The following is a 144,179-nucleotide window of genomic DNA, read 5'->3' as shown; positions in this document are numbered from 1 at the left end:
TTGAGGATGTTGCATGTTTCCTTTTTGCAGCAGCAGCAGCAGCAGCAGCGTATATGAAGAGCAAGCCCAGTAATGATTTGCCAGAATGTCGGAACACCATACATACCTATGTTACCAGGTCATCTTGTCATCTCGACATACCGTGGTGTAAGTTAAGGAAAACACAAAAATGTCATATGATCTTAATTATAACCCTATATAATAAATTAGGTCGAGAATTCCGTCAGTCCCATTGAACATTTTCAAACGTCGTCATAATGACGACGACGAAGACGTGTTTCGGGGCGGGCCCCTGAACGCTAACGCCGTCTACCGGGCCGTAGCTGTGAGGGAAAAGGTGTGGTGCGTGGAGATGAGGAAGGTGGATAGAGCGATGTGATGATTTGAGGAGAGTGGAAAATGAGGCCTCTTGGCTACAGTATTGAAAATGAGAGGAGATTTGCGTGGAAGATGTGATGGAGGTATGATGCGCAGAAGATCTGGAGGGTTATACGAGAGTGCCAGGGTTGAGGTGATTGGGGAGGAGTGTAGCGACGAGCTGGCTTAAGGGAGTAGTGAATAGTCGGAGAAGGGCTGCTTGCAGAGGTGTTGGAAGGAAGGAACGAGTTGAGGGAGGAGGTGGGCGGACAAAAGCGTTAGGTTGATAGAAAACATGGGCTGGCCGGGTGCGATGTCGTGGGTGTGGGGTTGATGTCTGAATAATGGTCGAGGAGGGGAACGAGAGGGTTCAAATTTATGTCGATGTCTGAAGATATATACGCCGTTGGTGAGGAGATGGCGGACGTCTGCTTCCTTAGGTAAATGAAAGCGTACCAAAAATGTCGGGCCAGTAGGGTTCTTGATGCGGAAAGCTCGGCGTGCCGGAACGCTTGCGGTGTGGAGTTCTCGGATAATGGCTGAGACAGATAGAGTAGGGTCGACGCCTCGGATGACACAGCTATGCATTCCATGGTGTGACGGAGCTGGCGTTGGTGAGTATGGTAGAGATACGTCGACAGTCGTGTCTTGCGGTGTGGCAGGTGTGGCTTGAAGTAGCTGCCATTGGTTGTGACTGGGGCGTGGAGGTGTCGTAAGGAGGAAGGAGGACATGATCGGAGATGGATGGGAAGACGTGAGCGTGGTGAGAGATACAAAACGACAGGTGCGAGCGGAGGTCGTGGTTGTAGTGGTGGTGGTGATCATTGTGATGGGAAAGGGTTGTAGTTGGGGAGGCTAACTGCCAGTGCGGAGTCGACCTATATGCTTTCTTGTAGTCGGCGGGAGCTGTAATTAAAGATGAAGAGCCACCCGGCCGAGCAAAAATATAGGAGAAGTTGCAGAGATTGGAGATGCCCAATAACAGCGAGAGATGTCTCATTATGAACGATTGTTGGTAGGTCCATGGTACTCCATTGCCGAAAGCATTGCAGAGGTAACTTCGAATGTTAATTCATAGGTTTCTATATCTTTAGAAGGGGTAATGTCTCCCACCATATTTGCTTAAGTATAATGTATATCTAGTTATTTAAATGCGCTATGTATAATTGGATTCATCGACGACATCTTTAACACTTTTTTGGTTCTGATATCATTTGAATGGCCAGTACACACTGAACTGGATGAGAGTCGTCTGTCAGATATTACTAGGATTCAAAGCCGAGATTGACTCATTGAGAGCGTGGATGAAAAACAGCATCACTGCACCGTTGCCGGACTTGTTTTACAATCTATATATATTTAAAAGTCTTTACTAAAAACAGCTTTGGCAAATCCGTCCGGCCCTTCTACTGGACCGATTTGCTTCATTGTTGTTTTATTCTCTCCGCAATTACCTGCCGGTGAATCATGACTAGAGCCCGGATAACATGTAATATAAAAATGATAAATATGTAGCTAAAATTGACAAAATATGTGGTTAAATATGAAGTAAATAAAAAATATGTAACTTAATATCTAAGCTTTATTTGATGTACTCTTGTACACAGAAAAGGAAACAAAACCTGAAAAAGTTAAAAGTGCAGATGTTATTCATTTGGAGGCGCAATTAATAACTAAATAGTTTTCCAAATTTTCTGCGGTCATCGAATGCCGTCTGTCTGTTAAAATCTTCTTGTATGTTGAAAAAGACCTTGCAATTTCACAAGACGTCAGTGACAAGACGTCAGTGACGCGTATTTTAAATTGTCCGGCAAAGAAATATTTAATTGTAGACTTGCTCAAGCAAGGAAGGTCGTTAGTAATAGAGAAGAAATTTGATCGCATCAAACACAAATATGCTTATTAGGAAAATGTTTCTTAAGACTTTCGTGTGTCCTTTATGGACGTGAAGCATGGGGAATAACCGAAGAAGAAAGAAAGAAAGAAATAAATAAAGAAAGAAAGGAAGGAAGAACAAGGAAAGGCGCTTTTGACATATGGAATTAAACCGAGGACTGGCGAAGAGATCACAAAAGAAGATTCAATAAATCTGAGAGGAGAACAATGTGACAAATTTTATGTAAGGGAATATTGAGAGAGACAACTCGAGACACCCAAGGTTTGCACCGTCAACCTAGCTAATAATAATAATAATAATAATAATAATAATAATAATAATAATAATAATAATAATAATAATAATAATAATAATAATAATAATAATAATAATAATAATAATAATAATAATCGTATGGCCTCAGCTACCGTGTGCAGACATTTCAATTTGACGCCATCTGGCTGTCTGCTCGTCAATTTCGACGTTCCGTTTTACTCTAGGCCCACTAGATGGCAAACCGAAACTCTCTTGGGCGTCTATGGCTGAGATTTAATGAACTTTGTCGGGTAAACACCAAATGTGTCACCAGAGATCTTTTACATGCCGACATCGTACGAAATGGAGTGTCGAATGGACTTTTGCCCGCCCTTCAATAATCCTCCTTCTTCTTCTTCTTCTTTGTTTGTTCTTGGACTCTGCGCAGCGCACTACGTCCAGTCACTGGGTTGCTTTAAACTTCACCAATCAAAGTTTCTGTTACAAAAAGGGATAGATTTGAGGGTAGTGGGAAACGGAAGTACACACTAGTGTATTGGGAGAGGTTGTGTAGGAAAGAGACATGAGGAATATTCGGGGCGTCTAATACTACAGTTATGAACAACAGAACAAGTTTACATGTGTTAGGTTGCAGGGATTTAGCACAGCGACACAGGGTTCTACATCGTCACGCCAGTGTGATCTATCACGGCGATTTACTACTATAGACAAACATGACCAGATCACAAATAAAGGTGGCAGGATCGTCCAGATTAAATCGGGATATTACATGCGTGAAAAAAGTTAGTCAGTAACTCAGCTAAGCGAACTGTCGGATGGTATACTAAACAAGAAATAGTGAGAGGAAGTTGAAATCCGAGTGATAGTAAAGTGGAAATGAGATGTTGTTGCTGTCGGGGATATTTATCACATTGAAACAAAATATGATTTATAGTGCCGACATAGTGACCACAATTACACAAGTTGTTATCCTTAATCTTTAAACGACCGGGCGAGTTGGCCGTGCGCGTAGAGGCGCGCGGCTGTGAGCTTGCATCCGGGAGATAGTAGGTTCGAATCCCACTATCGGCAGTCCTGAAAATGGTTTTCCGTGGTTTCCCATTTTCACACCAGGCAAATGCTGGGGCTGTACCTTAATTAAGGCCACGGCCGCTTCCTTCCAACTCCTAGGCCTTTCCCATCCCATCGTCGCCATAAGACCTAACTGTGTCGGTGCGACGTAAAGCCCCTAGCAAAAAAAAAAAATCTTTAAACGATACAGATGCTCCGGTGTACAGGCATGATTCAAGCGAAGTCTGACTAGAGTAGTGATATGACGTCGAGTGTATTTTCCTTTTACGAACCATGATTTAAGAGCAATTTTATTTTGAATATTGTAGAGATGTTTACCTTTAAATTGTGCAGATTGACGCCAATGTTCGTTCCACTTTTCTCGGATAAATTTCTGATATAGTGCCCATACATCATTGTGTGGGAGTGCAATATGGTAGCGTAGGCCTTGTCCATCAGCTGCCTCGTTGGCCAGTTTATCGGCCATGACATTGCCTGTTATGCCAGAATGTCCTGGCACTTCAATAATCCGACTACCTCTGCCGGGTTTGAACCCGCTATCTTGGGATCCGGAGGCCTACACTCTACCATTGATCCACAGTAAACATAGCTAATAGATGCGATTCTTTGACAGAATACTTAACTTTAAATTATTAAATTATTTTTAGATGTTAGAGACTTACAGGCTTTTAAAACTATTTATCGATGCAAAATTAGTGAAAGAATTATGTTTCGTTTCAAATGCGCTATATCCTTCAAAATATTTAAAATATAGAATCTTTATCAAAATATTTACAATGCATCGAAATATGTAAAAATATGTAACTTTAAACTCCTGGAATAATGGTCGGTCTCTAAGTTCAGCCAACTTTGAGTAATCATAAAACCAAGTCATAAAATTATCACTCCAATAATTGCAGGCGAAGGCTTATCCTAATCCGCAATACATTCTGTACTTAGCAGGTTGCTAAGCGACTAACACTTTCATTAATATTCTGATATATGTGATTTTCATACTTAGTAATGTCATTGCATGTAGCCATGTTTGATTACTACCTGTCAAGCCAGAGAGTATACACTTCCTCTGATCACAGAAAAATACTATTCCTTGCTAGATACTCTTTGATACTCTAACCTTTCCCAGCTTCCATATATATTCAATATATTACATGCTGCTAAAGAAAAAAGTCTACGTACAAACAGACCTCATCATGACATACATATTATACATTATCTGGGAACACCTATCGAATTTTTGCAAGTTGCTTTACGTCACACCGACACAGATAGGTCTTATGGCGACGAGGGGATAGGAAAGGCCTAGGAGTTGGAAGGAAGCGGCCGTGACCTTAATTAAGGTACAGCCCCAGCATTTGCCTGGTTTGAAAATGGGAAACCACGGAAAACCATCTTCAGGGCTGCCTACAGTGATATTCGAACCCACTATCTCCCGGATGCAAGCTCACAGCCGCGCGCTCCTAACCGCACGGCCAACTCGCGCGGTCACATACACCAATTAAGGGTAACCTAAATACACTAGAAAGAGTGAAGACGATGTCTCTTAGAAAAGTTCTCTGCCTAGCAAAAAACGCTCCTTGGAATCTAACCTATGAGCTCACAACACAACCTTAGATATAGAAGAACTGCGATTAAAAATACCATTGCCTTCTATGATACAATACCAAGTTTTATATCAAGAACTGCAGAATTTAAAAAGCGAATATATGGATAGATATTTACCAAACAAACAAGCATGATGACGTTAGAATCGATTAATTCTGACTACGAACTGCGGAATGCCATAATACGCTCCTTATTAAACGTTCATCAAACCACTGAAAAGGACAGGCAAAACAATATGACTACAACAGTCATATCAAGACGAGTTATCTGATCTATTTATCTGCGGAGCAGCACGAGTCCTCTAAAATTATAATTAATTTGTTCTTACTCGCATATCTGTCAATTTACTTTTGAGTATAATTGTATAGTTTTTACAGAGTATATATTTATATTGATACAGAAGTGTATCCATTGGCATGTAAGATATTTTGAGGTGGATGTAGTTTTATTATTGGAGTAACCTCATTTAGTTTATAAGGATAATATCTGTATCTGTACCTTTATGGCAAAGGCTATTGCATTTGTTGTTTAATGTCAAATAAATTATTCATTTCCAAGATGCAATAGTTGTGACGCACTCGATTCTCTGCTCTCTGTGGCTCTTTGCACTTTCATATTCTTTTACATTATTGCTCATCTTGATTTGATCTCTCCCTTCCTGTATATCCCCTGTGGGTGGGGGCTGTAGAATAACACCTACGGTATATTCTGCCTGTCGTAAGAGGCAACTAAAAGAGGCTCCAGGGCTCTGAACTTGGGAGAGTGGGTTGGCGACCACGGGGCCCTTAGCTGAGTCACGTCATTACTTCCACTTGTGCCAGGCTCCTCACTTTCATCTACCCTATCCGACCTTCCTGGTCAACACTTGTTCTTTTCCGACCCCGACGCTATTACGTTTCCAAGGACTAGGGAGTATTTCACTTTCACGCCCTTCGATAGCCCTTGTCTTTCTTTGGCCGATACCTTCATTTGTCGAAGTGTCAGATCCCTTGCATTTTTTCTCTCTGATTATTGGCTGTATAGAGGATGGTTGCCTAGTTGTACTCCTTCTTAAAACAGTAATCACCACCACCACCACCACCACCTTCCTGTATAACAGAAAGCCAATTATCGGCGTAACATTAAAGAATCTTCTGACAGAAGTACAAAACCTTTAAAACGTTGCCGGAACGATCTATTTACAGTCTATACAGCTACGTAGGTGGATCAAAAGGTTAGTTGCACTAACGCGCCGCAGCAGCGCGCTGTGTGTCGCAAACGTGGGCACAGCGGACAAAGGAACAGACACTGCCCACACGTCTGTTAGTCAGGTCGTTGTAGTGTCTCGTCTAGTATTGTTGAATAGCGGCCAAATCCAATGGCGCGTCAACTGGACGTTCACTCCAAATATGAGGTGGGTGCGATAATCCGATTCCTATGGGCCAAAAGGAAGAATTGTACGGACATCCATCGTAAAATTAGTGCTGTGTATGGGGAGCGGGCCATTTCCCGGCAAGGTATCGTAAAGTGGTGTCAGCAATTCGAAGCCGGACGCACGGATATCACGGACAACCATCGCGAAGGCAGGCCGGCAATGTCCAGGACCCGTGCAAAGGTCAACAGTGTGAATGCGATCATTAGACAGAACCGGCGCATTAAACTGAGAGAAATCGCGACGCAGCTGAACATGTCGTCTGGCAGTGTGTTCGTCATTGTTCACGAGGATCTTGGATATCGTAAGCTGTGTCAAAGATGGGTCCCACGTTTTCTCACCGATGATGGTGGTGGTGGCGATTATTGTTTTAAGAGGAAGTACAACTAGGCAACCATCCTCTATATAACACTAACCAGAGGGAAAAATGGAAGGGATCCGACACTTCGAAATAATAGCGTCGGGGTCGGAAAAGAACAAGAGTTGACCAAGAGAGGTCGGATAGGATAGATGAAAGTGAGGAGCCTGGCACAAGTAAGTGGAAACAATGCCAGGACTCAGCTAAGGTCCCGTGGTCGCCAACCCACGCTCCAAAATTCAGAGCCCCTGGGGCCCCTTTTAGTCGCTTCTTACGACAGGCAGGGAATACCGTGGGTGTTATGCTACTGCCCCCACCCACAGGGGGTTCACACCGATGAGCACAAGGGACGTTTCCAAATCTCCCTGGCATTTTATCAACGCTATGCCGCAGACGGCAACGGGTTTCTGCGGCGAATCGTCACAGGCGACGAAACGTGGGCCCACCACTTCACCCCTGAAACGAAGCGAACATCAATGGAATAGGTGCACCCCTCATCACCACAACGAAAGAAGGCCAAGGTTCAACCTTCAGCCAGTAAAGTTATGGCGACAGTGTTCTTTGACATGGAGGGTTTGGTGCACGTGGAATTCATGCCGAAAGGAACGACGATCAACGCTGCGTCGTATTTTCAAACGCTGCACCGGTTGCGTAAACCGATTAAAGAGAAGCGCCGGGGGAAATTGAACGCCGGTGTGATTCTTTTGCACGATAACAGAACACCTCACAAGGCCCGCCAAACGAGAGAACTGCTGCAGCGTTTCAAGTGGGAGGTCTGGCAAAATCCACCCTACAGTCCCGACCTAGTGCCATGTGACTTTCATCTGTTCAGTAAGCTCAAAACGGAGCTCAGTGGTCGACGTTTCCAGACCGATGAGGAGGTGAAGGCTGCTGTCTCCGAGTGGTTGCAGAACGCTGGAGGAAATTTCTATGCATCGGGTATCGACAAGTTGGTTGTGCGTTCACAGAAATGTTTGTAGTCTCTTGGAAACTATGTGGAAAAGTGACGTTACAGTGTATGTCGTTATAGTCGTGTTGTTGTTGTACAGGTGGTGTAATAAATGGCCATAACTGGGAAGTGCAACTTATTTTCTGATCTGCCCTCGTAGTAACCGGCTCTTGAACTTAACATTTCACACGACTGTCACCAATAGTTCCCTTAATTTTTGACTGCTTCGGAAAAATATACAAAACAAAAATCGCTAAAAGATATATACTTGTAAAACAAACCATAAAAGAGATACATAGAGTTTTATGCTTTAGGCCCCCATCTGAAACACCCCTTCTTCTGAAATTGTTTTGAAGAACTTATAGCAAAGATCATACTCGACCTTATTCTAAAATGAAATACCAAGTGTCGTTTTAATCCACCTATCCATTTTCCCGTGATGCGGTAACATATATAAACAAATATTAAACTGAACTCGATATAGCTTCAGTATTCCTGTCAGAATAAAATATTAACTGACTGGAGTGTCGCCTTTAAAAGCAATGCTGCCACATTAAATGCCCGATCAGATGAAAAATGGCACAGAGTTTTTTTTTTCCTTTTCACGAAGATAACTGAGCTGGAGTTCTAAAAATTCAAAGTTACAGAGTTGGAATGGCTCTGCCGGAGATGCCATTAAACGCTGCTCTAACGTTTTCCGTAAAGTCTGCACCCTGCCTATTCCTATCAGCGCCTCATAGCAGATATCGAATAGCTGGAGTACTACGACGAACTAGTATGTTACGTACCAAAAGTTATCAGAAAAGTTATGAATCAGTGGAATGGCATGCTAAAGAAAAGAAGGCTGTCTACCTCCCGTCCCGGTTACGTGAACGATGGTGATCCACGAAATATCACTGTAATATTTGTCACAAACGAAAGGTAATCATTGATTAACTCAAATAAAATCTCAAATCCCAGGTTGATTAAGAAATACCGTCGTTACTAGCAAGAAATATGTATACGTATTTACTGGCTCTAAATAGGAGTCCATGGTGTTGCATTCCGCTGCTTGCGCCGTCTTTTGTTTCTTTCTTGAGGTCCAGGGTTGGCACCGATGAATGGGAGTGCTATGTCTGCGATTTTTGTTATCTTTGGCCATATGCCTTGCATTCCGCTGCTCGCGCCGTCGTTTTTTTTCCTTGAGGTCCAGGGCTGGCACCAACGAGCTCTCTTTCTAGCGAATGGGAGTGCGGGTATTTTGTTGAAAAATAGCATGATCCGTGGACCAATACATATATATGTATATTTTAAAAGGGAAATAGCATGATTCCTGGACCAATAAATCGTTTAATGAACCAGTTAATGCACATGAAGTGACAACCCACCAAATTACATCGAATGAGAAAAATCAATAAAACGACACCAAAGAACTTCAGAGAGCAAAGACATCACAGACGAGAGTGTTGGACAAACAAAACACTTGCGGAAGCGCTGCAATGTAGCAGAAATAGTTGTTGTAAGGCGGTAAAGTATGTATTCTCTAAAATAAAATATTTCGTATTATTTCTTAATTAACCTGGGATTTGAGACTTTATTTGAGTAAAAGCAATTACTATCTTCCACTTGTGACAAATATAACAGTGATATTTCGTGGATCACCATAATTCACGTAACCCTACCTCCCTAACTACTTCCCCTGTTCCCATGGCAGAGATTGACCTGGATGTGCAAAGATAGGCTATAATTACTAAATTACTTTATTTTCTTGCCGTGCGACAGTAGCCTATGCGCCGCGCCATAGATAAAACCTTTCGAAGGGAGTGTGACCCCGAAGGGGCTACTGTTCTCATGACCGAAATTGGCCTGGATGTGCAAAAATATGTTACGGCTATTAAATGACCTTTTCTTTTCTTGTGTAAACCCCGAGGTTAAAGGAGGTATTGAGAAAGTTTAAGGTTATCGCCCGATGCCCTGACACTTTCAAACTTCAGCATATTTTCTTCTGCAGTAGTTGGTAATGAAATCTGTCTCTTCATTGGTGGGAATGACGTCTTAATCTTCGATACATCGGCCAATGCCCGTGATCCTTGGCAGAAGGAATGGGTATAGTAATAGCGCCTGGATCATTACTTTAGGCTATAAAAGGCAATGTACTTCCAGGGGCGGTTGGGCTGGACCCTGACAGGTGTAATGAACACATCTCTCCTCCAGAATCATTTCTAGGTTAGAACTGAAACTAACATATTATATTACAATGTTTGCGTGGTGGACTCCCAAAGGTTGCTTGTCATAGTTTCTTATACAACATACTGGATATCAGCCGTTATGTATCATTTCATTAGACAAAACCGAGAGTTTTGTTAGTCCTCCACAAATATGAACCTTAAATAAATAAAATAATAAACCTATAATCCTACAACTTTGCTTTGAAAGTCAAGTTGTTTTCATGTTCTGATAAGGGTGTGTTTGATGATGTCGTTAGTTTCCCTTGACGCATCTTCAAATATATAATGTAAATTAACCTAACAATTGCACTTTATATAGCCTATTCAGAATAGAATAGACAAAATTACAGATGAACGTAAAGAAGATGATAAACTCAGACATACAGAAAGTAATTGAATAGCGGTACAGACTGTTAGAAATGAATAACTGCGACTTACGGGAAGAGCAGTACCTCTAACAAGGTATATTAATATCAATCAATTGAGTCAGATCCACTGGTACAAGCCTAAAGTTGAGCACTTTTTGTTCGAGACAATACGATGAATTATAATTAAAGGGAGTAAACAGTTTGTCAATAAATCATGGAAGTTCTATAAGACGCTAAAGACCAACGACATGATGTCGTTGCCGAAGACTGAAAAGGCAATTAAACTATGATTTTGCATAAGCTTTGTGCTAATGCATTAATTTACTAAGCAGCCAATGGCCATTAAGGTAATAAATAAACAGAAATACACTACGTAACGTATCAGGTCACTCGGTCTTTCAAAAGTGAGTTAATGACTTCTGTCTTTGTTAGCACATCAACACATAATATTTGTCACATTTCTTCTCACAGAGCTTACAAAAACACAGTATCGTGCGGCTGATGGTAGTTTTTGTCCTTGAAAACCTTATGTGAAAGCCGTGCACTGAATATCTAGTCACTATGTGATGTAATTCGTACTATCCTCTGGTAAAATCACGCGAGATCATTGCATCTTCTTCTCTCTGTAGAATAAAACTCGCTCCATATTACTTCCCTCTTCTTGTTCAAATTATTTATCAACTGCTGAAATTTTTGTGTACATGGCAGAAATAACTGCAGTTCCAACTCTTCCATAAAATATGATTCCCTGGATAGTAAATACATCAAACGAGGTGGTGTTAACTTTGAAAAACATAAGGCTTATTGCAAGCCAATGACGAACACCCACTCGATAATTTTACAGAACGCCTCCCTCATAAAATAATCGATTAAATGAATGGATCGATTCATGAAATATTTACATTATCACCTGAAATTGGGTACACACTATTAATACATGTATAAAAACACCCTTTACAAATTGGATAGATAGTACCATCCATCTGGATGTTCATTATAACACATATATAAAAAACACAGATCAAATATCATTTTCACCTTGATTATACAATATTATTTACATATAGAGATTACATTCCTTTTTCACTTTGGTCTTTCCAAAGGTTCATTTAGTGTCCAATAGTAATTCTCGTAGACATTTCATTGTATACACCTTCTCCAAACACTGGACTTTATTACACTGTTTCGCTTAATCTCACACGCTAATTTCACCGAAGTCCTGTTCACAATGCCAGCTTCATAAAATATGGTGAATTAACATAGTAATGAGAATTAATCAACAAACTCACATGATGTATTTCTTAAGATTTCTGATATTGTATGTGCCTACGATCTTTCCTTCTTTGTCTTTTAATGAATAAGCACATTTCCCAATACGTTTCACTATAGTGAAATATCCCTCATATCATAATTAAAAAACTTAGAAAATTGACCGGCTTCTGCTGATGACGGCAGGGGTACCCTGAGTAAAACCTTGTCACCAAGCTCAAATTCATCCAGTTTAGTTTTCTTCTGCTGGCGAATTCGTTTATCTCCTGCTCTCTTTAAATTCTCCTTAGCCAGCTGGATATAAAAATCCTTAGTTTTCTCCTCTCCCAAGTCCAATACTAACATACTCGCAATTTCATCAGTAGGTTTCCTGCCGTGATGAATTTCATAGGGCGTAAAACCAGTGGATTCGTGCAACGTGATATTACACCAACGTTCGACATTACTCAACTGTGAAAACCACGAGTTGTGTTTGTCATGCGCATATGCCCTAAGTATATGTCCTATTTCACGCATTCGTTCTTTCAACCATATTGCTTTGCGGGCAATGTACCGATGAAAATATAGTTTTGATACCCAGTTCATTCAACACCTCCTAGATAATAAGGCCTAACAACAGCGTAGTGACGTCACGCTACGGAGGCGATGGCAATGCAGAGAAACGCGGAACATAGTTAAACACAGACATTTTAATATTTTTTAATATTTAATATTTAATTTTTAATATTTTAATATTTTTCCAATGGAATAATTTATTTACTAACAAATAGCGTTTCAACGGTATTAACAATTGGCACCATTAAACGAATTAAAACTCTTCTAATTTTAGCGTTACAGGGCCAAACTCATTGCTGTGTTATTACTGAAAAGGTTCAAGCTTGCCTCCCGATTTTGACGTCACAGTATATTCCCAGAACAGTTGTGAGGCCTTATATATCTAGGAGGTGTTGGTTCATTTAGTTTGGTATTCCAGATCTTAGAATAAACTGTCTGCCATGATCAGATAATATTCTGAGGGGACATCCGAAGTCAGAAATATATTTTTTCCGCTAATAAACAGTTTAGTACGAAAAGTGAATACCCATATATTACACTGCCTGACTAAAACACCGAAGCATCCAAAAGGGGAGGAGGAAAATAATGAAACGTCACATGTTGAGAGGGTATGTGATGTTATTTCAGTGATACAAAATCGAGTCAAATTTACAGTACAAAGAACTTGGCAGTATGAGCCCACTTATCAGAATTAACTTGCACACTCTCTGACCTGAGGGCATGCACTGATTCGGTTGGGAATGGTGTCATATAGCCGTTGTATCCTCTCCTGAGGCAAGCTAGCCCAGAAATGTTGTAACTGGTCCTTGATATCCTGGATACTGGCACTGGGAAGGAGTTCACGTCCGAACTGTTCCCGCACATTCTCTATCGGGGACAGTTTTGGGGATCTTGCTGGCCTCAGGAGTACATCAACATCAAGCAGACAGTTACTGGAGATACGTGCCGTGTGAGAACGAGCATTGTCCTGTTGAAAATGGCACCACGATACTGTTGCATGAGAGGTAACATATAAGAACGCAGGATGTCCTGACGTACCGCTATGCCATTAGAGTTCCTTCAATCACTACCAACTATGACCTGAAGTCATACCCGATAACTCCCCGCGCCATGACGCTAGAAGTTACACCACTGCGCCTCTCCAAAACATTGAAAGAATGGGACCTCTCCACCAGGTCACCGTCATACTCACAGATGATGGGCGTACGGGGTAGTGTAGAACCGTGATTCATTGCTGAACACAATGTGGCACATCCGTCAGCAGTCCATGCTTTCCGGTCACAGTACCACTCCAAACGCAGCCGTTGGTGCTGTGGTGCTAACGGCAGCCTACGCATGGGACGGTAATTCCCTGGCCCAGCTGCTGCTAGTCTCCGAGCAGGGGTGTGGAATGACACAGAATTTTCCAGTGAGTCTTGTTCTCGGATGGCAGGCACAGATGTGAAGGATTTACGATGTGCTTGGTGTACACGCACGCACATTAATGGTGTCTCGACATAAACAATCAACACTGCCCCAATCCAGTACTGGAAAGGAGGGGAAGGGAGTGAACAGGTAGTGCTGATTACACAGTGTGTGTATTCTGGCCTACATTTCGTTATACTGTAACATTGTAAGATGGCTCCTATCTTATCACAGGTGAATCGAGGCCGTATTATTGGCATATGTGAGGCTCACATGGTCCCCAAGCAATAGCTCAAGCAATAGCTCAAGCAATATCATGCAGTCTTAAGACAGTTTGGAGATGGGTAGAAATATGGCAAGAACGAGGTGAAGAAGGATTGGTAGATCATAGGACACATAACAAGGCTCATAGAAGAACTACTCCGGAACAGGATGCTGATATCGTTCAAACTATGGGCAATTCTCCGTTTGCAACTATCGATAATGCGATTGCCGTATTGGAATTGCCAGTAAGCCGGACTACCACGAGTCGCCGACTCCACGCGACAGATTTACAATCGCCGAGCTGCGAACAAGGGGCGACTTCTTCTTATCCACACAGAACTTCGCGTAGGCTTCGCACTACAAGAAAGTGTTACTCCACGACAGGAATGGGAAATTACAGTTTGGTTGGATGAAAAGGAATTTTGGTCCGAACCAGGTAAACAGCTGAAGTACTGGCGTCCAGTTGGAAGCCCTTTTTTCAGGTAACTAATCAGTTGGGTTGCGTGACGTATTGGGGTGGTTAAGTGGTGCTGGTCCAGGAGAGTTGATAGAGGTCACTCCACATATGACTGCTTGTGAATATGTAGATATTTTAGAAGGTGCCGTTCTTCCTAGTGTTCGAGCTATTTACCCCATAGAAGAAGTTCCCGTTATCAGGTTTTTGCAAGATAACTGCTCTGTTCACACTGCACATGTAACCGAAGCTTTATTCAAACAGCATTCTGACGTTCACGTGCTTGACTGACTGGCCTCCCAAGTCGGCTGACTTAAATATAATAGAACATGTTTGGGCACGAATGGTAAACATGTGGGTTCCAGGTTAGGAGAGGACAAGAGCGGCTATGTTAATGCACTGGCATCGAGTTTGGGTGAATCTAAGGAATGAACCAGATTTTTTCCAACATATAATAGATTCCATTCCCAAGTGGCTAGAGCAAGTGATAAACAGGGTCGGGGCATGGACTGATTATTGATTTTGGGAGGGAGGAGGAATCCGTCACTTACATTTGTTGTAAAGTCAGTATTTGACACCACTCTTTAGTTATTTAATACCAATTTCACACTTTTGAGGTAATTAACATTTTTCTTTTCTTTAAATGATGTATCTATAGACAGTGCATTATATTTATTCTTTTACCGTACGTTTATTTTATTTATATATTTTCGAGGAAGATGCGATACATTCATACTTTTTATAAGATATTTCTTTAAAAATGTGTTAATTTTATAATAATTAATTACGTTGAGATGTTGCAATAATAGCATTTATTATTTTAGATGTATTTTCCTATTGCTCAAGAAGTAAAATGTATCTTCAGTTATTTTTTTAAAGAAATGCTCACACACTTATACTTCAATATCTTATTTTAGCATATTAATTTTCTGTTTATAGAATTTATCGTAATCCTATATCCGAGGTGGTAAATTATGATAAAATAACTTCAGTAAAATCCAGAACAAAGTTACGAACCAGTAAAAGGTATTTTCAAATTACGTCCCGATATAACGCAGCTACAAAATATTTCTATCTAGTATAAAATACTTTTCGGTTAAAAACCTCGTGTACCTCTTGATACTGTAATTATCACAGTAAATGCCGTACTTCAATACATCCGCCACTGTGCCCATTTCAATCACAACAAAGTCTTGTAGCGGACTGTCTACATGCACCAATGCGTTAAGCGAGAAGGTGGGTCATTGTGCCTTCGGCGCTAACCCTTCACTCCCTTCCGTCTTGTTTTGTACTGGAGTGGCCTTCAACACTACCCCTTCACTCTCTTCCCTCCTTTACAGTACTAGAGTAGGGCAATGTTGATTGTTTATGTCGGGACACCATTAATGTGCACGTCTGTACAATACGGTGATCCTCCGTTATGGTGGTCAAACGTGGTCGACGGAAACTTTAACGTCGAGTATGACTGCCCTAACTCTCCTGTTACTGTTACATCCGAATGCCCCACAGATCTGGATATTGCATGATTCGGCTAACCGGCCGAATGGAGTCCCATAATAAGGCCCAATTAAAACTCTGTGAGGTGCTGATAACACTGTTTCACACGAATACGCGGAATCTCCGCGTCCTTCACAATGATCACTCAATATCTAGCGCTGTCCACGCCCCTTATAAACCCTACCAGGCCTAGTAACAACATCAAACGCGAACAACACTAATTCACTCTAGTGACACTTCTACCAGAAACAGAGAATTGCAACTGTACTCATGTACGTACCAGCCGATGATGCGGGCGCGCTCGAAATTATTTTGACATCCAACCATTTCTGCCGGGTGCTTCATTTTCATTCTCAGGTCGTGTAGAAACACATCGGATACAGCCCTCCAAGACCTCGGTCAGTACCAACTTATATACATTAGTTTTAATAGATAAACTAGGCCATGATCATTAAGGCGTTAAGTCCATATGGTCTGACACTGTAGTTAGCCGGTTCGATTCCAGTATGTGGAAATAAATTTCACCATCAGAATCTTGGCCGGCAAGAAGATAGATACTGAGAACCCGAGCGCAATTTAGCCCAAATTAGCAAAACACGAAAAAAACTATAATATTTCGTGAAAATTGAAGAAATGTCAATGATAACTACATTTTAGCACAAATTCCCCTACATCTCAAAATTGCAAAAAAAAAAAGAGAAAGCACAAAAATTTACCCAAATTTACGAAAACGAAGATCGATAGCTGCAGTCGCTTAAGTGCGGCCAGTATCCAGTATTCGGGAGATAGTGGGTTCGAATCCCACTGTCGGCAGCCCTGAAGATGGTTTTCCGTGGTTTCCCATTTTCACACCAGTCAAATGCTAGGGCTGTACCTTAATTAAGGCCACGGCTGCTTCCTTCCCAGTCCTAGCCCTTTCCTGTCCCGTTGTCACCATAAGACCTATCTGTGTCGGTGTGACGTAAAGCCAATAGCAAAAAAATACGAAAAAATAACGCAAAAAAACGTCTAAACATCAATCATTTTACGAAAATCTGAAAAATCAGCCTGAACGAGCCTGAACGAATCTGAATGAGCCTGAACGAGCAAATAAACATTGTCAAAATATAAATCATCTCACATGATTCATCCATTTGATAAAAAATTTTCATGCATTGGTTTTCCAGATTTGTTTCTTTTAAACCTTTATATGTGAAGAAAAAGCTTTTCTCATCATTCACTGCTTCCAGAGTATTTTTATCAAAGGTCTTAAAATATATATCTATCTATCTGGTAGTGTAATTGTAAACTGGCCATCTAAAATACACTTGACTTTCTTACCGAAATTTGTATCTACAATTTCATAGATGCTTTACATTGTTTATTAATCTCAAGTTCAGTCAGTTTCATAAACTCATATGAGTTGTTTAACTTAGCGAACAATTGATTAGTCATTTTAGTTATTATTTATATAGGGAAAAATTATCGAATAAATATTAATAAAATCTTTTCTTAAATAAATGGAAGCAAGAAATTCATTGTCAACCAAGGTGTGTAATATATGTGGTGAGACCAAGAGCTTAGATTATTTCTATAAAAATAAGAATACGAGAGATAAACATTCTACCTCATGTAAGCCATGTTCAAATGAGATACATAAAGAACACTGTAAGAACAATAGAGATAAAATTCGAGAATATTCATATAACTATTTAAAAATATCCTGAAAAAATGGAATCCAGAATAATGAGAGGCTCAAAAGATACTATGAAAATGAGGAACAAGTCCTTCAGAAAGTACTTTGTGAGTGTGATAAATTTGTATGTAAAATATATCTCAAAAACATAAAAAAACAGGCGCCCATGTGGAGAAAATCATGAATGTAGAGAACACAAAAATGAATGAATAAATATTGATAAATTTTTCCTTACTAAATAGAGAATCAAAATCTCAACGCAATGAGAATTGTTGAACTTAGACCTATAGCTAGGACTCTGGGTATAAGAGGATATTATAGAATGAATAAAGATACTTTAATCAGAACTATTGCTAGTTATTATTATACCGGTAATGTTAATCAAGTGAAGAAAGAAAACTTTAGTGCTCTTCCATTTCCTAAAACAGATATAAAAGAAATTTATGAACCTGAATCAAAAGATCTGAAGAAAATATTTCCATTTTCAAGAGATGTATCTGAAGAGCCAACAAAAAAACAATTAAAGGAGTTATTTTCATTCTCAACAGATGTATTTGAAGAGCCAACAAAGAAACGGTTGAAGGAATTATTTCCATTCTCAACAGATGTATTTGAGGAGCCAACAAAGAAACGGTTGAAAGAATGATTTCCATTCTCAACAGATGTGTTTCAAAAGCCAACAAAGAAAGAATTGAAGGAAATATTTCCATTCACAACACATATAATTGTAAAGCCTAGAACAAGAAATACCAACAACAGTTATTTAGTTCAGAAAGCTTTTGAAAACAGATTGCAGATCTTTAATATTGAAAATACTCAAAACTTGAAAGATCCGCGATATTTCCTTACTTCTATTGGACATAAAGAGTTCCAGTTAATTAAAGACAATCTAAAGATTCACAATGGTTTAAAAGTGAATATGTCATTATTCTGCGACATTAAAATAGATTACCCGATAACAATCAAGTTATGAGATTTCAATTTCAGTCATATAATCATACCATTACATACGAAAAAATATCAATAATATTTTAAGAGTGCTAAAAGTGAAATATTAGCAAGACTAGCTGATTTTGAGATAAGAGATTCAGGATGGCCATTACAAGGAGTTATTGGATTAAAAATAGCAATTAACAGGCATAATCATCTTATATTGAATTACCACAAAAAATTAAAGCGAAACAAGCTTGTATTAATATGAAAAATAATGATCAAAAATAATTCTATATGCAATAAAATCAGAATTATATCCAGCACATAAAGATCCTCGACGAGTATCAAAATACAAAATGTTGGACTAGAAACTGAAGAAAAATAAAAATAATTTGATTATCCAATTAAAATTTACGATATTTCAAAAATTGAGAGAAAATTAGATATATCACTTAATATATACTCATCTGATGAAAAATATCATGTTTATCCTCTAAAAATAACTAATAATAAGAAAGATAATCATATAAATTTGTTATACTTCAAAAATGCAGAGAATTCGCATTATTGTTGGATTAAAGGTTTATCTAGAAGAGCATCAATGCAAATTACAAAACATAATGGTCAGAAATTTATTTGTGATATGTGTTTACACCATTTCAATTGTGAAGAAAAATTGAAAAATTATGTTCCAGATTGCTTAGTAAATATACCAGTGAAAGCAGAACTAACAAAACGGAGAAAAATCACTTTTTTAAATGATCAGGATACAATGAAAGTTCCGTTTGTGATATATACTGATTTTGAGAGCTTGTTGGAGAAAATTGACACATATCGACCAAATTCAGAGGAATCATATATAATGAAGTATCAGAAACATGAACCTTCCGGATTCTGCTACTATATAAAGTATGTTCATGGACATTATAAAGATCTGGTTGTATACAGAGGACCAGATGCTAAAAGTAAATTTATTGAGATGATTAAAAGAGAAATAGAAGAAATAGGTATTAGTTATTCTGAAATAGAACCTATGAAACCTTTAAGTAAAGATGAAAAACTTGCTTTTAGAAAGTCAAAAATTGTCCATTGTGCAAATCAGAATATACAAAAGAAAATAAAGTTCATCATCACGATCATTTGAATGGAATATGTATTTCTCCGTTATGTAATTCTTGTAGTCTCAAACTTAAAACTCCAACATTTGTTCCTATATATCTCCAAAATCTACCAGGTTGAGATTCACATTTATTTGTAAAAGAACTTGGATATGATGATAAACCTATAGATTTGATTCCAAATAACGAAGAAAAATACATAAGTTTTGGAAAAGGAACTGAAAATATAAAAAATGCGGTTCTTAGACACATTGAGATTCATGGCTTCTTCTTTAAATAAACTATCCATCAAATTTGAAGAAAGATCAAATGAAAAATATCAAATAGTTCTTTCCAGAAGATAAAGTAGATTTAGTTATAAGAAAAGGAATTTATCCTTATGGTTATATGGATAATTGGAAAAGATTTGAAGAAACACAACTACCAACAAAACTGAATTCTATAGTAAACTTTATGAAGAAGATATCACTACTGCAGATTATGAATATGCAAAATTAGTTTGGCAAAAATTTAATATGCAGAACCTAGGAGAATATTATGATTTATGTCTAAAAACTGAATTTTTAGAGAAACATGTATGAAAGTTTCTAGTTTGGATCCAGCTTGGTATTATACGGCAACAGGATTAAGTTGGGATGCGATGCTAAAAATGACTGAACATCCTCTTGAGTTATTACATGATTATGATATGGTTATGATGATTGCAAAATGAATTGTATGAGGAATATTACAATGTTGTAAAAGATACGTAAAAGCAAATAACAAATATTTAGAAGATTTTGACAAAGAAAAAGAATCTAATTATTTCATGAATCGTGATGATAATAATCTATATGGATGGGCAATGTCATAATATTTACCTTATGGAGGATTTGAATGGATAAATTATCCACAATTTGATTTAAACTGTTGGGTAAAAACTATAAGGAATATGAAAGATAATTCAGAACATGGATACATTCTTGAAGTGGATTTAGAATATCGATAAGAATTACATGATGAACATAAAGATATTCCACTTGCTCCAGAAAATAAAATTATTCCAGGACAAAGGCATCGAAACTTATAACGACATTACTCAACAAAAATAAATATGTTGTTCACTATAGAAATCTAAAACAACATTTAAGACTAGGAATGAAAATAATAAAAATATAAAAAAATAAATAGAATACTCAAATTTAATCAGTCAGATTGGTTAAAGATAGATATAAATTTGAATACTCAAAAGAGAACAAAAGCAAAAAAATTATTTTGAAAAAATTTCTATAAACTGATGAGTAATTCAGTGTTTGGGAAAACAATGGAAAACATAAGAAACAGAGTGGATATAAGAGCGTATAGCCAGTGTGTGTACCTTAAGCTCTACGATTATGACAGAACGACAGTGTGCTCCGTCGCGATCCGCGAAGACGTAGAAGTCACACTCGAGCACTTTGAAGTTGTGCGAAGACGTCGAAAGTAAAATTTCTACCGCGTCGTGACGAATGAAATATCATAAAATTTTCTCCGACTAAATCGTCATTGTATAACATTTAGGAGTGTGTTAACCACGTGAAGTTACAATAGAAATTGTGAATTGAAGTGTAATTGGAGACTCAAGTATTTCATTTACCAGTTGACGGTATTGTGGACTTCGTCATTTTCTCGTAATCTTGAACTTTGTCATTGACTGTGACATTATACTAAGACATTGCTTGTGATAAACTAAACTTCTAATTTATGACCATTTAAATGATTCTGAGACGCATTTCTCCTATATTAGTACAATTGTGAACTGTGTGAGATACCATTCCACTAAACATTCAACAAATAACAGGGCTAAATGTGACTATTTTTTCGTGTATTTTCTCGAACTTTCAATTACTACCACGCGAGACTAACTGAATGTTAAGAACTTTTTATGGCAATATTAAGTCATACGGACTTGTGTTATGCAAATTCAGTCATAAAATCTTCTTAATCTATGGACATTATTATTCCAGAGACTGTTGTAGAGACTGTTATTAATGACATTTTTCCAAGTGTTTCATGGACTGTGATGATTATTCTACGGTCGAACCTAAGACATAATCAGTGACTATTATGAACTGTGACAGTGTTCACTCCTTATTCTATAAACTGTGTTTTGCGTTTTGAAAACGACTGTAGATCATTACTTCATTAATTTGACTTACGAATCATACTGTAGCATAGACTGTGATATTCTAAGTCACGTATTCAATATTATAAAATAAAAGTGAGAATACGAACTCTGCATTGAGACGTGTATCAGTGTATCGTGATGATAATAATCTATATGGATGGGCAATGTCATAATGTTTACCTTATGGAGGATTTGAATGGATAAATTATCCACAATTTGATTTAAACTGTTGGGTAAAAACTATAAGGAATATGAAAGATAATTCAGAACATGGATACATTCTTGAAGTGGATTTAGAATATCGATAAGAATTACATGATGAACATAAAGATATTCCACTTGCTCCAGAAAATAAAATTATTCCAGGACAAAGGCATCTCTAGGGTTTGCAAGTGTATTATTTCATTTTATTTTCTTATAAAATCAACTTAGATGACTGTAGGAGAATTGAGAGCTCTATAGTCTATTCTTTTGTGCCAATTGAACTTTCCGTGTTCCGACATTATCTTTGAAAGAACCTCGGAAATCTTGGCAATGTGTTGTGAGATTCTGCTGCGTCGAACGTCATTTCCAACGTGGGATTAACGTGGTTTCATCGATCATGGTACCCATCGAGGGACGTCGACGAGGGATAATAACGTGGTATCTTCATTGAACGGACTTGTCACGCTGCTGGTGCTGAGTTCGAGCCTTGGCTGCACGCTTCAGAAAGTTCCAGACACCAAGCCGCAGGACAGCACTTCACCAACCTTTATAAGCAGATTCCAGGTGAATTTCTTACATTTTGAGTGAGTAATTCCACTTAGACACTAACTTACTTTTAACAAAGCACTCAGTTAAAAAGTGCTTCGTGTGAATTTCAGCTTGCTATTCCAAATAATTTAAGAAGACTTCGTGTCTTGCTTTTCGAACTGTAAATATCTCTTTAAAATCTTTTACAACTTGAAATATGTTTACGTAAATGAACTCTAGGGTTTGCAAGTGTATTATTTCATTTTATTTTCATATAAAATCAACTTAGATGACTGTAGGAGTATACAGCAAGTGTTTGAAAAACTTTTATTTGAACCATAAGATTATTAATGGAAGTGTGTGTTAATATTACGTTTAAAAATATTAGAAAAACTGTAAGTTTGCATCACAAGTGATGGTCTTAATGAAATTCTATGTGCAAAGTGTTATTTTGGTATTTGAATCCATTTATGAGATTTTAGATGAACTGTAGGGTGTTTACAATCTCTAAGAAAGTGATATTTATTTTGGACACTTTTAATCAAGTGGATGTCTCAGAATACAACAGTACCGATATTTTATTTTTGGCATTTCAGAAAATATGACTGAAAATTTAATTTTTAATATTCAACTGCAGGGTGATTTACATGAATATTTTTAAGTAAATATTGTCAAAAATATTTTACCATCTATTATTCGCCCTGCGAAACTATCCATCACTGTACCTGCTCCAATAAGTAACCGGACACTACCTGAGATCCTTCCCATGCTCTGGCCCCATAAACATTTCTTGGTACAGTACTTATGTATGATTTCCATTAGAATAAGTTGAAACCAAAATATGGAGATTGTATTGAATTGTGCTATCAAGATACGGATAGTTACATATATAATATAAAGACAGAAGGTTTTTACAAAGATATGAAAGATATGATTGAACTACTTGATACAAGTGATTATCCAGAAAACAATAATAAGAAAGTACTAGGAAAGATGAAAATAAGGGGAAAATTATGACAGAATTTGCGGGATTAAGAGCAAAAATATATACGTACAAAGTTGATGAAAAAGAAAATAAAAAGTCTAAATGTGTGAAGAAACACATAGTGAAAATAAAATATAATTTCAAGATTATAACGATTGCCTCTTTAATAATAAGGTGCAATACGGAACAATGAATTTGCTGTAGGCCTATAACCTTTTTCAGTTTACTTATTCGATCTTTATTACCAATTTTATATTTTGGCTTATTTCTGCTATCAGGAATTCCCGGTGGCGAAAATGTTTTTATCTTGATTAAAAATAAAACATTTTGGACCCCTTTAGACAACAAGCATCTTCGATTCTTCGATTATGATAGTTTCTGGGTCAGATCCAATGATTGTTTTAAATTCGTACCTATCCATTCACTCTTCATCACATTTTTTATTCTGGTCAGTGGATGATTTTGAACTTTTAAATTGCCATTATATTTCATACCATTAGGGGCCGATGACATAGATGTTATGCCCCTTTAAACAACAAGCATTATCAAAATCAACATCAAACATTCTTCGTTTGAAGATGGAATGTGTCAAAGTTTTATGTACCGTATATAATATACAGATTGCTGAAAACACAATGTTAAGATTAGGGTAAACCACAGTGATTAGGCACTTAAGGATTAGATATGCCTTATGTACAAGCCATACAAAATGTGTTATTGGTCCGACACATTGGCTGAATGGTCAGCGTTGAGGCCTTCAGTTCATCGTGTTTGATTAATTCTTCTGGCTCGGGTGCTGGGTGTTTCTTCCAACACTTTCCTCTTCATATTCAGACAACACACTACACTACCAACCACCACAGAAACACGCAATAGTGATTACATCCTTCCACGTAAGGTTGGCGTCAGGAAGGGCATCCGGCCGTAAAACAGGGCCAGATCCACATGGGCGACACAGTTCGCACTCGCGACCCCACAGGTGTGGGAAGAGCGGTAGTAGTAGAAGAAGATGATGAAGAAGACAAAATGTGTTATTGACAGCCAGTCAAAGACTCCATGGAACTACAGACTCTTGGAATACAGTTTTAATACCTGTTACATACGCTTGTTGCTGTCCAACTCGGCTGAATGGTCAGCATACTGGCCTTCGGTTCAGAGGGTCCCGGGTTCGATTCCCGGCCGGGACGGGGATTTTAATTGCTTCTGATTAATTCTTCTGGCTCGGGGAATGGGTGTATATGTCCGTCCCAAAACTCTCTTCATCATATTCAAGCAACATACCATACTACCAATCACCACAGAAATATGCAATAGTGATTACATCCCTCCATATAGGATTAGCGTCAGGAAGGGCATCCGGCCATAAAACGGGGCCAAATCCTCATTTGCGACGCTGTTCGCACCTGCGACCCCACAAGTGTGGGAATAAGTGGTAGGAAAAGAAAAAACGAAAATGACTGGACTTCTGTAAGCATTAACAGCCTCAAAGGGCTACCTGGAAGAGAGTGGGATGCCAGTTTTCTTTCTGTAGTGCAGTGTCTATTTGTTTCAAGTTTGCTGCTCAAGCAAACTAGCACAAGACGACAAGATATCGCAACACCACCCGTCACTCTATGCGGACTTGACAAGCAAGTGTCATTCAGCATTCTCAGGTTTTCTTTGGGTACCACATGACTCTTAGTGGTGCTATTTTTTGCTAGTTGCTTTACGTCGCATCGACACAGATAGGTCTTATGGCGACGATGGGACAGGGAAGGTCTAGGAGTGGGAAGGAAGCAGCCGTGGCCTTAATTAAGGTACAGCCCCAGCATTTGCCTGGTGTGAAAATGGGAAACCACGGAAAACAATCTTCAGGGCTGCCGACAGTGGGGTTCGAACCTACTGTCTCCCGAATACTGGACACTGGCCGCACTTAAGCGACTGCAGCTATCGAGCTCGGTCTTAGTGGTGCAGCTTGAGTCAAAGAATATTCCCCCCTAGTGTAAGGAAGCTGTCATTTGTGCGGCTCAAGGCAAGGAACACCAAAGCTGCATTGCATGTTAACGTTTAAATAAGTCCAATAATAAATACAGTAATGATGTTCCATGCATTTCATTACTGCTTCCTGATGCAATTCTTTTTGATCTATTTCTTGTTTTTAAAGGTAGGCTAATAAATTTCATATTATTCCATATTGAAGAGCAATACAATGTAAAGTAGAAACTTTGGCATGTGGTACTTAGAACATGTAAATTAATGTAAATATAACAGATTTTCAACTATGGGAGAACATATGATGTACTCAAACCATAAACTCTCAAATATTGATCGAGATATGAAAATCTTATAAATGGTTAATAAGGGCTCTCTGCTTAATATCTTTGAAAATTGTTTCATCTACCAGGATCAATACCTTAATCCCAATTTCAACCTTAACAAGATATCAGAAAAACCACTCTCTTTATTTGATCTATTAATTCCCTATTTTTAATAAAAAGAAATTAAGTAATCTAAACCACCCTCCAGCAGTCACCCACCATTCCACATCCCTCAGCTCCACTTTAGGCTATACTGCACCTCCCACCTACAACTTGCCTCTATTCTATTTCCTCGTTTTTGCTCATTCAACTTTTTCAAAGATCCATATTGAAAAAGAAATAAACACAACACTTTCCTATCAACTTTATTCTGTTCACACTTATTTCAACTGAAATGAATTCAAGAAGATTCTCCAGGTGTTAATATTAGAAGTGTTTAACCTACTCTTTTAAGAGTGCATTCTTTAAATTAGAAGAAAAAGTTGAGAATAATTTGAACTTACACTAGAACAAATATTATCATAATGAGTGGTTATCATTCAACTCTTTACTTGTCTTGCACCGAATGTCAACAACACGCTCTTATTTTATAAATGTTATCTATTATTAAAATTTATGTGTTGCTTTAACTTTTGACTGATGATGGTCTCTAGCAAGACCGAAACTAGTTTCAATTGCAGTAGAGTCTCATTAATCCGAACTAATTGGGACCGGAGTCTGTTCGGATTACAAAATTTTTGGATTAACCGGAAAATATTTTCTAATAATAATGTTATTGTTTTTACGTCACGCTAACTACTTTTACAGTTTCTGGAGACACCTAGGTGCCAGGATTTTCTCCCGTAGGAGTTCTTTTATGTGCCAGTAAATCTACTTACATGAAGCTGACGTATTTGAGCACCTTCAAATACCACCGGACTGAGCCAAGATCGAACCTGCCAAATTGGGGGCAGAAGGCCAGCGCCTCAACTGTCTACAATACAGTACAGTACATACTGTGATTTGAAATGTCCATTCTTTAGCAGTTTACTGAGCAGCAGAGGCATGGGTGTCAGTAAGCAGTTCATGAGGAAAACGTGGAAGAAATTGTGGGCGAGTCTCGCATTTATGGAGAGTCCAGCGGAAGAGTCTGCAAAAGCTAATCTCCTTGAAATCGTTCAACAACTTCCTGGCCAAACAGACCAAGAAATTGTAGCTATGGCGGAGAAAGAATCTGGAGTTGATGAGGAACAGAGTGACAATGAAGAAGATCACAATAAACAACTAGTGTCACATTCAGATGCCGCGGCCGCCTTAGAACTTGTACGCTACGTCGAGCAACACTCCGCTGCTACGCCCACTGATGTGATGTTCATGATGCTGGTTTAACACTGCATCTTCGAGTAGGTTCCAATTACTGCGGCAAAAGAAACTAACAGACTTTGTAAAGATAAACGACTAGTGATTGATGGTTTATGATGTGTAATTATGTTTACATTACGTTATTATAGTAAAATATGACTAAAAAAATGCAAGTAAATCTTCAAGTTCTTTCACTTTAATAAGGAGATTTTTTAAAAAAATGGAATATTTAAGTTCGGATTTACAGGACTCTAGTATATATGTCAATTTTTTCGGTTACAATAAATGAGTAATGAATAATAGAAACATTTTAGCTCTTATTTTACATCACTATTTCTTGTTTGTTTAAATTCTGTGACTTTGCATTTAAGAAATCACTTCACTTACCAGAATGCACCGGATGTCTTACTTGGAAGTACCTACAGTTGAAGAGGTTTCAAACATTTGTTCGAGAGAGTGGCGGTGGTGATTTTCGTGTTAAGAGGAAATACAACTAGGTACCGTATAATCTCGAATACCACCTGCCACCGAATAAGACCCGCACCCTTATTTTGCAACAACAAAATTAAAAGAAAGTGAAGTCAAAATTACAGTACTTACAATCTTTACTAACACACATCAAATGATTAGAAAATACAAATAAAAGTAAACAAACATTTCCAGAACGATATCCAACAAGTTCATTCATCACCATCATCATCAGTACCAACTTCGGAAGTTTCATCACCATCACCTTCCCACAAAATGTCATCATCGCTGCCATCCATAGCACATATTTATGAAGTTTTTTTTTTCAGTTTCTGGAAACTGTACACTCAGTCCACGAAAAGCTCTACGATCACCACTACATGTTAATAGCACATTTTTCTTCTTTCTCCAATCGCAAATACACGACTCGTCAATATCGTATTTCCTATCGGCGGTACGATTTCCAATAATTTCGGCTTCCCAAACTACTTTCAGTTTCTCACTCGCAGTAAAAGATCGCAAACGCTTTGTGGAATCAATGTTGATACTCCGAGAACGTGCGTTAGACTGACGCCAAGCACGGAAGTAGCGTATACCGAGAGGGGAGACAGCACTGTTGCCGAGCTGCGCCAGCGGTGATGCCAGATTTATGCGCATTCGGAAAGATAAATTTCCCAAAATTTTAAATAAGACCCACACCCAATTTTGAAAGCGATATTTTCGAAAAAACAGTGCGGGTGGTATTTGAGATTATACGGTAATCATACTCTCTGAACAAATTAAGTGGAAAAGAACTTTAAAATAAAATAAAATTATTTATTCGACGAAGGAATTTGGAAACGCAGTACAAAATAACACAAAAATTATTGAATTAGGCCAAAAAATTACTAATGAATCAAAAGGGAATGTGCGTTCCCTGAGTAACAGTACACTTGTAATTTATATACCCTTGATTAATCTACTGTTGTACATAAAGCGGATGACGAGATCAGCAGTAGTCACGTCATCAACTAGTATGCGTTTGAGTGTTTCCTGCAGGCCGAGGCTCCGTCTTAGGCCAGAGAGATTGGCGCACTCTGTGAGGATGTGGGCCACGGTGAAATTGGCACCACAAGAACACACTGGAGGGTCTTTCCTCTTTAGGAGATAAGAGTGCGTAGATCATCCATAACCTATCCTCAGCCTACACAATACTATGGCCTCTCTCCGTGAAGACTGGAAAGAGGACCGCCACAAAGAGGTTGTCTTCTTAACTGATCTCGGCTTGTTGGGAGTTCAGATAGCTAGCCACTCCAATTTCCAGGACGCCAAGATGGTTCGACGTAGCTGAGGACAAATATCTTTAGCAGGTACATTAATAGGTCTTGGAGGTAAAAGTATCGCTTCCTTTGCAGCTTTATCCGCAAGCTGGTTTTGCACGTCAAAAGATATTAAATACTGAGTTGATGTTTTTGGATGTTGATACCTGAAGACACAAATATGTACTGCAGATATTCATTACAATGTCCAGTGGAGACTGACACACTACTGTTGATACACATAGGGAGCTTATTACTGCACCACTAAGGTCAATGAAAGCAGAAAAAAATTCATACAGTTTTCTTAACGAAACCTTTATTATTCCATTTTAGATATTTGGGCTGACTTTTTCAATTATCCTACCTGAATGCAGCCAGTGTCATTCATTCAGTACAATTTGTCAAATGTGAGGAATATTAATGTAAACTTAGATCAGACCATTAAGGAAGCTCATCCTGTGACGATGTACAGTAGACCTCCTCTTAACCGACCGACCCAGTGAATTATCTCATTAAAAACTATTTAAAATAGCATGCTGTTCAGATCTGCCTTCTCAATACTCTTTCTGATAAAAGTATGAGGTTCTTTTCAACACAGTCCCTGTACCAGTACATGGCCACTTTGCTCATGCGCAACACGAAAAATCCTTTCCAACACAGTCAAAATTGTGTTCATGTACTGCAGTCAGGCTTTCCAACTAACTCTTCACATCGTTCCCTAACGGTCGGAAGTAGTCCGCAGTCTAAAGCATGTACTGATCTGTACATTTCTGTAACATGCGCAGAAACGTGGAAACATTGTCTCCTGATGTACAGTATGATATAGATGTTGATTCCCATAGGGAATCTGAAATATTTGTCCTGAATGAGCAAATTTATAATACCAATATAAATGGTCCGTTATTGGACATTATAAATTTTCCAGCTAGCTCATTCTTGGTTGCCAGCGTTTCGCCCTCATGTGCTAGGGTGGGCTCATCAGTTGGTACCTAGCACACTTACCAATACGCTGGCCAGTGCATACCGTGGAGGCCACTGCGTAGGCTAACTGGAGCCACCGGCAGTGCCAATGCACTAAGAGACTTTGTCTCATCACTAAAAATTGATGCCTGCTTGGCCATCAGATGATATAGATGTTGATTCCCATAGGGAATCTGAAATATTTGTCCTGAATGAGCAAATTTATAATACCAATATAAATGGTCCGTTATTGGACATTATAAATTTTCCAGCTAGCTCATTCTTGGTTGCCAGCGTTTCGCCCTCATGTGCTAGGGTGGGCTCATCAGTTGGTACCTAGCACACTTACCAATACGCTGGCCAGTGCATACCGTGGAGGCCACTGCGTAGGCTAACTGGAGCCACCGGCAGTGCCAATGCACTAAGAGACTTTGTCTCATCACTAAAAATTGATGCCTGCTTGGCCATCAGATGATATAGATGTTGATTCCCATAGGGAATCTGAAATATTTGTCCTGAATGAGCAAATTTATAATACCAATATAAATGGTCCGTTATTGGACATTATAAATTTTCAGCTAGCTCATTCTTGGTTGCCAGCGTTTCGCCCTCATGTGCTAGGGTGGGCTCATCAGTTGGTACCTAGCACACTTACCAATACGCTGGCCAGTGCATACCGTGGAGGCCACTGCGTAGGCTAACTGGAGCCACCGGCAGTGCCAATGCACTAAGAGACTTTGTCTCATCACTAAAAATTGATGCCTGCTTGGCCATCAGATGATATAGATGTTGATTCCCATAGGGAATCTGAAATATTTGTCCTGAATGAGCAAATTTATAATACCAATATAAATGGTCCGTTATTGGACATTATAAATTTTCCAGCTAGCTCATTCTTGGTTGCCAGCGTTTCGCCCTCATGTGCTAGGGTGGGCTCATCAGTTGGTACCTAGCACACTTACCAATACGCTGGCCAGTGCATACCGTGGAGGCCACTGCGTAGGCTAACTGGAGCCACCGGCAGTGCCAATGCACTAAGAGACTTTGTCTCATCACTAAAAATTGATGCCTGCTTGGCCATCAGATGATATAGATGTTGATTCCCATAGGGAATCTGAAATATTTGTCCTGAATGAGCAAATTTATAATACCAATATAAATGGTCCGTTATTGGACATTATAAATTTTCCAGCTAGCTCATTCTTGGTTGCCAGCGTTTCGCCCTCATGTGCTAGGGTGGGCTCATCAGTTGGTACCTAGCACACTTACCAATACGCTGGCCAGTGCATACCGTGGAGGCCACTGCGTAGGCTAACTGGAGCCACCGGCAGTGCCAATGCACTAAGAGACTTTGTCTCATCACTAAAAATTGATGCCTGCTTGGCCATCAGATGATATAGATGTTGATTCCCATAGGGAATCTGAAATATTTGTCCTGAATGAGCAAATTTATAATACCAATATAAATGGTCCGTTATTGGACATTATAAATTTTCCAGCTAGCTCATTCTTGGTTGCCAGCGTTTCGCCCTCATGTGCTAGGGTGGGCTCATCAGTTGGTACCTAGCACACTTACCAATACGCTGGCCAGTGCATACCGTGGAGGCCACTGCGTAGGCTAACTGGAGCCACCGGCAGTGCCAATGCACTAAGAGACTTTGTCTCATCACTAAAAATTGATGCCTGCTTGGCCATCAGATGATATAGATGTTGATTCCCATAGGGAATCTGAAATATTTGTCCTGAATGAGCAAATTTATAATACCAATATAAATGGTCCGTTATTGGACATTATAAATTTTCCAGCTAGCTCATTCTTGGTTGCCAGCGTTTCGCCCTCATGTGCTAGGGTGGGCTCATCAGTTGGTACCTAGCACACTTACCAATACGCTGGCCAGTGCATACCGTGGAGGCCACTGCGTAGGCTAACTGGAGCCACCGGCAGTGCCAATGCACTAAGAGACTTTGTCTCATCACTAAAAATTGATGCCTGCTTGGCCATCAGATGATATAGATGTTGATTCCCATAGGGAATCTGAAATATTTGTCCTGAATGAGCAAATTTATAATACCAATATAAATGGTCCGTTATTGGACATTATAAATTTTCCAGCTAGCTCATTCTTGGTTGCCAGCGTTTCGCCCTCATGTGCTAGGGTGGGCTCATCAGTTGGTACCTAGCACACTTACCAATACGCTGGCCAGTGCATACCGTGGAGGCCACTGCGTAGGCTGTCCAATAACGGACCATTTATATTGGTATTATAAATTTGCTCATTCAGGACAAATATTTCAGATTCCCTATGGGAATCAACATCTATATCATCTGATGGCCAAGCAGGCATCAATTTTTAGTGATGAGACAAAGTCTCTTAGTGCATTGGCACTGCCGGTGGCTCCAGTTAGCCTACGCAGTGGCCTCCACGGTATGCACTTGCCAGCGTATTGGTAAGTGTGCTAGGTACCAACTGATGAGCCCACCCTAGCACATGAGGGCGAAACGCTGGCAACCAAGAATGAGCTAGCTGGAAAATTTATAATGTCCAATAACGGACCATTTATATTGGTATTATAAATTTGCTCATTCAGGACAAATATTTCAGATTCCCTATGGGAATCAACATCTATATCATCTGATGGCCAAGCAGGCATCAATTTTTAGTGATGAGACAAAGTCTCTTAGTGCATTGGCACTGCCGGTGGCTCCAGTTAGCCTACGCAGTGGCCTCCACGGTATGCACTGGCCAGCGTATTGGTAAGTGTGCTAGGTACCAACTGATGAGCCCACCCTAGCACATGAGGGCGAAACGCTGGCAACCAAGAATGAGCTAGCTGGAAAATTTATAATGTCCAATAACGGACCATTTATATTGGTATTATAAATTTGCTCATTCAGGACAAATATTTCAGATTCCCTATGGGAATCAACATCTATATCATCTGATGGCCAAGCAGGCATCAATTTTTAGTGATGAGACAAAGTCTCTTAGTGCATTGGCACTGCCGGTGGCTCCAGTTAGCCTACGCAGTGGCCTCCACGGTATGCACTGGCCAGCGTATTGGTAAGTGTGCTAGGTACCAACTGATGAGCCCACCCTAGCACATGAGGGCGAAACGCTGGCAACCAAGAATGAGCTAGCTGGAAAATTTATAATGTCCAATAACGGACCATTTATATTGGTATTATAAATTTGCTCATTCAGGACAAATATTTCAGATTCCCTATGGGAATCAACATCTATATCATCTGATGGCCAAGCAGGCATCAATTTTTAGTGATGAGACAAAGTCTCTTAGTGCATTGGCACTGCCGGTGGCTCCAGTTAGCCTACGCAGTGGCCTCCACGGTATGCACTGGCCAGCGTATTGGTAAGTGTGCTAGGTACCAACTGATGAGCCCACCCTAGCACATGAGGGCGAAACGCTGGCAACCAAGAATGAGCTAGCTGGAAAATTTATAATGTCCAATAACGGACCATTTATATTGGTATTATAAATTTGCTCATTCAGGACAAATATTTCAGATTCCCTATGGGAATCAACATCTATATCATCTGATGGCCAAGCAGGCATCAATTTTTAGTGATGAGACAAAGTCTCTTAGTGCATTGGCACTGCCGGTGGCTCCAGTTAGCCTACGCAGTGGCCTCCACGGTATGCACTGGCCAGCGTATTGGTAAGTGTGCTAGGTACCAACTGATGAGCCCACCCTAGCACATGAGGGCGAAACGCTGGCAACCAAGAATGAGCTAGCTGGAAAATTTATAATGTCCAATAACGGACCATTTATATTGGTATTATAAATTTGCTCATTCAGGACAAATATTTCAGATTCCCTATGGGAATCAACATCTATATCATCTGATGGCCAAGCAGGCATCAATTTTTAGTGATGAGACAAAGTCTCTTAGTGCATTGGCACTGCCGGTGGCTCCAGTTAGCCTACGCAGTGGCCTCCACGGTATGCACTGGCCAGCGTATTGGTAAGTGTGCTAGGTACCAACTGATGAGCCCACCCTAGCACATGAGGGCGAAACGCTGGCAACCAAGAATGAGCTAGCTGGAAAATTTATAATGTCCAATAACGGACCATTTATATTGGTATTATAAATTTGCTCATTCAGGACAAATATTTCAGATTCCCTATGGGAATCAACATCTATATCATCTGATGGCCAAGCAGGCATCAATTTTTAGTGATGAGACAAAGTCTCTTAGTGCATTGGCACTGCCGGTGGCTCCAGTTAGCCTACGCAGTGGCCTCCACGGTATGCACTGGCCAGCGTATTGGTAAGTGTGCTAGGTACCAACTGATGAGCCCACCCTAGCACATGAGGGCGAAACGCTGGCAACCAAGAATGAGCTAGCTGGAAAATTTATAATGTCCAATAACGGACCATTTATATTGGTATTATAAATTTGCTCATTCAGGACAAATATTTCAGATTCCCTATGGGAATCAACATCTATATCATCTGATGGCCAAGCAGGCATCAATTTTTAGTGATGAGACAAAGTCTCTTAGTGCATTGGCACTGCCGGTGGCTCCAGTTAGCCTACGCAGTGGCCTCCACGGTATGCACTGGCCAGCGTATTGGTAAGTGTGCTAGGTACCAACTGATGAGCCCACCCTAGCACATGAGGGCGAAACGCTGGCAACCAAGAATGAGCTAGCTGGAAAATTTATAATGTCCAATAACGGACCATTTATATTGGTATTATAAATTTGCTCATTCAGGACAAATATTTCAGATTCCCTATGGGAATCAACATCTATATCATCTGATGGCCAAGCAGGCATCAATTTTTAGTGATGAGACAAAGTCTCTTAGTGCATTGGCACTGCCGGTGGCTCCAGTTAGCCTACGCAGTGGCCTCCACGGTATGCACTGGCCAGCGTATTGGTAAGTGTGCTAGGTACCAACTGATGAGCCCACCCTAGCACATGAGGGCGAAACGCTGGCAACCAAGAATGAGCTAGCTGGAAAATTTATAATGTCCAATAACGGACCATTTATATTGGTATTATAAATTTGCTCATTCAGGACAAATATTTCAGATTCCCTATGGGAATCAACATCTATATCATCTGATGGCCAAGCAGGCATCAATTTTTAGTGATGAGACAAAGTCTCTTAGTGCATTGGCACTGCCGGTGGCTCCAGTTAGCCTACGCAGTGGCCTCCACGGTATGCACTGGCCAGCGTATTGGTAAGTGTGCTAGGTACCAACTGATGAGCCCACCCTAGCACATGAGGGCGAAACGCTGGCAACCAAGAATGAGCTAGCTGGAAAATTTATAATGTCCAATAACGGACCATTTATATTGGTATTATAAATTTGCTCATTCAGGACAAATATTTCAGATTCCCTATGGGAATCAACATCTATATCATCTGATGGCCAAGCAGGCATCAATTTTTAGTGATGAGACAAAGTCTCTTAGTGCATTGGCACTGCCGGTGGCTCCAGTTAGCCTACGCAGTGGCCTCCACGGTATGCACTGGCCAGCGTATTGGTAAGTGTGCTAGGTACCAACTGATGAGCCCACCCTAGCACATGAGGGCGAAACGCTGGCAACCAAGAATGAGCTAGCTGGAAAATTTATAATGTCCAATAACGGACCATTTATATTGGTATTATGATGTACAGTACGCACAACTTTTAGTGATACCTGGGCTCCCTAATGCTGAATCAGTAGACCTCAGTTATCTCCGAGATTCGTATTGGCAACCTTTGAAACACAAACTATGCATCGCCGTGAGACATCTGGCATACACTTTACGTACTAGTACTGTTGTTGTTTACACAGCAAAGCCAAACTATAGAATTCATGCTAGGAACAAGATTTGCATCGAGAAATGTTACATAATGTTATATAATGTGTGTGTGACACAGTTCTTGGCTTAAGATAATAAAGGTTTAGAAAATTCATATTGATCGATCATACTATCGACTCAAATCAGATTTCATTTCCACTCAGTTGGCAGTATTACCGGAACCGGAAGAGCTCCCTCCTTACTCCCCACCCCCGTAACGCCAGGTATCACTAAAAATTGCGTGTACTCTACACTTCTTTCTTCCTTGCAATACCTTAATCAGATGTTAAGTTATTGAGGGTATTATGGAAAGTGATGACGACATTTTCTGCAATTTTCATCCAGTGAATATAAAGAATAGCTGCTATTTTATCGCAAAAAGAATTTAAAAAAATTTTTAGGTTCAAGTAATTCTGTGGCTTGGTTCTAAAAGGGCCAATGTCAAAAAACCTGTTTTTGAGCTATGAGCATTTGAAATTTTGCTTATAGTTTTCCAATTATTTTTTTCAACAACTAATTTCAAATAACTTTATACTTTCTTTGTGGTAGTCACCTTATTAAACGCTAATTTTTTCTATCGTATTCTTTAAAAATTGCCAGGTCTCTAATCTTCATTGGTAATCTAACATTATTGGCAAGGGTTTATTTAATAAAACGTTAACTGTTCGTTTAGTACTTAACAGAGACATTGGCCCTTTTAACATGTTGCAAGCCAGGATAAAACGTATTTGTATAGGTTAATATCTAAATTTCGATAAAAAATGGCATTGGCCCTTTTAGAACCAAGCCACAAAATTAATGTCTTATTTTTCTGCATTGTGTTACATTAGGCCTATATAAAGGTCCAAAATCTACAGTTTAATAAACACAAAATAACTGAAATACAATGCATTTTTCAGAAGAAACCCCTCGGTGTGATGAAAACGATTTTTTCGAGGACTTACGCATTAGCCGCGGATTTGCCCAAGATATTACAAATTGATTTCAAATACGAGAGCAACATGGGGTAACTTTAAGAAAACATGGAATATGAGGAATTCAAACAATTCTAAAACATACAGAAGTTTACCCATTCATATTTTGTGTTTAAATACAGATATAAAGTATGAAAACTTGTTTATAGGTCTCAACATCTAGATTTTGTGTTAACAGGGTCTAAATTACAAAACTATAATTGTCGGTTATAGAAATATTGTGTTAGTTAATATCTAAATAAAATATTGTGTTATAACTGGGGAGCTTAATATCAAGGAAACTTTATATTATATTTTCTCCTCCCATTCACATTTCAGCTTTCATTGGACTGTGTTACTCCAATTCCATGGAGAAAGAAGGTATTCCTCTATGCCAGTTCATAACATGAACAAGAATCCTTTCCAACACAACCCAATGGTGTATCAATCCCGTAACCAATACGAAGTCAGTGCATGCGTATAGGGCGATACGTGAATGCAACCCTGTACTGGTAAACGAACTGTGTGTTGGAAAGAACCTATGGATGATCGCTGATGAAGAGAATGTTTATTGTGTTCAAACCATGTATGATTTTTTATGAATAAATAAGGTTCTTTAAATCCCAGTGAGATTTGTGCTGGACAAAGCGGAGGCAGGACAGGTTTTTCTCCGGGTACTTTGGTTTTCCCTGTCATCTTTCATTCCAGCAACATTCTCATTTCATAAGATCTATCAGTCATTAATAAATCACCTTGGGAGTGGCGACCCCATTGTACTAATAGCCTATATATGGTTCATTCATTACATCCCTGACCTGGTGAAAGACTGGAAGACAGGTTGTAAGTTTTCATTTTCATTCAACAGAAAGTGTATTGACAAGGTGGATGCAAATATCCTACTATTTTAAATAGTTCTTAAGGAGATTGTACAAGTCAATACAAGAATAAACAGGACCTATTATGGTCAAATTTATCAACAGCCAGTGAATAATGTCGCTTCCAATTTATGTCAGTGCAAGCACCTAAACTACCTCCCAACTTGCCCTACTATGCTGGTAAGATGCAACTGCTTTCATATTATAATCACAGTAATAGAACCAGCTTTTGGGTGGTTAGGCTGTGTGCATAATGCAGAGTTTCGTCCAGACGTGCCATTTGGACTCATCAGCTGGAATGGCACGCCCCTCCAGGACTCTGCATAGCAGAGGCAGACCAAACTGTGTGGCCCCGCCGAGTTAGCAAATCAAGTTTGCTAACCTGCTAAAGGAGAAAAGATTTCTCCGTTCAAAAAATGCTCCCCCATTGGAGATACAACATCAAAAAAAAGGCTTTCACGGCCGCAGATCTTATAATCACAGCAATAGAACCAGCTTTTGGGTGGTTAGGCCGTGTGCATAATGCAGAGTTTCGTCCAGACGTGCCATTTGGACTCATCAGCTGGAATGGCACGCCCCTCCAGGACTCTGCATAGCAGAGGCAGACCAAACTGTGTGGCCCCGCCGAGTTAGCAAATCAAGTTTGCTAACCTGCTAAAGGAGAAAAGATTTCTCCGTTCAAAAAATGCTCCCCCATTGGAGATACAACATCAAAGTCAGAGTCCTGGAGGGGCGTGCCATTCCAGCTGATGAGTCCAAATGGCACGTCTGGACGAAACTCTGCATTATGCACACGGCCTAACCACCCAAAAGCTGGTTCTATTGCTGTGATTATAAGATCTGCGGCCGTGAAAGCCTTTTTTGATGTTGTATCTCCAATGGGGGAGCATTTTTTGAACGGAGAAATCTTTTCTCCTTTAGCAGGTTAGCAAACTTGATTTGCTAACTCGGCGGGGCCACACAGTTTGGTCTGCCTCTGCTATGCAGAGTCCTGGAGGGGCGTGCCATTCCAGCTGATGAGTCCAAATGGCACGTCTGGACGAAACTCTGCATTATGCACACGGCCTAACCACCCAAAAGCTGGTTCTATTGCTGTGATTATAAGATCTGCGGCCGTGAAAGCCTTTTTTGATGCTTTCATATTGTTAACATTGATGCTTTCACGGCCCGTACTTGTAGACATGATATGGGCTTATTCCGTGTCAAAAAACAAGGTGAAACTCTTTATGTTTCTCAGAGTACTTTGCTCCGCGTCTTCAGAAGAAAATCTTGATTGTTTCCGAGGAGTCTTCTACAATAATGAGCGTTTGAATTTAAGAATGTTTTACTATTCGAGGTGTAGTAGTACACTCATGCATCACCAGGTGGCTCGCTGTACGCTGACACAGAGCTCCAATTGGGAACTCACGACAATGTTAAGCTCCAATTAAGATGTTCTATCACACCGTGTGTGCATAAGAAGTGACAGAAAGGAAATCAGACAAAACAGGGACAAATGTGGTAGAAAAAGAAATAAATAGAAAATAATAAAATGAAATAAGATAAAATAAAATAAAATAAAATAAAATGCAACAATAGACATCAGGATGGAACAGAACAGAGCTGAAGAATGGAGAAAGTATATGGAGAAAACCAGAGGATGATGATGTGAGACAGTGAGACACTTCATTAAATTAAATTAAACACACTCAGATACTTTTCTTCGCAGGGTAGCACCCTTAGGGTAGTATCACAAGGCCACACGTAGATAACAGAACCAGGCCTGAGCCAGGGACTTAGAAAAAGGAAGTTCTTTGGCCGTAACTATAAACACAGCAACAGAGGTTATGTATAAACAACAAGGGAATCCTTAAATATAAATAAAAACTGGGAGCTCAGGCAACTGCAGTATAATAAAATGTCTAAAATTTAAAAAAAGGTTATGCAATCACAAACATCACAACGTTACCCCATAGACACTCCACAAGATTAGTTCATAAACACTGTGTAACATTTCAAGAATTCTTTGATTTAATGAATTGTGCATGTAGTTTAATTAAGAATTTTACTTCAAGGAAGCTATTTTTTAAAATGTGTTACACAACACATAACGTATGTTGGTTACTTCAAGTGCATTCTTAGGATTATCTGTTTGTAATATGTATTTAACCCTTTTGCACTCAGCCTATATGCAGGGATTTGCTCAAAGAAGCTCAAGACTAATTTCTGTGATTTTCCAACCAAATTACAAAAAATCAACACATAAACAGTTTAACACATATTAAAATAAAATAAATCAAACTAATACACAAAACTATGAGCATTTCAGAAAGGAATATACCTTGGATGTATTATTATTGGTAAAGCCAAAAAAAATTATTAAACTTTGAAAATAAATTTTTAAAAATAAATTATGGTTTTCAATGACAGAAAGATCAGACATTACTGCATCTTTCTTCTTTACTCTTAAGACTTGAAAGAACATTTAATTTAATTCTGAATAATTTGATATCAATTTGATGTGTGTGCTGCAATTCACTCATGAAGCATGGCACAAAATTATTCGCTATACATGTAAATGTCATCGATGACAGGTCCTCGCGGTCTGATGTACGGTGAGCAGCTGTGACTGTTTCACTTCCCACATAACAGGAATCACTTTCAGCAAACGAAAGTCATTATTACTGTCTAAATCATGTGAAAATTCAAGAATATTAGCCTCAATCGGCTGTGAATATGGCCTAGCCGTTACGATAAAAAGATGACGCAAGCACGTGCAACAACGGAGTAATGAGGAGTAAATTATAGTTCGCGAAGTACAGCGAACACACGATATGCCAAAGAAACGAAATAAGATCTAAACTAAACTGATAGCAAGATCAAATTGTTGTATTCATAAGCCAACCAAAACAGATCCACGCAATAACAACTTCGAATAACCACAACATAAACATTCGCGGCCAACAGATTTCATTTGTCGAAAATAAAAATATTTTGTAGGGCTGGTGGATATATCTGTAGAGTAAAACGCGAATTCAATGCTTTAAGTTACTGTCACGATCAACTGTTACCATTTAACAGCCACGCAAACGACCAAAAACCCTAAATAGGACAGAGCTGATGTATCGGCGCCATGAGCTATCTTGCCATAACCTCTCGCGCCGATAAAGGGTTAATCAAATTTCTTCTTAATTTATCTATTGTATAAAGCTGAAGACTGGAAGGAGGGTATAATCGTAACTCTTTTCAAGAAGACGGAAATGCATCAACTACCATGGAATTACTCTGCTCTCTCATGGTCTAAAACTTCTGGAAAAAATCATGGAGAGTAGATTAAGAGGAGTTGTGGAACCTTTATTGGAGAGGAACAATATGTTTTTAGGCCTGGAAGAACAGCTACAGACCTTATCTTTGCTGTAAGAATGTTAATGGAAAAGCAATGGAAGAAATGAAACCATTTTTCTACTATACCTTGACATAGAAAAGGCTTATGATAGTGTTCCAAGGAAGCAGGAAGCCTAAAAGAGCTGGGAGTCCGTGATCGTCTTACTGCAAAAGTGAAGATGCTATATGATAAAACTAGAAGTTGTATGCAAGTGGGTTGTGGGCTGTCCAAATGGTTTGAAACGAAGAGAGGAGTACAGCAAGGCAGTGCTTTGTCTCCCCTCCTATGTATCACTGCGATGGATGCCATAATAAAGGCACTAAAAAGGAAGGAGCAGCAGAACTTGCAAGCTTCCATCGTTGCAGACAATGTGGTGAGATCTGGAGTGAAACCAAAAAAGATGTGGAGGAAAAGCTGCAGAAATGGACTCGAGAGTTTGAGATATGATTTAAATATCAACAAGGCTAAGACAGTGGTGATGAAGTTACACAGAGGGGAGATGACAAACCAGAAATCAGAATAAATTACACCAAACTGGACAGTGTTCCAACGTTTAAGTACTTGGGTAGTATAGTATCAAAAGACAACCTACTACAGAGGATCCAGAAAGCAAGACTGAAGTGGTTTAGTCATGTAAGAAGTATAAGTGCAAGCAGGACTGCAGGAAGAGAATATGAAAGAGAAGTAAAAGGAAAAAGACCAGTGGGCAGACCCAGAGGAAAATGGACCGATCTGGTGAAGAAAGATGTCGAGGAAAGAGGACAAGATTGGGAGAAGATTACGAGAGAACAGTGGTTCATGGACAGACAAAGATGGAGGGGCCTCGTACACCACACCCGGACAACTGGAGATGGTCGTCGACGATGATGATGAGCTGAGGATGGTTCCAAGTAAATTTATTAAATTTGTATAAATTACAGTTTGGAGTGTTGACTGGCAGAATATTCATCGAACAATTCCTATTAAAAAAGTTATTTATCAACACAGAAATGAAAATAATAAACTATGACAGCATCACTTTCTCGGAATCACATCTTCAAAACCTGCTACCTATCTGTTTTGGGAAAAGAAAGAAAAATACATGTATTACAGTATTTTGAAATCCTGTGTTTGAAACTCGATGCAAATAACATGTACCTTGTCAACAAACAATGCCTCAATTTAAACAAAAATTCTCAAAATATAACCAAATGACCTTATACAGTAACATTCAAATATGCAAAATATGACCAAAATAATAAAAATGGCCAAAATATGCATTTAATTGCAATTTAAAATTACTTTATAAGAGGTCAGGGACCCATCATCCAGTTAATTTTCAGATTTTGGGTAAACTTGAGCTCAGGAAAGAAATATGACCTTTCTTTAACATCCGAACCTTACTGATCTATGCAATCCTTCCCATCCCCTTGTTTATGGATAAGTGTAATTGGTGCTTTCCTGCAGTGAGAAGGTATCTTACACTCCACGTTAATTCAATTACTCAATGTAGCCATTTCATCCCTGCCACGTCTCTAGATATGACATGACCCACCAAGGGTCTGGTTCTGAGCAGGCCAGTTAAGAGGGTGTCCACTGAAGCAACAAGAATTAGTCTTAATATTGATGCTTTCAAGGCCCGCACTTCTAGACATGATATGGACTTTTGGGATTATGGCATGTCAAGAAAACAAGGTGAAAACTTTCGCAGAGAACTTTGCTCTGCATCTTCCGGAGAAAATCTTGACTGTTCACGAGGAAGGCTTCTACATCCTCCTGTGGGTGGGGTGGTAGAATAACACCCACGCTATCCCCTACCTGTTGTAAGAGGTGGCTAATAGGGGAACGTGGGATGACGACCATGGGGCCCTTACCCGAGTCCTGGCATTGCTTGCACTTACTTGTGACAAGCTCCTCACTTTCATTTATCCTATTTGACCTCCCTTGGTCAACTCTTGTTCTTTTCCAACCCCAACGGTATTAGAACACTCGAGGCCTAGGGAGTCTTTCATTTCCATGCCCTTCGTGGCCCTTGTCTTTCTTTGGCCGATACCTTCATTTTTCGATGTATTGGATCCCTTCTATATTTTTCTTTCCGATTAGTGTTCTATAGAGGATGGTTGTACTTCCTTTTCAAACAATAATCACCACCACCACCACCACCGAAGGCTCCTACAATAATGAGTGTTTGAATTTAAGAATGCTTTACCGTTGGACCTGAAATGGTACGCACATTCATCACCAGGTGGCTCGCTGTATTTCTGTGTTTTCCAAATTCGTATGTTCGTCATCACCAGTTGGTTCATTCTAAGCTATGCGTTGTCATACTTTCATAACACCAGTTATTTTCCCCCACTCTCACACCGTCTCACATCATTATAATCCCCTCTAGTTTTTGCCACACACTTTTTTTCAATTCTTCAGATCTGTTCTATTCTATCCTGGTGTCCTTCATTGCATTTTGTTTTATTTTATCAGTTTCTATTTATTTCTTCTTCCACATTCCTGATTCGTCTGATGTCCTCTCTGACACTTCTCACGCACACACAGTGTGACAGAACATATTAATTGGAGCTTAAGGTTGTCGTCAGCTCCCGCTTGAAGGGCTGTGCCAGCATGCAGCGAGCCATCTGGTCACGAAAGAACGTATCACTACAGCTCCAACGGTAAAGCATTCTTAAATTCAAACCCTCATTATTGTAGAAGACTACCTCGTGAACAGTCGAGATTTTCTTCTGAAGAGTTTTACCTTTTTTTTTGACACGGCAAAGGCCAAAAGCCCATATCATGTCTACAAGAATTAGTCCTTTTTACCGGAAACCTTTCCTGCACTTTCAACAACAACAACAAAACCCTCAACAAACAAGATTCTCAGGCTTTGAATCCATGACTACTTCCAAATATTCACTTAGATCAACACCTTCTGAAATACCCTTTGAGCAAGCTAGATTTAGTGGTTTGGAATCCACATGATTTTGCGAATATCCTGCTTGTGACAAGTCTCTGATGTAAGCAACATTTTCACCCGTAGCTTTACCTCCAAAACCATGTTTTGCATGTACTAGATTTCCTGGTCCTGAATCGAATGCATCCTCATGTTCCTGTTTGACACAGATAAGGTTCACTGGCAAGTCTCCCTCTTGAACTAAACCCTTTGCACTAACACTGCTGTCTAAATGAATCTTTTCACTTCCTGTACACAACTCAGGGTCCTGAGGTTCCCCTTTTGCCACTTCGTCTGAATTTCCTTTCCTCGCTGCATTCTCTAAACGGGCCCTTTTACGATTCTCCTTCCTGACGTGAACCTCTACATGTAACCTCAGGTGACTATTGGTATAAAAAGCCTTACCACACGTAGAACATACAAAGCTCTTTATTCCGCTGTGTCGTAGGAGATGGCCCTTGAGATTGCCCTTCGTTCTGAAGTGCTTGTCGCATGACGAACACTTGTAATTACGTTCTCCGCTGTGGACCCGTAAGTGGCGGGTCAAATTGCTTTTCACCCCAAAGAGCTTTTCGCAAAAAGGACATTTGAAGGACTTCTCCTCACTGTGTGTTGCCATGTGTTCCTTAAGGTTGCCGTTCGTCCTAAAGGACCTCGAACACAACGGACACTTAAACTTCTTCATTTCGGTGTGCACTAACAGGTGGCGCTGCACGTTGGTTTTCCAGCGGAACCTCATCCCGCAGATCGGGCAGACGAACTTTCTCTCGCCCGTGTGGACAACCTGGTGTCTGTCGAACTCTCGTCTGCGTTGGAAGCATGCTTCGCAGCTTGGGCACTGGAATGGAAGCAGCTTGTTTGGATAAGCGTGTCCCTGGAAGTGAAAACAAATGACAAAACATTATATAGTTATAATGAAAGAATGATATCAAGCCACAGAATAACTTGAAAAGGAATATACAAGTGACAAAGCAATATTTTTTTTTTTTTGCTAGGGGCTTTACGTCGCACCGACACAGATAGGTCTTATGGCGACGATGGGATAGGAAAGGCCTAGGAGTTGGAAGGAAGCGGCCGTGGCCTTACTTAAGGTACAGCCCCAGCATTTGCCTGGTGTGAAAATGGGAAACCACGGAAAACCATCTTCAGGGCTGCCGATAGTGGGATTCGAACCTACTATCTCCCGGATGCAAGCTCACAGCCGCGCGCCTCTACACGCACGGCCAACTCGCCCGGTGACAAAGCAATAGGGACGGCACCTAATAAACTTCATAATTAAGTATCCGCATTGACAAATCTAATTAAAATCGAGAACTTTCACCCTTCAATGCATATAATTAATTATGTTGTGAAGGATGACACTTGATCATAAAAACATGCTTCGTCTCTTATTATGAGGCATCTCCAGCTTAGTAACATATAAGATGACAATCCATCAAAAAGGCATATGACTCTACTGCCCACCAGACATAATTCTCAGTGCTGCGAGAACGAGGGGTGGATTACAACACACCCACCCTCATTGAACAGACTCTCACAGACACCTCCTCCAACGTAAAATTCAGTGGAGAACTGTCTCGGAGTTTCAAGATCACAACTGGTGTGAGACAAGAAGATGACCTCTCTCCTATTCTCTTCAATTTGGTGCTCGACAAAGTCATAAAGACCTGGAAACTTACACTGAGCAATCTCGGAATCAAACCGGTCACCGTTGGAGCTGGGACAAGAAAGATAGAGATTAGGAGTCTGACCTTAGCAGATGACATCGTGGTCCTAACCAACAACTCTAAGGATGCTGCAGTTGTTGTTCAATCCCTACACGAGACAGCAGCGAAGACAGGACTACAAATATCATACGACAAGACCAAGTACTTCGAAAGTAAGCACCCGGGGAAAGCCCCTTTGACAACCATCTATGGAAAGGCAGCAAAAGTAAATTGATTCCGGTATCTTGGTGAATGGGTCCACCCCAATGGAACAGACAGAACCTCTATCTCAGACAGATGTCCCAAACTCAACACAGCATACCAACTGTCGCTAAACCGTTACAACAAGAAGTGCATTTTGAAGAACGCCAAAATATGCCATTACAAAACTCTTGTCAGACCCCAGTTCTAATATGCTGCAGAGACCTTACTGATAAACAGGAAAGGCACTATGGACGACCTGGAAAGAATTGAAAGAAGTATCCTCCGGAAAATTCATGCGCCAAGAGTGCTCCCAGATGGAACCTACCGACTGAAAGCAAACTCCGAACTGTACCAACGGTTGGAAACGGCTAACACTAGCATGCGACATAGGCGGCTGAAGTTTTAAGGCCATCTTCTGAGAATGGACAACGACAGGCTTACGAAGATCTTCTCACTCATCAAAAGTTACAAGACTGGAAGCATGTGGCTCAATGATATAAAAAAAGGACTTAGCTTCTGCTGGGATTTCTGATTCTGATGTCTCAGACTGCCCTAAATTTTGTAAATTGGTAAATTCGTGCTGGTCCCGTGGTGTAAGGGTAGCGTGCCTGCCTCTTACACGGAGGCCCCGGGTTCGATTCCTGGCCAGGTCAGGGATTTTTACCTTGACCTGAAGGCTGGTTCGAGGTCCACTCAGCCTATGTGATTAGAATTGAGGAGCTATCTGACGGTGAGATAGCGGCCCCGGTCTAGAAAGCCAAGAATAACGGCTGAGATGATTCGTCGTGCTGACCACACCACACCTCGTAATCTGCAGGCCTTCGGGCTGAGCAGCAGTCGCTTGGTAGGCCAAGGCCCTTCAAGGGCTGTAGTTCCATGGGGGGGGGGGGTAAATTCGTGGTCTCCTCTACCATAAGTTGTTCAATCTCGCAAACCTCTTTCACAGGAAAGAAAGGAAAAATTAACAGCAGGACTCAAGAGGTATTGAGAACGGAAGCGAGCATCCAAAAAGAACTAGTCATAAGCACTCCCTAGTGAGCTGAAATCACTAATTATACATATACATACATACATACATACATACATACATACATACATACATACATACATAGATACATAGATACATACATACATACATACTGACCTTTCAGCATTCAGTCTGAAAGCAACTGTGAATTTACTAAATGCTGCTACAATCCTCTATTTGTAACCAGGTCTGCGGCCTCGTTTAGTTCTATATCTCTTATCTTTAAATTGTTAGAAACTGAGTCTAACCATCGTCGTTTTGGTCTCCCTCTACTTCCCATACCCACCATAACAGAGTCCATTATTCTCGTAGGTAACCTATCCTCCTTCATTTGTCTCATATGACCCCACCACTGAAGCTGGTTCATACGTACAGCTTCATCCATTGAGTTCATTCCTAACTTAGCCTTGATCTCTTCATTCTGAGGACCCTCCTGCCATTGTTCTCACCTGTTTGTATCAGTAATAATTCTCGCTACTTTCATGTCTTACATAATAATGTAGGTTTTTAATTCAATCCTCCAATTCAATAAAATGCTACCACTTCTATGAGGGAATCAAAGTTTTATTATTGACCAAACATGTTTCGACACTTGGTATGGGCCATCTTCGATGGATTTGACTTTTGGAAGAACATATATTACAATCAGTGGTGAGCTTAAACAAAACTATAAGACATAGTACAATAAGTTTTACACAGGAATCTTGAATATTAAAAATACACTTTCATAGCTGAAGGCTATCATGATTAAAAGTTTATGTATAGTGTTGTCGTTAGTCTATTTAAATATAGAAGCAAATGTAGAGTTCAGTTGAATTTTTTGTTGATAAGGTCTCGAATATTAAAATATTCATAGTTCAAGGTCATCATGAGTAAGAGTTTGTACACAGTGTTGGAATGACTGTAAAATCAGGTTAAATTTAAGATATGATCTCCTGTCTTGTGAGCCTCCGTGGCTCAGGTGGCAGCACGCTGGCCTCTCACCGCTGGGTTCCATGGTTCAAATACCAGTCACTCCATGTGAGATTTGTGCTGGACAAAGCGGAGGTGGGACAGGTTTCTCTCCGACTACTCCAATTTTTCCCTATCATATTTCATTCCAGCAACACTCTCCAATAGAGTAAAATAATATATTATTATTGGTCCACCTTTTCAATACAAAATGAAAATTACATAGGGACTAGTTTCGACCTAGTAATAGGTCATCATCAGCCTGAAGTAAGTCAAAGATCGAAGAAAACATAAAAAAAAAAAAAAAAAAAAACTGAAGAGCCTTCCAACATCCATGTATTTTGACGTCTATCAATACCTTATAAAACACGACGTAATCTTCTTCGATTATACAACAGCTAAGAAGAAGCCAGCATTCAACCTACTATTCTTCTTTATTGCATCATTTAGTGCACAGTGGTCTTTTATAATATACGGCGCACCGAACTTTACATAAATTCCGCTCAGTGCTTCGTCAATTTGGATGAGTTATTATTTTTAATATATCTCTACTCAACTTCCCACTTGGTAGGTACCTTTAAAGAGACTGTACTTGTGTTTACATTGTTTATGTTTTCTTCGATCTTTGACTTACTTCAGGCTGATGATGACCTATTACTAGGTCGAAACTAGTCCCTATGTAATTTTCATTTTGTATTGAAAAGGTGGACCAATAATAATATATTATTTTACTCTATTGTAATCACAGTTCAATACGGATCTATCATTATGAAACTTATTTCTTTTAATTAAACACTCTCCAATACCATTTCATTTCATCTGTCAGTCATTAATCATTGCCCACGAGGAGTGCAAAAGGCTTCAGCAGCCGGCACAATTCCTATCCTCCCCACTAGCTGGGGGATTTATTCATTCTATTCCTGACCCAGTCAAATGACTGGAAACAGGCTGTGGATTTTCATTTCATCTCTTGTCTTGATATATAAAAATTATAAAATCATCTTATATAGTAACAGCTTGCCCTTTTTCGTGTTATTATATTCTAAATAAAACTGCACGCATAAACAGTGTGTATAAATTCTTACTCTTGAAATATGAATATTTTAATATTCAAGACCTCTTCAACAAAAAAAATTAACTGAATTCTACATTTGCTTCTAGATTTAAGTATCTGCAAGCACCTAGGTGTTAATATCACAGAAAAGTCTTATGGCGATGACGGCATAGGAGTGGGAATGAAATGGCCGTGGTCTTAATTAAGGTACAGCCCCAGCATTTGCTTGGTGTGAAAATGGGAAATCACGGAAAACCATCTTCAGGACTGCTGATGGTGGAGTTCAGACCTACTATCTCCCGGTTGCAAGCTCATAGCTGCATGCCCCTAACCGCACTGTGAACTCGCCTGGTGGAATGATCTTCATTAGCCGGGCTGAGTGGCTCAGACGGTTGAGACGCTGGCCTTCTGACCCCAACTTCTCAGGTTCAATCCTGGCTCAGTCCGGTGGTATTTGAAGGTGCTCAAATACGTCAGCATCGTGTCGGTAGATTTAGTGGCACGTAAAAGAACTCCTGCGGGACTAAATTCCGGCACCTCGGCGTCTTCGAAAACAGTAAAAGTAGTTAGTGTGACGTAAAGCAAATAACATTATATGATCTTCATTAGAGTAATCACATTAATGAGGTTGTAAAGAAAGGATACAGATCTCTTCATATGGTTATGAGGGTATTTAGTAAATGTGGTAAGGATGTGTAGGAGAAGGCGTATAAGTCTCTGGTAAGACCCCCATTTATAGTATGGTTCCAGTGTACAGGATCCAAAACCAAACCACATGGCACTACAGCCCGTGAAGGGCCTTGGCCTACCAAGCGACCGCTGCTCAGCCCAAAGGCCTGCAGATTACGAGGTGTCATGTGGTCTGCACGACGAATCCTCTCAGCCATTATTCTTGGCTTTCTAGACCGGGGCTGCTATCTCACCGTCAGATATCTCCTCAATTCTAATCACGTAGGCCAAGTGGACCTCGAACCAGCCCTCAGGTCCAGGTAAAAATTCCTGACCTGACCAGGAATTGAACCCGGGGCCTCCGGGTAAGAGGCAGGCACGCTACCCCTACACCACAGGGCCGGCAGTGTACAGGATCCACACCAGGATTACCTGATGCAAAAACCAGAAATGATCCAAAGGAAATCAGCACGATTTGTTCTGGGCAATTTCTGACAAAATAGTATTACGAAAATGTTGCAAACTTTGGGCTGGGAATGCTTAGGGGTAAGGAGACGAGCTGCTCGGCTGAGCAGTATGTTACCAATATAAAAGAACCGTTGTTGGACATGATAAATTTTCCAGCTAACTCATTCCTGGTTGCCAACGTTTTGCTCCAGTGTGCAAAGTCGGGCTCATCAGTTGGTAAATAGCATGCCCACCAAGACGCATGGCTAGTGCATACCATGGAGGCCACTGCGTAGGCTATTTGGAGCCACCAGCAGTGCCATGTACAATGAGATATCATAGTCCGTTGGTAAATAGCCCAACTTAGCACACTGGAGCGAAACACTGGCAGCCAGGGATGAGTTAGCTGGAAAATTTATAATGTCCAATAAGGGACCATTTATATTGGTATTATAAATTTACTAATTTGGGACAAATATTTCAGGTTCCCTATGGGAATCAACATCTATATCATCTGATGGCCAGGCAGGCATCAATTTTTGGTAATGAGATAAAGCCTCCCATAGTGCATTGGCACTGACAGTGGCTCTAAATAGCCTACGCAGTGGCCTCCATGTTATGCACCAGCCATGCATCTTGGTGGGTGTGGTCTCTCCTTTAAAACCATAAGTCCGTTTGGGCTCAGCATTAAAGAAAAAAGCAGTACATCGGCACTGACAATATTGAATGGAAAATTCTAAGTTCCCATGAAGGGAAATACACCCCAGCATCAGTGGGTAGGGTCTGACACATCCCACTCTGATGAGTCTAGTGTCAGACCTAAGATGAAACGCTGGTTAATTGAGCAAACGCCTGACAAGCCTTACATCTGATCTGTTTACTGACAATATTGTTCGGTGCATACGAACTGATTACATTTGCCACACTTTTTCGCCAACTGTCGGCGTCGTCAATGTTCGCGGATTCTGCTTCTCTGCACACTGCCTGCTATGTGATATTGCGGCGTTCCTTAAAACGCTGAATACATAAAATTAAGATTTCACTCAAACTTAGCAAATATGAAGCACACTGTAGACACACAGAAGTGAGTGAAAGTGCAGAAAGCTACCCCTGCACATTCCGTAAGACGCGTTCTATCATGACGTGGATAAATTTTTTAATTTAAATTACTCTGTAAAATACTTTTTTTATTTAAAGGCATTTTTGAATCAAAAGAGGGGCTGCCTGGCCGAAGCGGTAAAGGCGTGCTCAGTTCGCCCGGAAGGACGTGGGTTCGAATCCCCGTCAGGAAGTCGTAAAATTTAAGAAGCGAGATTTCCACTTCCGGAGGTGCATATGGCCCTGAGGTTCACTCAGCCTACACCAAAAATGAGTACCAGGTTAACTCCTGGGGGCAAAGGCGGCCAGGCGTAGAGCTAACCACTCTACCCCATCACGTGCCGTGGTTAACAATGGTGGAAGCCTTTACCTTCCACTCCTCCAAGGGCCTTCATGGCCTGTGCGGAGGTGACTTTGCTTTGCTTTGAATCAAAAGTCTGAATTTTTGTAATGGGACCAACAACGTTCTTCAAATTAAGAATTATCCGTATTTCAAATTAAACAATTTAAATAACGCAAAACCATACCTCTTGTTTCCGGGAATGAAAGGTGCTTTGAATTAGGCAGGATTTTGAATGAACTGATTTCAAATTATCGAGGTTTGACTGTATGATTTAATGCACATTAGGATCATATTTATAATTAGAGAGAAACTTAAGACAAACTCTAGCACTAATATTGTTACAAATTCTACATTTTTTCCATTTTGAAACAAAAAAACTGCATCTAAACTTCAATAATAATAATAATGATTTTTAAACATATGTTCCTCAATAGATATGGCCATTTATAATATGTACTGTTCATATAGTTAAAAATACCACTACATTTTGAGAGTTTAAAAATACATGTCAAGGATGCATTTTTTGTGGAATCCATGATAAGGAGCTAAATGCAGAATATGTGAAGTGTTGCATGAACATGAGTTTGATGTGAATAAAGAAGGGAAAGATGGACAGGGCAGTAAACTGGGTGCGAATGTATTTTAGAGTGACTGATTTTATAGCAGAACACTCTGTAGAGAAGAAATGGAAGAAGCGCATCTATTAAGAGTATTTAGAGCAACCGAAGCAGAGAGTAAAATATCTAGGAAGTGAATATAAAACAAAAAATGAAATAGAGAGAGGGAGAATTCTATACAATTACTAAAATATTAAATAAAGAGTGGATTACACCTCGAAGAATAGTAAAATTTTTTGAATTTTAAAAAGTATGTGTAAAACGGAAATAAATAACATCAAAACGAATACAAATGAGAATAATGAAGGATAAGATGGATAAGAGGTCTACGTATCCTAGAATAATGAATATAATCCGCCAACACTGGCGACACACAACGCTACACCTGTTTAGCAGCAGGTTTTGACCACCTGCTCCCAACGTTGTTCAGTTGAGCATCGTGTGTGTGCCGTGTAAAACCTGTTTGACACAGTGTGTGTTTAGTGCATTGTTTCTGAACTGTGAACAGGAACATGAACGACCAAAAGATCAATGAACAGTTTTGTTTTAAGCTTGGCAAGACACCGAAAGAAACGCATGTGATGCTGGTACGTGTTTATGAAGATCAAGCACTGTCCTTGAAATGTGCGTACGAGTGGTTCTCCCGTTTTTGGGGAGGCCGGGAAAGTGTTTCTGAAAAGCCCCGTAACTGATGATAACAGTGAATCCGTGCGACAAATCGTTACCCAGAAGTTCGGGAAGAGGAAAACGTGTTCTCGTCTTGTGCCACATCACTTGACTGACGATCAGAAGCAGGCATGTTTAGAGGCTTCACAGGATTTTGTCGAAACGGCAGATGCGACACCAAATTTCTTGAACTGTATTGTCACTGAGGATGAAACCTGGTGTCTCAGGTACGACCCTGAAACGAAATGGTAAAGCATGGAATGGCGTTCTCAGGGATCCCCTCATCGGAAAAAGGTCAGAGCCTATTCCCACGATTCAAACTCGCTTTGAAAGGAAAGAGATTTGATGATATTTCTGACATGCAACGAAACATGACGAGCCTTTTGAACACCATCCCGAAGAAAGCCTTCTTGCAAAGTTTCCAGGACATGTATCACCGATCTCAGCAGTGCAGAGTTATGGGAGGGGACTATTTCAAAGGACAGTAAGGTCACTGTCGTGTATTGTTCATCTATGTTGAAGTACAAGACTATTCACAGAACTTTACTGTCATAGGTTGTATATTCATAAATCAGCCGTTAAGTAAGGCATGTTGTTAATGGTAGGATACTCCAAAAAAAACTTGTGACACAAAAGTAAGCACGCACTAAGCTAAGGAAAGATACATGTTGTCCTAGACAATACAGGATTGTTAATGTCCAGGACAAAATAAATTATATTTAGTGCAGTGATAGTCAAATAATTACAAGAGGAAAATGTAATGCACGTATCAAACTTTAGTGAATTGCAATAACAGAGTCTCAAGCGATCCAAAACTAGGGGACTGGACTACTCTATTCTATTCTATAGCGGAGCAAGTCCATCTGTGGCCCTGAAAATATGAATATCCGAACTGAGGCAAGTGTTTCAAGCCACTGAAAATAGGAATAGTTTAATTAGTTTCCTCTGTGGAGCTCAGTTTGAAACAATGAATGGAGAAAATTGAAGAACTAGGCACTTGGGTTAGCTACCATATACCGGGTGTGTCACCTAAAAGTCATCAGGTGTCTTTCTCTCCGGTGTTTCGGAAGATATTTTCAATTTTGTTTTTATAATGGGTAGGTAGTAAACAAGTCATTAATGTTCATCAGGTATGTCATGTAATGTCCAGTGTCAATGGAAAACATCATTTTGCTTCTCACTGAAACTGAAATGTTTTTTGAAGTGTCATTTTTAGTGCCCTATTGATAGAGCGGTCTCAAACAGTCTAGTGCGATATTCCGTTCAAGTATATTTACTGACAGTGACAGCACAAGAGAAATGGTTCTACATATTGGTACACTTCCTCGCTATGTATCCTTGCCTGCAGGCTTTCAGACGCTACTAAGAATCTTGTTTTATTGTTACTGTCAATCCTCAAAGAGAATGTTGCACTAGACTAATATGAGGCTCTTCTATCGATTGGACACACAAAATTACGCATTTTGTTTGCAGTGAGAAACAAACCTATATCTTCCGTTGACACAAGCAGTTGCATGACTTACTTGATGAGCATTCTTTATTTGGGCTGGCTTTACCTACACGTTACAATATCAAAATTGAAAATATATTATTATTATTATTACTATTATTATTATTATTATTATTATTATTATTATTATTATTATTATTATTATTATTATTATTCCCTACCCTGATGGAGTGGGGGAGGCCACCTAAAGGGAAGAGATGCGGGTTGAGGAAACGTGATGGAGGGCAGTGGGAAGAAGGATGTGAAAAATGGAGGAGATGGAGGAAGGCCTCTTATTAACTAGGTTGGTTTTTTTTGTTTTTTGTTTGTTTTTAAGGACATAAGACAAGATTTACATTTGGATTTTGAGTATACTAGAAGCACAGAACTGAATAGAAAAGATGACAAATCAACAAAATGGTGGGTTCTTTTTTACAGGTTGCTTTATGTCTCACCTACACAGATAGGTCTTATGGCGATGATGGGACAGGAAAGTGTTAGGAGTGGGAAGGAAGCAGCCGTGACCTTAATAAAGGTACAGCCCCAATATTTGCCTGGTGTGAAAATGGGAAACCACAGAAAACCATCTACAGGGATGCCGACAGTGGGGTTCGAACCCACTATCTCCCGAATACTGGATACTGGCTGCACTTAAGTGACTGCAGCTATTGAGCTCGGTAACAAAATAGTTGAGCTGAACTAACATAAATGCAGCTGTGCAAAACTGTGGCTTACTAACTACTGTTGAAACATTTAAAGTACATATACAGTACATGCAATGATGAAAAATGAAAATCTTCAGCTTGTTTCCAGTCATTCGAACGGGTCAGAAATGGAATGAATGAATGAATGAATGAATGAATGAATGAATGAATCTCCCATCTAGTGGCGAGGGCAGGAATTGTGCCGATTGCCAAAGCCTGTCGCACTCCTCTGGGGCAATGATTAATGATTGACAGATGAAATGAAATTATATTGGAGTGTGTCGCTGGAATTAAAGATGACAGGGAAAACCGGAGTACCTGGAGAAAACCTGTTCCACCTCTGCATTGTCCAGCACAAATCTCACATGGAGTGACTGGGATTTGAACCACAGGACCCAGTGGTGAGAGGCCGGCGAATCCACTATCTCCAGGATGCAAGCTCACAATTGCGCACCTCTAACCACACGGCCAACTCCCCAGTGCAAATATTTTTAACATTAATGTTATTTAATCGCTAACATGATTATATTAATGATGATGCTTGTGGTTTAAAGGGGTCTAACATCTAGGTCATCGGCCCTACATGATTATATTATGTATTGAAGAGGTGGAAAACCTCAAGTCGTTTTATTTTGAAGTATCGTACAAAAGGCACTTGATGACTCTTACGTGAGACACCCGGTATAATGAAAACTTAGACAGGGACAAGCTGGCAATGGAAGTGGAAAGTTTTAAGTTTCATGCCTTGGATTTAAGCCCTAAGATGAAAATGGCTACACCATCAGGTCTTTTAATATTAATTAAATCACCCACACAAAAACAGTACCGTAGTGATCCCAGTCAGTAGGCAAGCCCTACAGGTTAACATCCAAATGGACAGCAAGAAACTAGAAAACGTTAACCATTTTCAATATGTTGGTAGTATTGTAACTAGTGATGCAAAGTCCTCTGCTGGAATCACAAAAAGAGTCCAAAAAGATGATGATGATGCTTTTGGTGTTTAAAGGGGCCTAACATCTAGGTCATCAGCCCCTAATGGTACATAATGAGACGAAATGAAACGACAAATTAAAAACACAAAATCCTCCACCGACCACAATTCAAAACATGAGGACGAAGAATGAATGGATAGATGGATATGAATTTAAAACAATCAGTGGAACCGACCCACAGTGCCTCACATGCACAGAAGCTGGCGTAGAACAATAGTATTACTGACCAAGGGACTGCCTCTATAGCACGATACTGAAACGATGATACTTATAGTCGAAAGGAGTCCAAAATCCAAGTCATTGGCCCCTCGTAATGGTACTTATCGCTAGAAAAATAAAACCATGGTATTTGTCATATTGCGGTACTAATCAAGAGTAGCGTAGACTCGCGGTATTCCACACATTATGGTACTACTCACAGGTAATGAAATTCGCACATGTATTACAGACATAATGTGTTTCGCACATTGCACAGGCAACGCAAATCTATGGTGTTCATCACATAAGTGTACTAACCACAGGAACTCGTACTATCCCTGGTGTTCCTCATATAGTGGGTACTAATCATAGGCAAGCCAGAACCATGGGTTCCTTCATCCCATGGTGTCGCTCATATAGTGCTACTAATCACAGGTACTGTAAAAGCCGTCGAGCCCTCGTTTGCTACTAATCACAAACCTATTTGGTACCCAACATAGTGGTACTACGCGCAAGTGAAAGCAACCCATGGTGTTCCCCGCGTGGTGGTACTAATAACAAGTAGTTTCATGGTTCTAATTTGATCATCCCTTGGTTGCCCCTTACGACAGGCAGAGGATACCGTGGGTGAATTCTTCGCCTGCGTCCCCCACCCACAGGGAGTAGTCCAAAAAAAAAGGCACAACTTTATCACCAATTTAGGTCTCTTCTATGGGATAACCAAATACCTCTAAGTACAAACAGGACCCTTTATCAGGTAACTTTTATTTCATGCCAATATGTACATATGCTCTTGAAACCTGCACAATCAATAGGAGAGATAGTAGCAGACTTCAAGCTGCAGAAATGTTCCTGAGGTCAATGCTACAGAAAACAAGAACAGATAAGATCTGGAACAAAGAGATCTGTCATAATACACAAGTAAAACAGTCATAAAGAGAAATTGTAAGAACATCAAGACTCAAATGGTAAAAAGGATCGATCACATGAGAACAGCAAGAAAATGGCCAGAAAAAGAATTGGAAGGCAAAAGACCTACAGAAGACCAAGGAAACGATGAATCAGTCAAGTAAAGCAGGACCTGGAAGGAAGAGGAGTGGAATTGCACCAAGTTAAGAAGGAAGAAATGTACCTGGATAGACAAATATGGACAGCATTCTTGTACCATATGCAGGTGACTAGTTAAAGGATGATGATGATGATGATGATGATGATGATGATGATGATGATGACCACAACATAGTGACAGCATTTCCTCACAATCCCAGTCTCAATTGTCTCAAATCAAAGAAGTTTTAGCAAACTAAGGATAATAAAAAATTACCTCCGAAACTTAACAGGATGATGGCTAAAGATTCTGAGCAATATCAGGTATTGTCAGGGAGGGTTTTAATTTGGTTGGTAAGTGAAAGATGGTGGGGGAGAGTTCTTGCCTCAGGTGGAAACTAACCTAGTTACATTATGATAATTATTTGGGGATATTAGGTCATGTAATATTAAATAGCAGCTGACGCGTTTCGAACCTGCGACCAGGATCGTCTCCAGAGCAGTAACAAAGCATAATGGCAACTGTCACTCCATAGTAACAAGACTCAAGATAGAAAGACCCTGTTAGAAATACAGTTCATTCCAGGGCCTCCAGAGTCACGGAGAAAGATGTTGACGAGTTAACTATGGAGGGTAGCCATGATCTACTCAGTATATAGCCGTCACCTTTGTTGAAATTATTCGGGTGTTTAGCAATTCCTATCATCTCACGAATGATTCTAGGAATAAAATGTTTCTCTTTACAAATGACAGAAGTTGCATCAAAAATTATTTGATGGTCATTATGTATGGCATGTTCTGCCACAGCAGACTTCTCTGGCTGGCAAAGACATAAGTGCCTGCAATGTTCTTTAACCCTTGTTGCTACCTTCGTACATGTTTGGCCAATATCATGGATCATGGCTACCCTCCATAGTTAACTCGTCAACATCTTTCTCCGCAACTCTGGAGGCCCTAGAATGAACTATATTTCTAACAGGGTTCTTCTATCTTGAGTCTTGTTACTATAGAGTGACAGTTGCCATTATGCTTTGTTACTGCTCTGAAGACGATCCTGATCGCAGGATCGAAACGCATCAGCTGGTATTTAATATTACATGACCTAATATCCCCAAATAATTATCATAATGTCATTTAGTGGTCGTGAAAGTCTACGTATTAAGATAGCCTAGTTACATCCCTGAGCCCATCTATTTGAAGATGTGCCAGCCCCACAGTGTAGGAGCAGCATGACTGCCTCTTATACAGAGGCCTTGGGTTCAATTCAGAGCCAGGTCAGGGATTACTACCTGGATGTGAGGGCTGGTTCAAAGGTCCACTCAGCCTACGTGATTACAAATGATGAGCTAGCTGATGGTGAGATAGTGGCCTCAGTCTGGAAAGCCCAGAATAATGGCCAAGAGGATTCATCGTACTGACCACACGACACCTCATAATCTGCAGGCCTTCAGGCTGAGCAGCGTTCACTTGGTAGGCGAAGGTCCTTTGGGGCTATTTCCCCTGGGGAGGAGGAAGAAGGAGGTGTATGAAGATGTGGAGACTGTCCCGATCCTCTTGTGACTTTCCTGCTTGTATTTGTCTCTTCTTTTATTGCTCCCTCTCCTAACAGTGACCTGCCATTGTGTTTCTTCTATTTTGTGTTCCTTTTCAAGTTCCTATCTTTCTAGTGTTTGGAAAGTCACTCCCTATTGTAAAATTCTTGTAACTTTGTTAGTATTTTATTGATTTTATTGAAACCAAGGTATTACACACACAGGACCATAAAGTTTTGTTTGACATGAGGTTTCTTTGTTTCAGGTGCATTATGGCAGATAAGTTAAGTGTGGAAGAGAGAGCCAAGATAGCAGCATGATACGAAGTTTGGAGATCTGTGATGTGCATGCAGAGATCCAAAGACTATTAACATTTGTCATCGGAAACTACTAACGGGCAGTGTCACTGATGCTAGGAGATCCAGAAGACCGTCAACCTCGAGAACAGAAGCTAATATTGCTGTCATTAGCAAGATGTTTACCAGGAGTCCACACAAATCATTGCATGAAGGAGTTTGCGAGAAAAGGTCTAACACTTCATGCGGTTAGAACCATTCTGAAAAAAAATTTCACTTGGAAAATATGGAAGCCACATTACGTCCAGGAATTGTTCCCAGAAGACTGTGACCACAGGATGAAGTTTGCTAAAATCTTTTTGGGATGGCATAATGACTGGCCGGACCTGTTTGAAATGTGTTGTGGTCAGATGAGGTTGTGTTTCACGTCAGCAGTTTTGTAAACAGATATAACTGTCATTATTGGGCGAGTGAGAATCCGCACATTTATTTTGAAAAGGCGCAAGGACGTCCTAAGGTAACAGTGTGGTGCGGAATCACATCATCTTCCACTGTTGGTTCACTCTTTCTCCGCGCAACAATGAATGGCTAAACGTATCGTGTGTGGCCAGTAATTGCTCCGTGGAACAACACTGCACAACTTCACTTTATGCAAGACGGTGCACTCCCTTATTTTGCAAATGTTGTTTGAGAGAGGTTGCATGACCATTTCCCAGGTCGATGGACTGGCAGACGTGGTCCACACGAATGGCTACCTCACAGTCCAGATTTAATGCCCTGCGATTTTTTCCTTTGGGGATGGGCAAAGGAACAGGTGTACCGGCAGAAACCAAAAACCTTGAATGAATTGGAAGCAACAAACACCAATGTGCTCACGCGACCTGCTGCGAGCGGCTATTGCAAACATACCAGATCGGTTACGAAAATGTGCTGTCAGTGCAGGGGCTTATATAGAAATGTAGCCAATGGCAAACAAAACCCTACGGTCCTGTATATGTAATGGCGTTGGTTTCAATGCAATAAAATAACTAATAAAAAAGTTACAAGAATTTTACAATAGAGAGTAATTTACCAAACACCCTGTACAGTATATGACTTGTTTTGCTGCTTTTTTGTTACTTAAACTAACAAAATTCATGTCTGAATCTTACCTTCCCAGGGTTTGGTCTCTGAAGCGAGTTCACCATCTTGCCATACGGCCTTTCCACACTGCAAGAGAAGAATGCGAATCATAAACTTCATTAGGGATTCACTTCAGACTCTCTAAATATCAGTGATCATCCGCATATGGGTCACAATGTGTCTCCTTTCCTTAGCACTATAAGTGTGTCTATCTTCCATGACTAAGGTTAAAGGAAGAACGCCACCTTCCAATACTATTTGTTTCTTAATAGCTAGTTTATGTGAGTACAACTATACTCCAGCTTAAAGTCTAGATGACTGACTAAAACAATAGTACATGTTTCATTCCTCTGGTTTGGAATACAAAAATTGGCACATATACTGTAGATAAAAAACACTGATGATGATGATTAGGTTAAAAATGTTCCTTTGTATTAAGTAAAAAAATACTAAATAAGTCAATATTCAAATTCATAATAAAGTCTGTGTACATGAGTGATCATAAGGGGTGATCTTTTCTTCAAAATACTGGAAATGTAGCTACTGTTGTTCCATATTTATACATATAAAATAAGAGTTTTGTCTGTACATTGCTCAGAATTTAAAAAGAATGGTATTTCTGTATCGGCTGTGTCCACAGTAACAAGAAAATGCACTTTTTAATTTTCCATCATTTCTCTGTCTATCTGTCTGTATGTACAGGCATCACGAGAAAATGGCTTAAGATAGTTTAAAATCGGTATGTAAAGTCAGGGAATGATGCACTACAATCTACGCTATAAATAATTTTATTGGTGCTGATTGAAATGGTAGTTAACGGGAAGGCCTAAAATTTAATTCTCAAATACGTATGGTATTAATGGTCCTATCGATAAATAACTAAAGTTATACAGAATTAAATTTCCAATCATTTATGAAGTTCCTGAGATCAATGCTACAGAAAATAAGAACAGATAAGATCCAGAATGAAGAGATCCATCATAATACACAAGCAAAGCAGTCGCTAAGCAAAAATGTAAGAAGAACAAGACTCAAATGGTATGGAAATGTAAAAAGGATGGATCAAATGAGAACAGCAAGAAAATGGCTAGAGGCAGACCAGGAACAGTCAAGTAAAGCAGGATCTGAAAGGAAGAGGAGTGGAATGGTACCAAGTTGAGAAGGAAGAAGATGGACAGCGCTCTTGTACTGCACCCGGGCGACTGGAGACGGTTAAAGGATGATGATAATGATGTGATGTGAGTACTGGCTTAACTAAATCCATGAATATTTGTGATTATTACATTTAGTTTTAACTAAAACTGCACTCCCTCTCCATTTGCTCCCCACAGCACAATGTCATGTTCAAACAACATCACCTTCATCTTTTATTTATAAAGATAAAAATAGCTTTAATCACCTTTCTTTTTCTGTGTCATGGAACTCTGTCTGGCTGTGATAAGACCTGGGCATGATGCCGTCCTTTACACCATCCTGAGTCTGTAAACAATAAACAATAAAAACAGTGACTTAAAAAAAGTAAACCAACAGTTAAGTCACTGAAACTGAGGGAACTGGACTTTACAGAGTGAAAGGTAGCACTGGTGGTTATATGGCTAGGAAGATGGCTTCTTGTATCCAAAATTAAGCATTAGTTGGTGGATTGATGTTGTTTCGGTCATCAGTCCATAGACTGTTTTGATGCAGCTCTCTATGCTACCCTATCCTGTGCTAACCTTTCCAATTTTACATAACTACTACATCCTATGTCTACCCTAATCTGATCAAAGTTTACAATTTTCATGTTCCATATTGATGATAATATAAGTAAGTAAGTAAGTGAACTTGTGTCCTCATTCCGACGTTGTGCAGTTTTTTTCAGGCACATCCCCATTGGAGGTGAGTTGCATGCACCATTTCAACCACACACCAGCCCTCCCTCCATTCTTAAATTTCTGACAGTACCGGGAATCGAACCCGGGCCCCCGAGAATGGCAGCTAATAGTGCTAAGCGTTACACTACGGAGGCAGACGATGACAATATAATTATTGTAGATAAATGAGGTAATGCACCTAATCAATACAATATAACATTAGTACTTCAATTTGTTTCAATCTTAGTACCAGTTTCGGCCTATTGATATTAGGCCATCATCAGCCATAAGATCTTAAAACACGTAAGAACTAATCGGCTATACATATAACAAAAATCGACAGCATAAAACTTGAAAATAGTTCTGATCAAATATTCAATATACACAAAAATAAGTCACTGTCTTGAGGATGTAACACAACACTTTCTTCTTTTTGAAACAACAAAATATTACCACTGTCAGCGGAAGTTTTATAACACAAAAATATGAGTGATTGTATTGCATTACTTTTCCCAGTTGCCTGTCAAAAGTGAAATTTTGTGTATGATTTTACTTCAAGACATAAATGTGCAGTACTTTTTCCAACAACTAGTTTTAAGGATGGTGCAATTTGTCAAATGACAATAAGAACTTTTTTTAACTTCCCTTTTTAAAAATGTTTTTCTCATAATTCACAGGTCAAATCTTAAAGATTTTGTGATTATACAGTTTGGATGTTTTTTACTGAACCTATATTTTAGGATGACTCACCTTAGAAGACTATGTAATCTTGATATTGTCTGTCACATCATTGTTCGTATGTAAGGTGGTTTTTTTTGTTCTTAATTTTTTTTATACAGTAGAAACCCGTTTATCTGAAATTAAGGGGGGCGGAGCCACTTCGATTGACGAGTTTTTCCGGATGACACATGGTAAATATTTTCGGAAGTTAAATTTTGAAATAAAAATGCATAACTCTGTTAAGCAAAGGTGCATGCTGTATATTAACATAAAAATGTTTACATAATGTCACTCATTGTATAAAACAAGTGATATTCTTCTGAAATTTCTTGGTGCAGCGCTGTCGTCGTGCCACAGTTTAATCAACAATACGTCAGCTGGTGTAGATTCATTGCTTTGTTCAACAAAGCGCAAAGCAATCTGAAATAATTAAACATTTTTTTTGTTACTACTGAACTGAATACTATATTCAGTAATTTTATTACAGTACTGTAATTAAAGTGTGTGGTACTGTATTTTAATACAAATTCGAAATCAGTCTTACCTCCAATCATTAAATCCATCATCTGCTGTAACTCGATTCTCAGAAATAATAATAATAATAATAATAATAATAATAATAATAATAATAATAATAATAATAATAATAATAATCATAATAATAATAATAATAAGTGGGGGCCCTCAACCCCGACAAGGCGCGTCCCATATGGCTGATAGGGGAAACTCCTGTAGATATGCAGGGCAGGTGTGAATAAGTCTTAGCCAAATAAGCACCCGCGGATCAACTGAGGTAAACAGAGAAATGGTCAACGGCCTCGACGGCAGAAGAGGATATATCCCAATGGCAGAGAGGGCGGAAGAACCGAATCAAATCCACTTCGTGTCTGACTTGTAGCAAGCGGCAAGTGGTCAGCGTCTGATCACCAGAGGTGCGGCTGTAAATATGCTCCAGGAACTAACAATCCCTGGTTCTACATCACTAGCGAAAGCTAGAAGATTGCTTACAAGCAGACATGACTCGTACAAGTAAAGACAAAATTACCCCAGGTGGACAATCCACCCACTCTAAAGTGGCAACCAAGCATTCGGATTCTGGGGAGCTTGGGCGAATACGAGAGAGCAAGTCGGAGTGCTCTGATAAACTTCCACGAAAGACTCACACTTTCATTGGCACATTCAACATTCAGACACTGATTCAAACAGGAAAACTGCACAATCTCACAACAGAACTTACAAAGCAGAAAATCCAAATTCTGGCCCTACAAGAAACACGCTTCACTGATTCAGAAACAATGGATTACAATAACTATAGGATCTTCAAAAGTGAAACAAACAAGAAAATTGGTAAAGGAGCAGCATTGTTAGGAATGGCCTTCTGTGTAGACAAAAAAGTTTTGGATTCAGTAATAGAGGTGAAACCCATCAACAATAGGCTTATGACCTTAAGAATCAGGCATACAAACAAAAAATACACCTTTATTAATGTGCATTCACCAACAAATGGAGACAATAAAAAGGAGCCTGAAAAAACAGAAAGATTCTGGGAAGAACTTGAAACAGAAATGGCCAAAATCCCTAAAAATGATGTGAAAATTCTACTCGGTGATTTCAATGCACAGCTTGGCAGGGAATACAAATACAGGAGGACAGTGGGAGACTATCCAGCCCACAGATTCACCAATAAAAATGGCACACGCCTCATTGAGTTATGCCAACAAAATAACCTCAAAATTATGTCAACATCACTCCGGAAGAATCCCAAAAAGCAAAAAACTTGGCAATCACCCATCCATCATTTAGGAGAATTTCAGATTGATCATGTGGCAATATCATATGATTACCAAAAGGAAATTCATGATGTGCAAGTGCGCAGAGGTGCTAACATCGATTCGGATCATTATTTAAGCAGAATCAAAATTAAATTCACACCCAAAGGGAAATTCAACGGGAAAACATCGGTGATTCCAAAATTTGATCTACACAAAATTAAGGACTCCAAAATTTCAGAAGAATGGGAAAAACGACCTGCAGAGAGCTGGGAGAATTTCCAGACTAAAATCATCGAAACGGCGAAGGACCTAATCCCTCTTCGCAAGAAACCAAAACATCCTTGGTGGAATCAAGAATGTGAGACCGCACTAGAAGAAAGGAAAAAGGCATTTCAAAACTATAATTGTAACAAATCAGAAGAAACACAGAAGAAATTCTTCGAAGTTCGCAAGCATGTATCCAAGATTTTAAGACAAAATAAACGGAAATACGTCAATGACCAACTGAAGTCAATTGAAGACAACTTCAAAAATTACAACACACACGATTTCTACAAGACCTTTGCGAACCAAATTAAAGGATATTCCCCACAGAACCTTTGCTTTCGGAAGCAAGATGGTAAACTAGCCTTGACAAATAAGGAAAACTGCCAAGAATTAGCTACATATTTTTCACAGCTTTTAAATTGTCCAGAACCCAAAAAGAGATTCCCAAAAGTACAGCCAGAAATCATACCGGAAAATTCGTCACCACCAACTCAAGAAGAAATTTATTCACATATCAAGAAACTTAAAGACAACAAAGCATCAGGGGAAGACGGAATTGTAGCTGAACTTCTGAAAAATTTAGGCCCAAATTCACTCACAAATAATTACACAAATAATCCAAAACATTTGGCAAACCGAAAAGCTCCCGGATGACTGGAAGATTGCTCTAATCCATCCACCACATAAAAAAGGCAGCAAGTTAGACGTAAACAATTACAGAGGAATCTCACTTGTATCAGTCACATACAAAATACTATCAGCCTGTCTCTTGCATAGAACACAACAACAATTAGAACCCAAATTATCAGAATTTCAAGCAGGGTTCAGACCAAACAGGTCATGCCCAGAACAAATTTTCAACCTCAAAACCATACTTAAACTACGAGCCCTCAGACAAAAGCCTACAGTATGCACATTTGTAGATTTCAAAAAGGCATATGATTCGATAGACAGACCCTCACTATTCCAAATTCTAGAAGAGAGAGGACTAGATCCCAAAACCCTAGAACTCATAAAACAAACACTAACGGGCACAAAATCTAAAGTGAAATTTAGGGAAGAAATTTCAGAACCCTTCGACATTCAAACAGGTGTGAGACAAGGTGATGGACTCTCTCCTATTCTGTTCAACATCGCCCTAGACAAGGTTATGGAAGAATGGGAGAAGGAACTCAAGAAACGTGAATCCTGGAAACCGATCCAATTGGGCTTTCCCAAAAACAACCTCTATGTACCATACCTCGCATTTGCGGACGATCTGGCGATTTTAACAGAGGATGAGGAGACTGCCATCAAGCAGCTTGAGATACTTAAGGAATCTGCAGAAAAAGTGGGACTACAGATTTCATTTGAGAAAACTAAATTCTTCTGTTCAAAGACAAATATCACGAGCCTGAGAACAAAATACGGTAAAATCGACCGGGTCTCGTACTTTAAATACCTCGGAGAATTCATCGAACTGACAGGCCTTGAGAAGATCTCACAGCAAAACCGTCTCCAAAAAGTCAAGAAGGCATTAGGGTTAGTTCAAGACATCTACAACAAAAAATGCATGTCAAGACAGACAAAAATTCGGCATTACAACACAGTCATAAAACCAACAGTCCTTTACGCAAGTGAAACATTGTCACTTAACAGTAAACAAGAATTAGAAGAAATAAAAAAGCAAGAGAGGAAGATCATCAGGAAAATCCTAGGAGCAAGATATACCCAAGATGGTTACAGGCTACAATCAATCACAACAACAGAAAAAGTTTCAAACATTGAAATTGACATTAAGAAAAGACGAATGAAATTCTTTGGACACCTCACAAGATTACCAGAAAATCGACTGTCAAAAAGAATATTAAATTATGTTAGCTCACTTAAGAATTCAACACCTTGGCTGGACGAACTAAAAAAGGACCTCAAAAACGCAAACATATGTGCAACAGACATTTTAGAAAGAGACACCTTCAGACACAAAGTCAACAAGTGGGAAGTTACATCAGAGCAACCAAAGCAAAAACAGTGCAGACCGAAATGGTCAGAAGAACGTAAACAAGCCTTCTCAGAGAGAATGAAAGCCTATTGGAAGAACAAGAAGAACCCAAAGAAAGCTTGATTGAGTTGTTTGCTTAACGTCTTCCATTATTGGGAGAATACGCTAATAATAATAATAATAATAATAATAATAATAATAATAATAATAATAATAATAATAATAATTTTGTGTGGCTATTTCTAGCCGAGTGCAGCCCTTGTAAGGCAGACCCTCCGATGAGGGTGGGCGGCATCTGCCATTTGTAGGACACTGCGTGTTATTGTGGTGGAGGATAGTGCTATGTGTGGTGTGTGAGTTGCAGGGATGTTGGGGACAGCACGAACACCCAGCCCCTGGGCCACTGGAATTAACCAATGAAGGTTAAAATACCCGACCCGGCCGGGGATCGAACCCAGGACCCTCTGAACCAAAGGCCAGTATGCTGACCATTCAGCCAACGAGTCGGAAATAATAATAATAATAATAATAATAATAATAATAATAATAATAATAATAATAATAATAATAATAATAATAATAATATAGTATTAATACATCCTGCTTGTTGAAGAAAAATGTAACATAGAACGAACTAGAGGGTAAGAAACTGTTTTGATTTATGCTACACGTATAGTCTGGCATAAGTCGTAATATAAAAATAGGGTTTGCCTAGTAGCTCTCAGCACACACAGCAAGAGAATTACTAATATCGACAGCTAAGAATGAGAGGGTAAAAACAAAATATTAAAATACAATTTTGCCAGAGCATTTCGGTTAAGCCGGGTTTCAGTTAAGCGAAGTTTGGTTAAGCGGGGTTCTACTGTATGTAGCTGAGGATGGTCAGATATCGACAGAAACTAGTACTACTTCTAATGAGGTAGATTAAGAATTTATGTCTTGATTATAGTGCTGATTAGGTGGGAGTTTTAATAAAGTCCTTTTTTCACATGAAACTGGGAAATCAACATGGAGAATGAAAATGATAAGCTATAATGCTTACTCTTGTGCAGAAGTAGGCTCGCACTGATGCATGCCTCTACTGGAAACAATGTGCTGAAGATGAAGGTGACGTTTGGTGGCAGAATATCATCACTGCAAATCAGTGTTCTCCCTAGGACCTTTTTAATGGGCTGTTTTTACATAATCTAGACATGTGCTAGTTACAATATTTGAGGCATTAGGTGTTCCAAATTAAAATGTAAATACTGGTACTTTAAAACTGTTTATATAAATTATAAATCTTTGTTATTGTCAGCATGATTGTTAGTAGGGAATTCAAAGATTCAGTAGATGATTGTCAGGAGTTGGAAACCGAAACAGAAGATAGAGAGGGAGAGACACAGAGGGAAACAAGAAGCTTCTCATTCACAAATGAAGATATTTTCAGAGAAATCCAACTGCTTCAGCAAGGAAAAGCAGCAGGAAGTGATCAAATTACTGGGGAGGTATTAAAGACAATGGGGTGGTACATAGTGCCTTATTTAAAATTTCTCTTTGACTATGTCATAAATAATAGTGTAATACCAAAGGAATGGAAGGAATCTATAATAATACCAATTTATAAAGGAAAGGGTGATAAAAGGAAACCAGAGAACTTCAGACCAATCAGCCTGACCAATATAGTTTGTAAAATACTGGAGAGTTTAATTTCAAAGTACATCAGAGGGATATGTGATGATAAAAATTGGTTCATGAGGAGCCAGTATGGATTTAGAAAGAAATTTTCTTGTGAGGCACAACTGGTGGGATTTCAGCAGGACATATCAGATCAATTCGATTCAGGAGGTCAGTTCTTAGATTGCATAGCCATAGATCTTTCCAAAGCCTTTGATAGAGTGGAACAAGGAATATTATTAAAGAAATTGGAGGGAATAGGATTGGACGTAAGGGTTACATGTTGGATAAAAACATTTCTAAATTCAAGGGTTCAGAAAGTCAAAGTAGGAAACAATGTATCACAGGAAGAGAAAGTTTGGAAGGGAATTGCACATGGTAGTATAATCGGTCCGTTACTTTTCTTAATATACGCAAAATGATTCAGGGAACAATATAACATCAAAAATAAGATTGTATGCAGATGACATAATTGTTTATAGGGAAATAAATAACATTGAGGATTGTTCAGAATTACAAAGGGACCTTGAAAGTATCCAACAATGAGTTGAAGAAAATAATATGAAGGTTAATGGAGGCAAATCAACTGTTACAACTTTTACAAACAGGAGCTTTAAAACTGAATTTGAATATACTTTGGATGAGGTAGTTATCCCAAAAGATGGCAAGTGCAAATACTTAGGTTTGAGATTTGAAAGTAATTTGCACTGGAAGGGTCATGTTGATGACATTGTTGGGAAAGCATACAGATCGTTACATGTCATAATGAGGCAACTTAAAGGATGCAATAAAGAATTAAAAGAAAAAGTTACTTAAGTATGGTTTGTCCATTATTGGAATATGCAAACAGTGTTTGGGATCCTCACCAAGAATACCTAATAAAAGAAATAGATAGTGTGCAGAGGAAAGCAGCAAGATTTGTAACAGGGGATTTCAGGAGAAAGAGTAGTGTATCAGAAATGTTAAAGGAACTTGGGTGGGAAACTTTAAGTAAGAGAAGGGAGAAAACTAGACTTATAGGATTATATAGAGCCTATACAGGAGAGGAAGCATGGGGAGATATCCGTGGGAGGCTTCAGTTGGAAAATAATTATATAAATATAAATATAAAATTAGAAGGGATTTTAGCAGAAGCGATTGGGGTAAATTTTCATTCATTGGGAAGGGTGTGAAGGAGTGGAACAGTTTACCAGGGGTAGTGTTTGATCCTTTTCCAAAATCTGTACAGATATTCAAGAAGAGAATAAACAGCAACAGAGAAAATAAATGAAGTGTTAGAAGGCATTCAAACAGTGCAGCTTATTGTAAATAAAAAATGTGTGTGAATAAATTAATTCCATCCCCTGGTCTAAGGAGTTTGGACAGCCAAAGTAGGGGACTGCCTGTAGGGGTGAAGTACAGTGGGGACTTCGAGGGGCCCTGGGACCACTACGGTAGCTGTGAAGGCCCTTCAGGAACTCTGAAAAGTGGTGGCAAAAGGGGCTCTGGTTAAGACGCAGCAGGTCGTTATGCTACATAGGTTCCAGAATGGGTAAAAATAAAAAAATAAATGCAATGTAAAGTTTAATCTTATACCAGTTGTATAGTATCATTTGAAGTAATTCCACATACTGTATATCAGTTGACTATATTTGTAAGAAGTACAGGAGATATTATAAGTAGAATTTTGTAAACAATATAAATTTATTAAGGATGAGCTGTATGTTTAATAGAAAAAATTGTTAGCGTAAACTGTATAATATTGTATTAGAGAAAAATTTTCTTCTCTTGTTAATTTAATATTTAGTGCTTGACAATAATGTATTTTAGTGTACCATTTGCCACCGAGGTAGACACCTCATTTGCAAACAAAGAGATTTTGATTTGATTTTTTGACATCGAAGTTTCAATGTTTAGCTTGATTATCACCTAGCGTTGTGAGCAAGCAGTGTCTGTATTAGCGTGGAATCACATGCGAGCACTCAATTCCGCCCAATTTCACAAACCCGTATGGCACTCCACAACAACCAAGTAATAAACCCCAGTGTTACACAATTGTGAACGAGTAGTAGAACAAGTTTGTGATAACTAGAACCTGGATTTCCATGCAAATGCATGTTTTTAAATAAGCTAGTTACACTTCTCAAACTTTGCAAATATTCGTTTTATGGCTTAACAATTCCAAATAACCGTTCCTTTTCCTTGCATGTTTCAGCCTTTTTAGGAAACAATGCATGCATAATGCATATTCTGAAGATTTTGGATTTAATAGCAAATATTTGGACGTTTAATATTGCAAAATATGACTTTTCTTCTGACTTTGGTGCATATATAATGTTAACTTGTATGATAGTGCCTTTTATGAATGGTGGTTTGCAGAATTTGGGACCATTTTTCCACGTTATACAGTATGTCTATTATTGGCAGATGGAGAGAATGTATTCTTGGCATCCTATCTGACAACCAAAGTTAGTACATACGGCAGAGATCCTACAGAATAATTAACCAAGCACTTTCTTATCCGTTGCTTGAGGAAACGTTGACGTAAGTCAGAAGGCCCCTCGTTCATCTCTATAATTCTTAGGAATAAAGTGTCCCAGTTATACATTGCTATAAATTGAACCGTAAACTCATTGACGGCTCATTTGTTCAAAACAAAATTTGCATCACTCTTCTGCGGCGCTGCATGAGTGAGATAGCAGCTTACAAACCTTGGTTTTGCATTGAACCCTCTTCCGTTGTTATTCTGGAATTTTCTACCCAGAACTCCCACTCATCACACATCTTTGCTATCACAACAGACAATTGTTACCAGTTATTGGGGATATTCAAATGTGACTGTAATCATCGCACGGAGAACTAACTGCGGGAGCTAGAGATAGGTTGAACAAAGTGATCCATTCAAATCCTGATTTTGAATTCGTCAAGCTTATAAAAGACGTATTGTGGTGAAAATGCAATAATAATAATAATAATAATAATAATAATAATAATAATAATAATAATAATAATAATAATAATAATAATAATAATAATAATAATAACAACAACAACAACAACAACAACAACAATAATAATAATGTTATTTGCTTCACGTCTCACTAACTACGTTTACGGTCTTCGGAGACGCCGAGGTGCTGGAATTTAGTCCCGCAGGAGTACTTTTGCATGCCAGTAAATCTACCGACACGAGGCTGTCGTATTTGAGCACCTTCAAATACCACCGGACTGAGCCAGGATCGAACCTGCCAAGTTGGGGTTAGAAGGCCAGGTGAAAACACAAAAGACTTACAATCTTACCTCACTTTGTCCCAAATGTCCTCAATTAAGTATGCACCTATCACTTCTTGTGACATAGAAGGTCATTTAAATAGTTCAATTATGGCATTAATACAGTATTCTTAATGCCCTGAGGGGACTAAATAAAACTTTATCATATTCACCTTTTTTACGTTGTATTCCCCACCTGGCTACTCATTCCTGCCACCCAGCTGACGAAAATTTCTAGGGAGAACAATGCAAATGAAACGTAGGTGTAATGTTATGATCCTGTGACCAAGCGGGGCAACAGCGTGTGGGAGGGACATGGCCAAATAGCCCCAAAAATGACACGTGTACAGAAGTCGGCAAATAACGCCGTGCTCATCACTTTTTTGATTCCCAGGGAATGGTGTGTACTCACATGGTTCCAAGATACATTACAGTCACCACAGAGTACTACAAGAACGTCCTGGTCCAACTGGTGAAGGATCACATCCCCCAAAAAAAGGAGGAACATTGGTGGGCGGTGAAAACTCCACCACGATAATGCCAGACCTCATGTTGTTATTGCAGTTACTGACAAGAAAAGGTAGCTGCACAGTACTCCATCCGCCTTACAGCCTGGCCCCATGTGACTTTTTTTCTCTATCTGCTACTATTACTCCAAAAGCTCATGGCCAGTGAATCAATGTTATGGGAAAATTTGAGTAATAAATTTATAAACATTTCTAAACATTTGAAAGTATTTCACAGAATCTGATGATGTTCTTTTAAAAACAAAACATGTCCTCTATATATCAAAAGAGTTTACTAAAAGGGAGGGTGCGATCAGTCGTTGAGAGGAAGTTGGATGAAAACCAGTGTGGTTTCAGACCACAGAGAGGCTGTCAGGATTAGATTTTCAGTATGCGCCAGGTAATTGAAAAATGCTACGAGAAGAATAGGCAGTTGTGTTTATGTTTCGTAGATCTAGAGAAAGCATATGACAGGGTACTGAGGGAAAAGATGTTCACTATACTGGGGCACTATGGAGTTAAAGGTAGATTATTAAAATCAATCAAAGGCATTTATGTTGACAATTGGGCTTCAGTGATAATTGATGGTAGAATGAGTTCTTGGTTCAGGGTACGTACAGGGGTTAGACAAGGCTGTAATCTTTCACCTTTGCTGTTTGTAGATCATCTGCTGAAAGGTATAAAATGGCAGGGAGGAATTCAGATAGGTGGAAATGTAGTAAGCAGTTTGGCCTATGCTGACGACTTGGTCTTAATGGCAGATTGTGCCGAAAGCCTGCAGTCTAATATCTTGGAACTTGAAAATAGGCGCAATGAGTATGGTATGAAAATTAGCCTCTCTAAGACTAAACTGATGTCAGTAGGTAAGAAATTCAACAGAACTGAATGTCAGATTGGTGATACAAAGCTAGAACAGGTCGATAATTTCAAGTATTTAGGTTGTATGTTCTCCCAGGATGGTAATATAGTAAGTGAGATTGAATCAAGGTGTCGTAAAGCTAACGCATTGAGCTCGCAGTTGCGATCAGCAGCATTCTGTAAGAAGGAAGTCAGCTCCCAGACGAAACTATCTTTACATCAGTCTGTTTTCAGACCAACTTTGCTTTACGGGAGCGAAAGCTGGGTGGATTCAGGATATCTTATTCATAAGTTAGAAGTAACAGACATGAAAGTAGCAAGAATGATTGTTGGTACAAACAGGTGGAACAATGGCAGGAGGGTACTCGGAATGAGGAGGTAAAGGCTAATTTAGGAATGAACTCAATGGATGAAGCTGTACGCATATACCGGCTTTGGTGGTGGGGTCATGTGAGGCGAATGGAGGAGGATAGGTTACCTAGAAAAATAACGGACTCTGCTATGGAGGGTAAGAGGAGTAGAGGTAGACCAAAACGATGATGGTTAGACTCTGTCTCTAACGATTTAAGAGGTATAGAACTAAATGAGGCAACAACACTAGTTGCAAATCGAGGATTGTGGCAACGTTTAGTAAATTCACAGAGGCTTGCAGACTGAACGCTGAAAGGCATAACAATCTATAATGATAATGTATGTAATGTATGTATGTACTAAAAACAAGTTTGGCAAATCTGTCCCTCTGTTCTACTGGCTCTATCTGCTTCATTTTTTTTGTTTTATTCTCTCTGGAATTATCTGCCGGTGAATTATGATATATTGATAGATCTCTAAGTTCAGCCAACTTTAAGTAATCATAAAATCAAATCATTAAATGATCAATAATTGCAAGCGAAGGCTTACCCTAACCCAAATACAATCTGTACTTAGCAGGTTGCTAAGCGACCAACATTTTCATTCATATTCTGATGTATATGATTTTCATCCTTAGTAATGTAACTGCACGCAGCCATGTTTGATTACTACCTGTCAAACCAGAGAGTATACACTTCCTCTGATCATGGAAGAATACTATTCGCTGCTAGATACTCTTTGATTCTCTAACTTTCCCAGCTTCCAAATATATTCAACAGATGGCAGAGCATTCCTAATAACTTACATGCTGATAAGAGAATAAAGTCTACGTACAAACAGACCCCAGCATGACATACGCCTTAGGCATTATCTGGGAACACCTATTGAAGAATAACCTAGCTACACTAGAAAGAGTACAGGACATGTATCTTAAAAAATTTCTCTGCCTGGCAAAAAACGCTCCTTCGAGACTAACCTATGAGTTCACAAGACAACCGTTCTATATAGAACCCTTTCAGACCATGTACGCACAATTGTGCGAGTTCGTATTTTATTTATGGCTGAGCTTATCTGACGTTTTTTGGCTCTAAACTGGACTGCAGTGCTTGTGCGGGACACGTAGCATGTACTTCAGTTGTTTTTATTTAGCGCTTGACCACCAGGGGGCAGGAAGAAGAGTTTAAAAATACAGTTCATCGGCAAGATGGCGGGAAGCAGTAATGCCTAAAGTAAGTATTTATTTATTTATTGCATTCATATTAATCTAGAAGCTTTACTGAATATTAGAATGTACAATGAAGTGTGTAAATTGTTTAGCGAGCCTAAATTGTGAACTTAAAACATTGTACGTAATACCGTGAGGATTTCAATATTGATATGCACAATTGTGCAGGCTAGGTTTCCCTTTGGGCAATGCATGCGGGAGTGCTGGGTGCTGCCACCAAAAGGACTGTGAAAGCAGAACTCGTACTCTAAGTGAGAAATGTAATGTATAAGATTTTAATTGTTTAAAATCATTCCACACTGTAAAACAGAACATTTGATCATGTACATGTGTATGTTTACATGTACTGAGCTGAATTTTTTATTTTTTGTACGTTGTGAATTAAGTCCTGACACGCACAATTGTGTGGGAGCTGTTTTTCAGGCGATAGTTCCTATTTTGTAAAGTAAACTCTGTAAACACATGTATTTAAGAGCATTTTAGTAAGTACTTGACGTACAAACAAACATTCACACCTCCAGTTTTCTTTCAGGTCTGACGACAAGGTGATGCCGTCAAAGGGACTGTAAAAGCAAAAACTCATCCTCAGTGTATAAAATGTAGTGTATACTTGTGTTCGAACAAAGATTTTAATTGTTTTAAATTATTCCACACTGTAAAATAGAACATTTGATCATGTACATATGTATATTCACATGCATTGAGGTGGTTTTTTTTTTTTTTTGTAAGTAGTGATTTAAGTCCTGACACGCACAATTGTGCAAGTGCTTTTTTTCAGAAGTTAAGTTTTATTTTGTAGAATAAACTAAAAATATACGTATTTAAGAGCATTGTAGTCAGTTTTTTGACGTACAAACAAAAATGCCTTTGCCTTTTATGGCACAATAAGAAGCTTTACATCAATAACTGCAGGATGAAAAAGTAAATATATGGATAGATTTTTTACTGAATAGACAGCATGATGACATCAGAATGGATGAATTCTGACTATGAACTGAGACATACCATAACGCGTTTCTAATTAAATGTTCATAAAACCACTGAAAAAGGCAGGCAAAACAATATGACTATTCTTTTGGGCTGACAACAATGTGGCATGAAGGGATTGCTTATCGTTATTCTGTTGTTTTAACTGAGTTTGGAGTTTGTGTGTTGTGAAACAAAGGTTTTCTTGATTGTGAATGTATTATTTGTGTATATTTCAGACAAATGGATATGGAATGTCAAGTTGAGAAAAATGAGCATTTCCAACACACTTTACTCTTTGAGTTTAACTAAGAATCCAGTGCAGCAGGAGCTGCGAGAACAATTTGTGAAGAGTGCGGGAATGAAGCAACTGATGAAAGAACAGCACAAAAATGGTTTTCCCGCTTTCGAGCAGGACGGGTTGACTTGTGACTTGTCTTATAGCTCCATGACAACGCTCGATACAGTGCAATTGAGCATATGTGTGGTTGCTGAACTTGGCTGGGAACCTCTTCCTCATCCTCCGTATTTGCCTGACCTTGCCCCTTCAGATTTCCATCCTTTCCGCTCTCTTTCTAACCACATTCAGGGGCAAGTGTTTCCTGACGAAACTTCTCTTGACCAATGGCTAACAGATTTCTTCCAGTCAAAACCAAAACAGTTCTACAGGCGAGGCATTCAACTGTTACCTGAACATTGGCAGGTCACAGAGGGTGGAGGTGAATACATCACTGAGTGATTGTGATTGTGAGTTACAGTGCAAGACAGCGACAGTAAAATAAAATAAAATATGAGAACTGCACAAACTTATGCCTCGACCCAATATAACGAATGCTGCGGAGCAACATAGGTCCTCTAGTTTTATTTCAATTAAGTTCTTTCTTTTTCAAGTAGTTTATAAATTTATTACTCAAAATTAGTTTTGGCAGACTGAAGAACCTAAGAGTTATAAATTAAGAAAAATTTTTTGCATTCAGGCAAAATTATGAACATACAAGCACTATACACACCTCCATTGAATCCTGATCTGAGGAGTCTTCTCCTACTTCAAGATCCAGGAAAGAGGAAATTTCCGGTTTCACCTCCAGTTTGACGTGCTGCACAGGTAGGACAACGTCACTGGACTTGGCATTTTGGAAAGTAAGTACGTCTCCATCGGACACCTGGTAAGAAGGAATTAATTCATTAACTTAACATTCTTTCTTCCTTAATCACCTACTAACTTAATCAAGTCATATATACATAGCTTCAAAAATGCTCAAATTAAATCATAAAAATTTAATGGAACAATTAGAGATTAAAGACAGGAAAATCATGAGAAAAATCTAAGGGCCAAGAATTAAAAATGGAATATATTACCCCAAACCCAACTCAGAAATGTATTTTTAAATATCTAAACTTACTGATACAATGAGACGCGATGAATTCAATTTATAAGCCAACAGACTTATCAACTATTGTACACAAATTTTTGTCAATCAAATGTACGAGATCAAAATGGTTTAAGCAATTAGAGAAACACCTCGCTGAATTAGGATCACCAAATCTGCAGAATAGAAATGTAATCAGAAAAATTGTTCACAAAAGGGGATTGGAGGAAGACGAGAAGAAACCACCACAGCGTACTTGGTCGGAGGAATAGAAATTACAACAATCGATGAAAATGAAGAACTATTGGGCAAGTTGGAAGGCTCAACAAATGTTGATTCCACGTTGTCCTAAGTGATCCATTCGCACAGAAAGAAGAAGAAGAAAGGAACATGATTGTGAACACGTAATAGGAGAAATAAAATTAAAGCTCAATGTGGGAAGAGGGAGCAACAGAAAGAGGAGACAAAGACAAATACTCACTTGTCGTCATTGGCAGACTCGCTTCCAAGTATGGAATTTTCCTGACTAAAAGCTCACTACAAATTCACAGCAGTTTGTGTTCAAACTTTCAACGACTCTACAGGTCAATTCATGAATAGAACATATGCCCACACACCGTGCATTGTAGGGACAGGGGGGATATCTTGGCTGGATTTGGCAAAGTTGGCATTCCTGCTGTTTCAAACATTCATGTCTGTGGCGTTCTTGTTCAAAGTGTTGAATTGAGGTGCAGATATTTTACCGCCAAATTATACAGTCCTTGGCAAGTGCATCCCAGGTCTGTGGGTTTATTTCTGTTATCTGTAAGGTTTGTTTCAGTTGTCTTAAGGGGGCAACCCCGTGGTCTCGGACTGGAGCCAATTTCGCCATGAAATGGCATATGGCTTTTAGTGCCGGGAGTGTCCGAGGACATGTTTGGTTCGCCAGGTGCACGTCTTACATAAAATCAGCTTCATGGTCCGTATCGCACTTTAACAGATTCACAACTAAGTATTTTTTTTTCCCACCTTGTCGATACATTAATTGCTTAAGGCAACTTATTGGTTAAAAGTGGTACATATTTCGTATATTATTAATTATATTACTAATCTTCTTATGTTCATTTTTAAGGACACTTCCTCTCAAGCATTGATACTTTGTCATATATCAATTTTTCATCTAAACAGTGATATGTGGCTGAAGATGTTAATAATATACAAAACATGTACCACTTTTAACCAATAAGTTGCCTTAAGCAATTAATGTATCAACAAGGTGGGAAATACTTAGTTGTAAAGGTGCAGGTCTTTCGATTTGAAGCCTGTAGGTGACCTGCGCGTCATGATGAGAACGAAATGATGATGGAGACGACACATACACCTAGCCCCCGTGCCAGAGAAATTAACCAATGGTGGTTAAAATTCCCGACACTGCCGGGAATCAAACCCGGGACCCCCGTGGCCAAAGGCCAGCATGCTAACCATTTATCCATGGAGCCAGACAATTTTGCCATAGAGGATATGATGTGGTAGTCTTGTGTTATTCATACGGCATACATGCCCTGCCCATCTAAGGTCATGGCCAACAACCAATGCTTCTACGCTATTAATACAGGCTTTCTTGAGGACTTCAACAATGGAGACATAATTCTCCTACTAGATGTATATGATGGAGCGTATTTTTTGCTGCTGAAAATGCTCCAGCTTTTTTATGTCACAGCGGTATAAGGTTCATGGTTCACAGCCACGGAGAAGTGAAATCAAATCATCAAATATAATCAGAAAAATTTTTCACACAAGGGGATTTGAGGAAGACAAGAAGAAACTACCATGATGTACTTGGTCGGAGGAACAGAATTACAACAATCGATGACAATGAAGAACTATTAGGCAAGGAAGAAAGTTCAGACTACAGCCTGGTATACCATTAGTTTTCTGCAAATTGTGAGGTCTTTATTCCTAAAGACTAGTGGGGTAATCAGCTATAGGCCACATGGGCAGCACGAAGCCCGTTTTCCACATCTTATTCTGAAGTACAGGTCTATGACAAGATACTCCCAAGCAGGGGCGTCTCGTCTTGAGAATCATATGAGCAAGTGAACACCCTGGTAATCCCAAAACTCTTAACATTTACACAGTATTGTATGATGAGAACAAGATTTCTGTACGTTGAGAAAGTATTTACAAAGTTGTAAGTGCGTATTCACTTTCCATTTCCAATTGAATCACGTGCCACCCCATTTTGAACTACAAACTTTGGCGTTTTGCATAGCTAGAGCTTGAAGGGGCAATGCCGTGGGTATGGCGAATATTTTCACAGTTTACTGTGTGAACACGGCACTACCTGCTCGATATGCATCCGATGACTGCTTCATCGAGCAAGCAATGGATTACGGACCGCTGAACCGCTTCCAATGCCTTCTCTAAAAGTTATTTTCAAACCCCAAAGATGGCAGCACGTATTGCGTAGTCCATTGCAGTAGATAATACACAGAGTGGTTAATTGACTAACCGTGTGGCGTTGTTGACAGTCACATATGTAGCATAATATTGTTTAACGAACCACAGAGGTGACACAATATAGGCTAACAGAGCTTCTGTTAATGAACTGACCGACTGAGGAGACGAGGAGCAACTTAGGCCTATACATCGGATTTTCTTATCTACCACCAGCTCCGTGTGAACCCCTAAGATTTTAAGCACGCGATGCCACTGCTCCCAATATATGTGACATGGTCTACTTTTTCTACTTTGGCGTTTGAGATTGTAATGTTAAATATGGGGGTGTAAAGTCGCTGGTGCCGGCTGAGCGAGTACTTTTTTTTTTTTTTGCGTTGATGGTGAGGCCAAAGCGATCATATTTGCGTGGTGTGAAAATGAGAAATCACGGAAAACCATCTTCTGGGCTGCTGACAGTGTTCGAATGCACCATCTCCCAAATGCTAACTCTGAGCTATATGGCTCAAACCCTGTACCCAACTTGCTCCTTGTCACATGACTGTTCCTATAGCTGAATTATGACCTCTCTGCGACCAATTATAAGCCACTCACATTAGATATGCTATCTTCCTCTTCCTCCTCCTCTTCTTCTTCTTCCTCCTCCTCCTCTGCCCACTGAGGTTCAGTCTTAATGAATATGCCATTCTCCATTATTAAGAGAAACTGCAAGGCTACAATAAAACAGAAATAAAACATATCAAATATCATTTCATAAAATATTTCACCATCTATGTAAATAAAATCATAATTTTCTTGTCTGTACACTTCAAATTTTGGCCATTTACTTAGTTTTAATCTCAGACACATAAAAATCCACAGTTTTGACCCTTCGGGCAAGCAACTCAATGTTAAAAACATCCTAGGGATATGAGCTACAAATTTTAGGTAAATAAAATATAATAAAGTATGAGAATATATTCTTTATTTATTCCTAAAAATTACAATCCTTTTCTTAATCAGCATTATCCAATCGAATAGATTAGTAGGTTGCCTTTTTCTGCCACTTAAGCCATTGTAACTATATTCGGTGATGACATTTTTCAAAAATCAAAAAATGCCTTAGGGTATTTAACCAAGGAACACATTACAGAAAGAATTATGTAAATAAGGAAAGGAGTAAAGAAACAAGTGATTTTAGGCTGTTTTTCCGGAACTGCATTAAGGCCGGAAGTGATTTTCGAAATTTGTTTTTTAGTTTGATAGAGCAATCCAAGAGTCACAATTTGAAACCTTTCTGGGCTCTTTAGCCCTTCAACTTTTGGCACAATTGAGGAAATTACTTTTTACATTTTTTTTGGTAATATTGTGACCCCTATTTTGTCTGCTAAGAAATGTTTTCAACATCAAAAATGCCAAAAATGGGATCAGTCCAATTTCCATCTGTGCTGTCTGCCTATCTGGTTGTTTCTGTGAACATCGTGGGAAAACAGCGTTGCAGAATTTCTTGAAACTCTGCATTTAAGCAAATAATAATAATAATAATAATAATAATAATAATAATAATAATAATGGAGATATTCACGATGACTACGTTTTTCACAAATTTCCAATTACCTCCGGAAATGTTTGTTCCATCTAAAACCTGTACATAACAAAAGTTACAGAAACTACAATTTCCTATCATTTATGTCTCATACATTTTTAACGCATGGACTATGATAACAGGTATTTATGACTTCGGATATTTAGTGCGAAGTTCATCAACGCCGAGCATAGCTTACATGAAAATGTTGTACCATTAAATAACTGTATATGAAAGTCTGGCTCCAATGGTTAGCGTGCTGGACTTTGGTCACAGGGGTCCCGGGTTCGATTCCCAGCAGAGTCGGGAATTTTAACCATAATTGGCTAATATCGCTGGCACGGGGGCTGGGTTTTTGTGCCGTCTTCATCATTTCATCCCCATCATGACGCGCAGGTCGCCTATGAGAGTCAAATCAAAAGCCCTGCATCTGGCGAATCGAACTTGTCCTCGGACACTCCCGGCACTAAAAGCCATACGCCATTTCATTTCACTGTATATGAAAGAAATGCAATCGATGCCCTATATTGCGATATCGTTATTAACGACGTACTGGATATAACGACGAAATCTATCGGTCCCATCTACACCTCTATAAACGCTGTAATTATAAAATCGCTTAGTACGACATCGCTTATTACAACATATCGTATAAAACGAAGTATTTTAATCACATTTTCGGAGAAATGTATCGACTACAACGTCCAATGTTGATTTTTGTTTGTTACGCATTAAGGGATTGCTGACAACAATGCAAAGCTTACTTCTTCAGTACAGTGAAAATCCACACCATGTTACCAGTCATTCGACCGGGTCAGGAATGGAATTAATGAAGCCCCAGCTAGCGGCGAGGATAGGAATTATGCCGGCGGCCGAAGCCTGTCGCATTCCTCTGGGGCAATGATTAATGACTGGCAGATTAAATGAAATGATACCGGAGAGTGTTGGTGGAATGAAAGATGACAGCGAAAACCGGAGTACCCGGAGAAAATCCTGTCCCGCCACCGCTTTGTCCAGCACAAATCTCAAATGGAGTGACCGGGATTTGAACCAGACGTGAGAGGCCGGCGCGCCTCCATCTGAGTCACGGAGACTCCTTTTTCATTACATTGAAGATTTCAAATCAGTCCGTAATCTTAAATAGTCAAAACAAGCATCGCTGTGAAGATACTGCAAAAGAAAGGGAAAATGTTTAATACTAAAGAAAAGTCACAAAGTGAGGAAACAAACGTCAGAGTCGCCAATGAATTGGATGCATCACACTCAACGATTTCTATGTACAATTTATAGGATAGAGAGAACATCTTATTTATTAGCCAAGACAGTGCACGACATTATTATTCAATTATCTGCTATGTCTTCCCTCACTTATGCTGATATATTATTGCTGTACGCGCTGGGTAAACATTAGAAGAAAAGTTCTCTCAGTCCCACCTCATAAATACAGTACCGAACCGTACTTATTTCACTTTTTTTTTTTTTTTTTTTTTTTTTACTTTCTTCTGTAAATTAACCATGTTAAGTGTGCAGCCTAAAACTTACAGATATGTAATTTTTAGCAACAAAAGAAAAAAAACCCGGTTTGTGCGACTATCACCTATAAGGACTGTTAATTGGCAGTGGTGGTGATTATTATTTTAAGAGGAAGTACAACTGGGCAAACATCATATAATACTAATCAGAGAGAAAAATGGAAGGAATCCGACACTTCAAAAAATGAAGGTATCGGCCAAAGAAACACAAGGGCCACGAAGGGCGTGAAAATGAAAAACTCCCTAGCCCTAACAAGAGTTGACCAAGTAAGGTCGGATACGATAGATGTAAGTGAGGAGTCTGGGACAAGTAAGTGAAAACAATGCCAGGAAAAAGCTACGGGTCCCCTGGTCACCAACCCACGCTCCTAAGTTCAGAACCCTTGGGGCCCCTTTTAGTCGCCTTTTACGACAGACAGGGAATACCGTGGGTGTTATTCTACCACCCCCACCCAGGTTATGAAGTTATAGGGAAAATACAAAAAAACTAATGTGGTGGGGGTGATTATTGTTTTATCAGAGAGAAAAATTGGAAGGGATCCAACACTTCAAAAAATGAAGGTATCGGGCAAAGGAAAAAAGGGCCACGAAGGGCGTGAAAATGAAAGACTCCCTAGCTCTCGGAAACCGAATAGCGTCGGTGTCGGAAAAGAACAAGAGTTGGCCACGGAAGGTCGGATAGGATAGATGTAAGTGAGGAGCCTGGCACAAGCAAGTGGAAGTAATTCCAGGACTCAGCTAAGGACCTCGTGATTGCCAAACCACGCTCCAAAGTTCAGAGCTCCTGGGGCTTCATTTAGTCGCTTCTTACGACAGGCAGGGGATACCGTGGGTGTTATTCTACCGCCCCTACCCACAGAGGAAAAAAACTGATGGGGAAGCCAATGTTTAAATTATTTGTTTACAGTCTTCACAGACGTCAACCTCATCAGAGGACTTAAGGAGATGGAATGACTGGCGTGATATATGATAGTAGGAAGGGAGAGGGTGAAACTCGGTGCCGGCACAAAGCCTACTCCTGTCGAATAGCACCAAGGGGTCTTCTCAAGGCTTAATGTCACCATCTGACGGACGAATCACAATCAATAGCGTCATATGCCCTCGCTCCATATGATCACTGCGGAGAGGTTTGAAATTTAATCCAGGCTTTTGGCATACAATCTGGTGATTAGAAATTGTATACCACCACCTCCCGTACTCTACCGGCCAATATTCTAATGGTGAACATTTTTTCGACCAACAGGACTCGAACCGGCTAACCTTAGACCATTTAGACTTCAACGCCTTTAACGATCATGGCCACCAGGCTGAGTGAACACCGTTCCAGCCCTCCGTCCAGAATTAAAAATCCCTGGACACCGGCGCTTTAGAATATCTTTTTTTTTTTTTTTTAATTGCTATTTGCTTTACGTCGCTCCGACACAGATATGTCTTACGGCGACGATGGGATAGGAAAGGCCTAGGAATGGGAAGGAAGCGGCCGTGTCCTTAATTAAGGCACAGCCCCAGCATTTGCCTGGTGTGAAAATTGATAACCATCTTCAGGACTGCCGACAGTGGGGTTCGAACCCACGATCTCCCGATTACTGGATACTGGCCGCACTTAAGCGACTGCAGCTATCGATCTCGGTCGTTAGAATATCGCCCTCCAAAAATGTAATCAGTAAATCAACTGGCACAAGGAATCGAACCCAGGCCTGCGAGTAAGAGGCAGACACTACCACTACATCTCAGGACTGAAAGGCCAAAGTCAATGTAATTTAAAATGCGCTGCGCAAATCTATCTCAACCAGATCTTAATAATAATAATAATAATAATAATAATAATAATAATAATAATAATAATAATAATAATAATAATAATAATAACGCGAAGCGTTTTGTGTCTCTTTAGATCGGGTTGATGTTAAAGAGACATTCCTATGCCCAATTTTGTTTCTCAAAAAGTGTACTCAGAAAATCGACTGGCATAAGTTTCGAGCATCTGTAATTGAAACTTGACAGTCCAGGATTCGATCCCGGTTTCCGGTACATAATTTATTTGCCGACAAGAACAAGTATCACCGACATCCTCTTTGATTCACAGAAGAAAATGTAGATATCTCTCTACAATATCAGTGAAGATTGTGCTGAATATTATAGTCGTACACCTGTTTCAATTTATCCAAGACTTCGTAAGTCATTTGCAAAGAATGTAATGTGTTTCATACGTATTCAATGAAGCTACCGCTACATTAGCCGCATTCGATTCCGGTTCCAATATAAACAAAGGAAACACCCTAACCTCTAAAGATGTTTGAAATGATTTTATATATTCTACAGAAGGTACAAAAGACAAATCATAAATGTGTAACTCGTTTTAAACTAATGCACCAATATACAATCGATTTATTGGCGACAGGCACTTAATATATTCTCCTGTCATTTAAAAATTCTCTCACAAATTCACGATAGTGATTGATCACAAGAATTAGATTGCATGGCTACTTACCGCAATTAGAGAGCGCAGCACGAACAAACACGTCAACAAAGAGTTTTACATTCCGTACACATATTATCATCCAAAATTATTTTGGGATCAGAAGAATTAAATACCGATAAAGTTCAACGATGACCAGAGTAAACAAAGTAGACTCCAACTCAATGTTCAGCAGCAGTAATGTAATTGATACTGCTCTCTGGTGTCCATTTGGGCAAGTTTTCAGGTAAGCTGTGTCGTGTGAAGCGCACCAGGGACGGTTCTGGATTGATAGGTAATAGCAAATTCAGTACAGCAGTCTCTACTGTATTTGGTAATAGTGTACCTGTCTGTCTTAACCAACGAGGGTCCTTACAACCCAGTTGACTGATGAGAAGGAGAGGGGCCGTTATGTAGGCCTACGGCAAAACACACAGGGCTCCAATACCACAGTTTCTTCTTACAATTGCCGTTCTTCATTAAGACAATCATTAAGTAAGCAGACTTTGAAGTATTACAGTTCTCAGTTACTGCGTAAGAAGGAACAAGCAGTGGGAAAAGAGCGAAGGGACAATAAGAAGAAGAAGGAGAATAATAAGAAGAAGAAGAATAGTAGTAGTAGTAATAATAATAATAATAATAATAATAATAATAATAATAATAATAATAATAATAATAATAAACAGTTTTCATTAAAACGCCACGTGAAGAACATGATTTTATTACAATAAAACAACACAAACATCTAAGTTAAATATTGTTATTTATTGTACTTTAGCTTTCTACTTTAATCACACTCTTCTAGACGAATTAATTTCATGTATCTCAATTATAATCTACCACGTTACTGTCAGATTTCGGCCGGATTGCTTATTGATCTTGCTAAAGCTTTGGACACGGTAAATCACGAAATTCTGTTATCTAAATTAGAAATTGATGGAATTCGTGGTGTTTCATTAGAGTGGTTCCGCAGCTACCTTAGTGGAAGAAAACAATTTGTTTCCGTCAATGGTTATCAAAGCACAGAAAAAGAGGTAAATTCTGGGGTTCCACAAGGATCTATCTTGGGCCCTATATTGTTTCTGATATTCAAAAATGATATAAATATTCTAAGTTTAAAAGTTAAAATTATGCTTTACGCTGATACAGATGTATTCCACAGTGACTGTGAATGAGTGAGTAATATACTGTGAGTAGAACTTTCCTACCGACTTAATATTTTAATATTTTCAATAGCCCAGATACTGGAGCTATCCTTTTTGCAATGTAATCAACATGCTCTACCTAGCTTAAATCCAAATATTTAAAGTTATCGACCTCATCTATTTCTGTGTTATTAATATATATCTTTGAATGATTAATATATTTATACTCGGCTTAGTTATTATCATGTATTTAGCACCTAAACGCAATTTGGTCTCGTTGCAGAAAGACAGTCCTTCATGAACTTATGGTAATACAAAATAGAGCAATCAAAAATATCTATAATCTTCCTTTTGACACACCCACTCGAGTTCTATACGCCAATAGTAAAATTATGCCCTTATCTATGTACATTGCTTGTAGATTATCAATATTAATTCATAAAATTAAACTAAACAGTGTCCTGCACGATAGTAACTACACACTGAAGTCAGACATTCATAATTATAACACACGACAAACAGGTGGCATAGCTCTCTTTCAAATGCACTCATATAAGTACGGCAACTGTAGTTTTAAGTTCTCAGCCATTCAGTCATATAATCATCTATAATCTATTAGGTTCATGGTCCGTATTGATAGTTCAAGTACAAGTATGAAGGATGAGTTCTCCACCTAATCAATACTTTATTTTACATAGTGTCAATAATTTACATAAAACAGTACCGGTTTCGACCCGTAAATAGGTCATCTTCAGCTGTTAGAGAACTTACTTAATAGCGACTGTACAGAATAAACATTACTAAAATTAAAAGTAATCAAGAATGCCATTAAATAAACATGATACCACTATTCTAAAATTACTTAATATTAGCATATATAAATATGGTACAGTTTTGGGGTTAAGGGTGTTATTTTCAAATATTACATATATTGAGGCTGGAATCGGATACAGTTCTTGGAGTTGATCAAGAATCACTGGTATTCAGATGTCAGGTTATCTGTGTTAAAGCCACTATTATGTCCAACGGTTTATGAGATCTTTGAAGTGCATTGTTGTGCCGAAAATATTCGGGGGTGTCGTGTTCCTTAGAATAAGAGGTTCAGGGACCAGTTCACAGACACATAGCTTATACACAGTCTATATCACTGCTGAAAAATACGTTAGTGAGTGCCACTATTCTAAAAAATACTTAAAATATATACATATGGTACAGTTATGGGGTTGAAGGGTTTTACACTGGCCCCATGATTACCACATATTACAAAAGAAATTCACCGTTCGTGTGAAGTGTGTCCCGTTGTCCTTGTATATAACTCTAGACCTTGCCCGTCTTGCAAAAATCTCCTAAGTCAATGGATAAATCATTCTGCGGAGAGGCTTAATACTATATCAAAATGTACAGCCCGATACACAACACAAGTGAAGAAAAAACTCCAAGCCTTCTCTCCACACTTTAAGATCAACGACCCAGCATGATCAACTCCGCTCAACTCGAAGACCGAAGACTATTTTACGCTCTCTTCTGTTAAGGGCTCAGGATCCACATCAATTTTCTTGGACTCAGTTCTTCGACATTTCACACATTTGACCATCACCCTGCGTGCTGTCTTCCTGCCGCTTAAAAATCCCATGTTCCTTTCTCAATCTTCCAAGTAGGCCCCTAATACTTGTACGCCTGCCTGGGCGTACTTGATATGATAATCTCGGGTCAGAATCTCCACGAGTTTATGACTGGAAGGTAGAACAACAGGGTATCTCAAATTTTCATTATATTATCTATGAACAATTTTGCTCTTAAATCTTAGAATACCATCTTGATCCATGAACCTACAAAGAGAGTTCAGTCGTTATCTTTCAGTTTCTTCCATAACACCTGCCTGGACAAAACGCAATAGTCTTTTCTCAGCCTCTAGTAGTTTCATAACTTTCAGCTCTCAATGAATTTCTAGCAAAGCACAGTATCCATCCCAAAATATGAGAACATTTTGAAAATTTTCTAAAATACCAGGTATATCCATCCTCCATTGAGAACTGATCAGTGAATAAGACGCTTTTCTTCTCTCTTGTTTCATCACGTCATCATCTACGTTCACTTCTGAAGTAGGCCATTCATCTTCGACCAACTTCAACCAGTGAGGACCCTTCCACCATAGGCCGTTTATAAGAGCTTCGACATAACAACCTCGAGATGGGAGATCAGCAGGATTCTACTCACCGGGAACGTGTCTCAAGTCTTCTTGTCTTGTTAGATGACTAAACTCCTTTACTCGGTTGTTGACAAATACGCCCCCTGACTCCTCTCTCTTTATCCAGTGCAATGCCGTGGAAGGGTCAGTCCAATAGAACACAGAGATGTCCAAACTCAAACTTTCTGTGACAAAGGTTGATAGTCGAGTACCGGTACCAATACAACATGAAAGAAGTTATAATCGTGGCATTGACATTTCTTTCAGTGGTGATACCCTTGTCTTCGCCATGACCATTCCGCCTGAAACGATCCCTTCAGTATCGGTACAGATTTGTATGAATACAGCCGCAGCAAGTGTATCGACTCCAGGATGGTACAGATCTGTAACATACTACCCGTCTTGGTATTTTCAACTCAGTAAATCGCTAATCGTCGGATTCCCGCTTTCTAAATTGCTTCTGTACACCTGCATCCTGGAGCTGGAACCTATATTCAAATCTCAGCTTCTGAATGAGAAGTTTAGGTACCGTAATAGTGTGGAAGGGCAAGAAATTCCTATGGAATCAAAACATTTCTGAACCGATAACAAGATTGTTCTTTTTGTAATACACCCAGTCTCATTCTGAGGTCTCACATCACAAAAGAGTAGGGCATACAGCTTCTTCCTTATCCCACAGTAAACTGAGAACAGGAGAAACCTTATCTAATCCTTATCTTTTCCAGTTGACCTGCTTTCTCAGCCACGTAATTGGAATCTAGCTCTTGAAAGCAGTTTCGTAGACTGTTCAACAAACTGGATAATATTTTCCTATAAATCAAGGGATGCCACGCAGTTGTTGACATAAAACGATTTATTTAGTAGTTGTGTGGTTTCCTAAAGCTCATACGGGCTTTTGTCTAAATGCAGATCAAGTACTGCACCCAACAGGATTGGACTGCATGTGAGCTTAAACACAACTCGCCGGTGTCGGAATATTTTAATTTCTTCACTGAAACATCCTACCACCACAGAAATTTCAATGAAGGAGCGAAGAAAATTTGCGGAAAGGTCTTTTTATATCTTAAATCACTCAATTTTCAACCCGAAGAGACGTGACTAGAATGGGTGAAATTGTTTCTCCCGAAACACTCTATGAGAGATGTACTTCCCTTCTCCCGGCAAGAGGCATCAACCGCTTGTCTGACAGGCGTGGTTGATTTTCTTTGAATACTCCTCTGTGAGGTACATAGTAAAGTTTAGACTCAATGTCTTGAAAGGGTACCACTTCAATCACTCCTTCTTGAAGCTATTCCTGAAATACAACATCATAGTCATGTTACTTGCCGCCAGCCAACAGTTTGTTTGTTTTGAGATGCACTTCTTCTTGGCAGTTTCTAAGTTGTAGTGGAGCTCCCCAGATCTCTCATTCCATGGTAAGTGGACATCGTAACAGCCTTCCTTGTTGACTATGACGGTCTCCGAAAAATGTTCCAAAGTGGCCGCTTCTATTTCTATTTTCGAAGTCTTTTCTACAGGGTCTTATATTCCAAGGGTATCCAACTTCCATAGATCAGTTATAGTAGTCGGCATCGACGACGACGTTACTAGCATGATAGAAGAATCAGAAGGACTATTTGGAGATAGTCTCCCCACCGGTCCACACCGCCAGGTTTCATACTCGTACAGTGTTAAGTGTTCCGTAAATGTCTACTCCTAAAAGTAGCTCAATTTCAGGCCTCCCTTCTTCACAGTCAGAGAGAAAAATTCCGTTCTTTTAAGTATCGAGGTGTTGATAAAGTATGGGAATCTTACACACGAACTACCATTTAAACTGCTCAACAGTACTTGATAATTTAAGTGAGTCTACCTTGTTGATTCAGTACCTCCAAACAGAGCATGAATCATGTTTCAGATCCTTATAGTTCCAGTCCAATGTCATGTACTCATTTCTTTAATATATGATCGCTGTGTTACGCTGTCTATGAATGTTCTTGCTACCCCATTCCGTTTGTTCCCCTTTTCACTTTTAATGTCTGTAGAAAAACTTGCTAGTTACTATTCCGGTTACTCAGAGTTGTACTGACATATTATCCTTTATCTGGTTCCGTTTCTTTGTTTTCCGTGGGAATATTCAAAGGAAAGTTTGCACACATCAGTACAATACTCAGCTGGAAGAAACATACAACATCCTCAAGGACGAAGTCATTTTATCCCTAAGTGACGTGAGAGGCAATTTATCTTTGCGACGAAGTCGAGTATTCGCGCATGCAAACGATCTTAAAGGTGCCGAACGGCATCCTACGATAAATTGTCCCAAGCGTCTTGCATATTTTGATGCAACTCGGCAATATTTCTTGCTGGCTCTGGAGAACTCGTAAATTCCCGCTTCATCATGTCCCATACGGGTTCAATTTGCGAGAGATCCTGTGATCTTGCTGGCCAGGGAATTTGTTGCACACAACGTAGAGCACGTTAAGTCTCAGCAGCTGTATGTGGACGTGCATTGCCCTGCTGAAAGAGAACATCACATTCCTGTCGAAGAAATGGCAATAGCACGGGGACAACAACTTGTGCAATGTAATGGGCACTGGTTACGTAACCCTGCAGAAACACCAACTGTGACCGCGAGTTTTAACTGATGCCCCCACACCATGAAGTCTAGGATGGGACCTGGGTGTCGTAGACGAATGCACTCTGGAATAGGCCACTTACCAGGTCTACGCTGTACACGTGTACGTCCATCACTTGCATACAGACAGAAACTACTCTCGTCACTGAAGACAACAGCGCGTCAATCCCCTCTCCAGTCGACTCTTTCGCGACATCAGAGTAGCCCTACTTGGCGGTGTCGTTATGTCAGTGGTAACCTGGCCAGAGGTACATGCGTTCGTAATCCTACTGCAAGGAGATGGTTCCCAATGGTCCTTGGTGACATAGCAGGTGCAATATGTGACCGGATTTCGTTCCTGGATGATGTTCGTTCGGCCATCGCTGTTCGCTCAGTGCGTTTACTTATCGTGGCAAGATTCCAATCATCATATCTTCGGCAAGTCAATATCCACCGTTTACGAATATCCTCACAAATGAAATATTTAAATACTTCTTACTGTCAGCGGAATTTTAAAGGTGCCGAATGGCATTCTACGATATATTGTCCTATTGTCCAATAGCCATTCGCACCTGTGGTCAAGAATGGTGTATTTCTTAATTAATTTGTGTACTGATACCTATACTGTAAAATACTGTGCGCGGTTTAGAAAAAAAGAACAAAACACTCCAAAAAATGTGAAACTGATTAGGCTATATTGGTATTTCGACTTACTGTTTGGGCATTATTATATATATTATTTTGTGTTCTGTGTTATTACTTAACCTTTAACCGAATTGAGTTATTCGTGTTGATTACCTATGTAAAGTACTTGTCATATAGAATTATAATCATATTTCCGAACACGTTGCACAAACAGCAAGCCAATCTATTCACAACTCTTATACGTCCTAACATATGGAATAGAACTTACATGAAATTACCTAAAGCTCAATGGTCTCTCTGCAATTGAAAAAATAAAAGAATATTAGGACTCTCTGAAACAACTCTATTAAGATTAGTACATTCCGCGAGACTTTCTTCATAGAAGACCTAAGGTTAAAACTACAGCTACCAAGAGGTAGCATTGGCGCTGCAGTCGCGTGCGAAGTTGAACGAGCGCGCTGTTTGGCAAAAGCTGGATTGTTTGGCACTCTCACTACTGGAGCTTCCCGATAAATTGAAGTGTATACTACTCTGAAGGAAAATGCCAGTCTCCTGTGCAGCTTATGGCTGCATAGAGAGGTTTACAAGGGGCAGTGGCGTGTCATTTCACAGGTATGTTTCCTTGAAATTCTTTTCCGTGCGTATAAAATAGTACTTTGCGTGACACTTATTGTCATGTGAATTGTCCTACTTGGGCTTACTTCGCGAATGATTCCCCTGTCGGCGTGAATGAGCTTCTTTGGATCTTTCTTTGAAGACAGAAATTAAAGTTTTAGGAAATATAAGGGATGACATTTTCCTTTCACTGAATGGCCATGCCTATGAAAGCGAATATGCAGAAAAATAATGTACATGATACCGAGCGAGTGGCTGCAGGCATTAGGTCACGTAGCTGTCAGCTTGATCCCCACTGTCGGCAGCCCTGAAGATGGTTTACAATTTTTACACCTTAATTAAGGCCACAGTCGTTTGCTTCCCACTCCTAGCCCTTTCCTATCCCATCGTCGCCATAAGGCCCATCTGTGTCGGTCCGATGTAAAGTAAATTGTAAAAATTATTGTATTTTTTCAGTTCTCTTCAATCATATAATTTACCACTTTTCCTTTCCATTAACAGAAATCATTTTACAAGTTAAAATCTTAAAGCAAATCACACATTTCAGGAAAATCTAAATAAAAACTCCATAATAGGCTGAAACCGCAAGCGAGTGTCATATTTCCACTTCTAATCGCATTTAGAAAACATCGATAATAATAATAATAATAATAATAATAATAATAATAATAATAATAATAATAATGGATTTACGTCCCACTAACTACTTACGCGGTTTTCAGAGACGCTGAGGTGTCGGAATTTTTTCCTACGGGAGTTTTTTCATGTGCCGGTGAATTTATCTACAAGAGGCTGACATATTTGAGCATCTTCAAGTATAACCGTACTGAGTCAGGCTCGAACCTGCCAACTTGTCTCAGAAAGCCAGCGTCTAAACCGGCGATGACAATATTTTGTCTACTTTACCCCAAAATTTCGCCAACGCTTTTAGGCCTGAAAACTCTCTCATCCGCTTCGTACGACAGAGGACATTTTCGGTCATTGGGCAGAATTATAGCAGTCCTGGCCATTTACACAAAATGTAGCGAAATATAAGTGCCCTCCTTCTAAAGGTATGTTGTTAGAAGACTTAATATGAGCAGCAAATTAATTTTGTATTATTTAACTGCAACTGAACACCGTCCTCTTTTATCACGCATTTCTGTTGAATTTATGCTTTTGGGGCTTTCTTTTTTACTGGAGAGAAGCTCGCAAGTATACTGTAGTATCTGAGAATGTTTACATGTAAGAAATTTAAACCGTATCTATACCCACATAGTTTTAAAAGTCCCCAGTTTACATTGATGAGTACGGCGGAGTGAGCTTTTTGCCAAACAGCTGCGATTTCAACATGCTCCGCTCGCTACAGTGATTCTCTCGTAGACGGTGGCGCCAATGCTACCTCTAGTGTCTTATTTACTAACTCTACCGGCCACGCGTCCAGAAACGGAAATGCTCCTGATCGGAAGAATGAAATAGGCCAACAAGGAAATGCGCTCTCACTCGCCTCTCATTCCAATTTCCATGGTTCCCAGCAAAGAGGATAGAATAGAAGTTCCCAGGTTCCGATCACAAATTATGAAAGACGACTCGTTTCCATCAAGGTTAATAGAGAACAGTAAGGTTAGTCATTCCGCGTTACGGGCTGCCATTGGCTGTCGCTGTGACGTCACCATGGAACATCGCTGGTAGCCGCTGACGGCAGACTGTATTAGCGCGCGGGTAATGTTTCACATTTTAATAATATACCGAAGTGATATTTTAGAATTTTTGAACGTCATACAATGTATTCTATAGAAATATACATTCTGTACAAGATAAAGTACGTATAACATCGTAGCGCTACAAAATAAGAGGTACTTAGAAGTGCGCGATATGTTAGGTTTAAATCAACAGATTCGGGACAAATAAGACTATTTTTATTTACTGTTATTCACTCTTACCTCAGTGAAGATGATGTTGACGAAATGCATGGAATCTGCACCTCACTCTGACTGACAGATGGGTTTTGTTTTATATCACAAACACTGTTAATTTGTTCAACACTTCACGGTGAAAACTTACAGGATACATTGCGATACGTAATAACTTCAAGTCTTGGAACACTAGCACCAAATAAACGGTTTGTCTTTCCTTCCGTTAACATAAGTCTAGAAGAGTATCACAGTCTAGTATATTCACTATCTATCCGATTTTCATCAAAAGGGCTACAGTTCGAATCGTAGTCAATGGAAGCGAGACAGGGTATGAAATAAGTTCTTTTCCGAGTTCTGCGCATAAGGCAAAGGTCCCGTGGCTTTGCACAGGAAGTTTAAAACAACAAATACAACGGTAACGAACATTTCTTGACATTTACTTTGTTGATAAATGCCACATTCTCGTTTTTCGCTTACGGGCAGCCTCTTTGCCGGCTGAGTGGCTCAGACGGTTGAGGCGCTGGCCTTCTGACCCCAACTTGGCAGGTTCGTTCCTGGCTCAGTCCGGTGGTATTTGAAGGTGTTCAAATACGTCAGCCTCGTGTCGGCAGATTTACTGGCACGTAAAAGAACTCCTGCGGGACAAAATTCCGGCACTTCGGCGTCTCCGAAAACCATAAAAGTAGTTAGTGGGACGTAAAGCAAATAAAATTAATTAATTATTACGGGAAGCCTCTATTGTTTTATTTCTGTTTTGCAGCCAACCAACGCAAACGGAGTAAGGTTCGGATCTTAGCACATGATTTCAAGACTTGTGGATGGACGTCAGGAAAACGGCTTTTCAACTTCACAAACATATTGTTCACAACTTCTGGTTCCCTGTTCAAATATGTTCATCCGTGAACTTCAGCAAATATCAGCTCGAATTTAGTGATAATTTCCATAAAACTATCGGAAGGGACGAGCAAACCTCCCCGAAACAGCACGTGTACCCACCCCAGACTTGGGTCATCAGGTGGTATCAAAAAATCTCCTGTAGGCGTGCCCAGGGACCTGTCAAATTTTCGGCAGCGATATGCGATGAACCCTGCAACGTATTTGAATCCCTCCAGACTACAGTCAGTATTTTCCTGTACAGATAGATCATCACTATCAACAGCTGGCAATTCAATGTCATTAATATCCTTGTCACCCTCAGTCATCGCCAGAGCTTGTCATATCCGGGAGGATGTTGCCAAACATAGCCGATGTAACAACTTCTCCTCCTTCGGCAGGAGCTACAGGTGACTCATTGGAATGAGGAATATCGCTGGAATTGGCTCCTAACAACAACAGTCTGATGCTATTTTTCACATCAGGTGGAGATGGATGATCGTAAAAATGCCCAAGACCTCTTAGGCGCGAAAAGAAATTTTCCAGGCAATCTTGATTCAAACTTGCTGTGAGAATGTATTTAATAATAATTAATGCTATTTGTTTTACGTCCCACTAACTACTCTTTTACGGTTTCGGAGACGCCGAGGTGCCGGAATTTAGTCCCGCAGGAGTTCTTTTACGTGCCAGTAAATCTACCGACACGAGGCTGACGTATTTGAGCACCTTCAAATACCACCGGACTGAGCCAGGATCGAACCTGCCAAGTTGGGGAAGAATGTATTTAACGCCGAAAGATTCCATGTATTTGAACAGCACAGAACAGAAACTAGGTCCTCTGACACTCTTTTAAACACCCACGCACTTTAAAGGTAAACAAATACATCCGATACATGTGATAACTGAAGAATTTGCCTCGGTCTACCCTGGTCCCGCGTGGTTAGCTGTTCCACCGTGACGGCATGCGCTAAGCGAGGAAAATGCAACACCTTCTGCGCACGGCTGAGTGCACCCCCCTGGTTTCCATGAACCAAGACAGCTATATGTATGCCAACTTTGCATAACTCCTGTGAACGTTATCATTTATCAGTTCGCTAAAAATAAAAAATAAAACAAGACCTTTAATGGACTACAGCAATGAACGATCTACTCCTAATTCTTTTCTATTTATTCAAAGGAGACGGGCTGCTCGACCAAGTGGTATGTTCCGAGCTGTCAGTGGAGATATGGCGTGAAATGACATCAGTAGACGAATAAGTTTGAGTGGTGCCTTTAAAAGTAGGAAAGATCACAATATAAAGATAAAGTTGGAATTCAAGAGGACAAATTGGGGCAAATATTCGTTTATAGGAAGGGGAGTTCGGGACTGGAATAACTTACCAAGGAGATGTTCAATCAATTTCAAATTTCTTTGCAATAATTTAAGAAACGGCTAGGAAAACAACAGATAGGAATCTGCCACCGGGGTGACTGCCCTAAATGCAGATCAGTAGCGATTGATTGACCTGTGTGTATTACTACTATGGCCATTTGGTTGCGATAACTTCTTATTATATATACATGGACCATTCTCAGGAGACTCTGAAAGTACGGTACTAAGACAAATCCTCACAACAGCCGCTGGTAGACTTATGATCATGATGCACAATGCAGCAGAGGAAATTTTGAATACCTCACATGCCCTTACGCTCGACTCAAATCCCTCGCAAGAAAGCTTTCGCGATGAGACGAGTATATAGTATGTCCATATACATAGACCTTGTTTCCTCTTCGATTCTTAATTCTGTAAGTTGTGTAATCAGATGGCTCTGTAAATTTTAACTTTGCTACTGGCATTGTCCTTGTGTGGTTTCTGAGGAATATTAATAATTTTTATAATTTTTGAAAAAAAATGAGTTCTATACATTTAGAAACTTATAACATTCCTTTATGAAATACGGTAGGTAAGAGTTGTGAATCGATTGGCCTGCTGTTTGTCCAACGTGTTCAGATGTACCTATGTAATTATCTGGGTCAGCCAATTAACAGACTAAAATAATATTGAGGATAATACCATATTGAAAATTTCTGGTAACTGTAGCATCCCCGTGAAATACAAGGCCATTTGCATGCATTATTTCGACAAAGGCAACTCGTATGGTCACCAGCGAATTGCCAACAAAACCATTGAAATGAATCAATAAATTCAGTTTTGTGAGAGTATAATTGTCTGCTAAAGATAACTAATATATTGTGTCTTAGAACGTACACTTATATAGGTTGTTAAATTTGAACCGTTCTTCTGTACAACGACCGAATATCACACCAAAAACAATTTTCATAAGTTGGATAGAGATGTTAGTGATGAACTCTCCATTGTTCCCCAACATGGAATTGATGCGCAAGATAATATAAAAAATCCCAATTTGCCCAAAACTACACGAATGGCGGTAACAGGTTTATCTGGTATATATGTGTTTACATTCATTGACTTTTACTTATTGCTTCATCATTGCCTGTAATCTCCTTTGCTAGTTAAAATGTTCCTACTGCTGAAACAGTTTCCAGAGTTTGGAGTATTTTGACACGCGAACTTTATATTAACAGTATTACTGCAAATTACGCCAATGAAATCAGGTTATAATTTTAGTTTTTATCATAGAATGAAAACAGAGTGACATTTCCAGATAGTTTTGTTTTATTTAAAGGGTATGATAATGCACGAAATGTAAAGAAGCCTAACTTTAGAAAAGGAACTGCCCAGATTTTTCCTTTTTTTTTAGACTTTTTTTAGTTTTAATTTGAATATGACTGCGACGGATTTCGATATCGTTCATAAGAGTTTTTCTGGCTCATATACATTTATGTTTAATATTTCATTACTTATCTACTAAAGATAAAATTACATTTAGAATAGTACACTTGAATTACATTTCCTTATACCCTGTTTTTTTTTTTTTTTTTTCGTTTTGTATCTGCGTTATAAATAGGGCCCACAAACTCACGAATATTTACAACTCTAGTACTAGAATTTTTAATTTTACAAAATCAAGACTGAATGAAAAATGGTTTCCTCACTAACTCTCTTTTCATGAAAATAATTTTTTTTTTTCTGTGGCATTAAAAATTATTTTCTTTTAATTTTGTAATTACGTCGTAATACTTTACGGAATAATATTTGCAATATTGTTGTAATGCTAATTTAAAAACAAACATTTTTGCAGTACATTAATGTATTCAAATTTGTATTTATATATCTCCTTTGTAGGCCTATAGGCCTATCTGAAATTGCAGATGTTTCTTCCTAATCACTATGACCCTTGCTTTTTTTTTTTTTTTTTTTTCCCTTGATGTTAAGGGGGAGAAATTTTGGTGTAGGGTTTATTATGCTTCATGTAGGCCTATACCTTAGTGTTTGTGTTCGTGTGTGCATTTAATAATTTGATTGTCGTAGCAAAGTTCTCATACTGATGGTAAAGTAAAGCCATGTGCATACAGCCCCTGAGAGGGATACACTTGATGGGATAGTGTGGTTAGCCCTGTGCCCAGCAGTCTTTGCCCCTAGAAATTAACCTGGTACTCATTTTTGGTGTAGGCTGAGTGAACCTCAGGGCCATGTACCGCTATCAGAAGTGAAAAACTCATTTCTTAAATATTTTGACTTCCTGACAGGGAATCTAACCCACGTCCTTTCAGATGAACTGAGCACGCCTTTTCCACCTTGGCTAGGCTTATTACTCATGTAACAATAATTATAATAATAACAATAACAAGGAGTTAATAAAGTCATAAATTCCACAATATGAAATGTTATTAAAATTAGAAGATTACCTACTATATAAGTATTATAAATTCTCTAAATCTTATCCTTTTTCTATTTTCTGGATCATGCTCTGGAAACCCAATAAAATAAATGCCAGCCAGAATCATTCATGTACTTCACAGAATTTAGCCTATTACTTTATAACATATCTCTTGATTGGTGCTGATTATTGTTATAAGGAAGTACAAGGCAACCATCCTCCATACCTCTTGATCTTTATTTTATAACACAGTGACTGCTTTCATTCATCTTTGGCCAGTTAAATACAGATGACTACTGGATTAGCTGTTTTGATCCAGCAGGTATTACCTTGATCTTTTATCATTCAGTTTCTAAGGAAAGGTGGTAGGCTATGTGATTTTGTGACTGTCAAAATAATTTGTTAAGAAGGAAAATGTAACATAAAATTTTTCCTGTCTGTCAGACACACAACAATTTCAGTATAAATTATAACACTATAAGCACACCTGTAAGAAAAAATTACACTATTATACAAATAATGTCATGTTTCATTCTACAAGAACATCCTCAGATTCTATCAAATCACTTAAAACATTTGTATATATGTACACTTTTATTTACATTGCGTAAACTGTCAATTGTAGAGAGTTAGTTGATGATATGAACAAATATTGACGAATAATGATTTACAAGTATTGGCATAATGAAAAAACTTCTGTAAACAATACTGTACGTATATACGCATGTTTTAACTGATATGATAGAATTTGTGGATGTTCTTGTTGAATGAAACATGTCATTCTTTGTATAATAGTGTGTGTGGTTTTTTTTTAAAATTTACATATGTGCTTATAGTGTTATAATTTATATTGAAATTGTTATGTATTTGACAGAATGGAAAGATTTTGTTACATTACACTGTCAAAATAAGAACATTCAGGATGCCTCTAATAATGAATATGTAATACCACATCAGTATATCATTAGATATGAATCCTTTCTTAAAAAGTATGCATTGGGATAGTGGAAAATATTTAGGATACTTTACTGTCACGTTTAACATTCTTATTAATAATTTTCATGTTTTACTTATTTTGAATTTAAATTGTATTTATTTAAAAAATAATATCCTTACGCCTGTACCCATTATTGTACAAATTTTATTGGGTACATTGCATTATAAAATTGAAGAAAATGGGGCCTACCACCATCTTGATTTGTCTGTTAGGCGACTCATAATACACTGTATGTATAGGCGACCCTGGCTATAGCTAGAGCCCTGCACGGATGTGGATATCTGTGAAGTTAGTGTCGTGGCGGATACAAACTGTATGCCATTGAGGATAATTTTGTTGATAATTTCTAAATAATGATGTTTATTGATTTTCACTTGGGTATACTCTTACTTTTGCTTGTAGTTAGGGGACCCTTGACATAGGTGTGGGAGAATGGTGATATACAGAGCCTTGAGATCATAAAGCCGTAAATCTGACCTAAGCCTAACTGGTTTCTGCCCGCAATTAGTGGAAGAAAGGAACAAAGGTCAATATGTCGGTAGTTGTCACAAGAGAAAATCCCTCATAAACCTGTGACTGTAGGGATTGTGGTGCCAGGCGTATTGTATTATGTTAACAGATCTATCCGTTTCAATATCTTGGGTGTAATATACTGTAGGTAAATATTTATAATATCCACAGATAACAATTTGCGGATGCAGATAACCATTCGCGGATGCGGGTGCGGATGAAGAAAGTGCTGAGCAGATGCGGTATTATTTTGTATATCTGCGGTGTGCTCTAGCTATAGCCCTGCAGTCCATATGGGTTGATATTCGTACATAATTACATTATTTTTATGTTAAGCTGTTGGGCCTACAAGCGTCTGGCTCCATAGCTAAATGGTTAGCGTGCTGGCCTTTGGTCCCAGGAGACCCGGGTTCAATTCCCAGCTGGCTTGGGGATTTTAATTTTCATTAATTAATTCCGATGGTTCAGAGGCTGGGTGTGTGTGCGCGGTTATCAACATTAGTATTCATTGTAGGTATGGCCCCACTCTCACAGAGGTGCAGGTCTCCTATCAGGTGCAATCTCAAAAGACCTGCACTGGGCCTACAAGCTTATTTGTATGAATTTAGCACTTCCATTATGGTCTGTTTGCAACTTTTAGTGAGGTCTATCATGCCTTTCACTTTCTTTCTTTCTTTCTTTCTTTCTTTCTTTCTTTCTTTCTTTCTTTGGTTTTCCTGTCCCTTCAATCCAAGAGGTAATGGACAAGGGTGTGGTTGTCTTTCTGTAGTCAATTGTTTATTTATTTGATATAGTCTTCCTTTTTTTGATGTTTGATTTTACCACCAGCATATCCCCCTGTCGGTGGGGGGTGGTAGAACAACACCCATGGTATTCCCTGCCTGTTGAAAAAGGTTACTAAAAGGGGCACCAGGGGCTCTTAAACTTGGGAGCATGGGTTGGCAACCACAGGGTCCTTAGCTGATTCCTAGCATTGCTTCCACTTACTTGTGCCAGGCTCCTCACTTTTATCTATCCTATCCGATTTTCCTTTTTCAGCTCTTGTTCTTTTCTGACCCCGACAGTATTACGTATGGAGGTCTAAGGAGTCTCATTTTCACGCCTGTCCTTGGTCAATACCTTCATTTTTCAAAGTGTTCTACTGTATCTCTTCCGGTTTTTTTCCCTCTGATTAGTGTTAATAAAGGGTGGTTGCCCAGTTGTACTTCCTCAAACAATAATTACCACGACTCACCAGCACTGGTTTCTTCCACCACGTGAGATGGCTGCACGGTTTGGACAGAGTAGCTGCCTTGCATTTGGGAGCTGGTGGTTTCAAACCCCACTGTCAACAACCCTGAAGATAGTTTTTCCATGGTTCCCATTTTCACACCATGCAAATGCTGCAACTATACCTTAATTAATACCATGGTTGCTTCCTTCCCACTCCTACAGACCCTTTCCTATCCCATCGTTACCAAAAAACCTTTTAGCAAGCTGGTGCACCAAGTGATGTGTGTTATCAGGTTGCGGATAAGTTGTCAGTGGATTCAATTACTCTCTATCTCTCCTGTAGTTTAGGAAGCATTCCTTTGCTTTTGTTAAAAATGATTAATCTGTCTGTAGAGTCCTTTAAGCTTTTCTCCTGTGGGTGAGGGCATAGAATATACCCTGTGTTTTATAAAGGCTGGCTAAAAGAGGAACCCCAGGAGCTCATAATTTGGAAGTCTGGTTTAGTGAGCACAGCTTGCTTCCAGTTACTTGTTCCAGGCACCTCACTTTCATCTATCCTATCCAACCTCCCTCCGTCAACTCTTGTTCCTTTCTGATCTCAACCGTATTAGTTTGCGAGGCCTAGGGAGTCTTTCATTTTCATGCCCTTTGTGGCCCTTATCTTTCTTCGGTTGATACCTTCATTTTTCGAAGTGTCAGACCCCTTCAGTTTTTTCATTTCTGATTAGTGTTAATAGAGGATGGTTGCCTAGTTGGGTGTCTTCTTATAACAATAATCACCACCACCACCACTCTAACCGTGATGGTAAAAGATGTGCAGCCCTTCCCTTTCTTTTTCCAGTACCTTCATTCTCTGAAGGGTTGAACCCTATTCTTTCCTATCTTGAATACAGTTAAGAGGGGACAGTTGCCCAGGTATACTTCTTCTTTATTATTATTATTATTATTAAATGCTTTGCAGTTGGAAGATATCTTGCAGGCATTAAATGCTTACAGTATCCCCTTGTGAGTGGGGGCGGTAGAATAACACCCGCGGTATCCCCTGCCTGTCGTAAGAGGTGACTAAAAGGGCCCCCAGGGGCTCATTCAAAATTTTCAGAATAATAATTTAAAACAATAATCACCACTACTACAGCCTCCGTGGTTCACGCTGGAGTGCATCAGCCTCTCACCGCTGATTTCTATGGTTGAAATCCCGGTCACTCCATGTGAGATTTTTGCTGGACAAAAAGGAGGCGGGACGGGTGACTGTGCGGGTTCTCCATTTTTCCCTGTCATCTTTCATTCCAGCAACACCTTACAGTATCATTTTATTCATCTGTCAGTCATAAATCATTGCGTCAGAGGATTACAACAGGCTTCGGTAGCAGGCACAATTCCTATCAAGGATTATGAACTTCATTTTGTTGGTCCGTATTGAACTGAGATAACATATAAATTATAAACAGGAGAGTTTTCCACCTATTCAATATATAGTTATATTTAAAATGTTATTTACATTACATGGGACTAGTTTCAACCCTACTTGGGATTATCATCAGCCATATTTAAACATACACAATATTTGACGAAATCCTAAAATATGTTTCTAAGCAGGAAGAACCTTATGAATATATAATTTACAATATGATGTGTGGTTGAATTAGGCAAGGTGCTATGGCGCTTAAAATGTTGCAAATGAAAGTGAAATATTACGAGTGACATAGGTGGGCAATATATAATACAAGTACGCTAAACACGCTAAAAAGTCTGGGTATAAAAGTACAAATGAGATGCTCTGTGTTGTAGGTCAATTTCAGTATGATTTTAGACACATGGTGTATCAGATGGAATTCAGTAGGTCCTGGTAATATATAACGGTTGTGGACTGAGTGCTATGGTACTAAGAATGAACACAATATAACCCTGTGTTATGTTATTGGTTTGGAAAAAAAAAATCTTCCAAGTAGATAAATTCAAGTAACCAGGCAAAATCATTCAACCAACTGGGATGTATCAGGAAGCATAAAAAGAAAGAATTGAAGACATGAATGGAAGAAGGGCGTAACTCAAAAAACACTCTTTTGAGATAAATGAGTTTAAAGAATTACAACATCAAACACTTTTCTCAGAAATACAAAATTGTGGTATATTATACTTAACTACATTCTTGATTATTTCATAATATGTACATCAAAAATATTTATACATTTTTTGGTTTGTTGTCAATTTTGTATTTTGGAGTTACGCCCTTATTCCATTTTCAAGAAACATTTTCATTGGAAATTAATGTTTTTTGCATTGTTGGAAGCATGTAGACAAGTTTTACAGGTTAGAACATTTGACAGGGCACAACATATTATTAGGGGAGTCACTATATCGAGAATTTCCTACTCCCACAGATTCAGCTCCCCGGAAAATATTTTCAAACCATGCACGTGCGCCTGCGCATAGAAAGCTTACTAAATCTTTAACAACTTTTAATTTTCTGGGTTCAGTACCTACACGAGGGACTGGAAAGCTATCCAAATTATCTTACAGACCATATATCCTTCAATAACTGAAACTTGTCATGAAACGTAATATTATAATTCTGGCTTCCTGATACAGTTCCTTCAGGAGAGTAACATAATATGACATACTTTGGAATTGAAAACTGAAGTCCTTTAGTTTGTGGTGTTGCAAATGACAGTGGGCTGAGAACGGCAGATCATTCTGATAGTAAGGATTTAGTATCCGAATCATCTGAGGTTTCATTTGGTAAATATTCACTTTCATCTGCTGAAATATCAGATGTTTCTCCTCCTGACATTACTCCTGCGTCAGCTGTTTCGAGTCTGATGAGTGATGATTGCTGGCTCGCCGTAAGTCAGCATTGGAGCGTATTTTAAGTCGGACATGAGTAATATTTGGAAGAACGGCGCAACTCAATATGGCACATCACACGCCATCTGTTGACATTACCGATAAGCCATTTAGGTAGTATCTAGAAGAGCCTCCAACGAACGTATATATGCAATTTACCGAATAACGCCACAACCCGACTTAAGCCCTTCTTCCATCCATGTCTTCAATTGCAAAAGGGTTACAAAATCACCTGGAACTGATACAACAGCAACAAAATGCAAAATTGTGACACTACAACACATTCATCAAACCAGAGGCACTTTATAGATCCAGAACCCTGTTAGCTGGTGACAGGTCACAAGAAAAAAAAAAGAAAACACCGAAAAACAGGAGAAGAGAATTCTCAGAAAAACCTAGAACAAACATATGAAAATGGAATTTGGATGAAAAAAGAAACCACGGGAAACTTATCAAGTCACAGAAAAAAAAATCACTGATACAATTAAGCAAGGAATAGGCGGTATATGAATGGAATGCAAGAACAAAGGATTGGAGTTGACTGTTGTAGCCTTTCCGGATGACATTGTGGTTATATCAGAGTCAATAGAGGAGGCACGGAACCAACTTGCCCAACTCCAGGAAGAATCAAGTAAGGCAGGCCTACGAATCTCCTTTGAGAAGACACAGTACATGACCAACAGCAAAACAGCACCCAGATGAATGACAGTTGAGAAAGGATGTAGAAAGTGGAGAAATTCAAATGTTGTGGGGGGGGGAGGCGGATACACAGTACCTGTCAGAAAAAGAGGCACTGTTATTGAAAATCAACAAGATAAACTTGGCATATAAACTAACTATGAACACTTACAACAAGAAGAATATCTCGATCAACGCGAAACTCAGACACCACCTGACAGTGATCCGCCTGGAGGCCTTATATGCAGCTGAATGTTTGAACCTGATAAAAAGAGGATTGGTCAAGAAATTGGAACTAGTGGAGAGAAAGATAGTGGGACTCCAAAGAACAGAGGATGGATCATACAGAAAGAAAGGAAACCAAGAATTATATCTCAAGATGGAAAAGATCTGATATCATCCAGAAGGGGAGACGCAAGATCTTCGGACATATCTACAGAATGAACCCGGGAAGACTGACCAATCAGATAATAAATTTTTTGAGATCAGGAAAACTACGGTGCGCTGGTATCAGGAGGTGAAGAAGGACCTGGAAGAAATGGGAATACAAGGAATGGAAATCAGCAACAGGGATGCTTACAAGTCGAGGATCAAGGCCACAAAGAGGTTTCAAGAAAACCTTGGATCCCCTACCCAAGTGCAGTGGACAGAAGAAAGGAGGAGATTGCAGAGTGAAAAGATGAAGGAGTACTGGACGAGGATTAAAGGCCAGAAACAGATGAAGCTGAATTCGAATTATCGTGGTCTATAGCGGCCAAAATGGAAGAAAAAGGCAATTAAAATTATACGGACACCTACAAAAAATGGATAACAACAGGCTGATCAAGAAACTTCTAAACCTAGCGCCATCCCTGAGAAACGAAGATCTACAAAAAGTATTACTAAGGAAATCATTCAGGATAGAACAAAATTTAGAAGCTTAGTAAGCAAACATAAATTTGCAGAGAATCCTGTAAGAAAGTAAAGAGGATGGACAGAAGAATACAAAAGAGGAACTCATTGAATGAATAGATAGATTTTTTTTAAATTAGATTTTTCTTTACGTTGCACCGATGCAGATAGGTCTTATGGTGATGATGGGATAGGAAAGGCCTAGGAGTGGGAAAGAAGCGGCCGTGGCCTTCATTAAAGTACAATCCCAGCATTTATCTGGTGTGAAAATGGTAAACCACTATCTCCCACATGCAAGCTCACAACTACGCACTCCTAACCGCATGTCTAACTCGCCCGGTGAATGAAGAGATATTGAGGAGAAAAGAAGAAACATTGTGATAAATAAGTTCAGACACACTCCTTGGTTGGGCATAATGAATCAAGATAGGAACATGAAAAGAAACAAACAAACGATGGCACGAGCACAACAAGCAATGCATGCTGTGGCAAACTTGGTGTGTGTAGACATATTGATTTGTTGGCTGCATGTCAATTTATTCTGCTAGCCAGTCCCATAGTTTCTATTCCTGGCTAGTTCAACTGAGAAGGTGTTGATAAAAATGGGGCAACGGATCCAGTCGTAGCTGCGGCCGTCACCCCATTGACCACGTGGCACTCCAAAATTTGCCTGAGCAGCACTCCCCTTGGCAAGACAAAGCCCATAAATATCGGCAGACATCTCAAAAACAAAATTCCCCTTGATTGCTTAGCTTTTGCATACGACCATACAAACTTTTCCAACAAAAGACAAGAAGCAAGCCAGTCCATAGAAAAACTTCATGAAATAGCGGCATTAACTAGACTCCAAATTTCAATTAATGTTATTGGTTTCATGTCCCAATAACTACAACAGTTTTCGGAGATGCCGAGATACTGGAATATTTTCTCACAGGAGTTCTTTCAGTGTACTCAAGTTCTTCTTCCTCTTCCATCAACCTTATCAAGGAAGCTCTTGGGTTGGGCAGTGGATTGTTGCCCTCCATCCACTTCTCGCATCTCCCTTGAAACACAAGAGATGTGCATCGCCGTTCTGGGGTACTCCTTAGCTCTTTGTCCTGATCCACTTTGATGCTCACCACACCCAAAGGCATTTTATATCCAACTGCCACGTTTCAGTGAGGCCAGCCTTAACCTGGACTTCAGTGGCATTTCCTCCACTGGAGGACCAACAACCAACTAAAGGGCTCCTCCATCTGAAGCAGCTGGCCCCTTGAAACTGTTTTATCCAGTATTCGAGAGATAGTGGGTTCGAACCCCACTGTCGGCAGCCCTGAAGATGGTTTTCCATGGTTTCTCATTTTCACACCAGGCAAATGCTGGGGCTGTACCTTAATTAAGGTCACAGCTGCTTTCCTTCTCACTCCTAGCCCTTTCCCGTCCCATCATCGCCATAAGAACTATCTGTGTCAGTGCGTCGTAAAGCAACTTGTAAAAAAAAAAAAAAAAAAAAGGAGAGAGAGAGAGCCCAACATTCAGCATTGAGTGGTTGTATGGTCTGCTCCGTCCATTAGCACGTAACCCTAGCCAGGTGCAAAATTTACCCAAGTTGCCATATTTAAAGAACCCCCAAAAGACAGTACCTCATCTACATTAGCTAACTTCAGAATGTGAGTTGCAACCATGGGGTCTGTAGCTGAGTCTGACATTACTACTAATTGTGCGAGGTTCTTCACTTTCTGTCTGATCTTCCTTGGTCAGCAGTTTGTTTGTTTTGTTTCGTTTTTTTTCAATTTGGTTTACGTAGCATTGACTCAAATCTTATAGTGACGATGGAATAGGAAAGCGCTTGGGGTGGGAAAGAAGCGACCTTGGCTTTAATTAAGGTACAGCCTGTGCATTTGCCTGGTGTTCAAATGGGAAACCCGCAGAAAACCATCTTCAGGGCTGCTAGCAGTGCATTTCAAACCCACTATCTCCCGAATGCAAGCTGATAGTTACGTGACCCAAATCAGACAGCCACTTACTTGGTCAACAGTTGTTCTCTTCCAACCGGATGGTGTTAGGTTTGGGAGACTAGAGAGTCTTTTGTTTTCTCAGCCTTGATGAGACTCTTCTTCCAACTCTTTACTCAATAACTTCGTCTTTGGCCTCTAATTATAATTAAAGGGAATCTAGTTGTCCATTTGTACTTCCCCTTTAAACAATAACAATATTCACCACTTAAAAAAAGAAAAGAAGAAGCTTTCACAGCTGCAGATCTAAATATCACAAGAATAGAACCAGCTTTTGGGTGGTTGAGCCATGTGCGTTTGCATAGTTTCACCCACGTTTACCATTTGGGCTCATCAGTTGGACAGGCACGTGCCTTCAAGACTCTGCTTAGCAGTGGCAGACTGACTCCACAGTTCTGCTGTGTTAGCAAATAGGGATTACTAACCTGCTAAAGGAGAAATAAATTCTCTGTTTCTAGAATGATACAATTCCAATGTTTCTGATTTTGGCCGTAATGTTGTGTATGTTTTAGTTGTTCTTAATATGGAAATATTGTAGCCGCCTTACACATAGCCATGTGCCGCTCTCTGGTTATGGATCATGTTCGCTACAACACACGACTGAAGTTCAGAGGTATTTTCAACCGTCTTCACGTTTCAATTACCCAGGGTTGAATTAACGTGTTATGTTGTAACAAAGACCATTATTAAGCTCCTTTTTCTTGCTTTCAAATGTACTAAAGATTTTTTAAATCAATTGTATCCTCTAATTTTATGAGCCCCTTTCCTAATGTTCTGTCTGTGGATGTTGTTTTTGAAAATTCTTTATTGTTTAAGAAATATTGCTGGTGGTAATGTTAGGTGGCTCATCCTGTATGGCCTATAATAATCCAGAACAAAATAAGCTTTTTAATGGTGAAATAATTACTGAAATCTTTTGGGTTGTTCTGGGCATTACCATTCAGAAATACAAACTCACAGACTTTCTATCATTATAATATTGTTGTAGGTTGTAGATGTACATAATTTTATTAAATTGTGTTCTTTTTTTTTTTCCCCACCCCTAGGAACTGGACATGTCAGTTGTCATGGACTTGAATAAGATCATCAAGACAGAACCAAGAGATGAAGAAGAAACGGAAGAAATTTTGCCAGATTTCCCCTCTAGTAGAAATAGAGATATGGTCATTAATATCAAGCAAGAACTGCTGGATGAATCTGTGGAAATAGTACCTGAAGTCACCACCACTCTGGTTTCCAATAAGATCATCAAGACTGAGGACGAGGAGGAAGTAGAACAAAACTTCGATGGTGTAAGTAATTTCAAGTTTAGTTACATTATTGTCATGGATTTGCATCAGGGACACTCATAGCATAAAAATGCATTCTTCCCTATACATTCTTTGAAATTGGTTGCTTACTAACTAAGCTGACAAATCGAGTGGCTTAAAACAGTAATCACCACCACCACCACCGTCAGCATGCATTAGAGAGATAGTGGGTTCGAACACCAATGTCGGCAGCCCTGAAGATGGTTTTCGCCCATTTTCACACCAGGTAAATGCTGGAGGCTGTACCTTAATTAAGGCCCCCCTTCCTCCTCCTGACCCTTTCCTATCACATCGTCACCCTAAGACCTATCTGTGTAGGTGTGACGTAAAGAAAAAACCTAAGGTAACCATTTTCGTTTTGACCAAAGGAAGACAGTTATGTCTATTTATTTTACCATACATGTTTCAGGTGTATTGACAAGGCAGACTCAAGTAAAACTATTTTAAATAGTTCTGTAATAGATTCAGACAAGTCAATACGGGATCAAACAACCATGTTAACTTATTATGGTTAAGTTTATCAACAGTGCCGACTCTTAGCTGATAAAATACACGATGCTATACTGTACTGCCATCTTTCGGTTCAGCAGGGAACTTTGTAAAATCCAGACACTATTTGGCAGTCAGTCAAATGTCTATTATTGAGATGGCAGTGTAGACATCAGCTGTGTCCAGTGCACTCATGCACGCGAAGGCTCGAACAGTAGTAAACAAACATGGTCGCCATGTGCTCTCTTAGTCATACAGTGTATTTTTCAATGTTGTGCGTCAGGTAATACCACAAAACCCCAGTAATTGCGCACCTCTACTCCTTCCTTTCACCGTAAAGAATATATCTAATAGCATTTGACGGCACCTACAAGTGAACTGGCGATGGTCAGATTGCGTACTGTAAACCAACATGTAGCTGATGTTGACGGCTGGTGCAATTATAAATCAACAGATTTCAAGAAATTGCCGTTTACAGCGCTTTCAGGCTTCAAACCACTGCGAGATGTGAAACCAGAGACTGAATTAGAGTTTTTCAATTGCTTTTTACTGATAATTTGTTCAGTGAAATTACTAACGCCACCAATCAGTATGCGATAACGATAGTAATAATAATAAAAGTGTAAAATAATGTGTCTTAAATTGCACATATTGCTTTTATTTGCTCCTGTATAACTTGCTGTAAACGTTTATAGCCTAAATACATCATTTAAGAGCAAGTGCTATCTCCAAAATCGTATCTGGTATCAGGTCATACCAGATAGAAATTCACATTTAAAATACGAGTAGTAGGAAAAAAAACAGAAAACTTTAATTCGAGGGGTAAGGGTTAAAGATGATGATGCCTGGGTTCTTAGGGTGAACAAAGATTTCTGTCCACTGTTTATATACACCTACAGGATCATCCAAGCTGTAGCACAGATTTATCTTTTCTAGTGTTACATGCCTCTTTTAAGCATGAAAATTAATCAAAATTCAGTATCTTTATCCATATTGATGAACCTTTGCTTGGCTATCAGTTTGACACACTTTTCAACCTCAGACCACATAGGGATATGCTTCAGTGAAATCCACTGGAAAATCTCTTAAGTCTGTTAAAACCACGAATCTAAAGGCTCTGTCAAACAGGAAGTGGACGGTCCGCATGGACGAAATGACTGCAGGCCGTCGCGGACTGGGGTAGTCAAATAGAATGCGGACTAGTCAGGGCGAACCAGTGTGAAAGCAGTCGCAATCAAGTGCGTACCAACTCAGTTTTTTCCTTCCTCAAACTGGTGTTTTCATTTTGTTGTTTTAATCAAATGTCCAGCACCCCCTGTCATTGGGGGATGCAGACAAATAGTACACCCACGGTATCCCTGCCTGTCATAAGAGGTGACTAAAAGAGGCGACCCAGGGATGATGACATTAGAACTATGAGCCTATTTGTGATCTTTGTAATCGACGTGCCGTGTGTCGTACAGGTGTTCATGAACACGCACTGCATCAAGTAATTCTTCCGTATCTTCTGGAGACATTGTTCACTGTTGGCAGCGCAAACTCTGTGAAAATTTTCAACTGTCCGCTGCAATAGGCCGCCTTCTGTTTGACCGGGATGATGTAATATCACAGTGTACAGAGTCCGCGCGGACCTATTTGACAGAGCCTTAAATATTCAACACAGTTTTCAAAGAATGTTAAAGCAATTTCCTCTGCATTTTGTTTTGTAACCAAGCCTTCTTGTTTCAGTGAAATTAAGAGCCAAAAAACAAAACCGAACCCCATGGAGCAACAGACCCGAAGAGCCATGGCCTACCAAGGCTTGCCGATTATGAGGTGTCATGTAGTAGTCAGCATTTTACTCAACTAGATAATTGTTATCTATTCTTTTCAGGAGTGCAGCGGAGATTCAGTAAACACAAGATGCATCACATCAGAAGTTAAACCACAGCCAGATAATCTCTTCCAGAATATTGAACCACATACATCAAATATGGGGACTATTCAGGTAAAACTTGTTGGAAAATATTTTCCTATTTGTTAGTAGAGTAGAGTCTCCTCTTTCATCAAGACTAAATCACCTGTGACTGATGAGGAGAGAAGTGGTGGTGGTGATTACTGTTTTAAGAGGAAGTGCAACTGGGCAACTATCCTCTATTATGACTAATCAAAGAGAAAATATGGAAGGGGACTGACACCTCACAAAGTGAAGGTATTGGCCAAAGAAAGGCGGGCTTCGAAGGGTGTGAAAACGAAATGAAATGAACAGGAGCTGACCAAGGGAGGTCGGATGGGATAGATGAAAGTGAGGTACCTGTCACAAGTAAATGGAAGCAATGCCAGGATTCAGCTAAACCCAGTTGTTGCCAACCCATGCTCTCAATTTGAAAGCCCTTGGGACCTTGCCTCTTATGACAGGCAGGGGATACTGTGGATGCTATCCTACCGCATCACAGGAAAAGATCATTGATTGCAGAAGAACTCTGCAGTAAAAACTTCCATGTACATGAAGAAGTCCGTGGTTTGTCTGTGACAGGTAGTACAAGACAAATTGATGGATTTGAGCACCATATCGGCCAGCCTACTGAAGTCCACCTTGAAAAACAGAACATTTACATGCTCACCATGCCGTTCTACAAAAGTTCCAGCTGACTGAAATAGAAATAATCAGCCTAATGGTTGGGGCTCGTGGCACTATACCTGCCTTGTTCATATTCTGCAGAAAGTTCGAGCTGCCTATGAACAGCATTAAAAGCATAGTTACCTCCATAATTTTAAAACTGTACTACCGCTATATTTCTGTAAGTTAAAAATTTCTGTTTGCTGATACGCTGTATTTTGTCAATTTTGGCAACCCGTAATTGCGGGAAGTCATCAATTCATCCAGTATATATATATATATATATAATATTTTTTAATAATACTATTTTTAATGATATTTGTTCGTGGCATCGACCTCTGTAGATCTTTTGTCACTACTTACACCATATATATGAACCTGCGTGTAATTGTAATTGCGGAAGTGTAAAGTGTTGAATTTGAGGAAAGAAACATTAAGGACAAAACAAACACCCAGTCCCCAGTCCCCAGGCCTGGGATATTAATCATTTAAATTAAAAAACCCTGACCTGCCCAGGAATCAAACCCGGGGCCACCGGGTGACAGGTGGACGCATTGCCCCCTACACCGCAGGGCCGGATTATATAGAATATTAGTGTAGACAATAACTGTTAAAAATTAATGCTAAGGCTGTATATTTGAGAACCAGTAGTGGCAATTGGTGGGGGAACCCATTTCCATTCTGTCTGGCTGAAACTATGAATTATATGAATTATTGAAACAAGCAAGTTGTACAAGCCTTATTATTGTCTTATCACCTAATTATTTCCTTTATTTTCTTTAATTATTAACAAAATTATCAGAAGAAATACACACAAAATATCATTCGTCGCAGCTAACCCAATTTGTACAGAACTATAACAAGTAGTGGACACTGCATGTGCTGTGAAGAAGGGTAGTAGGGGTTCTTTTTTCCAAGGTCATGGATATGTGAGGTATGATTCACCCATTTGCCACACGCATTCGTTACTCTGGCAGTTTCTTTAGTGTCTGTTAGTTTCGTAGTGTGTAATCAATTATTAATTTTTTTAAAATTGTATAATCACACCTGTTTAATTCTATTACATGTATAATATTGTTCCTTTGGTGAAAGTTTCGTTATAGAGAATTGAATCAAAATCTTTAAAAACTATTATCACTGCACTTAAGTTGGTAAACTGTCAACCTTTACCTCTGTATTGAAATTTGCTCTCCATTTTGTAGCTTTATTTTAAGTTTTGATATATATACTCTGCTCCGGCTCACTATACAGGGTGAACTTTAATAAAACCGGCAAACTGCAGGGACTTATTCCTGACTGGAAATGGTGGAAAAAATGTCCTATGAACATGTGTCCGGAAATTCATCGTTGCGACGGTAGATGGCACTGACAAATAAAATTTTCTCTGACTACTTGCAGTGTGTTTCTTCTGTTGCAGATAGTGTGATTGAAGCAGCGTACTGTCGGAAGCAGAATGGTCCGGTATTCATGTCAGGAACAAGCCAAGATGGTATTTGTGTACGGCCAAGCCAATGGAAACGGTCGAGAGGCAGCACGGTTATACCAAAACAAGTACCCTCACAGAGACCAATCACATCACACAACGTTTTAAGCCCTTTTTTGGGCGTTTTTGAGATCATGGGTCCTTTCAGACAGACGAACGTGCAGGGAGGCAGCAGACTGTGCGTACACCTGATCTGGAGAAACAGATTCTACAGGACATTGAGATGAACCCCAGTACAAGCTCCAGGCAAGTGGCCCGCCAATATGGTGTAAGCCAGACTACGATTATGTGTATCCTGCATGACAACCGCTTTTATCCCTATCACCTGCAACGAGTGCAACGATTATCAGCAGTGGATTTCCCTCTACGGGAAGGATTTTGTAGATGGTTTTTGCACCAGGCCATCACAGTTATGGAATTTCTGTTGTTAGTCCTTTTTACTGATGAACAAAACCTTTGCCAGAAATGGCATTGTCAATCTGCGTAATCTTCATTTATGGGCTACAGAAAATCCCCGGAGAACGGTTGAAGCGTCTCACCAGCACCGGTTCAGCATCAATGTTTGGGCAGGGATTCTTGGCGACCACATACTTGGACCAGTTATTATTCCACAGCGCCTCAACTGAGGAACGTACCTGGACTTGCTGCAGAATACTCTGCCTGGATTGCTTGAGAATGTGCCTTTGGCAATAAGACAAGTTATGTGGTTTCTGCATGATGGAGCACCACCCCACTTCCGCATTACAGTTCGCCAATACCTTAACAATATCTTCCCCGGGCACTGCATAAGAAGCGGAGGCCCTGTTGCATGGCCTCCTAGATCACCAGACTTAAACCCCCTGGACTTTTACCTCTGGGGACTTCTGAAAAGTGTTGTGTATGCTGAACCAGTTCCTGATGTGCAGACCCTTCAACAGCGTGTTCACGACGCCTGTGGCGCTATTCGGTGAGAGGCCGGAATGTACAAAAGAGTGAGGCAATCCACGATACGATGTCTGAATTCATGCATTGCAGCCCATGGAGGCCACTTTGGACATCTGCGGTGATGTGGATGCGATTCAGCTATGTACTGTGTTTCAGGACTATTTGTTGTCGTTGCACGCACACTGTCCATTTACGGACACATGTTCGTAGGACATTTTTTCCTCCATTTCCAGTCAGAAAATCAGTCCCTGCAGTTTGTCAATTTTATTAAAATTCACCCTGTATAAAACAAACCTGGGTACTTTTTGTTGTCTGTACATTTTTTGCCCGTCCCTCCCCGCCCACTTCTAATTCTCAGTCGCCGCAACTGTTGAGAGCTACTGTTTTTGACATAAGTTTTCCCCACAATCATTTTTCATTCGGGTCCTGTACATGCTTCCTCTTGAATGTATCAACTTGATTCATAACGTGTATGTTTGTCTTTTTTGATAGCTTTCAAAAGATCTGACGAATGAATTCACTCCAGATCACTGCTGCACTGAAGGAAAAATCAAGTAAGTCTGTTCTGGCATTGCTATATCACACGTATGATTGACTTTATTTGTGTAATTCTTCAGGCTCAAGCACTGGGTGTTTTTAATCGTCTTAATATTAATCTTCAGTTACATACATCACATCACTCTACCAACCACCACCAAAACACAGAATAGTGGATACATCCATCTTAATAAGGTTGGCATCAGGAAGCCTTAAAACTGTGCTTGATCCACTAGGAAAATGGGCAGAAAGACCTCGGTCGCAGTTGTCCAGCAATGTGTACACTCACTAGTAGACAAGAGCAAAGCAAGCATTCAGGTCATTCACCAATTTTCCAAACTTTATTACATATTGAATGTCTCAGTCAAATCAGTCATCAATGATATGAGTAAAGAGTTGGGAATCTTTTAGGTGTGACCAAGCTCGATAGCTGCAGTCGCTTAAGTGCGGCCAGTATCCAGTATTCGGGAGATAGTAGGTTCGAACCCCACTGTCGGCAGCCCTGAAAATGGTTTTCCGTGGTTTCCCATTTTCACACCAGGCAAATGCTGGGGCTGTACCTCAATTAAGGCCACGGCCGCTTCCTTCCCACTCCTAGCCCTTTCCTGTCCCATCGTCGCCGTAAGACCTATCTGTGTCGGTGCGACGTAAAACAACTAGCAACAACTTTTAGGTGTGTGAATGTGTTTGATCTTTGAGGTTATTCTACTTTCAGAATCAATCGAGGATGCACCACCTTCAGCAATATGTTAGGTACTTTTCTGTTGCCTTTAGATGGCAGTGGTTTTAACCTAATTGGAGCCTAGACGAACAGATTATGTGGTAAAGGTCATGCATTCGGAAGAGAGAGCTAGTGAAGAGGGAGGAAATTTATGTGTTTCTGGCATATGAAACTCTTCTGGTTTTTTTTCCAATTATTTTTTTTTAAATTTACATTGTTACATTGGAGCACTTTAATCAGTCATATACATTAAAGTGTAATAGTATTAAATAGTCAGCTTTTCGGTTTCTTCTTCCGCTTCCAAAACATCATCCTATCACACCTGGCTGCCCTCTGGTTGTCAGTAATAGGCAGAGAGATGATACTCCGACGTGGCATGTCCCAGGTGGCGAATAGGGTGGTCCTTACTGGTATACCGGCAGACTTGAGCGAAATAAAATAGCTCTCGCAGACCAGACACACACTTCACAACCTCATTAATCACCAATTCATACCTCACCAATCGTCTTTCCAGATCACATCTGGAATTGTAAACCCTGACCTTGGTCAGGAATGTTTCGATTGTAATAATCAATCAGCCAATCCTGAAGAGTCTTCTAACGAATGAATCCACCGGCGCAGACACACAACATCGTGGATCTGAGCAAAGGCAGCATTTGGATACGGTGGGGTGTTGTGTAGAAGATCAAGGCAGCAAACTATGAGAACACTTCAATTCAACAAGCCAGGGAAATTTTCATATTTTTTCTTCTTCTGGTTATTTGTAACTATTTATAGTTTACTCAAGAGACAAAACAGCACATTTTTTCAAGGGTTTTGCTGTAATGGCTTTGTAGGGGGAATTTTCTTTGCAGCAAAGACACAGTGTACTTATTCTGATTGCAAAGTTTGACATGCTTTAAGGATTTCCACACAAAGCTGGGCCTATAATATGCAGACTAGGAAGAAACTCTATTGTATGTAGTGTAAATCAGTGTGTGATCATTTTGAAGAATTGGATTTTTTTTTAAATGCAATTGGAAAGTGTATTACTCCACTGTTGCATGATTCATCAGACCTTCTTGTATAGTGCACCACAGTCTAAAATCTTGTTAAGTTGCCCTGTCCAGAGCATCTCGCTGAGTCCAGACATGTCGAGATCACGTAAGTTCATTTTTCTTTCAGTGGTAGCCAGTTTCTGTGAGAGATGTTGCAATCTGCCTAACGGCATGCAGGGGTGGTTGTGGGTTTTTTTTTTTTTTTTTTATATGTACAGTTTGAGACTTCTCTCAACCTTGTCCCTCACCTCGAGATCTTAATAATCATCAACATTTTCCAGCTCCAGTTTCCCGGGTGCGGTATGCAAGCGCTCGCCACTTCTTCCTGTTAAAGTATAGCTTATGTCCTCCCACTTGGCATTCTTCTTGCTGACCTCCGATTTCACTGTGTGTATCCATCTATTCTTCGACCTCCCGACTAGCCTCTTCCCTTTCACTTCTCTATTGGTAATTTCTTGCTGTTTTCTGTCCATCTTCATAACATGTCGAAATCATTGTAGCCAATATAGTTGGTCCATTATTGGACATTATAAATTTTCCAACTAACTCATTCCTGGTTGCCAACGTTTTGCCCCAGTATGCTAAGTTGGGCCCATCAGTTGATAAATAGCAGATCTACCAAGACGTGTGGCTAGTGCATACAGTGGAAAATTTATACTGTCCAACAACAGACCAACTAAATTGGTAGTATAAATTTACTCATTCGGAACAAATATTTCAGATTCCATATGGACCGAGCTCGATAGCTGCAGTCGCTTAAGTGCAGCCAGTATCCAGTAATCGGGAGATAGTAGGTTCGAGCCCCACTGTCGGCAGCCCTGAAGATGCTTTTCCGTGGTTTCCCATTTTCACACCAGGCAAATGCCGGGGCTGTGCCTTACTTAAGGCCACAGCCGCTTCCTTCCAATTCCTCAGCCTTTCCTATCCCATCGTCGCCGTAAGACATATCTGTCGTAAAGCAACTAGAAAAAAATCCATATGGGAATCAACATCTATATCATTGTAGCCTGCGTCTTCCTAAAAGTTCGGTAACAGGTATTTTGATGACAGCCTTCTTCCTGTTTGCTTAATTTCTGTTGACTGGATTTTACTGTACTTCACAATTCAATTGAAGGTAGAGTATAGCCATAGGGTTTTCTTGGGAAAATAAATTGGTTGTGGTTCTCCATTGCTTTCCACTGACTCTCAGTTCCTTTCTGCTGACCAACTCGGTTTCCCACTGGGGTTGGGCACCCAGCCTTTCTCTGGGTTGATTGGTTTGACAGTTGTACCATGAATAGGTAGGAAATTGGAGGATTAAGGCAAGAGAGGCTAAGGGTCTTGATGAGTTTTTACATTCACATCTGACCTACTTTTTCCCCTGAGTCTCAAGCTGGTTATTACTAGTAAAGTTAGTATAATTCACAGGATTATCATTACTATGTAATCAGTGTCAAAATTGAACAATTTCTGTGATGTCTTTTAATACTTCTTGTTCGTGCCCTTTTAGTGTGGAAGATGATGCTAGTGTGAAAAGTGTGAACAACGGTTACGATGGAATCGGAGAAGATTGCAATAGTAAGCAGCCATCCGACCTGCTGAACCCTTCGGAAGTTATTTATTTGGATATCTACGTCCAGAGACCTACAGCCTGGCCTAAGCACGATGAGATCTCTAGTGTGAAGACTCCAAAGCACTGTACATTCTCTGAGGTAGAAGAGAAGATATTCTCATGTACTGTTTGTGTGAAAACATTTCGATGCAAAGATGAACTTGAGGAGCACCGCGTTATTCACAGAGTCAAGAGGCATTATTCCTGCTCCGAGTGTAGTGAAGTTTATGGATCGAGTAGAGACCTCATGACTCATGTTTTAAACCATAGTGCTGGTAAAGCATTTCGTTGTTCTAAGTGTATGAAGGGTTATTCTACCAGTTACAGTTTGAAATACCATCGGTGTTGCGAGAAGAAACTATACTGTTCAAAATGTGACCAAAATTATACTTCACGATCGGCCTGGAAGGCCCATCGATTAACAGGAACTAGGAAGAAATTGCACACGTGTACTCGGTGTCGTGAAAAGTTTGAGAGTGTGTGTGTATTAAATAAACATATGCTAAGTCACGCTGAGGAAAGGAGATATTCCTGTAGATTATGTGATAAACCATATCGCAACAAAGGCAGCCTACAGAGACATTTGGTCGTGGTTCATGGTCAACAGTCGTGATCCACCTTTGTTGGATGTGACAGAATTATTGCTGAGACAGTTTCCACAAATGGCAGAATTTGTTATAGCATATTTCATATTAGCATATTATTATGTATGTAAGTACAGAGGGTACAAAAACTTGTCATCCAATAAAAGCAGGCCATGATAAAGGGGGTCAGGATAATTAAAATAAGAATAGGGAGGTTTTTGTCCAGATCCCTGAGAAAGCAGCACATTCTATATTTGACAGTGGATAAAACTTGAATTAATGAACTATTCCCTGGCAGATCAGCACATTCTAAATTCAACAGTGGATAAGATTTGAATTAATGAACACTGGCTTAACATGTTGATGTTGGGGATATGGCACTCGCATCCAGTACATGCCATGACACTTTCAAACTTTCCTGTTTCATTATTTGCATAGAATATGGCAGCCCTGCAGACAGACAGTCATCACGTGCCGGCCAATAGAGTCACAGAAAATGGCTGCTTTTTGCTGATTTGTAAAGTGACAACCGTCAATACAGAATGAGATTTATAACTTGCAATTACATAGTTTCCATTTAAAATTTTTGCTATTTGAGTAAGAATGCGTCTGGGGGTGAGACGGTGGATCCCTGGCAAGCATGAAGGCAGGATCTCTCCTCTCTACTACTTCAGGTATCGTTTAATTGAATTCTCACATTTTTTTCATTACTAAACCTGCACCCCCACCAGTAAAATGTCACCAACCAACCCTCTAATTCACAATTTTCCTTTTCAGATTCAATTTGCACAAGTAACAATGTTATTAAACTTTAGCAGTCATATTTAAGTAGAGAATGTTTGCACAGCAGGTTGTATTTAAAAGGGGCAAGTTTCACACAAATGCTTTTAATCTAACTAAACTTTAAATTCAGGGTTGAATCTTTAGATACAGGGCTGATTTTGCTACTGCTACTGCTTTTCTAATTTGTTTTATACCTGCCCCGTTAGTCCTGTAATCGACTCTCGTGTGGTACAGCACGAAACAAACGCCTGGATGCCGACCAGGTTTCTTTTCACAATTTGCACAAGTACACAGTTTCGTGTTATCGAACTTTGAGAAAATTGGACAGTGAAAAGAAAAAAGTACCGAATGTTATCTTTGTATGTTAATATGTTTATTTGTTGTACTTCAAAGTGTGATATTTTAAAAAGAGGGTTTTTATTTATTTTTATATATGTATTGCATTTTACTAAAAAAACAAAGTGGATAAAATAAATAACATTACAATCGGAACCGTCATTGACGCAAGTTTAACACCAAAACATTTACAAGCTTCACGGCAGTGATTTTGAAAACATACCAAAAGTAAGAATAGTTTCATACAATTAAGAAAAGTAACACGTGTTCGCAAATGACACCTGCATGTTAAGACATAATGATAATGATAAAAGTAACACGTGTTCACAAATGATGCCTACATTTTAATACATGATAATAATGGAAAAGCAACACATGACAAAAAGAAAAAGGTAAAAATAATAAACATCTTAACACAGAGCCCGTTCAGGAAGCAGCCTTTCCTAAAACACTTCAGGACAAGGAACTCGTCTCGAATGAGGATATATTAAGAGGAAACAAAATTACGAGGCACACCCCAGGGAAAATTAAAATTTGTACAATTACAACCAAGGAAAGAGAAATGAAATTTTACATATAAAACATTTTATGAAACCAAAATAAAAGGGAAGTGCCTCTAACACAAAATGAATACGCCTAACCACACGGGCTAAGTCATGCGAAATTAAATTTGGTGAATGGGAGAAATTTCGGGCAAACTCGAGAGGTAAGGAAAATTAAAGCTACATTTGAAACTTGAAAATCCAAAATAAGAAGGAGATAGTGCTTACCCCGGGAGAGCTGAGGACCCATCAGGTGGGGTAGACTACTTCACCCATTGCCAGTCAGAACTACAAGACGGAGAGAACAAGATTGACTATGGCCAAGTGGCCAGGGCTGGAAGTGCTGAAATTGCGAAACAACCAATGAGCGCGCCCACATTTCTAGCATTTGCCAATAGCAAATGGTTTTATTATGGCCAATGAGCGCTCAGAAAAAACTGCTGACAAAATACCGCGTGTAGCTTCAAGAAATTTCCATACTGATGCAACAGGAAATTCCTCGAAGCATCATACAGATCTTACACGTGCAAGTACACCATGTCTAAAAAGTTATAAAAACCTTGATTTATACATAACATCGCCAAAAACCAAATAATTAAAAAAATTTCTTTAAAACATACATACCAAAAAACTAAGACATTTTTAATTTTAACACACATGAAAAAAAAACCTCTTTTTAAAATATTACATTTTGAAGTACAACAAATGAACATATGAACATACAAAGATAATATACAGTACTTCTTTTCTTTTCACTGTCCAATTTTCTCAAAGTTCGATAGATGTTTCTTATAATCCTAACAGCCTATTTGAACACACTGCGCAGAGTCCTTTGTGTTGCTTTTCTCATTGGAATAAATAAAATGAGGTTTCCTGTTCAGCCTTTCACATGTGTCACATGTTGATTGACGACCTTACTTTGCTGATCCTCGCACAGACTTTCTCTCGGCTGATGGTTCTTCAACTAATTTTCTGTTAACTTCTTCAGAAATATCCAAGGAAAACTTAATATCATTGGAATTCTCAACTGCATCAATAATGTCTGAATCGCTCAGAAAGGTACATTTACATTTGCTATCTATATTACTGGTAGATGTCATGACGCTCAGTGAGTATGCAGAACATAAACAGAAAGACTTGGTTGTTTCTTGCTGGAATTCGATAGTAGTGTTTCAATATATTCGAGATATTTCATTAACTCCTTTGAGAAGTTAAAACAACCACTGAAATTGTACAATGAATCGTATAATTGCTATAAGACGATCGTAAATCATTTGACCTACTTGAGAAAACATAACATCGGGGCCGGCCTCCCAGTCGACTAGTAAAGGTTAAATTATTTAATTTCTTCAGGCCTTTTAAATTGTGAAAAACTAGCGTTTTTGCTCTGTTGTGATATCTAGCTTGTCAGTTGGATTGCCACATCTTTCCACTTGTTTAAACGCCTGCCTTTGGCTTTTATATCAAGAATTAAGTTCCAAGTTGTTTCAGATGAGATCTGCAGCACAAATGATTCAGAAGGCCCCCCCCCCACAATGTCTTAAATGACACTTAATGTTGCGAAACCCAATTTTTTATGTACCTAGTTGTCATGAAACATCAAAATACGTCAAAAACTGAGGAAAAATTTTTGCACGAATACAAGTTGCAAAAACCTTGCTAATTTAGAAAAGTAATACATAAATACAAGTCACACAGTCAGTCAAACAAAAAATACAAGTTGCAGAAACCTTGCTAATTCAGAAAAGGTAATAACCAAATACAAGCCACACAGTCAAACAAACAAAAAACATAATGCATATCTGGATGTCAAATGTTAGCATGAATACAAATTGCAAAACCCTTGCTAATTCAGAAAAGTAGTAAATTAATACAAGCCACACAATCAGTCAAACAAACAAAAAATATAGTGCAAATTAGACACTTTAACTCAATACTGTACTCATTTCTGTTTATTAAAATTGCATGTACGTTTCTTTTGTTTCAAATTTGTATGGTGTTTAGACCGTAACACATTTACATTGGAGCTTCACCAACATGAGTTCAGCTGGAGTTATTTCCGTGTGGTGTTCTAAGTAAACCATTAGTTTTTCGGGAAAAATTATTAAATAATGAACATTATAATATATGAATTAAAAAGAAATCTTTTGAAATGCAAAAAAAAAAAAAAAATTAGATTTAGAACAAGTAAAAACAAACATCAAAACACAATAAAATTAGTTACAACCAACGACAGCTAAAGATCAAGGATGTAGAAAGCATTAGCAACCCTACAAGGCGATAGAACATAATCTTTTTTTTAGCAAAATTTTGAAAAGACTAATTCAGTTAACCTCTGTTTATTATTAAAAAACAAAAGGAAATAAAGAATGCACATATAAACACGAAATAAGGAATGCAAACTGTGGTAGAATTAAGTTACAGACCTTCTTACGGTGATTTTACCGATACTAGTTTACATGAAAAGTATTTCAAGTTACTAGAGACACAAAATAAAACTAGAGTTAGGATGTGAAAGCGAATTGATCCACTGTGCATAGTGGGTCGATATTTAAAGAAAAGCTACTTAATCTTTTACAAGTTGAAAATGTGAAGCGACCACCTTCACTAAAGAAAAATACAGGTCATAGAACAACCACTTAAAATTAGCTGAAAGTGAAAGACCGAGGTCAAGCCTGGTGAATATATTAAATTTAAGTTTATGAAAGAGATAGACAGAAAAAAAGGGGGATGGTTGTAAAACACTTATTACACCATCATGAATATTTTGATTTGGGTTAAACAAAATGATGGTTAAATTCCTGTAACAATTTAAGATTTCAAAGCATTCTTCATCACTCAAAAAAATTTCTTCCACTATCACAGCTCGCTTAGCTTCTTCATCATCTTTTTCTTCTGCCTATTCTTACAATTCCTCCCCTTGGTCTGTACTTTATCTGTTAGCAGTGGATAATCAAAATCGTAAATTTGGTCACTGCTTACACCCTATTTCTGCTCAATATTGCTATTCACTGTCAGTTTTTGCACATTGTTGTCACTTACTATAAAATGTCAGTATTGTTTTCACTTGGCAGTCTTAGGATTAAACAGAGGAACTAAGAAATAATATACCTTACCTTCAAACCCAGACTGGCATTTCAAGGTAATGGTAGCTTGAAGTGTGGGTCCAGTGATCTCTTGTATTCTTCAAAGAATACACACATTTTTGCAGTGGGGGGAAAAGAAAGACAGTGGATTCATGAGGGCCAAATAAAAGAAGTTCCTCTGTCTTCCCTTTACTCCCACTGTCGCTTGAAAGTAAAATTCAACCTGAGACCAAGCAGAATAACCATAAAGATTCCCACCAAATAAATTTTGGTTGAATCCTACGTTAAGCCTCGTAGTGCCATGTTGAGAATATGCCAAGAATGCCAGGCTGATTTTTAGTAATTTTCCAAGTCCTTATTTAAAGCACCACATAATTTATAATTTTGAATATTTTGGCTTTAAATTTACAGGAAATGTTGAGGATGGTATGTACGTACTACTGGCAATGATTGCAATACTGTTAAATTTCCAAAATATATTTTTTAAATATTTTCTGAAACACTTTGAAAACAAAAACAATCAAATTTCAAAAATAGCAATAAATATAATTCAAAATTAAAATTAAGTTACAGATAAAATTTGATAATCCCTCTGCAGTGCAGTCATCCCAGTGAATAAACACAGAAAATCTGAAACGTATCTGTTTGTAGTTCAGTAGCGTTACGTGACTGCCAATCATCACATGACCAGAGAAATGCATGAAATTCAGAAATACAGTTTGCGTAAATAAATTAACAAATGAGCCGTGTAGTGATAAAATTAGAAAGTACGTTCTTTGTGGTAACAAAACCATCTACCATTCATAATTTTGCTAAATGCAGATGGTAAGGCGTGCTGTTCAAACAACGATATATTGTTATACCGTTGTCCGCATTTTAAAGGATAACTTACTTCCCCCTCATTGAAACAGGATGAAAATTGTGAGGTAGAAGGTTAGTTTCTATCCTCATTTTAATTGTCCTCATTCCCTACAACATGATCTGTGATTGTTGGATAACAATTCTCCTACACACTGTAAATCATTGTTGTATTAATTGATGTGTCTGATGCTACAATCTGTGGTAAAGAATGAATCGTGCATTTTGTATCTTGTATAGAGAAATATATTATATTTTCTTTAAGATTGTTTTTCTACTTTCAACATTCAGCCTGCAAGTACCAGTGAATGAACTAAGAAGGGAGCCGGATTGGACCAGACAGATTTCAAAGGAACTTGGGTTATTGATTGTTCAACATATCCTAAATTTTATGATGATAATTAGTACTTAAGTGTGTCTTTGACAGTCGAAATTACTATCTATAAGGTAATTGGAAATTCTAAATGGGCTATTAATATATCTCACGAACAGAAGCGACACTTTCTAGGTTTTGTACGGCATTTGAATGGAATCAAAACAGGTATTGTAGTATTTCCTTACAAACCATATTGAGTGCAGTTGTAGCTTGGTGTTACTTTGATGTCTATGGATTTGCGTACTCTTGAGAAAGCTACAAAACAGCTGTCCAAAACTAATCACTGTCAATAGCGTCACTCCATATGAGCTCCGTGGAGAGGTTTTGTAATTTAATCCAGGCTTTTGGCACACATTCTGGTGATTAGAAATTCTATAACACCACCTCCCACATTCTGACGGTAAAAACAAATGGGATTCAAACTGGCTAACCTCGGTGTCAGACCATATAAACTTGACGCGTTAACGACAATGGCCATCTGATGGGCTGCTATTTCTTGTGCTAATCGACAGAGATAAACCCAGAATGGAAAAAAAATGATTCATGCATTTCACTGAAAGATGGTATTTTTCACTGAACAGTTCAAGTATGTTGGTCATAATTGCATTGTTCTTGTAACCCATAACCGACACCAGTTTAAGTCTCTCAGATATCTGTGGAAGGCAACAGAAGCCAGGATATACTCAGTTCGACATCATGCTGATCGATATAGCTGTGAACCCACATCATTATGGCAAATATATGATGATTTTGCTGGTAGAAATATATTCTTCTTTAAAAAAGTACAAAAGTTGTGGTCGTGAGAGGTTCATTGTATTTTTCTTGTAAAGAAGACATTCCAATCTATAACTGGTACAAATTTCAACTGTTGAAACCTTCTCGTTTTCTCAATATCGCTGTGAATGACAGACAGAATTAGGGATTTTATATATATATAAGATAATTTTGCCACTATATTAATGGTGGTAGTATACCATATATACAGAAAGCGGCACCCAGCTGTGCATCCCACTCCTCTTGGATACTACTTCAGCGCAAAACATTTGCCAAGCTAAGTGTCACTGGCCTGTGTCCAGCGACTTACTGCCGTGTGCGTCAATGTTATCAGTCAGGTACACATTTGACATGGTCCCCGCTCTGCTTATCGTCCCTCTCCCACTGCTGCGCTCCCAAGGCCAAGTGCACAGCTAGTTGCCGGAATCTATACATTAATACTCCGTGCCATCAAATAATCTACGCACCCTAATTAGGAGAAACATTAAATTAAATAAAAAGAAATGTGTGTTTTATTTTCAAGAATTAATCATTAGATTGATGCTTTAACAGCCCGTAATTGTAGTCGTGATAATAATATTTGGGCTTTTGCCGTATCAAGAAAACAAGGTGAAATTAATCGTACATAATTATGTACTGTACTACAAAACAATAAAATATACATATGTTTTAAGGAATGCATCATAATCTTCACGCTGTTGCAAAGCATCTGGGACTCTACTTACTGTATAAAGGAAAAGAAAAAAAGTTATGTAGAATTTTTATCAATTTAATATTAATGTGTAATACATCAAAATATTAAAGTCAATACAGTAATTGCATGCTCCCAAATGTGTATTCATCATTGCCACTACTGGAAGAATCATGTTTGTCATTGCTATCTTCCCATAGTGTCATCCTCAGTTCCATCAAGTGAATAGCGTTGTCCGGCTTTCTCTGTGGCCCTCAATACAGTATTCATTAAAACAACACATAGGCAAAACTAGCCAATTATAAATATCAGGGTAAGGTAAGCAAACAGCATGACAGTTCTGATCAAGCGGGTTGCCTCCCAACCTTTAGAATAAGGGGTTCATATTTTGAGGTAAAAAATGAAATGGCGCATGGCTTTTAGTGCCGGGAACCGAGCACGCCTTTACCGCCTCGGCCAGGCAGCCCCTCTTACATGGGGATAGACTGTCCATATATGTAGTTCCCTTTTAAAATCAACTTTCCTATGTACTTCCCAAAGACCTTTGGTATTGTAACGTGTTTTCTTCCTTTTCTCCTCCTCCCCCTGATTCTTTCTTTCTTACTCTCCCTTTGTATGCTTTATTATGAAACAAATTATAGTTGTATTGAGGTTAATGGTTGGGAAAACACCATATTTTTACAGATTAGTGATGTTCTGAGAAAATTTGTAATGATTTTTTGTTGTTGTTGTTTCATTCTCTCTTGAATACATTTGTAATCTAAATTTATTGTGGTTTTCACTTTCCTTGTAATCTCAACCTATCGTATTCCTCACTTAACTGGACACTCTCGGCTATTCAGAGGCTCACTCGCGTTAGTTTCCACTGGGCCATATATATATATATATATATATATTTTTTTTTTTTTTTTGTATGGGGCGAGGCTGCTATTTCTATTGCTACTCCTATTATTTTTACCGCATGGTCTCTTATTACTTATTGATCGTAGCTGGATGATTACAGTATATTGTGTACTGTATAAACTTGAGCATTTCCAAATCTCCATGTGTTATATATTGATGTGAACTTGTTCTATCTACCTATATCATCCCCCTGTGGGTGGGGGTGGTAGAATAATACCCACGGTATCCCCTGTCTGTCGTAAGAGGCGACCAAAAGGGGCCCCAGGGGCTCTGAACTTTGGAGCGTGGGTTGGCTACCACGGGGCTCTTAGCTGAGTCCTGGCATTGCTTCCACTTACTTGTGCCAGGCTCCTCACTTTCATCTATCCTATCCGACCTCTCTTGGTCAACTCTTGTTCTTTTCCGACCCCGACGCTATTAGGTTTGCAAGGGCTAGGGAGTCTTTCATTTTCACGTCCTTCGTGGCCCTTGTATTCCTTTGGCCGATACCTTCATTTTTTGAAGTGTTGCGACCCTTCCATTTCTTCCCTCTGATTAGTGTTATATAGAGGATGGTTGCCTAGTTGTACTTCCTCTTAAAACAATAATCACCACCACCACCATCTACCTAATATCATTGGTCATTACAGTGGGCAGCACCAATTCTCCTATCCACATCTTATGAGCAGTTATCATTTGTTGAGAATATACTTTCTAGATATAAAAAGTGGTTGACCCTCTCCAGTGTAGTATCCATAATGGAAATATTGAAAGCTGAGAGGTTCGACCCAGGTGCAAGCTGCGAGAGTACTTTGCTTTTCTGAGCATTAATGGAGAGACCAAAACAATTGCAAGCACTCTTCAAAATATTGACTGACTGTTGCAGCTCCTGAGGTGCGAGAGCAGGTGCTGCAGCGTCATATTGCAATTCCATAACAGAGATGGAACAGTCCCACATTGAAGCGATATCGGACATTTGCACCTCGGTTATCTCTAAGCATGGCAGCCAAGTGAAGAGTGTTGGAGCAAACGCACATCCTTCTTTCAATCCATGGGTGCTGGGTATGGACCAGAGAAAATATTTTAATGAATGATTTGACCAGATATACAAAATGCTGAGGATAGCCTGGATTTTCCTTGCACAGATCTAATCTGTCATGCTTGTGGAGGTTTGAAAACACACTGTGATTCAGGTAGGAACCTCTCAAAAATAATCTGCAGCCGATCGGGGAGAATTCTAGCAAGAATTTTACTTGCTATAGATAGCAGTGATATACCACTATAGTTGCCACAAACACTACGATCATCTTTCTTTCATTGTAATACACCCGGCAGCTTGGATGTTCGTGACTGTGGGAAACTGTAAGCGGCATTATTCACCGGATGCTAGAAAATGCTAAATTTAATTTTTTAAATGCTAAATTCTTAGTTTTAAAATACTAAAATATACCATTCAAATGATTTTATTTCTCTGCTTCTTTAAAGTACCGTAGTAGAAAGTATTTTTTGCTGATTGCACCTGAATACGAATCGTCTACATATTTTTATTTGTGCTGCCAAGCATTTACTTACTTTTCCAGAATCCTGATTCATTACAAATTAAATGCACAGATTCACACTTACCTAAACACTTTAAATTTCTGTTGGATGGTTTTCTTTTATTTGCACTCATTTAAAAATCTCTACATTAGAACACCCACATACTGTAGTGAATAAATCTGCAAACTGACTAGAAATCGCATCTGTTATTGTAAGCAACAACCAACAGGAAACAAGTTGCATCTTCTCTGTGAGTGGGACAGGGTGGAAGGAAGCTCAGATGCTTGGGACTGGGAAACTGAAAGCAACATTATTCACCTAATTGGCCAGGGAGGAGGGCATCCACTGTATAACTGCCTCTAATCAATTTGACACTTGAAAGAGAAAGCAGAGCCTGCTGGCAGACCTATCTCAGTTGATTGACAGCTAGGATACTAGTGGAATGTAGGAACGGAGGTGCTATTTCTTGTGACAGACTTTACGGAAGTGCGGTCAGTAGCTTAAAGCAAATCAGTTCATTGTCAGTGCAGATTCCTACTGTTCGTGCACCAAATGAGTTATGCTTATTGTAAACTCTAAAAGAGTACAAACGTGCGAGATTGTTCTCAATGTTTATAGTTTTATGAAGAGAGAAAGAATAAAACACAAGAATAGTATAAGTGTACAAAGTAAAATTTTAAACTGAAATTTACAACCAAAAAAAGAGGACAAACATGCAAGATTGTTCCCAATGTTTATAGTTTTATGAAGAGAATAAAAATAAAACACAAGAATAGTATAAGTGTACAAAGTACAACTATATTCTAATAAGAATGCTATGAAAGTGTCATTGAAGACAGTCAAGAGAATTTTAGTAGAACAGAGACAACACGAGACTGTGCAGTGGTTGCCTTATAAGTGAAGATTTTAAATAATTTTCAATCTGCTTGGCTAATTTATTAATAAATAAATATACCGGTAGTATTACTAAACTATCTCATTAGAATATTTATGGTATTGTTCCTTTGTATGTTTATTAGTGTCATAAATATATACCCCTAAAAATTAACAGTTAACATGCAAAATAAATTGTGGTACATAATAGTTTGTAAGTGAGAGTTGCTGCAGACATTAAATGTACTTTTGACATCCAACAAGGAGATTAGCAGGTGATGCAGGACAGCGTGATGAGTCTCTCTTCAGGTTCTCAGAAGACTTGCTCAAGGGCCAATTAGTTTTGCAACAAAAATATTTACATTTATTGAACTGGTAAATTAAATAAATTCATACAGAATGTATGAATATACAGACTATTCAGAATCTACATAAACATCTCATTGACATTTGGAATACAGAAAAATTGCATGAAAAATGGAATATCTAAGATCCTGTATTCCAGAATCCATGACCAGCTTAATAGGGAATTGGGTGAATATCAGGGTGGTTTTCATACAGGACGAAGTTGTCCAGATCAAATTATTGTTTCAAATGGATCATAAAACATCAACGCATTAGGAGCAAAAATTTAGTGATCATTTTTGTTGATTTTGATACTACCCATCATAAATCATTACTACATATCCTTACTGTATTTGGTCTACATCGGAAACTTGTTAACCTTATTGCGGTCACTCTGAGAAACACAAAGTCTAAAGTTAGGTTCAGAAATGAAATCTCTGAACCATTTGAAATTCACACTGGTCTTCGACAGGGAGATGGATTATCCCCATTGATGTTTAATTGTGTGCTGGAAAAAATTATGCCGGCCCAGTGGTGTAGGGGTTCCATGCCTGCCTCTTATCCGGAGGCCCTGGGTTCAATTCCCAGCCAGGTCAGGGATTTTTACCTGGACCTGAGGGCTGGTTCGAGGTCCACTCAGCCTACATGATTAGAATAGAGGAGCTATCTGATGGTGAGATAGCGTCTCCTGTCTAGAAAACCAAGAATAACGGCCGAGGGGATTCGTCGTGCTGACCACATGACACCTCGCAATCTGCAGGCCTTCGGGCTGAGCAACGGTCACTTGGTAGGCCAAGGCCTGTAATGCCATGGGGTTTGTTTGTTTGTTTGTTTGTTTGTTTGTTTGTTTGTTTGTTTGGAGAAAATTATGTATGAATGGAGTAAGTTATGTCCTCCGACTGTTAAGATTGGAAGAAATATTCAACTAAATTGTCTTGCATTTGCTGATGATCTGGTGCTATCAGCAAAATTTCAAGTAGGAATATTAGCAGCGAAGGTTGGGTTGAAAATATCTTTTGAGAAAACGGAAATGATGCCATCCTTTAATGTTGACACTCCACATATTATATTAAATAATACTCAGAAAATAGTTGTAAATAAATTTAAATACCTTGGTGAAATTGTCACTGGGAATGCTAATGAAAAAGCATCCATAGATAATAGAACTCTAAAACTGAGACGAGCACAACAAATTATATGGCCGAGTTAAGAAAAACAGTTTCTTTTGATTAATGCTAAATTGAATGCAAGTATGAAGAATGAGATTTCCACCTAATCACTACTTTATTACAAAATGTTTAAAGTTATCTACATTAAAACCCCACAGGCCCATTGCTCAACATAATGGAAGATTTTTATATCAATATGGACCAATACTCTAATCCCAACCTCAACTTAAATGAAATCACAGATAAAACTAACATCCTCTTCACAGCCATTCCCATTCTAAAAGACACATATTTAAAAAGAATCAGCAGACACAAACCCACACAAAACCCAAAAGACACAACCCACTCCACCCCACCCCTTCCAGAAGCTGCTTCCCCCTCCCCACCACCTCTCAATCTGAACACTACGACAGCCACACGACGTACACGCAACAAGGTGCAGCACACTCCCGACTACACTTGAAAACATATCCAGCCCACATGTAAGTAACACACACTCTATAGCACACAAACCATTCAGCAGGCACTCTCTATCAGTTATTCTAATTCCTACTTCCATTTAGCAGGCACAATCTATCAGTTATTCTAATTCCACTCCCTTTTTCTTTCTCAGATTTTTGACCTGTTTTAATGTAGATAACTTTAAACATTTTGTAATAAAGTATTGATTAGGTGGAAATCTCATTCTTCATATTTGCATTCTTAATTCATCAATACGGACAATGAAGCTGATAGATTATAGTAATAATGCTAAATTTCACCATTATATCTCCGTCATCAAACCAGAAGCAACGTATGCAAGTGAAACATTATTCAAGCTTAATACCCAAGCAACAACAAACAATCTCCAGAAAGTGGATAGAAGAATTATGCGATCAATTCAGTAATATACAAGCGAAGTGAATCAATTATTGACATGATGAGAAAACGGAGGATTGCATTTTTTGGACACATATACCATTTGCTAAATTTTGGACTCCTAAACCAGCTTTTTGATTTCTTTTGGAATAGTAAAACAAAAAACACTTGGTTTAAAGAAATACAAATGGATTTGGATGAATTGAAAATTACTACAGAGCAAATTGAAAATAGAGAAGAGAAGAGAAGATTCTAAACAACAAATATACAAAACTATCACTTAAAACATCAAAACATAAGCAGTATGTTATATCAGTAGAAGAACGGGCTGCAAGATCGTCTAGAATGAAGTTTTGGGAAAGGAAAAAATTATCAAGTTTTTAAAAATGAACTTATTTTTTGAAGATTATATAAGGTTGATTTTGATGCTCCAATGTGGGCGTAAACAGTGTAAATAAATAAATAAATAGAAGGAAAGGAAATGACAGTGCAGGAACGGAGCCAGAATTTTCCAACTCAACTGTAATGACTTGACTTCCTCGTCACAGTCGCACAAAAGAAACAGAACCATCAACTGTTCAAAGAATACATTTATTTAAAAATATTCATCATACAAGGCACAAGTTAATGTTTTTTTGAAAAGAATATAATTTTTAGATAGGGTGATTCATCTGGGACTGAACGCTTATTATTTGGAAGGTATGATGACTGTGAGATATGATTTGAACTGTTCTTTGTTTCAACATTGACTTACGTTTTTCGACAACAGAAGTACAGTAAAGAAAAATTTCAAAACGCTTTCAGTGTTTGGGTAGTACGCATATATTGCTGAGAACATTTAACTTACGGTTATATTTAATGGCCCAATTAACAGATAAAAGAGGGGGCTACCGGTTGCAAAAAATTAAAATGTAGTTTTCATGAAATAGCGTTTCAAAGAAAGTCAAAATTTATGCTAAATATGTGATGTCACACACATACTCTGTTAGAAGATGGCGCTGTGTTAACTTGGATACTCAGTTGGAGGTTAGCTGAAACAGCAAAAATAATTTATTTAGACTACAAAACCCTCAAAACCCTACGGTCATGATAATAGTGACGTCCACTACCAATTTTTTAATCAAAGTGTATTGCATAGGAAAATACACGTCTCCTAGCCAAGGACTTGAAATGCCAGCCACAGGACGGCAACCAAGTCTGGCATTGCTTTCCTTTTCTTGTGCCCAGGCTCTAATACTGTTATTGGCTTTACGTACCATTAACTAGTTTTATCGTTTTCAGAGATGCTAAGGTGTCGGAATTTAGTCCTGCAGGAGTTCTTTTGTGTGCCAGTAAATCTACCAACATGGGGCTGACATATTTGATCACCTTCAAATACCACCGAACTGAGCCAGAATTGAACCTGCCACGTTGGGGTCAGAAGGCCAGTGCCTCAACCATCTGAGCTCCTCACACAATTAAGTCGTTTAAAAAAACAGCAAGTGTTCAGTCCCAAGTGAATTGCCCTTCATAAGGCACATTTATTAAATTAATTAAATACATAATTTGTTAGCAGTAATGTGTTTACATGCACCAAATTACTGCAAGTCAAATATAAGTAAGGAACAGCAGGTTCCCACAGTCAAATATATGTAAGGAACATGATTTCAGCAAAGGAAAATTTGTTTTGACATTAATCGTTTCTAAGAGTACCAATGTTTAAAAATAAGGAAAAAACAGAAGATATGAAAGCAATTCTTGGAAATGATGTTGATTTCGAAAAACAAAGGATTTTTTACCCAGGAAAGAATATTGTTAACACAGTAAGAGATCAGCACCTATATGTCAAAACCATGAATGTGCCAACATCTAGATTTAAGACTTATTTAGTGCATGGCTGGCATCTAATGAAAGTACAAATTTTGCTTTATTGTTATGCTACAATAACAAATGTGACACATTCTTGGTTCTGGCATATACGTTTTATTCATTATTAAACACAGCAGGCAAGCCAAAATGGAAATAATTTTGCACACTGAAATTTTTCTGCCACCTGCACTTTTCATTACTTATCTGTTTAGTTCTTTCCCGTGCATAACGGCTTTGATATTCTTTTGTTTTAACAGCTGGCCCTTCTCTCCTAGAACTCCAGCAACTTTGTGGAATGAAAATTCATAAAGCTTTTCCACACCAACAAAATAGCGTACAACATCAAATGGGGCAGACTAAAGAAAAAACTGAATTAGCATAACAGGTCATACATAGATTGGGTGACCAGATGTCCTCTTTTATCCGGACATGTCCTCCTTTATAGACCATTGTTCGGGGTCCAGGTGGGTTATTTTAAAAACCCGAAATGTCGTCTTTTAGTGAATCTAGTTATTTTGGAATAATCTGCTTTACTACTTTGTTGTTAGAAGTATTCACTATCAAAAGGTAGAGAAGGGTCCACCTATTCAATACCATAAGTTTGTATATTGTCTTATAAAACTGGGACTAGTTTCGACCCTATATATATTGGGTCATCTTCAGCCATGCTACAATTGGAAGACATATGCACACATATAACCAATAATAAATTAAACACTTTGGTGTGCTACAATTTACAGTCTTAATTTAAAACATTGATGAAGTCCAAACAACACATCCAAACTTGAAACTAAATGACACATCAAAACAGTTGTTGTTGATGCTGAACTATGTCGTCGATCCTACAGAAGTCAAATGTTGTTCGGACTTCATTAAAGTTTAAAATTAAGACTGTGATGTAACATACCAAAGTGTTTAATTTATTATTGGTTTTATGTGTGCATATGTCTTCCAATTGTAGAGTGGCTGAAGATGACCCAATATATATTGTACCCGTAAAAATGTGTTCATATCTTTAAGGCGCTTGATATTAAATGAACGAGCATGAGGCTTAATCTCGGTTGTGGCTTTATCATTGGAGCTGGTACAGAGAGAGGTATAGTTATCAAATTGAGAGATTATTTTGATAAATTGAGTTTATTGATCATCAAAAGCAAGTTCATATCACCTTCATACAGCAGCGTGGAAATGTCGTGGCTGGTTGGTACCTCCAAGTCCTGGGATGGTGCTGGACATCGACTGGGCAGGGACCACACCTGCTCGGATGAGGAGTTCTGGAACGTCTGGAGGTTCTGGAAGTGTCTCGACGTTCTGGAAGTCTCGAAGATTGGTACGCGTTCCTGGGTTCGATTCGAGACGTAATTCACACCTGAATTTCCTGTACGGCACTCCACACATTCAGGGCACTGTCTGAACAGATATGACCTTTTAATTATGATTACTGCAAAAACGTTCTAGAATAATCACTCGAAGAACAAGTACTGGTAGAAATGCAAGTTCATAAGGCAAGCTCACTATAAGTCAGGATGTTCTAGAGGATTACTGTTACTGCAGCCCTAAATGCATAGTTCTGAAGGTTTAAAACATATTGGCAATGAACTGAATGAGTAGCACTCGGAAACTGTCCTGTTGCATTAATAAGCGAAGTGAATAGCCATTAAAGAAAATAATATTTGAAAGAAAAAGTCTGACTTCATAAATTATGGATCACTCAAAATACTGGAAAGTTCTAGGCTTTCTGGAAATGCGATATGCGTATTCCGAATTGTCACAGTCTTTAAGAATCAAAACATAAGTCCCTGTGCAGCACTTGGAAAGCATTGCATATTTCACAATTAAACGCAATGTTTAATGTCCCCTAAGTTCAATGTTCCAGAAATTGATTCAAAAATATAAGTTCGAATAAGTTCGAAACGTAACTTCAATGCGATACACAACACGCGTGAAATTCAATCGTCGTCGAGTAAGTAAGTCCTTATGTGGCACTTCAAAAAAAAACAAAGTTCCAATGTGTAGAAATAACAAAGTTCCAATGTGCCGAAATGTTAAAGTCCCAACACGACACTCGAAGAAAATAAAGTTCCAACGTGTCGAAATGTTAAAGTCCCAACACGACACTCGAAGAAAATAAAGTTTCGATGACAACGTTCCAGTATGTCACCTTAAGAAAATAATAAAGTCTTATCGCGACACTTGGCAAAAATAACTAAGTTCCAATGAGACGCTTCAGAAAAAAAACAAAGTTCTTATATGGCACTTTAAGAAAAAAACAAAGTCCAATCACGACACACGACAAAAAAAAACAAAGTCCCAATGTGTCAATATGACAAAGTTCCAATACGATGCTCGCAGAAAACAAAGTCCCATTCAGGCACTTCAAGAATATGGCAAAGTCCTGATACAACACTTAGAGAAATACCGAACTTGGATATCGCAGACTGTCGACTAGAAGTTCGACACACACAAGACTTCTCTTGTCACCCGTGTCACAGAGACGGCGGAGTGACAGACACTGAATTCGTAGGTCGGGTGGTCTTCCTTTTATACACGTCCGCATGGAAGTGTCTAGAACTCGGGTACTATCTACCCTTATAACTTCTATAATACTCGGTGGATTTTCTTGAAATCTGAAGAGATGATGTCCATTGTAAGGGCCTTTAAGATGGCAGTGTCAAAATAGCGATAAATTAGCTCAAAAATGTACTTTTGAGGACGAGCTGGATCATTACCATATATGGTAGCGGAGAGCTGGCTTACGGCGGCCACGTCACTCGCTGGGTACGTCACTGTGTTCGGCAGGCTGCCTACCTTCCATCTCGCGCGAAGTTCAACAAACATACTTCGAACTTCTGTCGTAGCGGTGTTCCCGGTACATGTCCCCCCCTCTTAGGGCAAAGAAAATTCGACAAGGATTTTCTTTAGGCTTCTTTCTCGAAGTATGTTTTTAAGCTAGAAGCATTATATATTCCCTCGGCGGTTCCATGATGTGTGTTCTTGCTTATGCTCTGCATCTCCATACTATGGAATAGGGACGTTTTTTATAAGTGGAAGTATCCTTGACATCTAAATGATATTTAAAATCTCGGATCTCTCCGGGTTTATCATTGAACACGTCTGGATAAGTTTCGAAGATTTCCTTGACTGAATCCGCAACATCTTTGTTGGCCACTGGGTCTTCAATCACACTGATTACGGAGCTGACATAGTCTGGACCGTCGTCGTACATCTCATCTATTAGGGGTACATCTGCGACGGGTCCCACTTCTTCGGGATCACCCTCTTCATCTCCGACTGGTGCAGCATCGCTATTTCCACCATTGAATTCTTCTTGCGGGGTATCTATCCCTTGTATCCGACCGTCGTCTCCTTCGATCAGCTGTAATTCTACAGGGTCAACGTTATAAAATGTAATGACGTTTGCTGTATAATCAATCACTCCTCCATATTTGATGAGAAAATCCGATCCAAGGATAACATTGAATTTCATCTGAGAGATTACTAGAAAAACATGCTCAAATTGAACATGTCCCACGACGAATTCCATAAACGCTTGTAGTTTACATTTAATGCACTTATCTGGAACAATCCCTTTGATCCTAAGTTGGGAAACAGGCATCACAAGTACATCACGTCTCTCCTTTATGGCTTCTAATAGTCTGGCTGAAATAAGTGAGGCTTGAGCTCCTGAATCTACCAATGACATAACTTTAATATTGCCAACCCTAATGGTGATTACTGGCAAGCTACGTTGGATTCCTGGCCTAGACGGTGTCATGTTTTCATGGAGTAGTTCCGAGTCCTTTACGTGCCAATAATGTACCTGAGTTACGCAGGGCGGCTCTTCCCTCCTTCCATTTTCAGGCAATCTTCTTAAGAAAACATTGGAGTTTTTTTTGCACCCGTTGTGTTAGGGTTCGGGGCAGGCGTTTCGTTTTTCTTACCAGCGGCTTGCTGATACTCTAGCGAGGCGGCTCCTTCTTGATCCTCGCCCTTTCGCTGTTCTTTCAAGTACTCTTGAGTATCTCGCCATCGTCTATTCAATTCATCTCGATAAGAAACCCTATCCTCTACTTGTTGGGCCTCTGTTGGCTTTTTCCATGCTAATCTATTTTGGTATGGCGCTTTCCCTCGGTCCGGCCGTCCTTTATACCCTCGATATCGGGTAGGTGTGTTTCGTGATGTAGGCCGTTCCTCTGGTACTTCCGGATCTGGGCGTCCTTGTGTCACAATGGCGACAGGACTGGTAGTCATTTCTTTAGTCTTACTCCCTTTCGGTAAACATTGAGCGTGGGCTGTGTCCAATCTACGAAGTATCCCATCCATTTGTTCTAAAGATTGTATGTTAGCAGCTACCAAAATCTCCTGGACTTGGGCTGGGAATTGCAACGTGATCGCCTGGATCAGCTCTTGCTCAGGCAATGGTGGATCCAAAAATTGCATCTTCTTAAGTTGCCCGTTAAAATAATCTGAGTAACGGGATGTGTTTATAGAAGTATTGTACTTCTTAGCATACAACTGCAACTTAATTAAATGTTGCGTCTCTGAATTCCAAAAGCGCTTCAATAGAGCTTCCTTGAATTCAGAATAAGTGTTAAAGCAATATTTAAAAGCGGAATACCATGATAGAGCGCGTCCCTCTAGTAACTTGGAAACGACACGAAGCTGTCGATCAGGACTGATATTATTTTCTTGAAAATATTCTTCAATGTTGAGTAAAAATTCCCTAGCGGTGTATTCCTCCTTCCCAGAGAATTTGGCAGGTTTTTCATCGGTCATTCGGATGATAGTAGTAATGTTTGTGTTTTCATTAGTTTTTAATAGACTAGAAGAAAGTAAGGGAGTATCCTTCAGTTCTAAATTAGAGACTTTACTACCAAGGGTTTCTATCTGTGCTTGTAGTTCTGTTTTAACATCCTTCACCTGTTGTTTAATAGTATCTTCTACTACCTTAACTTCATCTTGGAGATCCTTTTTTAATTCGGATACGTCTCGACATATACGCGTAACCTGAGTGTGTGTAGTAATTTTTTATCAAACTCTCCCTGTTTACTCTTTATAAGACTGACTTCATTGTTTACTCTTTGAATGTCATTTTTAAGCGTATCTCTAAGATTCTCCTGAATAGAGGCTATTTTAACCTGGGCTAAAGATAATTGTGAATGTGATTCCTGTAACTGAGTTTTTAAGCCTTCCATCTCTTTAGCAATTGCCTGAGAAGTGGGGAGAATGGCTTTGAAGTCATCTTTAAGAAGAGCTACAACTTGGGTTTTAATTTCTTCTTTCATGACCTCCATGTTACTTTTCAATTGGTCATTGATTTCCGAAAATTTTTCATCTACCCTAGCGTTGGACTCTTTAAATTTTTGTTCAATGCGAGCACCAGCCTGAGTAAGCCTTTGTTCTAGGTTGGCATTCGCTTCTACAAACTTCTTATCTACTTCAGCATTAATTTGAACTACGGATTCCCTAAATTGACGTTCAAGGTTGGAACTGGATTCATTAAGTTGACGTTCAAGATTAGAATTAGACTCATTTAATTGTTCTCTCAATGACTGTTCAAGATTAGAACTAGATTCATTTAGTTGTTCTTTGGTCTCGACGATCCTACGTTCTAAGTTTTCATTTGCTACTTTCATACTGAGCCTAAGGGCTTCAATCGCTGCCATAATCTCCTCCATTTTATTAAAATATATAACGCTAGTACCAAGTACAGAAATAATGATTGACACACTTCAAAAAAAATTGAAAGATTTTCGAAACTTGCATTCAGTCAAAAGTTCAAAGTTTTAAATCCTAGTGCCAATGTTTCAACACACATTAATTAAACCAAGTCTTTGCAAATCACCTCTACCAAATCACTTAAATTATGCACTTATACTTCAGTTAAGTTAGTGTCCACTGAAATTCGAAAACACTCCTATTCTGATTGAATTTAGTCACCATAGTTTGAGCTGTATGTAAGTCTTTCATGTTAAGCTCCAATGAAATCTGGCCCCTAAAGGTGGGCGCCACGTATACTACCTCCTCTCTGTACCCGTAAAAATGTGTTCATATCTTTAAGGCGCTTGATATTAAATGAACGAGCATGAGGCTTAATCTCGGTTGTGGCTTTATCATTGGAGCTGGTACAGAGAGAGGTATAGTTATCAAATTGAGAGATTATTTTGATAAATTGAGTTTATTGATCATCAAAAGCAAGTTCATATCACCTTCATACAGCAGCGTGGAAATGTCGTGGCTGGTTGGTACCTCCAAGTCCTGGGATGGTGCTGGACATCGACTGGGCAGGGACCACACCTGCTCGGATGAGGAGTTCTGGAACGTCTGGAGGTTCTGGAAGTGTCTCGACGTTCTGGAAGTCTCGAAGATTGGTACGCGTTCCTGGGTTCGATTCGAGACGTAATTCACACCTGAATTTCCTGTACGGCACTCCAACATTCAGGGCACTGTCTGAACAGATATGACCTTTTAATTATGATTACTGCAAAAACGTTCTAGAATAATCACTCGAAGAACAAGTACTGGTAGAAATGCAAGTTCATAAGGCAAGCTCACTATAAGTCAGGATGTTCTAGAGGATTACTGTTACTGCAGCCCTAAATGCATAGTTCTGAAGGTTTAAAACATATTGGCAATGAACTGAATGAGTAGCACTCGGAAACTGTCCTGTTGCATTAATAAGCGAAGTGAATAGCCATTAAAGAAAATAATATTTGAAAGAAAAAGTCTGACTTCATAAATTATGGATCACTCAAAATACTGGAAAGTTCTAGGCTTTCTGGAAATGCGATATGCGTATTCCGAATGGTCACAGTCTTTAAGAATCAAAACATAAGTCCCTGTGCAGCACTTGGAAAGCATTGCATATTTCACAATTAAACGCAATGTTTAATGTCCCCTAAGTTCAATGTTCCAGAAATTGATTCAAAAATATAAGTTCGAATAAGTTCGAAACGTAACTTCAATGCGATACACAACACGCGTGAAATTCAATCGTCGTCGAGTAAGTAAGTCCTTATGTGGCACTTCAAAAAAAAACAAAGTTCCAATGTGTAGAAATAACAAAGTTCCAATGTGCCGAAATGTTAAAGTCCCAACACGACACTCGAAGAAAATAAAGTTCCAACGTGTCGAAATGTTAAAGTCCCAACACGACACTCGAAGAAAATAAAGTTTCGATGACAACGTTCCAGTATGTCACCTTAAGAAAATAATAAAGTCTTATCGCGACACTTGGCAAAAATAACTAAGTTCCAATGAGACGCTTCAGAAAAAAAACAAAGTTCTTATATGGCACTTTAAGAAAAAAACAAAGTCCAATCACGACACACGACAAAAAAAACAAAGTCCCAATGTGTCAATATGACAAAGTTCCAATACGATGCTCGCAGAAAACAAAGTCCCATTCAGGCACTTCAAGAATATGGCAAAGTCCTGATACAACACTTAGAGAAATACCGAACTTGGATATCGCAGACTGTCGACTAGAAGTTCGACACACACAAGACTTCTCTTGTCACCCGTGTCACAGAGACGGCGGAGTGACAGACACTGAATTCGTAGGTCGGGTGGTCTTCCTTTTATACACGTCCGCATGGAAGTGTCTAGAACTCGGGTACTATCTACCCTTATAACTTCTATAATACTCGGTGGATTTTCTTGAAATCTGAAGAGATGATGTCCATTGTAAGGGCCTTTAAGATGGCAGTGTCAAAATAGCGATAAATTAGCTCAAAAATGTACTTTTGAGGACGAGCTGGATCATTACCATATATGGTAGCGGAGAGCTGGCTTACGGCGGCCACGTCACTGTGTTCGGCGGGCTGCCTACCTTCCATCTCGCGCGAAGTTCAACAAACATACTTCGATCTTCTGTCGTAGCGGTGTTCCCGGTACAATATATAGGGTTGAAACTAGTTCCAGTTTTATAAGACAATATACAAACTTATGGTATTGAATAGGTGGATCCTTCTCTACCCTATGATAGTGATCAGTTGTCAATAAGAACCATAATGAAACTCATAACTTATGATTTAGAAGTAGTCTTCATTGCGCGACGGCATCATCAATATCGTATCGATATAAAGAAATATAATTATGGATATGCTGTACATATGATTATTTTATGCATGCCTTGTATTGTGATAACAGACGCTATGTACCACTCTGTATATTGCATGCTTCTCTCTCAGGAGTACAGTACTTCGTCAGAACACTGCCATGTTATTGTGCGACAGCTGACAACATGACAAGTAACAGGAGATAACCAGGATTTGAAGGAAGCCTGTTTCAAATGTATGGCGCTGAAAGTAATATTGATTATTGTGATGTAGAAAAATGTATTCTGTGTTTGGCTTTCAAACTGATGGTGTGAAATCCTTTGGTCAGTTCTGCAATTTCAAACAATTCCTGAATGAGGGTAGTGATAACCCTGAATATAACAAGTTACCTTGCAGTCAGAAATTGGCAAAGCTGATTGTAGTTCACAGTTATTAAAACTTGCAGAACACTTTTTTCCTATACCAGGGCTCAATGCAAATGTAGAAAGAGTATTTTCATTGATCACAATACAACAAACTAATAATAGGAACAATTTCAAAGCAGAATTTGTGAAAATACTCTTAATGGTTCAGCATAATCTAAAGGATGTGTATCTTTTTATATGTTAGACACACCAAAACTCCTAAAGGCAACTGAATCCTCAGAGAGCGTGAAAATTAGTTCCATAGTTTAAGTTTTGTAAGAATTGACTGTGTAATGTGGAAATGAATAAATTTTGTTTGTGTATGTGAAAATTACAATATCTATATATATAAAATAATAGTTTTGTTTGTACATTGTTCAGAATCTAAAAAGAATGGTATTTATGTATCAGTCGTGTCCACAGTAACAAAGAAATACACTTTTTAATTTTCCATGATGTCTGTATGTATGTACGGGCATCACACGAAAATGACAGAAGAGAATTAAATGATTATCGGTATGTTAAGTCGGGGAATGATGCACTACAATCTACACTATAAATAATTTTATTCATGGTGAGGGAAATGGTAGTTTAGAGGAAGGCCTAAAACTTAATTCTCAAATATTTATGTTACTGATGGTCCTATCGATAAATACTACATCACTAAAGTTATGTAGAATTAAATTTCCAATCATTTATGTTTCATACACTCATGGATTGAAACAAGGCTGTGTGCTTGCTCCTACACTCTTTGCACTGTACATGGCTGCCATGTTGCATGAATAATCTGCAAACAACTCGGGCATGGAGATTAAATTTAGTTTTGATGGAGGCCTTTTCAATCTGGCAAGACTTCGCTCACAAAGACGTACTCTGGTTACCTGGGTGACAGAAATGCAGTATGCCAATGATACCGCATCTCTTGCTCTAACACCTGCAGAACTACAACAGTCAGTCAACTGCTTTAAAACTGCATGTGATAGCTTTGGTCTTGCCATTAATGCAAAAAAAACAACAAAAAAAAAAAAAAAAAAAAAACCAAAAAAAAAAACCAAAGGTACTTGCATAACCTGCCCCAGGATTAACACTTTCTGAGTTCAGTATTTCCATCTTAGACACAATACTGGAACAGGTTGATCACTTTTCATATCTTGGAAGCATCTTGTCTAAACGGTGTACCTGTGAACAAGACGATAAAAGAATTGGGGCTGCTCATGCAGCATTCGGATGGTTAATGCACAGAGTCTTCATGAATAAGGACCTAAAACTGCATACCAAACTCATGGTGTACAAAGCTGTTGTCATTTCCATGCTGCTGTATGGCTGTGAAACTTGGACACTTTCTTACCATGATATCAAAAAATTTGAGTGCTTCCACCAACAGAAAATGAGATTCTCCTTGAATATTAAGTGGGAGGACTATGTGACCAACACGGCAGTTCTCGACAAAGCACAGCTAAATAGCATTGAGGCAACAATCATCGCTCATCAACTCTTTATGGTGAACTTTGCTCCGGCAGTAGACCTCATGGAGCTCCTCTTGAGTGTTTTAAGGACCAGCTGAAACACATCATGTGTATAGATATACAGACATGGGAAGAATGTGCTATTGACCGCTCACTGTGGTGGAACACTACATCCACTGCTGTCAACTTGTTTGAAAGAGAATGCCACAGACGTCAAGAGGCCAAGTGACAAGCAAGAAAACTCCGTCAATTACAACCCCGCCCTCCTCCATCAATTCAGTGTGATTTGTGTGGGTGTATGTTTTATGCCAGGATTGGTCTGTTTAAGTCATTGTGAACACATCCATAAACTGAGTTGAGCTGGTCAATGTATGCAGGAAGAAGTTATATATACTTGGATCGAGTTACAGCCGACGATACATTT

At 39.1% G+C, this 144,179-nt stretch overlaps 2 protein-coding genes across 4 annotated transcripts; one reads left to right on the top strand and one right to left on the bottom strand.

The window, feature by feature from the left end:
* Positions 1-39,392: 39,392 nt before the first annotated feature.
* On the bottom strand, positions 39,393-84,886 carry LOC136885120 (zinc finger protein 776). Its single transcript, XM_067157580.2, has 6 exons — positions 84,765-84,886; positions 79,772-79,890; positions 76,382-76,534; positions 61,367-61,446; positions 59,997-60,054; positions 39,393-44,679 (listed from the first exon to the last, which is right to left on the bottom strand). Exons 1-6 carry the CDS (start codon positions 84,832-84,834, stop codon positions 43,717-43,719), a joined length of 1,443 nt encoding a protein of 480 aa, XP_067013681.2. The 5' UTR covers positions 84,835-84,886; the 3' UTR covers positions 39,393-43,716.
* A 12,206-nt stretch (positions 84,887-97,092) lies between these two features.
* On the top strand, positions 97,093-124,734 carry LOC136885080 (zinc finger protein 8). 3 transcript variants are annotated; one of them, XM_067157501.2, is made up of 5 exons: positions 97,093-97,127; positions 108,637-108,882; positions 111,263-111,376; positions 114,888-114,949; positions 118,180-124,734. In XM_067157501.2, exons 2-5 carry the CDS (start codon positions 108,646-108,648, stop codon positions 118,892-118,894), a joined length of 1,128 nt encoding a protein of 375 aa, XP_067013602.2. In that variant the 5' UTR covers positions 97,093-97,127; positions 108,637-108,645; the 3' UTR covers positions 118,895-124,734. The 3 variants fall into 3 exon arrangements, with proteins under 3 accessions (XP_067013602.2, XP_067013604.2, XP_067013603.2); XM_067157502.2 differs by lacking the exon at positions 97,093-97,127 and adding an exon at positions 97,219-97,298; XM_067157503.2 differs by lacking the exon at positions 111,263-111,376.
* The last annotated feature ends 19,445 nt before the right edge of the window (positions 124,735-144,179 follow it).

The sequence above is a fragment of the Anabrus simplex genome, chromosome 13 (genome assembly GCF_040414725.1).
Source record: "Anabrus simplex isolate iqAnaSimp1 chromosome 13, ASM4041472v1, whole genome shotgun sequence".
NCBI lineage: Eukaryota > Metazoa > Arthropoda > Insecta > Orthoptera > Tettigoniidae > Anabrus > Anabrus simplex.
This window is presented reverse-complemented; position numbering and strand designations above follow the sequence as displayed.

Excerpts from the sequence above, each read along its gene's own strand:
- LOC136885120 (XM_067157580.2), bottom strand. The coding sequence starts at position 84,834 with ATGATAATATGTGTACGGAATGTAAAACTCTTTGTTGACGTGTTTGTT. Across the intron at positions 61,447-76,381 it reads CAGATCAGGATTCAATGGAG|ACTCAGGATGGTGTAAAGGA; the intron begins GTGTGTATAGTG and ends TATTGTTTACAG. Across the intron at positions 44,680-59,996 it reads AGAGACCAAACCCTGGGAAG|GGACACGCTTATCCAAACAA; the intron begins GTAAGATTCAGA and ends TTTCACTTCCAG.
- LOC136885080 (XM_067157501.2), top strand. The coding sequence starts at position 108,646 with ATGTCAGTTGTCATGGACTTGAATAAGATCATCAAGACAGAACCAAGA. Across the intron at positions 108,883-111,262 it reads TAGAACAAAACTTCGATGGT|GAGTGCAGCGGAGATTCAGT; the intron begins GTAAGTAATTTC and ends TATTCTTTTCAG. Across the intron at positions 114,950-118,179 it reads TGCACTGAAGGAAAAATCAA|TGTGGAAGATGATGCTAGTG; the intron begins GTAAGTCTGTTC and ends GTGCCCTTTTAG.